Genomic DNA, 144179 nt, shown 5'->3' with positions numbered 1-144179 from the left:
AGTCATCCAGCAAAAGCATTCATTTCCTTAGCACGTATTTTTGGTACTATAATGTGCCAATCACTATTAAAGGTGTCAGGGTGTAGCAATGAACAAAAATCCCTGCCTTTATGTAAGCACAAGACAGACAGTAAGAGAATAAGTATGTAATGAAATGTCAGATGGCTTTAAGTGCTATGAAGAACATCAAAATCGGTCTAAAGGAGTAGAGAGTGATACACGGTACTGCTTTGGAAAAGGTGATCAGAAAGAGCCTCTCTGAGAAGGTGATGTTTGTAGAGGACTGGAGAAGCAAAGGAGCCATCTGGGGATACAGCATTCCAGGCATAAATGCAAAGGGATGTGCTTGCTGAGCTCAAAGAAATGTAAGAGGTAGTGTGGTGGAGGCAGAATGATATTGGTTTTAATCATCTTTATTTAACTCTTATGAAAAAGAATCATTAACTCTCTCAACTTCATTTTTTTAATGTTTTAAGCAGTCATGCTTTCTGAGGGATAAACATGGCACTGTTTCAGTCATTTTGTGAATGACTTCATGTGGACGATCTCGTTTAATCTTTGGAATAATCCCACGTGGCACCGTTATTTTTCTCATTTATCTGTACATTCAGAAGAACTGAAGTATGGAGACTTTAACTAACCCCCATACTTGTAGAAGTGGGAATCATCTGATCTGGCATTTGAACTAGGCAGCATGAGTCCAGTGCCAGTCCATTTGACCACATAAATTTTGGAGCTGATTTCACACCCAGGTCTGCCTGTGCCTTGGACTCTGCATTATCCTGTTGGAGCATGAAAAGAAGATATGTATTCGGGCCTCAGCCTGAACGTGGATTCTGGAGAAAGGTTCAAGTCTTGTCGATTTTCTTGGGGGCTTACTCAATACATCTTTATCTGTGAGGAGTTAGTCAATTATAGGGGAAAAGCTTGTATGTCTTTTCAGTAAGTGGCCACAACCCTGTCATATTTATGAGGAAGTGTTCTGTGCATTAGTTAACATCAACTTGAACATACTTTGGACTGTTGTCAGAGCCAGAGGAATAAATCCCGTTTGTCAGTGTGCGCCCCAAGAAGCAGGCATGGGCAGATTGATGTCCATGAGATGTCCTATAGTAGGGAGAATGTAAGAGTGTTGGCAAAAATCAAGTGTTAACATTAACATATTCTTGTACTTTTCAGAAAAAAGTGAAGCTCAAGAATAGGTTAGCTTCCCTAATGCTAGGTTAAGATTGGTTCAGAAAATTAAGCTGTCAGGAATTAAATGCTTTACAGGGTTTATGATAAAATACATGTGGTCGAGAGCTGACTTTTTGGGCGCCTATTAATGAGAACCAAATTTCTCATGTCTGTCAGATGTGAAGAGGATGGATGAGAGGAGGAGAATATGAAAGCTAGAGATTCTACTTGGATATGTTCTCTCTGTTCCTGGTCCTGACAATGTCTGTGGCAGAAATTTCAATTGTGGTTGTTAATGTAGCGTGACCGGACACTGAGAAGAAATTTCAGATAATACTCCATTATATTTTATTTCCCAAAGGAAGATGGCTTGTTAAAACAGGTATCTAAATGCCATTTTTATTTTATTGCCCTTCAGATAAAATAATTAAAATTCTATTTTTGAATCTGGATTGCCGCAGTAAGTCATGTTCAGTGTATTTTGAATCTCTTCTTGTTATGATTTTCCATTTACTTACTTGGTACTTCCTGACATGAGAATAGTAGGAAAATATTTGATTTTAAGTAAATGTGCTCTTGAGTCACATGTACAGCAACAAACACTCAGTGGGACTTTTAAATAAATGAAGACTTCATAAGTGGACTTGACTTATTTATGAGAGGCAAAAGATGAAAAAATTTAAGGGTAGGCAAATATCAAAGTTGAGATAGATGACTTTCAGTCCAAACAAAGAGCTTTCTTCACATTGATGGTTCAGGGGAGAGAAGGAGGGCTATTATTGGCATGATTAAAAATTGAGAAAGGAAACCAGGTATTAACCATAAGTGATACTTATTCATAGGTCATTTAGAAATATTTTGCTTTTGCATTATTACTTTGGAATTAGTGATGGCATTTGTTCATCAACATAATTGTTATGTTATTTTCCTTATTAGAGACTGCTAACATTTTGGCTTTGTATAATGAGTAGTTTCCATTTTGATTATAACCTCTGGTATTGAAAAACAGATGGAAACTGGCAAATTTATTTTTATAAAAAGGAACTAAATAAATCTATTAATTGATCATCTTATAATACTTGATGACAAGTCATGGAAAATCTTAATATAAGACCCTTCCAATAATCGATTAAGACTTTTTTAACTGTCAGATTTTATATAAGATTAATAAAAAGTACAATAAAACTGAGTTGTGATGTGGTTTTGTGATAATCTACACTCTATGTCAAAATGTTCCTTAAGATTCTCAAAACAGCATAAATCTGATTCACCGAGCCATCATGCACACTTTTCTGAAAAGAGCACTTAAACTTTAAAAAGATATTAAACTATTTCATGCCTCTTTTCTGGCTGGTGTAACAAATAGACTAAACCCTGTGGATATTTTATTTGCCCTAATTATTTATCTGAGTCCTTGATTATTCAGTGAAGCAGGTAAAAGTGAAATAGTGAACTACAAAAAATAGAAGATAATATAGAATATCTATGACTGAAAATTTGCAAAGTATCAATTTTCTCTATGAAGACATGTTGAAGTTTCTATTTACATGTCATTGTCATTACAGTAAGTTTCTATACATTTTGTTAGTTAAAATGAATAAGTAATAACTTGCTAAAGATTCACTGATGTTACCTTTACATATATAGAAAACTCAATTTCTAATATAAATGGACATGAAAAAATAAATAAGAAAAACCCTATGTAAATGAATACCGTAAGAAGAAATCCACAGCCAATACTAATGTACCCTTTTTAATGTGTGAGCGCTTAAAGCTGTCATTTATAGTATTTTCCTTACATTTTATACTCAGAAACCTATGCTTCTCTTTTTTATCTGTCCCTTAGAGGTTACAAATGGTGAATCAAGGTAGAGGGGAAAGAGGTGACAGAGTTGGGTACAATGATTACAGCAAAAAGCAATACCTGAGAGCCAAGCAGGAAGAAAAAAGACTTATTAAAATAGCAGTAAAATAATAATTATTATGTATACATGTATATACACAATATCCATCTATTAATCATCTATTTATTTATCTATAGCAGTCATGAAAAGCCTAAATATTGTTTTGAGGAGGTATCATCATTTTTTTAATGTGGAAATCCACCTGTTATTGTCTCTTGGCAATTCCTGGTATATGAGATATGCAATTCAATTTGAAATCTGGTATTTTAAAGTGAAATTTATTAGTTTTGTTATTTTTAAGACATCAGAATAAAATTCCAATTAGAGATAATGAGGTAAAGGAATTTTTAACTTTGGTTCCTTCCCTCAAAATCACCAAGTCAATGAAAATAATTAAAAGTAAAGAAAAAATAAACTAAGAGGATGACCACAATTGAAAAGCAGAAACTAAACTTTACTTCTTGCTCATATACTGTGAAATTTGGACTAAGAAGATGTTGAGAGCGAACACATGCTTGCTTGGACCTTGAGAAGGAGACATATCCTGAAAAGTCACAATCCTGAAAAGTAGCTGGCCCCATTCAACTAATAATAAAGGACTGATTCAGAATCTGTGTATAAAAATGTAAGCAGAGGAAATAACCATAATTAATACTAGATGAAGAACACATATAAGAGGGGTAGTAACCAAAGAAACAGAGCACAAATAATTTTCAGATAGTACTCTGACAAATAATTTAAAAACTTACTGTTTTTAAAAAACAGTAAGAGAGAATATAGTATCTCCAAAGTCAGTGCATAAAGAAAACAGAATGAGATGAAAAGTTGGAGAAGCTCATAGACAAATGAAAAAAAAAGTTGGAGGAGCTCATAGGCAAAATATAATTAAAAATAAAACAGAATAGAGATAAAAACTGTATTAGAAGCAATAAAAGGAACATAAACACAACTGAAAACAGAATCAGGAGAATGATGAATCATCTTGATGAAGTGATCCAAAATGAAATGGGAAAGAATATGGATATAAACATGATTGTAGTGAATCCAGCCCATGCATAAACAGATAGAACTTTAATTCATTATTAGATTCTTTATTTCAAAGTTCTATCATTAAGGCTGATATATTGTGTAGTATACTAGTTATCTGTTGCATGGGCTGGATTCAAATTTAGTGACCTAAAATTTAGGTCACCCCCAAATTTAGTGACCTAAAAATGCTATATTTATTATGTCACTATCTCTGTGGGTTAGGAATCCGGGTGTGGATTTGTTGAATCCTCTGGCTCAGGGTCTCTTACAAAGCTGTGGAAGAGGTATCCACAAAGGCTGCAGTCATTTCAAGATCAGCCGGAGATAGATTTTTTAAGCTCTCACCTGATTATTGGTAGGATTTGGTTCCTCACAAGCTGTTGGGCTGGAGGTCTCAGTTCTTAGCTGGCTTTTGGCTAGAGTCACTCTAAAGACCTTGTCATTGTATCCTGTTCATTGAATAGTTCACAACATAGCAGTTTGCTTCATTAGCAAGCAAGAAAATGGAGTCGTGAAGGGAGTGTGGAAACAAGTTAGAAAGTCAAGGTCTTTGTCACTTAATCTTGGTGATAGTCCTTGCTTTTTCTATATTATATTCAATATAAAGATGTCACTAAGTCCAACCAACACTTATGGGTAAGGGATGTGGATACCATAAGGTTACAAGTAGCAGACACTAGGGATAATGGGGACCCATTTTTGAAGCTACCTATCACAGGTGGTATACCCGGTCAAACCGTTTTTGTGGATAGAGAGGTGGCCCAATACTAAATATAAATGGACTTATATGGCAGTGACAAATGGCTTTCTCTGTGGTAGAGGCTTGTAGATAGAGCTATAGGAGTAGGTAGGAAGTGTGAACATTTTTCTTTCACAACAAGAAGTATTCACCATGGAAGAGATACTAATTACCAACTAGAAAATGATTTGTCCAGATGATGTCAGCCAGCCTCCATCACTGGCCAAGACTGTGAACAAAGTGGCCAAAGTTGTAGAGATGGAGGCTGTGAAAGAGTCCCAACAGTATGTCATTTATTTGAGGATGATCAATCAGCCCAGCCATTACCACTGAATATTGAACTGCCAACAACAGGGACCAGTACTGAGACTCCAATATGTTACCATTCTTGAGGAGTCCAACCAGCCACTTAAAACTCAACTGTAATGGACCTGTTCCACCCTGACATACTGAAAGGTTTGTCCCATATGCTGAGGATGGGTTTGAATTTATAGCCTTTATGACCTTAGCTGGCCACTATGGGAGAGCTTACAGAATGTCTGATCCACTGGTTGAGGATCTCATATCACAACAGATCAGATTCCACTTTAGATCAAAAGAGGTGTGAGAGTAGACTCATGACTCTGGAAGCTATTGGTCTTATTACATATCCAAGCAGTCAGAAGTTGTAGTATGTTTCGATAGTGAAAGGTCTACCAAGGCAAAGTTACAAGTCATATCAGAGGCAGTACTTTATTAGGATGAGGAATAATTCTCTAGGAGATATACACCTTTGTATGGTGCTGTGCCCTCAAAAGGAGACATACGTAGGTTGAGAAACCAAGAGATGCAAATAGGTGAAATTCCTCTTCCTTTCACTCCTAGCAACCCATTTGGAACATTTTTATCACATACATCTGAATTCTGGGCTCTAAAGGATTAGAGATCTTCATCCAAAAATAGGAATAATTTTGCTAGGGAACGGTACAAGAGTCCAATTGATCTATAAACCACAGCTGCTCTTTGAGCACTTCCAGTTCCTGGCACTAAGGTATGAGCAGTAAAGAAGAGGCATTATCATCTTGGCAGGTATAATTGACCTTGATCATGAGAAAAAAATTGCTGTTACACGATGGGACTTTTGTTTGGTATCTAGGCAGGTCTGAAGATGCCTCTTTGTACTCCCATGCCCATTTGTGTTGAGTAGAGGCTCAGGTCCTTGAGAGGTGAGGATGTGGGTCACACCACTAGATAAACCATTTAAATCAGCAGACATGCTAGTCGAGGGTGAGTGGAATCTACAGTGGTTAGTGGAGAAAAGAGAAGTGAACTATCAGTTGTGCCCCTGAGACCAGGTGTAGTGGTAGGGGAAAAAGGTAATTTGTCACTCTAACCTTCTTTTCTCTAACCTTCTCTGAGAAAGAAGCTTACCAGAATCCTGAAGTTCTGTATTCCAAAGTTACCTGAAGAAATGGATCCAAACAGCAGAAGGGAATGGACTATGGAGATGAAGATGCACTGTTCAGAATCCCCCTCATGGAAGGACTTTTTGCCCCTGCTCCTGAGGGCAGATATTCTTTAGCCATCATTCCTTTCCAGGATTGGCTCAGCTGCAGTGAGCTCTCTTATCCAAGGTCATACCCTTCCCAAAGCACATCGAGTGACTAATCAAGTTGTGTTGGAAGTCATGGGAGCTCCAGAGTTTGCTGTGAAGTTGGCTGAGCCCGCATCAGATCTCCACTTCTCCCGCAGCGTAATTCTGCCAGTATTCCTTCCTTTACACAAGATTCCTTATTAAAGAGTCTACACTCTAAACTTCATTTGAGAGTCTGTTTTCTGGAGAACCCATCCTACAACAACTCCCTAAAAAGAGAAGTGTTATCCACTTCTGTAAACCATTTTGATTTTTCACTACTGTTTTAGGTTGGGTTTACACAGAGGCAGACCCTGATGCAAAAATGTGAGTGCAAGTACTTAGGAGGTGATTCCAGAAAGCAGAAGCATCTTTGGTAAGTGCATTGGGAAGGGAAGGAAGCAAATAAAGCATGCAGCATTAAGGAGGGTAGCACCATAGGTAATTGGACTCAATCTCTCCGGGGAACTTGGAGAGAGAGTATAGAACACAGCTCAAAATTAATCCCACCAAGAGGCAAAGGAGAGGGCTATTTACTCGCCCTCTCCCATGAGACATTGGCTGAGAGCTGCTCCTGGGAACTTTAAGGTCTGTGAACTGAGAGGAACAGTCAAGATCTGAAGCCCTCAGGTAAAGTCACCAGGTATTTGCATTTTGAAGCTTTTAGGCCAACGTGCAGGTGAATGATGAGTGTCAAAGGAGCATGGAATGGGAACCTACAGCATCTGCTACAATTATTCACGCATTCCCTAGGACGTGAATGAGAGATGAGGGTGGCGTGAACCCTATCTGAAATAACTAGGAAATATTTTAAGTTACAGATCACAGTCCCTCTGAATCTCTCTTTTGTCAGTTGATCAGATTTTTTTTTTCTATATATGTGCTGCCACAAGGTCTTATTTCATTATATTTTCTTCCTGTTTATAGTAAAGACTTTATATTGTGATCCATCAGGGCTTTGTCCCTTGAATCTCAAAACCCAGATTTTTTGAAAATCTGAAATCTCAACTTTAAGTTCTTGGTCTTTGTACTAAAATTTTTATCTTCAGGATGATTGTCCATGTTGTAAGTTTAAACGAGTTCATTTAGTAATCCAATTGGCTTACCTTTTAAACATATAGAATCTGCCTACCCTCTCACTAATATAAAAAGTGCGAATGTTAGGCTGTATGAAGAAATCAAGGAACTATGAAAGTAGATCAGCAAATTGAATTTAAATTAATTATCTCTTTAATGTACTTAAAAAATGTCAGTGAGAATGAGAGGTCAGCAGAAGTAAAAGTGGGATAATGTTCTTATTTATGGAGCATAAATTCAATAGATACTGTTTATATATTTTTAAAATGTAGATTAAAAGTACAATAGCTCATAATTTTTTCAACTTAAGAGAAATTTATGAATTTGTTATATATTGAAAAAGTATTTAATATATGTAAATTTTTTCATATCACTTATAGTTTCTTTTTATTTAAATTCAAGAATAATTACAAATTTTTATTTAAGCTGTAATGTATGGTAGAATCCCATTTTTTAAAAAAGCTTATGTAGATTTCTATCTTTCCTTTGATTTACATTTACATAGAAAAATGTATTTCTAAGTTTTAGGATTTTAGGGGTTTAAAAAGATGTGTTTGAACTATACTATTTCCTTTGATTATTTATAATGAGCATGTACAATTTTCATAAAAGTACTGATGTTGTTTAACCTTAACAAGGAAAATAAAAATAAAACAAAAAGGGGATAAACACCAGAATGTATTTATATTATTCTCAATTGATAGTGGAAACCCAAACAAATGTCAAATGCATTGCACCACTACTATTTAAAGAATACTATCATATGAACTTGAATTCATTAGAACCTTGCTCTCATTAAGTAGGAATTTGATTTTTTTTTTTTTTTGCTAAAAGCATAAGAATGCAAACATTTTTATCACAGATCATTTATTTTACTCTTAACCAATATGATATGGTGGACTGGATTCCTAATTAAATCTCTGAAATGTAGTCCACAATATGCACTGTATTAGTGACTCTGATGGAGCTTTTAAACTGGAATATACACTCATACTCACAGTGATCATATCTCTTTTACTTAAGAATTCAAAGGACCTGAACTACATTTCATAGTAGTGAAATGTTTTGAGACTATAAGCCAAAAGAGCAAATTGAAGAATAAAAAGATAATAAGCAGGCGGGCCACGGTGGCTCAGCTGGCAAGAATGCTTGCCTGCCATGCCAGAGGACCCGGGTTCGATTCCTGGTGCCTGCCCATGTAAAAAATAATAATAAATAAATAAATAAGCAATGCATAGGCTTCCTAAAGAGACACTCTCTGAGCAAAAATAACTCAAAAGACTCCACTTGTCAGCCAAATTCAGTGGAGCTGATGGATAAAAAGGCACAAAAATGTTACTACAGCTTTTGTAAAAATTCTAATATAGGACAAGACTTTGAGTTTCCCATAGAATAAGAATACTTCTGAAGGGTTGGAACCGCATGTCCTCAATCTTTACATGCTCCAAAGTATATAGAAAATGTTCAAGAGATACATATCCCTTGCATAAATGGAGGGCAGCAATTCAGATGTCTCTTTTATTTTTTAGTTTTTTATCTCTCTTTTTTTAATTTAAGAAAATAAACAATACACTTAGAACCACCAACAATGGATATCTTAGTAGATGCCTGTTTTTTTGGCATGGGCAACCTCTGGGAATTGAGCCCACGTCTCCAGCATGGCAGGTGCGAATTCTGCCACTGAGCCACCATAGCACCGCCCCAGATGCCTCTTTTTAATTTTCCCCACAGAGATTCTCATCATCTAAGAAAAAGGTTAATGATTTTTAAAGGTTATTTCTAGTTAGTATTATTTAAAATCAAAATTTTAAGTCCAAGAGCCTTCGTAAATCTTGTGCAAGGCCTAATTCCATTGTTTTTGATTAATAAAAGAAATCTAGATAGAATCCTTTTTAATTATATGGAAGAATTCAGATTTTTAAATTATTGTTAAAATATAACTGGATGTGGTGGAGAATATAAGTGCTTATATGCAAAAAACATTGTTTTGTTGTTTTTGCCAAGGAACTTGGACAATGGCTATTACACTACAACTAGAAACCTTTAAATATTAGGGCAATGTCTTTATCATTGATAAAGAGGATATTTTAATAGTCAACTATAATTAGATAAGAAAAGCTTTTTATTACTATTCGTGGTAGCTTAGAGTTATGTTTCTCAAAAAAACATGTTCTTAATCTTAATTAGTTATGGTGGGTGTGAACCCAATGTAAATAGGACCTCTTGATGAAGTTACTTCAGTTAAGGTGTGACCCAGCTGAGTCAGGATGGATTTTTTTTTTTTTTTTTTATTAATTAAAAAAAGAATTAACAAAACAATTAGAAATCATTCCAATCTACATGTACAATCAGTAATTCTTAATAACATCACATAGTTGCATATTCATCATTTCTTAGTACATTTGCATCAATTTAGAAAAAGAAATAAAAAGACAACAGAATAAGAATTAAAACAATAATAGAAAGAAAAAAACAAAAAAAACAAAAACAAAAAACCTATACCTCACATGCAGCTTCATTCAGTGTTTTAACATAATTGCATTACAATTGGGTAGTATTGTGCTGTCCATTTCTGAGTTTTTATATCCAGTCCCGTTGTACAGTCTGTATCCCTTCATCTCCAATTATCCCTTCTCTTTTTTTTTTTTTTTTAATTAACGGAAAAAAAGAAATTAACCCAACATTTAGAGATCATACCATTCTACACATGCAATCATTAATTCTTAACATCATCACATAGATGCATGATCATCATTTCTTAGTACATTTGCATTGGTTTAGAAGAACTAGCAACATAACCGAAAAAGATATAGAATGTTAATATAGAGAAAAAAATAAAAGTAATAATAGTAAAATCAAAACAAAACAAAACAAAACAAAACAAAAACCTATAGCTCAGATGCAGCTTCATTCAGTGTTTTAACATGATTACTTTACAATTAGGTATTATTGTGCTGTCCATTTTTGAGTTTTTGTATCTAGTCCTGTTGCACAGTCTGTATCCCTTCAGCTTCAATTACCCATTGTCTTACCCTGTTTCTAACTCCTGCTGAACTCTGTTACCAATGACATATTTCAAGTTTATTCTCGAATGTCCGTTCACATCAGTGGGACCATACAGTATTTGTCTTTTAGTTTTTGGCTGGATTCACTCAGCATAATATTCTCTAGGTCCATCCATGTTATTACATGGTTCATAAGTTTATCTTGTCTTAAAGCTGCATAATATTCCATCGTATGTATATACCACAGTTTGTTTAGCCACTCTTCTGTTGATGGAGATTTTGGCTGTTTCCATCTCTTTGCAATTGTAAATAATGCTGCTATAAACATTGGTGTGCAAATGTCCGTTTGTGTCTTTGCCCTTAAGTCCTTTGAGTAGATACCTAGCAATGGTATTGCTGGGTCGTATGGCAATTCTATATTCAGCTTTTTGAGGAACCACCAAACTGCCTTCCACAGTGGTTGCACCCTTTGACATTCCCACCAACAGTGGATAAGTGTGCCTCTTTCTCCGCATCCTCTCCAGCACTTGTCATTTTCTGTTTTGTTGATAATGGCCATTCTGGTGGGTGTGAGATGATATCTCATTGTGGTTTTGATTTGCATTTCTCTAATGGCCAGGGACATTGAGCATCTCTTCATGTGCCTCTTGGCCATCCGTATTTCCTCTTCTGAGAGGTGTCTGTTCAAGTCTTTTTCCCATTTTGTAATTGGGTTGGCTGTCTTTTTGTTGTTGAGATGAACAATCTCTTTATAAATTCTGGATACTAGACCTTTATCTGATATATCATTTCCAAATATTGTCTCCCATTGTGAAGGCTGTCTTTCTACTTTCTTGATGAAGTTCTTTGATGCACAAAAGTGTTTAATTTTGAGGAGTTCCCATTTATTTATTTCCTTCTTCAGTGCTCTTGCTTTAGGTTTAAGGTCCATAAAACCGCCTCCAGTTGTAAGATCCATAAGATATCTCCCAACATTTTCCTCTAACTGTTTTATGGTCTTAGACCTAATGTTTAGATCTTTGATCCATTTTGAGTTAACTTTTGTATAGGGTGTGAGAGATGGGTCTTCTTTCATTCTTTTGCATATGGATATCCAGTTCTCTAGGCACCATTTATTGAAGAGACTGCTCTGTCCCAGGTGAGTTGGCTTGACTGCCTTATCAAAGATCAAATGTCCATAGATGAGAGGGTCTATATCTGAGCACTCTATTCGATTCCATTGGTCGATATATCTATCTTTATGCCAATACCATGCTGTTTTGACCACTGTGGCTTCATAATATGCCTTAAAGTCAGGCAGCGCGAGACCTCCAGCTTCGTTTTTTTTCCTCAAGATGTTTTTAGCAATTCGGGGCACCCTGCCCTTCCAGATAAATTTGCTTATTGGTTTTTCTATTTCTGAAAAATAAGTTGTTGGGATTTTGATTGGTATTGCATTGAATCTGTAAATCAGTTTAGGTAGGATTGACATCTTAACTATATTTAGTCTTCCAATCCATGAACACGGTATGCCCTTCCATCTATTTAGGTCTTCTGTGATTTCTTTTAGCAGTTTTTTGTAGTTTTCTTTATATAGGTTTTTTGTCTCTTTAGTTAAATTTATTCCTAGGTATTTTATTCTTTTAGTTGCAATTGTAAATGGGATTCGTTTCTTGATTTCCCCCTCAGCTTGTTCATTACTAGTGTATAGAAATGCTACAGATTTTTGAATGTTGATCTTGTAACCTGCTACTTTGCTGTACTCATTTATTAGCTCTAGTAGTTTTGTTGTGGATTTTTCCGGGTTTTCGACGTATAGTATCATATCGTCTGCAAACAGTGATAGTTTTACTTCTTCCTTTCCAATTTTGATGCCTTGTATTTCTTTTTCTTGTCTAATTGCTCTGGCTAGAACCTCCAACACAATGTTGAATAATAGTGGTGATAGTGGACATCCTTGTCTTGTTCCTGATCTTAGGGGGAAAGTTTTCAATTTTTCCCCATTGAGGATGATATTAGCTGTGGGTTTTTCATATATTCCCTCTATCATTTTAAGGAAGTTCCCTTGTATTCCTATCTTTTGAAGTGTTTTCAACAGGAAAGGATGTTGAATCTTGTCGAATGCCTTCTCTGCATCAATTGAGATGATCATGTGATTTTTCTGCTTTGATTTGTTGATATGGTGTATTACATTAATTGATTTTCTTATGTTGAACCATCCTTGCATACCTGGGATGAATCCTACTTGGTCATGATGTATAATTCTTTTAATGTGTTGTTGGATACGATTTGCTAGAATTTTATTGAGGATTTTTGCATCTGTATTCATTAGAGAGATTGGTCTGTAGTTTTCTTTTTTTGTAATATCTTTGCCTGGTTTTGGTATGAGGGTGATGTTGGCTTCATAGAATGAATTAGGTAGTTTTCCCTCCACTTCGATTTTTTTGAAGAGTTTGAAGAGAATTGGTACTAATTCTTTCTGGAACGTTTGGTAGAATTCACATGTGAAGCCATCAGGTCCTGGACTTTTCTTTTTAGGAAGCTTTTGAATGACTAATTCAATTTCTTTACTTGTGATTGGTTTGTTGAGGTCATCTATGTCTTCTTGAGTCAAAGTTGGTTGTTCATGTCTTTCCAGGAACCCGTCCATTTCCTCTAAATTGTTGTATTTATTAGCGTAAAGTTGTTCATAGTATCCTGTTATTACCTCCTTTATTTCTGTGAGGTCAGTAGTTATGTCTCCTCTTCCATTTCTGATCTTATTTATTTGCATCCTCTCTCTTCTTCTTTTTGTCAATCTTGCTAAGGGCCCATCAATCTTATTGATTTTCTCATAGAACCAACTTCTGGCCTTATTGATTTTCTCTATTGTTTTCATGTTTTCAATTTCATTTATTTGTGCTCTAATCTTTGTTATGTCTTTCCTTTTGCTTGCTTTGGGGTTAGCTTGCTGTTCTTTCTCCAGTTCTTCCAAATGGATAGTTAATTCCTGAATTTTTGCCTTTTCTTCTTTTCTGATATAGGCATTTAGAGCAATAAATTTCCCTCTTAGCACTGCCTTTGCTGCGTCCCATAAGTTTTGATATGTTGTGTTTTCATTTTCATTCGCCTCGAGGTATTTGCTAATTTCTCTTGCAATTTCTTCTTTGACCCAGTCGTTGTTTAGGAGTGTGTTGTTGAGCCTCCACGTATTTGTGAATTTTCTGGCACTCTGCCTATTATTGATTTCCAACATCATTCCTTTATGGTCCGAGAAAGTGTTGTGTAAGATTTCAATCTTTTTAAATTTGTTAAGACTTGCTTTGTGACCCAGCATATGGTCTATCTTTGAGAATGATCCATGAGCACTTGAGAAAAAGGTGTATCCTGCTGTTGTGGGATGTAATGTCCTATAAATGTCTATTAAGTCTAGTTCATTTATAGTAATATTCAGATTCTCTATTTCTTTGTTGATCCTCTGTCTAGATGTTCTGTCCCTTGATGAGAGTGGTGAGTTGAAGTCTCCAACTATTATGGTATATGAGTCTATTTCCCTTTTCAGTGTTTGCAGTATATTCCTCACGTATTTTGGGGCATTCTGATTCGGTGCGTAAATATTTATGATTGTTATGTCTTCTTGTTTAATTGTTCCTTTTATTAGTATATAGTGTCCTTCTTTGTCTCTTTTAACTGTTTTACATTTGAAGTCTAATTTGTTGGATATTAGTATAGCCACTCCTGCTCTTTTCTGGTTGTTATTTGCATGAAATATCTTTTCCCAACCTTTCACTTTCAACCTATGTTTATCTTTGGGTCTAAGATGTGTTTCCTGTAGACAGCATATAGAAGGATCCTGTTTTTTAATCCATTCTGCCAATCTATGTCTTTTGATTGGGGAATTCAGTCCATTGACATTTAGTGTTATTACTGTTTGGATAATATTTTCCTCTAACATTTTGCCTTTTGTATTATATATATCATATCTGATTTTCCTTCTTTCTACACTCTTTTCCATATCTCTCTCTTCTGTCTTTTTGTATCTGACTCTAGTGCTCCCTTTAGTATTTCTTGCAGAGCTGGTCTCTTGGTCACAAATGCTTTCAGTGACTTTTTGTCTGAGAATGTTTTAATTTCTCCCTCATTTTTGAAGGATAATTTTGCTGGATATAGGAGTCTTGGTTGGCAGTTTTTCTCTTTTAGTATTTTAAATATATCATCCCACTGTCTTCTAGCTTCCATGGTTTCTGCTGAGAAATCTACACAAAGTCTTATTGGGTTTCCCTTGTATGTAATGGATTGTTTTTCTCTTGCTGCTTTCAAGATCTTCTCTTTCTCTTTGACCTCTGACATTCTAACTAGTAAGTGTCTTGGAGAACGCCTATTTGGGTCTAATCTCTTTGGGGTGCGCTGCACTTCTTGAATCTGTAATTTTAGGTCTTTCATAAGAGTTGGGAAATTTTCAGTGATAATTTCTTCCATTAGTTTTTCTCCTCCTTTTCCCTTCTCTTCTCCTTCTGGGACACCCACAACACGTATATTTGTGCGGTTCATATTGTCCTTGAGTTCCCTGATACCCTGTTCAAATTTTTCCATTCTTTTCCCTATAGTTTCTGTTTCTTTTTGGAATTCAGATGTTCCATCCTCCAAATCACTAATTCTATCTTCTGTCTCTTTAAATCTATCATTGTAGCTATCCATTATTTTTTCTATGTTTGCTACTTTATCCTTCACTTCCATAAGTTCTGCGATTTGTTTTTTCAGTTTTTCTATTTCTTCTTTATGTTCAGCCCATGTCCTCTTCATGTCCTCCCTCAATTTATCGATTTCATTTTTGAAGAGGTTTTCCATTTCTGTTCGTATATTCAGCATTAGTTGTCTCAGCTCTTGTGTCTCATTTGAGCTATTGGTTTGTTCCTTTGACTGAGCCATATTCTCAATCTTTTGAGCGTGGACATTTATCTTCTGCTGCTGGCGTCTGGGCATTTATTCAGATTTCTCTTGGTGTTGGACCCAGCAAGGTTGTAATATTTTTCTGTGAAATCTCTGGGTTCTGTTTTTCTTATCCTGCCCAGTAGGTGGCGCTCGTGGCACACGTTTGTCTGCGGGTCCCACCAGTAAAAGGTGCTGTGGGACCTTAAACTTTGGAAAACTCTCGCCGTCCTGGGGGTTCGCTAGCCGAAGCGGCTTGAGCTGGCCGGGGTCCGAACGCAGGGAGGGTTGCTGGTCGCCGCAGCCAGGGAAAGAGCCCGTCCGAATTTCCTAGTCGGCCCTGGGCAACAAGCGTGGCGGGAGGGCGCCAGCGGCAGCAGCCCGCCCGGGAGAGTGCACGTTCCCCGGGAGTCACGGGTTTGGAAGGGGCCTCCCCCACCCGTCACCGTTCTCCGCGGCCTGGGGGTTTCCGATCCAATTCTCTCAGTTGGTCCGGGGGCTGCGCGTGGTGTGGGCACCAGCCGCGGCGGTTTCAGGGGACCGCCTCTCCAATTCTCCCAGCCGGCCCGGGAAGGGGGAAGGGAGTAACTCCGGCCGCTTGCCACCCCGCCCGGTAAGGCCCGCGCGCCTCGGCGATCTCACCCGAGCTGCTTCTCTCAGCCAGCCAGCCGTTCCAGGATGGGGTACGCTGTCTTTTTTATCTCTGTTGTGGCTTTGGGCGCTTTCTGTATCGTTTCTACTCCCCTAGTAGGTGTCCTGGAGAAGAAACTAAGATCCGCGCGTCTTACTAAGCCTCAGGATGGATTTTAATCCATTTTACTGGAGTCCTTGACACACGGAGTGAAAGTCAGATGGGGTAGAAGACCCTGGGAGAAGGCTGAAGTTGACAGTGGTGGAATCTGGAAGAGCAAGGAGAAGATGCCACCATGCGCATTGTCATGTGACAGAACACCCATGGACTAAGGATTACCCGTTGCCATCCCTGCAATGGCACAGTCTTTGCTGTGTTGATGATTCAGTTTTGTACTTTACCTAACCTTAAAACTGCGAGCCAATAAATCCTCATGTTTAAGCCAACTCATTCTGTGCTGCTTATTTTTAGCATCCAGTAAACTAAAACACTCTTATACCATATGAAGGATTGTATAAATAGTCTTCTTTTAAGACCCACAGAATAATTACTAAATACAATGTAGCAGGTATGTTCCCTAATGTGCAATTTGACCTGTATACTCATTGATTTATCCTCATTCTTTGATAATGATTTATCCTCATTTTTGATGGGGCTGGCTGTACAAGTACAAAGGATCTAGTTTGAGGCTTGAGTTTAATTCCTAGGAAACACTTCAACTGTCAGCTGTTTTTTACTCATTTATAAGAATGGGGATTATAATAAATATTACTCTCCTCATTAATGACTATAAAGATCAAAGATGTGCATGAGAAAGAAGATGTAATGTGATAGGGAACCATAAATAGTATGATGAAATAGTATAATAACAATAAGTAGTATAGTAGTATAAATTATGCTATATGATACTTGAATTTAGTAATGTTTTGGATTTTAAATGAGCATACTTATTTTCTTTTTCATTAGAATATCCTGAGTTTTATTTTACTCTATTTTGTCTCGGTGATTACTCCTTTCATCTAGTAAGTCAATTTTCCTGAATTTTATCACTTTATATAAATTGTAATAAATTTAAGATTTGGGGAATGCTTGTGAAGAATGCAATGATTACAAAAGTGTTTTCTAAAATAATGCACAAAAATATAGAACTTTGAAAAATATAATCATTGACTGGTTTGTGATATAAAGTTATGACCTCAAGTCTTTGCACAGGTATGATTTAGTCTTTCAAATAAGATGAGATATCTCACTTTATAGTATTACTCTTTCTGCTGGTAAGGCGTTTGGAAGATTGTCACTTACCCAATTTAAAAATAAGTATCTGTAGTTCCTGTTCTAAAATGCCTTCCAGGACAGGATTCTTTCCAGGGAGAGGAAGTATTTAACTGTAAGTAGTAGATGTTTTCGTCCCCAGCAGAGTGTTTGGATTTTGGCTAAAACGCATCCATGTGTCTATTAAAAGTTGTTTTATAGTAGATCCCTTTTATGTGAATTCTAGCATATTGCTTTATAACATTTATAAGTATTTATAAATATTTAGGAACAAAAAACTTAGGAAATTTCCACTGGAAAATAAATTTCTTAGTAGGAACTTCAAAACCACAATTAACTAGGATAGAACAGAAACAAAAATCTTTACATGGTTGTTTTAGTTTCCTGATTGCTAAAGCAAATATCATGCAATGAGTTGGCTTAAACAAAGGGAATTTATTGTCTTGCAGTTTTGAGGCTAGGAGAAGTCCAAAAACAAAGTGTCACCAAGGCAATGCTTTCTCCCAGAAGCCTGGGATATTCTGAGACTGGCTGCCAGTGATCCTTGGTCCTTGGCCATTTTGTCACGTGGCAATGCACATGGTAGTCTCTCCTGGCTTTTCCCTTCTCTTCCAGGTTCCACTGACTTTCAGCTTCTGACTGCTCTCTGTGACTCTTTCTCCTTCTGTGATCTTCCCTATAAGGCTTTCAGTAATAGGATTGAGTTGTGCCACACACTTAACTCAAAAGGTCCTACTTAGCATAGGTTCACACCCACATGAATAGATTAGCTTTAAGACCATACTTTTCTGGGGTACATAGCAACCAAACCACCACAGTGGTGTTGCCTCTGGCACACGGATTTATAGATTGGTAGAATAAACCTTTCTTGCTTTGAAGACCAGATAGTTTAGCTTTTAGCATGATGTCTAGGAAATTGAGTTTGTGAAGTTGAAATCAGGCATACCAGTTAATGTCATTCTATTCCAGAGTTACCTTTTCACAGTGCCTTGTCATTGCTTTTAACAGGAGCTAGGTAAAAAATGGGGACAGATTGAAAAAATCTTTCCTCTTTTTTTAGGAAACAACATAGTGTATTGGAATACATCAGAAGAATCATCTTTGTACATAGCAGAGTACTTTTCAGTACGTGAACTATAGTATTTCCCATTAGAAATTCAAATTACCACCTGGAACATTTCTAATGCTCTTTAGTATCATTGAATATAGGAAAAATAGGACTAAAGTGATATTAATTTTCACAAATGAATTTATTTTATATCATTCACATTAAAAAAAAACAGTTTTAAAAAAAGGGCAGGCAATGGTGGTGCAGTGGCAGTGCTCTTGTCTGCCATGCCAGAGACCTGGGTCTCGATTCCCAGCGCCTGCCTATGTCAAAAAAAAAAAAAAAAAAACAGTTTAAAATTATTTACATCATTCGCTTAATGTGAAATTAATTAAGTCAGAATTTAATGTATTTGATATAAGCATAATCTCTACAACATTTAGATAAATCTACAACATTTAGATAAATTGACGTAGAACATCCTCTGAGACTTGCAACTGCAGAACAGTTAATGGTAAGGTATAAGAAATGTCTGCTCAATCAGTGATCCATTTTCAAATTTATCTTTAATCTAGATGTTATATTTTTCTCCATAGAAAACAGTATTAACCCTCTTGCTTTCACAGGAAAGTGAATAAACACTCTTTCCTTCGGCGCAGAACAGCTGCATCAGCCAGAACTCAGAATGTCTCGTAAACAGAGAAGGAGAATAAACAAGTCTGGGTTAGCATGTAAAGCGTGCACCTGACATTTTTCAAAGCTCAACATTAGAGAAACATTCCCTCCTCAGCTGTACCACGAGGTAGCTGAGTACATAGCTAGGAATTAGACAGTTCTGTATCTGAATTCCAATTCTATTACCTCCCAGCTGTGAGACCTTAGAATTCACGCAATCTCCCAAAGCCTCAGTTTCTTCAAATACAAAGTGGAAATAAAAATATCTATCTTGCAAGGTTCTTAAAATATGCTATAAAAAATAAATGTAATATACTTAACAGTGCTTGGCTAACGTAAAGTAGTCATTGAGTATTATAATTTACATAATTTATTATATATTATATAGGCAGTAAATATTATTAGCAACGTAAGGAAAAATTTCATACTTGAAGTGAATTTTGAGCCCATGCAAAATTAGGTATCAAAATAAAAGATCTTGATACTCAAGCAAACAACGTTCCATAATCGAGTTGCATGGCACAAAAACAGTGAAATATCCATTAAAAAATAAAAAAGAAGATGCTCAAAGAAGAGAAATCCAGACCATGATGGAGATTATTCTCTTAGCTATACCAGCTAACGTGTTTTCCCAGTTCCACAGTGAGAGGGGTGTGGGAATTTATTTAGAGCCTCATTTTATCTATTGAATAATTATGATAAATAGCTCATGGTATTTGCTATTTGTTTAATATTTTATCAATATATAGTCTCTTTCTATATCTATTTATATCCTGTATCATACTGGGAGCTTATTCATTCTCAATTAAAGATTTGGTCATTTCATAACATGCCAAAAAATAAATAAGCCTTTTGTTAGGATTATATATAGATAGCTGAACAAGGTAAATTCAACTAACCACTATCATAAGTATTCCTTTGCTAAGAGTAAGCCAAACTGGAGAATATCATGAATAGGTTAAAGATCAAAGATTTGGAGTCAGAGAAGCCTGAGCTTCGATTCTGTATTTTCTACCTAAAAGCTTGGTAATATTCTTAACCTCTTCAATATTTCATTTTTCTATCTCTAAACTAGATGTAATACCACCTCCAATGGTTGTTGTGAAGATAAATAAATAAAATATTTGAAAGTGTCTTACATAGAACTAAACAGAGTAGGTATCTGAAAAATATTAAAACCTTTAGGCCTTTTTTCCTCTATTACTAAAAAAGGGTTTTTTTTGCCTGCAGGCAGAGGGAGGATCTGGCTGTGTTGCAACGTTGTGAACTGCTTGCTATGAGAATAGAAAAAAGAAGTAGAATAGAAAAAAGAAGTAGAATGATTTCAGTTGGCAAAATAAAAGTGAGATAATCAATGGACATAATTTATGCTTATAAAAGGTAGAGAGTTCACAAATAGCTTTGTGTATATATGGGTTTTCCTAAAATATTTATTTCAGTTTGGGAAATAATTATTACACTTCTTAAGACTTTTGAGAAGACACAAATATGAAAGTAGTAGGTATTTTAACAAAATGATGCAACATTTTTGTCAATTGTATTTTGGGGAACCTCTAAAGTCTTTCTTACATATACTTAACTGGATTCACGTGGAATCTCTTTTCAGTGATTTAACCTACATTTGTAGTATAGACAGAGCTATATCATGGCATTTTCACAGTGTTTTGTTAATCATTAACTTGTCATAACTCCTTCTGTGTTTACAAAGTCTTAGAGAATACCCACTGTTCACCTAACTTTGTATTTTGTCAACATTTACTTTTATGATGTTCTTGATTTAATATGATAGGGTTTATTTTTAGAAATGTAAGAGACGTTTTAATTTTTTAAAATTTTTACTTAATAGTTCACAAAATTAATAGCTATACCGTTTGCTTAATACAAACAGTTTCATAGATTGCTAGGTGGTTGGACACATTCACACAAAGTTTGAATCCAGAATTTCCTTTACTCTGCGGCCTAGTTCTGCAAAAATTGCAGGACAGCTCACACTTTGTACTGACACAGATGAATTTTTTTGCCAGCTTATTAACTTGTGACTTCTGTGATATTTTAAAAAAAACAATTTTTATATGTTGTGGTTTTTTTTCCTTTTTGTATTCTCTGTGGTAGGGGTCACATTTCATTCTTTTTCCATGTGAATATCCCATTATTGCAGCACCGATTGTTGAAGTTTTTTTTTCTTTTTTGAGGGGGAAGTGCAGAGCTGGGAATTGAACCTGGTCTCCTGCATGACAGGTAAGAATTCTATCACTGGACTACCGTTGCACCCCTGTGCTGTGTTTTATTAATAGTCTACTTCAGTTAATAGGAGCCAATTAAGTTGTGGGAAATTTTCTATGCAGGAGTTGTTTTCCATTTTTGCTTACTTCACTCTATAAACATATGAGGCTTTAGAGAAGGAAGAGTTCAATATGGACATAAGTGGAAAATATTCTGAAATAATTATTTACACTTATTATTAAGGTGTAGGTTCTATCTTCCAGGGCCAGGCAGGCAACATAAATGAGTTGAGTAGGAAGAGTGGAAAGAGTGCAAGGTAACCAGAGCTCTAAAGACTGGAAACTGCATTCACGTGGACTAAACAAATCACCTCTGAGGGACTGATGTAGTTTTTCAACTGCTTGAAGCTACTTTGTCTTAAAGGATGGGTCTATTTGCTTGGGAAAGTGGAAAAGATAATTTCTAAGACCAGGTGACTGTAGTGGGTTGAATTGTGGTCTCTATAAAGATTCGTATATCGGAAGATATTGTTACCAGCCTCTGGCTAATCTCCGATGAGCTTGGCTTTCCTGCATGAACAGTTTTAAGAGTTTTGGACACCAAACACCGTGTCAAGGAAACCATTTAGGCATGCTTTTTAGACATGCATTCAGACATTCAAAACTACTAAGACACAGCATTCACTAAAAACAAGGAGTGGATTTCTGCCAGACAATTTGGGTTTACTAGAACTAATCATATTTAGATTATACTCTTGATAGCAGCTATTCTTTTCATTTTGCATTTGTGCTCACAAACTCAAAGGAGAAGCTATGTCTTCCTTAGAGTTTTGTGGAAGATTTGCTGTAGTTCCTAGCTGGGGGCTAAAAGGCACTGAAATATATGCATAACAAATAAATTAATTTATAAATCTCCCCCAAGCCATGATGGAATACTGGAGTAAATTACATCATCCTTCTTGTGATGGTTAAGTTCATATGTTAACTTAGCTAAGTTATGGTGTCCAGTTGTTTGGTCAAGCAAGCACTGGCCTGATTGTTACTGTGAGAATATTTCTGGAATTTAAATCATTAGTAGGTTGACTGCATCTATGGCTGATTGCATCTATTAATCAGCTAAGGAGACTGCTTTCAAGAAAAGTCTCTTCTAATCAGTTAAAAGCCTTAAAGTGAGAAATGATGACTTTTGCCATCAGAAGAAATAATTTCCATTTCCACTTCAGCCAGCTAGCTTCTTATGGGGAATTCACTGGAAACCTTCATCTGAATTCCCAGCTCTTGTAACCTGCCCTATGGAATTTGAACTTGCCCTTCCCCACGGTCTTGTGAATAAATTCCTATAATAAACTTTTATAATATTTTATATTTTATATATCCTGTTGGTTCTGTTTCTTTGGAGAACCCTGACTAATATACTTCTCAAGGCCAAACACTGAAAAGCTGATACAGATTATCAGGGATCCTTTATGTAGTGTTTTAGAGATTGTCAAACGTCTTACAGAAAGATATTTTCTTGTATTATCTTTATTAACAAACCTCTTGTGCTTCACTACCTTAGAAATTTGTGCTTCATCAAAAGATTTTATCCATGTAATATCATGTTCAAAGATTTTCTTTCTTGTTAGAGTAGAGGCTTCTTGAAGGCAGGAAACTTGTTCACAGCTACATCTTAAATGCCTAAATTTATGTCTGACCCACTGCAGGAGCTGAGGATTGAAATAAATTCCTGTCCCTCTGTTAAATGATACTGTGTGACCAAGAAAAAATTAATATTTTTTTTTCTTCAGGAAAATAACTAAAACAAGTTGCTTATCAAAATTAATAGCTTGAACATCAGGAAAAATGGTTTGCTTATCAAGACTCACTTCAAGATCTCACTTCACTGTTCCCACTGAGCCAAAGCTATTATGTCATTAATCCTGCCCAATCCCAACTAGTTGGCTTTGTAAGACTTACCTTAAAATCACGAGGCACAGACTGATTGATTTGTAACTCTAACCCTTCTCCAGTCGTCTCACTTTGGAGATTCTAAAACCTTGCCACAGGGATAGTCCCCCCTTGCTGCAGGAAGCTTTTCTTAGTCAAATGTTTTTGGTTTGTTTTTCTTAGATGTTTTTGGTTGTCTTCATTGGAGATTTAGACTGAGTTAATGTTATTTGTTGAATTCATGAATTGGTAAGACAGAATTATTGATATTTCTATTTAACAGAGGTGCACCCGAAAGCTCCGGAAAGTAAAATACTTCATTAAAGGAGTATACTGTGAATCCAAACTCATTCCGTCTTTCTGCAAAGCAGAGTTTGCATGTGGCTCTTCTGGGATTTCTTTTTCTCTCTCAAGATTTCCTTGATGTTCGAATCTGAGTAAACTTGTGTTATTTGGGAAGTGGAGAAAGGAAATAAAGTGTGTTTGCACTGTGTGTATAGTTTAAACAACTTGGAAGGCATGCCTATTTCACCAATTTGTATGGGAAACTTGAGATATGAAGGGGCATTTGGTGGTTTGGAACTGGATGTATGCCAGAAAACCATGTTCTTAAAGCTAACCCATTCCTGTGTACACCTATTGCAAGTAGGACCATTTGATGAGATTACTTCAGTTAAGAAATGGCTCAGGCTGGGCTTCAATCCTGTTACTGGAGTCCTCTATAAACAGGGTTGAGAGTGAGAGAGAGAAAGAGCACGTGCCCAGAAGAGAAGGATAGACCAGCAGATGTCGCTGTGTGTCTTGCCATATAGCAGAGGAGTCAAGTATTACCAGCAGTCAATCTTCAGGGAGAAAGCATTGCCTTGATGATGCCTTAATTTGGACATTTTCTCCTCAAAACTGTAGGTAAATAAATTCCCATTGTTAAGCCAACCCATTTCATGGTTATCTGCTTTCAGTGCCTAGTAAACTATAACAGGGTACATGTACCCAAATGGGAACATGTAATTTAGACAATGATAAACAAGTAGTAGAATGAAGTCTCTACTGCATGCATTCTCAACAGAGGTGATATTGCCCCAACAGGTGAAAATGGGTTCTTGGGGGAGCAAAAATATCTTAGATATTACAATAGTTTGTGACCTTAAAAGGAGCAGAATACATAAGCAGACACATAGTGTATCTATGATATTAACATTTCATGAGGATGGAGGGTTAGGAAACAAATGTCTAAAAAACTCCTTAAGGAAAATGAAAAAAAAAAAAAAAGGTTGAAAAACACTGCTCTAGTGGCTATTACTTATAGATGGCCACGATTCAAAACACTCCATATTAAGTTTACACATTTCAAATCTACAACTAGATCTTGTGGAACAAACCATTCATGGGCTCACAAAAGGAGTTTGGTTGATTTAAAAAACAAAACAAAATATGGTTTTAAAATGTTCTTAAGTAGAAGGAAATGAATATACAGATGGTATCTAGGATTTCTTCGCACCTCCTTAGGTTTGGTTCTATTTGTTATCAAGTCATAAACTCAAGTGTGTTTGTGTATAGTCAATTTTTCTCTCTCTCTCTCTGTGGATGTTTCTAATGTGTCAACTTTTCCAAGAAAGAGAGCTCTGAAAATGCAGCAGAGTCACCTGCCTTGACAGTACATGTCCTAACATGAAATTTACAGGGAGACTCACTTGGTAAAGAGATTGGTTTCTGTCTACCAACACTTTGGCAGATTATAGAGAAAGATTCAAATGAAGCAAGTCATTAGCGACCATAATTTCCTTGCCTTGAAAAAAATAAGCCCCAATATTTACTGTACTCCATTACCTTAACAAGATGTACCAGCCAAAACTAATCAACCACAGCTTCTAGAAAGCGAATAATTAACAATTCTTATTACACCATCCATCCTCCCAGCTGGCAGAAAGACTTGATAATGGGATCTCCGTGTGCTGTTTGACTGTTTGCATTTAATTTGAATTGTAATCAGAAAATGCTCAAAAATTCTCTAAACATTAGACAGACAGAACACTAGCCTGAGCTTATTGGCACAGGAAGTACTTGTTTCCTTCTAAATAATTAGTTTCTAGAAAATATTAAGTACTAAAATAGATACTATCTCTAGTAGGTATTTGCTGAAGTAAAATTATCCTAAAAGTTGGTCCTTCAAACACCACAACAGTGTGGATGTGTGGTATGGAAGGAAGACTTTGTACATAATGTAATGAAAACCATAATAAAAATACTATTTTTATGAGGCTATTTTGCTTTTCTTACACAAGTTTGGGTGTAGACGAACATTGGAGCTATTAAATATTTTTTTAAAAAATGCAAATGCTTGTCTCTCTCAATTTTCAAACTAACAATTATTGTGTTCCATGCCTCCCAGTTTATAGGGTCAGTGATCAGATTCTTCAGGCAGCTGTATTTTTCCATTTACAGAAAACAGAATGGGAGCAATAAGGAAAAAATGAGTGTTTGTGAACATTTATTGAGGGCTTGTGATACCTTGGAGATTTTGTTAAATATTTTATATATATTATGGAGGATAATACAATCTTAGCAACTTGTCGAAGTAACTTTTGTCCACTATTATCACTTTTAATGCCAACCTTTCTCCTCGTCAGACCTATTTCAATGTACCCTTAATATTCCTTTTCTTTTCTAGGGACAGAGAACAGAATTAGAGAAACTAAATAATTTCGCTAGATTCAGCATAGTTAAAAAGGTGATAGAATACAAATAAGAATACAGATCTGGGCGACCAAAATCTAAACTGTTTTCACAGAGTTGTCTTGGTTTTTTGGGGCTAAGAATATATTTTTATATACACTTAGTTGTCTACCTCACAGGTTTCTCAACAAAGGCCTTGCTTTGGGGGAGTTTGTATCTAATAGGATTTGCCAGAAAATAAATCAATAAAAAATATATATACTGTGGTGACAAATGCTATGAAGAATAATGAGGTAACTAGTTTAGAAAGAGGTGGCAGCAGCTATGTTACTTTAAATAGGGTGATCAGAGTATGTTTCCCTAAGGCACTTGAGCAGAGACTAGAACTGAAAGCATTCCAGGCCCAGGGGGTTAGCAAATACAAGTGCCTTGGAATTGAGGGGGAAGAGAATGATGAGTTCATAGAAGAGTTAAGAATGTCGCAGGGTCTAGAGTACACGGAGGGTGATGGATTATTGATGGTAGTGGTAGGAAAGGAAAAGTGGTCGGAGATGAGATTAGATGATGATGATGGTGGTGGGGTGCTGGTGGGCACATTAGACCATGATAAGGATTTTGGATTTTTGACTTGAGTGAAATGGAAGTCACTGGAGAATTCTGAATAGTGATAAAATCTTTCGCATTTTTCAAGTGAATATTCATGCTACTATATAGAGAATAGGCTGTGTGTATATGTGTTGGGGAGAGTGGTGGGAATGGAGGTTGAAACTGGAAGACAAGCTAGGAGTCTATTGTAATAGCTAAGGCACAATATGCCAGTGGTCTGAACTCAGTCAAAACGGTGAAGATGGTGAGAAAATGATAGGATTCAGGATATAATCAAAGGAAAAGTTTACTTTGAGAAATTGGATGTGGGATGTGATGGAAGGAACAGATTCAGGAAGGTTTCAAGGTTTGGGCCTAAATCACTGGCAGAATGGAATTTCCTGAGATGAGGAAAACTGGGGAGGAAAAGGTTTTGGAGCAAGATCAAGAATTTATTTTTGAACATGTTAGTTTTGGAATGTTATGTTAGACACCCTAATTATAGTTCCTCAAACATGCCATACTTCCTTTATTTATAAGAGTTCTTTGTCTTTCAGTCAGTAAATGAAGAACAGATAGTATTCTACTCAAGGTACTTTATAATCTCTTTGTCCTTATTTTCGTTATTAATGATTCATGAGTAGATGATTTTACCAGTTCCAGACTGTGTTAGCAGTTTTTAAAAACACTTTTCTTTCTAACAGTGATTTAGATGACATTAAATAACTTGTGTTATATCTTTTCCTTTATTGATTTTTTTACTCCAGGGCAATGCCTTGTGGTAGACAGTCATTTGGGTGGGTGTTTGGCTCTACCCTTCTCCTTAGATGACTCACACTCAGATGGGGGTCATTTGGCTTCGGATGGGTCAGCTTTTACTGGGTGTTTGCTGAAAGTGCGTAGTCCCCAGGCAGGTTGTCTGTCCAAGACATGGGCCCTCCTGACCTTGACTAACCATCCTTGCTTAAGGTCTCCTTCACAATTTTTTTCTCTCCCCTCTCTCCCTGTTCTAGCCTGCCTCAAATTTCCCCTCGAAGAGTTCTCACTCCTTAATAAAGGGGTGCTGAGAGATGAGGGTCTGTCTTCTGTAGCTGCTTCTGGCTTGTTAGGGGATGTAGTCTACTTTCTCTCTTTATTAATTTACTTATTCTAGACATTTCATGTAAGTGGAGTCATATAGTATTTGTCCTTTTGTGCCTGACTTATTCTATTCAGCATAGTGTTCTCAAGGATCATCCATGTTGTAACATGCTAAGAACGTCATTTTTTAAATATTTGAATAATATTCCATTTGTGCTGGTTTGAAAGTATTGTGTATGCCAGAAAAGCCATCTTCTTTAATCCTGACTTAATGTTGTTGGGTGGGATCTTTTTTATTAAGTTGTTTCTATGGAGACTGACCCACCCAATTATGGGTGGAAATTTTTTGATTAGATAATGTTTCCACAGAGATGTGTCTCCATCCATTCAAGGTGGGGTTGCTTACTGGAGTCCTTTAAAAGGTAACCATTTTGGAAAAAGCTTCAAAGCTGACACAGACAAGAAGCATTTGGAGATGCAGAAGGAAAGTACCCCTGGGGAAGTTTTTTGAAGCTAGGAGAGAAGCTAGCAGACATCTCCATGTGCCTTCCCAGCTGAGAGAGAAACTCCAAACATCATCAGCCCTTTCTTGAGTCAAGATATCTTTCCATGGATGCCTTAGTTTGGACATTTTCATAGCCTTAGAACTCTAAACTTGTAACTCAATCAATCCCCCCTTTAAAAGCCATTCCTTATCTGGAATATTGCATTCTGGCTACTTTAACAAACCAAAACACCATGATATGTATACAACATATTTTGCTTGCCTATTTGTCTATTGATGGACACCTGGGTTCTTGTCACCTTTCAGCTATTGTTCATAATACTGATATGAACACTGGTGTATAAGTATCTGAGTTCCTGCTTTCAATTCTTTGAGGCATATACCAAAGAGTGTAATTGCTGCGTCATATGGTAATTCTACATTTAACTTTGGGGGGAGCTGCCAAACAATTTTCTACAGTGGGCACACCACTTTACATTCCCACCAACAATGCACAAAATTACAATTTTCACATCCTTGTTAACACTTATTTTCTGTTTTTTTTTTTTTAACTATAACTATCCTGGTGGTATAGAGTGGTATCTTGTGGTTTTGATTTGCATTCTCTTAGTGGCCAAAGATGCTGAATTCAAGTCTTTTGCCTATTTTTAATTGAGTTGTTTGTCTTTTCTTTTTTTTTTTTTTTTTTTGGTATGGGCAGGCACCAGGAATTAAAACCAGGTCTCTGGCATGGCAGGCGAGAACTCTGCCTGCTGAGCCATCATGGCCTGCTTTGTTCGTCTTTTTGTTGCTGAGTTGTAGAAGTTCTTTATATATTCTGGATACTAAACCCTTATCAGATGTGTGATTTGCAACTATTTTCTCCAGTTCTGTAGGTTCTTGCTTTCTTGATAATGTCTTTCAATGCACAAAGGTTTGTAATTTTGATGAAGACCATTATCTATTTTTTCCTTTGCTGCTTGTGCTTTTGGTATCATACCTAAGAATCCACCACCAAATACAAGGTTCTGAAGATTTTATCCCTATGTCTTCTTTTAAGATGGTTTCAGTTTTAGCTAATATTTATGTCATTGAGCCATTTTGAGTTAAATGTTGTGTGTGGTATGAGGCAGGGGTCCAGTTTCTTTCTTTTGCCGATAGATATCCACTTTTACAGTGCAATTTGTTGAAAAGACTATTATTTCCCATTGAATGTACTTGGCAGCCTTGTTAAAAATCAGTTGGTTAAAAAAGGAATCAATTGGTTATCAATGTGTGAGTTTATATCTAACTCTCAGTTCTATTCCATTGGTTTAACCAGCTGTGTTTGTGGCAGTATGACACTCTTTTAATTACTGTAGCTTTGTAAGAAGTTTTGAAATGAGGGAAGTGTGAGTCCTCTTTGTTCTTTTTCAATATTTGTTTTGGCTATTCCAGGACACTGACAATTCCATATGAATTTGAAGACTGGCTTTTCCATTTCTGCAAAAAAAAAGGCTGCTGGAATTTTGATAGGAATTACACTGAATTTATGCATCCTTTGTATATTATTGCATCTTAAAAATATTAAGTCTTCTGATATTTGAACATGGGTTGTCTTTCTATTTCTTTAGGTCTTCTCTAATTTCTTTCAGAATTGTTCTTAGTTTTAGTATAGACATCTATCATCTTTTTGGTTAAGTGTATTCTTAGATATTTTTTTCTTTTAGGTGATGTTGTAAATGTAAATGAATGTTTGATTTTCTTGTTAGATGTTCATTGCTGGTGTGTAGAAACACAACTGATTTTTTGCATATTGATCTTATACACCCGAATTTTCTGAATTCATTTATTAGTTCTGGTGGCTTTGTTGTGGAGTCTTTGAGATTTTCTATCTGTAGGATCCTATCATCTGAAAATATAGTTTTACTTTCCAACTTGATGCCTTTTTCTTTCTTTTCTTTTCCTAATTGCTCTGGCTAGAGCTTCCATTACAATGTTGAATAGCAGTGGTGAAATTGGGTATCCTTGTCTTGTTCCTAACCTTAGAGGGAAGATTTCAGTCTTTCAGCAATTGTTTATGATATTAGCTGTGGGCTTTCCATATATGTCATTTATTATGTTGAGGAAGTTCCGTTATATTCCTAGTTTCCTCAGTATTTTTCATGAAGGAAAGGTGCTTGATTTTGTTAAATACCTTTTCTGCATGAATTGAGATGATTCCCCCCCTTTATTGTTTTATGTATTTATTTTATTTATTGATTTATTTTTCTTGTGTTAACCCACCTATATATTGCTTGGATAAATTCCAGTTGGTCATGATGGATTACCCCTTTAATGGGCTATTAGATTCTGTGTGATAGTATTTTGTTAAGATTTTTTGCATCTATATTCATTAAGGATATTGTTGTGTAGTTTTCTTTTCTGGTAATGTCTTTATCTGGCTTTGGTATTAGGATAATGCCGGCTTCAAAGAGTAAGTTAGGAAGTGTTCCCTCCTCTTCGATATTTTAGAAGAGTTTGAGGAATGTTGATATTAATTCTTTTTTTGAATGCTTGGTAGAATTCATCAGTGAAGGCATCTGGTCCTGGATTTTTCTTTGTGGGGAGATTTTTGATTACTGATTCAATCTCTTTACTTGTTATAGGTCCGTTAAGATTTTCCATTTCTTCTTGAGCCATTTTAGATAAACTGAATATTTCTAGGTTATCTAGTTTCTAGATTTCATTTCGTCTAGGTTGTCCAACTTGTTGGCATACAATTGCTCTGAGTATTCTCTTAAAATCCTTTTTATTTCTGTAATGTCAATAGTAATGTCCCCAGTTTCATTTCTCATTTTAATTAATTGCATTTCTTCTCTTTTATTTTCATTAGTCTAGCTATAGCTTTGTCTATTCAAAGAACCGACTTTTGGTTTTGTTGATTTTCTGCATTGTCTTTCTACTCTTTATTCCATTTATCTATACTAATCTATATTATTCCTTTCCTTCTGTTAATGTTAGGTTTAGTTTGCACTCCTTTTTGTAGTTCCTCAAGGTTTGAAATTAGGTTATAGATTTGAGACCTTTCTTCTTTTTTAATGTTGGCATTTACAGCTATATATTGCCTTCTGAGCACTGCCTTGGCTGCATTCCATGGGTTTGGTATGTTGCATTTTTATTTCCTTTTGCCCCAAAGTATTTTTTACCTTTCCTTGTGATTACTTCTTAGGCACACTGGTTGTTTAATCTTGTGCTTTTAAACTGCTCAGCTGTTTTTCAGGAATTTCCTCATTTCCATGTTTAGAAATCTTTGTTGAGTATTTTTTAAATCATTGTACTTTATTGTAGAATTCAGATGCAATATATTTCCTACTAGTGTGATTTAGTTTTTCCCTAAGTCACAAGGTAGTTTTAACTTCATCTACTTTTTACTTCATGGAGTCTTCAGTGTGTTTTCTCATTGATCTTGGAGGATATAGTTAGTTGAACAGAGATTTCTTTTTGATAAAGAATGTTTCCTAAAACAATGACATCAAGAAACAGTTAAATTTTTGTTTACCTGAGGAAGTGCTAGGTGTGGATTCCTACAAGTAGAAATTTAGCATAGAGAATAAAACAAAATTCTGATTTTTTTACTTGTCATTTTATGGTTTAGAAAAAAATACTTGCCGCCTCTAAAATCATGTTTTCATCATCTATAAAATTAAGTTAATAATAGAAATAAGTTCATAAGGTTGCTATGAAAATTAAGTGAGAAAATCCACGTGAAGTGATGGCACAGTGCCTGATAGTAAATGCTTAATAAATGACACATAATTGCTATTATTATCACTAAATGATATAATACTAAACAAAATATGCTTTTAGCATTTACTTCTTACAAATAATTGGTATGGTCTATGTTAGATATAAAGATAAAAACCTTAGTCAGTTCCTGCCCCCCGCCAAAAAATGTTTACAATATGGTTGCAGAAATGGGTACTATTTTTAAAAAGAATATAATAATACAAATAAAAATAATCCAGGTAGGAAGAAGGAAAACTATGATAAAATAGCACAAGATTTATGGCTTATGACTTGCATGGGCAATGGTTGCTATGAACATTCAGTTGTGAGGAAGAGAGAAAAAAGGGAAGGGGAAGAAAGTGAGAGCAAGCAAATGATGACATTGAGATGATAAGCAAGAGTAAGATCTTTGAAGGAACTGACAAAAAAGTCATGTGAGCGGCAATGAAGAGTTACTGTAGAACTTTTAGCTGGATGATATTTGGTCATTATGGGAGGGAGCCACCTTAAAGAAAAAGGTATTTACATCTTGCAGAAAAAAACAAACAAGCTAGTAATCCAAACGGGATGTTTAATTTCATGTGTCACCTTGACTAATATAGGTGTCTAGTTGTTTGGCCCAGCAAATTCTGGCCTGATTGTTACTGTGAGGGAATTTTGTAGATCAGTTAGCATCTGGTCAGTTGGTTGCATCTAATGCTGATTGCATCTACAATCAACAAAGGAGATTGCAATGAAGAAAGTGTTCTCATCCATTCAGTTGGAGGTTTTAAAGCCAGAACAGAGGATTTCAGAATTCTTACCTCTACTGCAACCAGCTAGAAACTTCTGTTGGGGAATTCAACCTCACTTTCATTTCCAACTTGTGCCTTATCTTACAAAATTTGGAGTTGCACAAATCAATTCCTATAATAAATCTCTTTATATATACACATATCCTATTAGTTCTTTGGTGGAGGACCCCAACACACCTGGCAAAAATAATGGGGACAAGGACAAGAACACTAAGGCAGTCACCACCAAAATGGGAAAAAAGACAGGTTCATGAGATTTTTAAGGAAGAATGGACAGGACTTGGTTACCAAGTGGTTATGGAGGTTGAAGGAGAGGAAAGAGTCTCAAAAGACTTCCTGAGTTCTGAATTAAGTGACTGGGAGCATCATTTATTTAATAAATATTTATATAGTAAATGTTTTTTAGCCATGTGTCAAGCTCTGACAGTACAAAGGTAATGGAGAGTTTAATGGAAGACAGACAAGTAAGCATACAATCATAATGCAGTTACAGTTAGTAGTGCCATTTATTCTAATGAAGTGTACAAAAGGGAAAGAAAGCAGAGATGGAGAATGAGAAAATATACATTCAGTTCTAGACACAAAAGCATTAAGAAGACTCTAAAACTACAAGTGGAAATTGAGGGTTGCCCTGAAAGGAAGAGGGGTGTGGAGGAATAAGAATCAATGTTGGAAACAGAAGGATCTGGGCTTGATTTGCTGCCTGGCTCCATCACTTGTTAGGTTTGTGACTTCAGTAACAGTTTTATCATCTGAAAAACGGGATTGAGATTACTCACCTTGCAGAGTTATTGTGAGGATGAGTGGTACAAATCTAATATTTTAGCACAATAACTGGGAAGAAGGGTCACAAAAATGGTGGCTCTAAAGTGTGGTACCATTGTGCTCTTCAGGTCTAGAATTCAGATAAGATATCTAGGCTGGGGAATAATGATGACTAATGATGCTTAGGTGGATGAGAAATGATTCAGGCAAATCTAATGAGCAAGAAGAGGTGCTGCTCTGACATTATTTTTTATTTATTTTTCTTTTTTTTATTAATTAAAAAAAATTAACTAACAACATTTAGAAATCATTCCATTCTACATATGCAATCAGTAATTCTTAATATCATCACATAGATGTATGATCATCATTTCTTAGTACATTTGCATCAATTTAGAAAAAGAAATAGCAAGACAACAGAAAAAGAAATAAAATGATAATATAGAGAAAAAAATAAAAATAAAAATACAAAAAATATATATTAAAAAACAGAACAAACAAACAAAAGAAAAAAAACTATAGCTCAGATGCAGCTTCATTCAGTGTTTTAACATAATTACATTGCAATTAGGTAGTATTGTGCTGTCCATTTTTGAGTTTTTGTATCTAGTCCTGTTGCACAGTCTGTATCCCTTCAGCTCCAATTACCCATTATCTTACCCTATTTCTAACTCCTGATGGTCTCTGTTACCAATGACATATTCCAAGTTTATTCTCTAATGTCGGTTCACATCAGTGGGACCATACAGTATTTGTCCTTTAGTTTTTGGCTAGTCTCACTCAGCATAATGTTCTCTAGGTCCATCCATGTTATTACATGCTTCATAAGTTTATTCTGTCTTAAAGCTGCATAATATTCCATCGTATGTATATACCACAGTTTGTTTAGTCACTTGTCTGTTGATGGACATTTTGGCTGTTTCCATCTCTTTGCAATTGTAAATAACGCTGCTATAAACATTGGTGTGCAAATGTCCGTTTGTGTCTTTGCCCTTAAGTCCTTTGAGTAGAGCCGATCCAAGGCTCCCATCCGGCCCGGAAGCCACGTGTGTGGAAGGGGCTCCGGCCGCCTGCCGCCGTGGCTTGGGGAACCGCTGCTCCAAGGCTCCCAGCCGGCCCGGAAGCCGTGTGTGGGAGGGCTGCCGCAGCTTGAGGAACTGCTGATCTGATGCTCCCAGCCGTCCCGGGAAGCCACGTGTGTGGAAGGGGCTCCGGTCACTGGCCACTGCGGCTTGGGGAACCGCCGCTCGGAGGCTCCCAGCTGACCCGGGAAGCCGCGCGTGGGGGAGGGGTGCCGGCCACCGCAGCTTGGGGAACCGCTGATCCGAAGCTCCCAGCCGGCCCGGCAAGGAGGGAGGGAGGGGCTCCCGCCGCCAGCCGCCGCCGCCCAGGGAAGTGCGCGCCTCTCGGGGACCTCACCGCAGCGGAGTCTCTTAGCCGGTCCAGCCGTTCCAGAATGGGGCACACTGTGTATCTGGTCTCTGTTGTGGCTCCGGGAGCTGTTCTGTACTGTTTCTAGTTCTTTATTAGTTGTTCTGGAAGAGGAACTAAGACCCGCGCGCCTTACTAAGCCACCATCTTCTCTGGAAGTCACATCATATCTTTTCTATTTATTTATTTTTACATGGGCAGGCACCGGGAATCGAACCCGGGTCCTTGGGCATGGCAGGCAAGCATTCTTGCCTGCTGAGCCACCATGGCCTGCCCACTCTGACATTATTATCTGAAGCGTTTTCCCAGTCTTTGGGTGAAGACAGATGTGCTGGTTTGAAAATATTATGTACCCCAGAAAAGCCACGTTTTAATCCTGATCCAATCTTGTAGGAGCAGTTGTTTCTTTTAATCCTGATTCAATACTGCATTTTGGAATCTTTTGATTAAATGTCCTCTGGGGAGATATGACACACCCAATTGTGGGTATTAACTTTGATTAGATGGAGATGTGAGTTCACCTGTACCAGGTGAGTCTTAATTAGCTTACTGGAATCCTTTAAAAGAGGAAACATTTTGGAAGGAAAGTTCAGAGTTGACAGAAAGAACAGAAATGACAGAGCCTAGAGAAACAGCAAAAACTTCAGAGCTGATAAAAACTGCACAGCAGAGCTGATAGAGATGTGGACATGTGGAGAACAGAGACATGGATGTTTGGAAATGCTTGGAGCCTAGCAGACATTGCCATGAGATATTAAGCAAGCCAGGACCTGGAGAGAGCCAAGGCCAGCCCCAGAGAAGCAAAGTAAGAAACCCCCACACAGACAGAGGCTGAAAACAATGGAGCCCAGGAGCAACGGACCAGCAGATGCCAACCACGTGACTACCTACCCGACAGAAGTGTTTCTAACTCATCAGAAACACTTTTCTGAGTGTTTCTTGAGTGAAGGTCACCTCTTGTTGGTGCTTTAATTTGGGCACTTTCACTTCCTTAGAACTGTAAACTTGAACCTTATTAAATTCCCCTTTATAAAAGTCGTTCCAGTCCTGGTATATCACATTCCGGCAGGTAGCAATCTAACAACATAACAGGTATCTCTTTTTAAACCAGGCCGTTGTGGAATTTTGTTTCCTAGAGCACACATTTTTAAATTATTACTTGCATACTGCATAGAGATAATTTGCTCACTTGTACATCTTTATCATGCCTGCAACCATTTTCATGATAACATTTGTATGATTACAGTAGCTTTTTTGAGATTGTTAAAAATTTCAAAATCAATCATTACTCAGTCACATGAGAGTCCTCTCAGTGTGACAGGCTAACCTGCATACATTTGACCGAAAGAAGTTGCAATTTTGTCTTTATTAAGCAAAATTCCATTTGATTTAGAAAGACAGTGTGTGTTTTGAAGTCAGAAAGTCCTTCACTGTAATCCTGGCTTGGCTTCATATTTTTTTGAGTGAGCTAAAACAGGTTTTTAATCTCCCTGAAACTTAGCTTTTTCAAGGTTAAAATGTAGGTAACAATAACTTCTTTGCACCTTTATTGTGAGATTTAATAAATGCAAAATGTCCATCACAGTGCCTGGCACCTAGTAGCTTCCAAGTTGCTTCCTGGAAGCAATGTCAGCATTTTGTGGGGTTTTATTTCCCTCTTCTCAGAGAATAAGAAATAATGAGACTTTTCACCAACTCTTTAAGCTAATAATAGCATTCATTTATGGCAACTCTAGAAACAAACTGCCAAACTGAGACATAAAAACTGAACTAGCACGTACACTCCAATTTTAGATTTAGTTGGTGGGGTTGTAATTTGCGTATAAATCACCAAGGGGCTGGGGTGATATCAGACAGCATTACAGCCTAAGAACAGACTATATTTACCTTAACTGTCTTTTATTATTTTTCTCACTAGCAGAGGCCTGTGAAAAAGAACTTCGTTACAAGTGCTGCCAGAGAAACACATCTAAGTGTCTAATAATATAGTTAAATGCATTTTTAATTAGAAGCAGTAAGATGAGCTGTAATCCTGTCAAGAAGTTAAATTATCCAGTAGACTTTCCCATCCCTTTCTATACACCATTCCTTTTAAAGTATAAGCTTCAAACTAAGTATGTTTATAATCTGGCATATTCCTTTCGTGTATTGAAAAGTTTCCTCTCCTTATTAAGAAGTTCTTTAATGAGGGGAGCTAATTGGTATAAGCACTGCTTATTTACTATTATAGCGCTCTTCTGCATTGTCCTATTTAATCATTTATCTTTCCTCCCTTTTGGCCTCTGAATACATTGAAGGTTTGATCATGTTTCATTTACCTTCTGCACATTGCTTGAAACTAGTCCAATGCCTCCCACATATTAAATATTTAATGAAATATTAATCAAATGACAAATACATTTGAACTTAATTGACAGCTATACCCTGGGTCTGTGAATACTCAGTTTACTCTCCTATCCCTACTGTTCCCTATTATACATTCCATTTTGTTTTTCTTTTTAAACTCTCAATTACTGCTTTCATCCAATTTGATTCCCACAAGCCTTTGCCTTCTAATACTGCAAGCTGGCTTTTAATAGCTACCTTTTTGGGACCACAATTATTTCCTTGGTACTGCTTTAACATCTGTATCCATCAACTCAATTCATTCCACCCTCCTGGAGGACAGGTTCAGTCATCACCCCTGTAAGGCAGAGATTTGTTGATAGAGTTTGAATCTTTCAACCACTGGCCCAAGTAGCATCAAAAGTCCTGGTCTTTGGATCTTACTCTCTGCCTCTGTGCAGGGATGAGATGGCATTCCTAGAGGCTTATTTTGAGGATCAAGTAAGTAATGTATATCAAAGATCTGCATGTACTGAGAAGACATTATCGATTTGAGGGGATGAATTATTCTAAGACATTCTGCCCATAAGCTGTTAACATCTGAAAATACCCCTGGTTGAAGTCCTGCATACTTGTTTCACGCTTAGATAATTCATCCAAGCCCTAAATGACTGTTTTCACAGTTAAAACAGAATTATAGGGCAAGAGGACGATGGTGAATGGCATATGCTGGATGGTGTCTTTAGAAAGGGCAAATGCTGCTGCATGTGTTTGCATGACCATATTTGTAGTCATTAGTTGCTCAATACATAATTATTTGTTGAATGAGTGAACAATATATCCAAAACGCTTAGTACAATGCTTACTACATAGTGAAACCCAGTACATGATTAGAGGTAAACAAAATGTGTCCTCTTTTATAGGACTTCAGAAACTTATCAAGACCCACCCAAATGGGTGGAGACATGTCATCATGTAATCCAGTTTAACAACCATTCTTGATTAAATCACATCTCCAGGGAGATGATCTAATTACAGTTTCAAGCATACAATGCTGAATAGGGATTAGAAAAAATAGCTGCCTTTACAAAATGGGATTAGGATTAAAACATGGCTTTTTTAGGGTCCATATATCATTTCAAACCAGCACAGGCATGTAGGTACCTCACATTCAAGTAGTTCTCCTTTTCCTGCTCCTTTTCTCTGTTACTCGCATCTGTAATTACCTCCTGCTCAGATCAGTGCACAGTTCCCCCCTCAGAATTACCTCTTTTCCGTATTTGCACAGTTGAGACTATCATTGTTTCACATTTGAGCTTTTTACAGCAACTAATAACATGGTTAAATTTAACTGAATACAGTATCAAGAACTTTATATGCTTATATGTATACAACATCTGAAGAGATAGAGGTTATCAATGATATAGTTATTATAATTTTACAGATAAAAACAAACAAGTTTCACAATAATTAAACAGTTTGCTTAAAATTCTCAGAGTTGCTGATTTGGGGATCCAGGATTTAACTTAGATCTGTCTGATTTCAGAGTCAATGCCATCTTCAAAATCTTAATTGCCACAAGATTCTCCTTTCTCCATCCTTCACTCCAATCCATACTACCTCTTCCTTTTCTCTGAGTGGTCTCCAGCTTACTCTTTAAGACACATCTCAGCATCACCTCTTCTGCTTTTCTCAGATTTCACCTCGTAGAGGTTAAGGTACTTTTACGCTTGTCTACCTCAGCTGGTGTTTCTTTGTATTTAAAATATCAGGTCACACATTTCTCGTTTTTCTGCTAGATCATGAATTCCTTGAGAGCAGAAACCTTACTTGACCAATCCTTGTATTCCAATAGCTGCAATCAACTAAAAGATCTGGGTAAATTTTTTTTTAAGTAATGCTGATTTAAATTTAATTAAGGAATTTATTGAGGAATTTTATACTTGATCTTTTCTTTTTATAGGAATGCTATTCATTTTTTTTTTTACTAAAATATATAATTAACAATTTAGAATACCTATTTTTTAAACTACTTTTTTTTTCTGCCTCTGTTTTTCTCTAAACAACATAAGGAGGTTCTTATAAATAGCCTCTTTCTAATTGTACCTCAAGTTCCCAAGTCTGTTTTGGTGCCTGGTGCCCTCTAGATGTTCTAATATCTATAATCTCTCAGTCTAGATGTTTTCCTATTCCACAAAGATATTCCTTCATCCTATTCCCCTACATTTTGATTTACACTAGGCAACAGGTTAAGCGTTAGCACTAGAGTTTCATTTCCTTACTTATATCTTGAATTTAGATTTCATTTTTCATCTTCTATGACCAGTAGTGGAAATATGGGGAGGATATTTTTGAGCAGTGTAATCCTATGATTTTCTTCAAATCACTCCATATTATGTGCTTGATGAAATTTTCCTGTATCTTCTGTAATCATTCCTCCAAAATTGGTAAAAAGCCCTTTGCAGCTGATGAAACTGTGGTGTGAATGATGAATTATAAATAGAAAAGTATTCATTTCTGCCAAGATGCTTGAGTCTGAATTGTACAAATCCTGCCAGTATCTTTTTTGGAGGAAATAAGACTTTATTTTTATTCAGAGACAATGAAAGCTTATTTTGCACATCTACAGAATCTGAAAACGTATATATAAAAATAAAAAATATATGTTCATGTTCTTATCTGAGACATAAGTCTAGTAATATGGTTTTAAGTTTGAATCTCAAAGTGTGAAACATAAAACAAATATGTCAAATGTGTTAGCATGGATATATCTTAATAACTATTTGATAAATATCAATTTAAAATAAACAAAAATAATTATTAATTTTAAGTGTGTCTCAAGAAAAACAAATAGGACACAGAATATCATTTGGTTAAAATACTCTAAAACTACTTACCTTTCAGTTAAATAGGGGGTGGGAGTGAGAAAGGGATCGTTAATGAATATGAACATCTGAACATGTTTGATTTTTAGAAGAGGGCCCAGATGTATCAGTGTTCAGTTTTTGAAGATATATCATACTATTTAAAGGGGTGCACAAAGCAAAATAAAATCTTTATCATGGGGTAAAAAACACAGTAGTCTTGGAATTAATGCATCGACAGGAAGAGAGGGAAAGCTTTGTTTCACAGAACAGTCAAATCTGTTTTAAGCCATTTCTCAAAACCAAGTGAGAATATGAATATTTCCAAATGGAAAAAAATCATGTTTGAAGTTTTTCTTCCTTCAGGAATATGAGACGAAGTCTCTTATAATTTTTAAAATCTTTTAAGTATAAAAGACAGTAGATCACCTTTTACCCCGTTAATGTTACGTTGAGCTTTTGGCTACAGGTATTGAATCTTGGACTCTTTTAATGTGATTTTAAAGCAACAGTGAGGTAGTGTCAAATAAATGTGTTAAATGGCCTACACTCCATGAAAACTATGGAAAGAAAAACATTGTATTCTCACTGCTGTGATATGCCAATATTAGGCCCTTAGCAATTAGTACTGGAAAATATTTATTGTGTCTTTGAAACATACTCATATATTTGAATATCTTTAGTTTATATTTTATTTATTGATTATCAGGATCATGATAAATTCACATTGTGAGGAAAAGTCTCAAAATACAGGAACTAATTTTTTCTAACTGTAAACAATGTAAGTGTAAGACAATATGAAGACAGTCAGACATTCTGATAGCCCACAATCATAAGGAAGTTTTCACATGTAGAATATATATGTGATCTAGGAGTTCAGTTATGAACACAACATAAAAGTAGGAAAAATTTCACAGGTAAAATAGTTCTCAAGAATACACCTTTTTGATATTGCTCATGGAGTAAGAATAATACTAGTTGATTAAACTGTACGAAGTTTGCCTATTACTTAAAGTTATTAAGAACACTAAAAAGAATACATTCCTGCTAGAGAAACATTTCATATAATTATAGTTTTAAGAGAACTGATTTCTGTAGTATGATAGCAAAATATTATTAAGAAAACATCCATTATTTTACTAGTACAGTTAAAACTTTATAATGTTGGTGTATAATGAAGAGGGTTCTTGCTTATTCTTATATATAAACTGATCTATATAGGAATGCCTTAAATCGTGTCATCCATGTTATAAGAATTCTAGAGTCCATCCTTTTGGGATCTGTATCACTTTGGGAACTGGAAATCAATATATAGTTTGATTTCTATTTCATTCCTACTCAGTTTCTGATTTGGTGTTTTCTAGATTAAAAGCTCAATATGCTGTCTTCAATTTAAACTTTTGAGTGGTTCAGGAATTGTTGTTGGATTGAATAGTCTTCAAAAGTTTTTGATACATTTCTGACTTTAGAAACCTGGGATAAGAATCTCTTTCCATATGCATGTATACTATTTTTTGAGCCTCTTCAAAACATGTTTGAGTGGGTTCTTGAATGTTTCTGATGATAGTTTCTCTTGTTGAGCTGTCGATATTAATCTGAAAAATGAAATTACATGTAGAACTTCAGTAGGCATGTTGGAAATAGAAACAAATAATGGAAAGTTTAATTTGCCCCTCCTCCCCTTTGCAGTACAATAGGTAACTATGTTTGCAGTTTCAAAGGTATCTAAAAAGATAAGAGATAAACTCCTTGCTTTTTAACATAAATATCTACCTCCACATCCCAGTGGGAAAAACACCAGGCCCAAGATCAGGGAAATCTCAGAAATCAGTGCTTACTTAGGAGGATGCAAGTAGTTTGTTAATGGAAATTTACAAACAAGGAAGTTTATGGAATGAAAGTCTCTTTTAAGAAAAAAGGAAGTTGGTGCTGTTTTAATATTTATCTTCCTTCATTGTCATGAATGCTGGTTTAATTGAATATACTCTGAAATGGGAAGAAAGTGAGGAGAAGTAGAGAAATAGAGAAGAGAAGTTATTATTTCAATAAACCAAGATTTTCCAGGCAAGAGTTTTAGGGAACAGGTCAATAATGTATGACTGTCTTGAGTGACAAGGAATCTTATGTACAATCTTCTATCTTATCCCCTTAACAAGAATTTTCGTTCTTCATTCTCTCTCCACTAGGAAGAGTCTCTGTGCATCTATTTCACTCATAACTAGTTTCTCTAGGCAGGTATAAATGCTTGACAGCGTCACTATTGTTCAAGTCTGCTGGGCTTGCTGGCATTAAATGAAGGTGACCAGTGAACTCTGGTGTGGTGGTGCCGACTCTATTCAAAACCACTGGGGATGTCAACATGCCTATTGATGGGCAACTGTAGTTCCTTCCAGCAATGTCAATTCTTTTTCCAAGGACTTCTTTTTTTTACTTAACCTCTCCTTGGTTTAAGATAATTGGAAGAGGTTTTGTAGCTAGACAGGCTTATCTTTGAATCCTAACTACCACTTAAGTGCTATGTGACATTGGACAAGTCAGTTAACTTCTTAGAGTCTCAGGTCTCTGATCTGTAAAATAAGGTCAACAATATTGATTTTGTGGTTTTACAGGAGAAAACGGATGCAAAGTGCCTGGTACATAAGATCTTTGGGATTTGAACCATATCCCAAAGATCTTCTGATTTCCATTTGCTGTCATTGTATTTAATTACCTCTCGCGGGGACTGTGGCTGGATGTAGATCTTATAAAGCTTCTTTGCATTGGAAATCCTGCTCCACCGTGAGGCAATTTTCTTATACGTTTCACACGCCATCCAGAATTTAATATTCTCATCACTGTGCTCCATTTTTAAGTATGCTGCATAAACTGCTGGACCATCTAAAAGTAGTGGAGAAATCTGTTTATATTCACGGGTTAAAATTGTCAAAAGATCTGAGCAATATTGAATGCAGTTTAAATCAAAAGTCTGAATTAAATCTCCCCAATTATTGAACTAGTGAATATCATGTAATAACATTATATGTAACCTGCTTTGGTCTAGCCATTGGAAGCATGTTCTCATAATGCCCATGTGTAGTGAGAACATCCCTTTATTAGGAGTTATTTAGAACAAAATGCCTACCAGGGTGGATGGCCTGAGACAGAAGAAGTCACAAGGAGTCAGATGGTAGATAAAGAGATAAAGCTCTGATCATGAAGCTGACATAAAAAAAAAAACACTAAGTCCTCTGTCAAACCAAAGGAAAAGAGTATTACTTGAACTTAAACAGGCAGGTGAAGGTTGGAAGTAAAATATTCAAGGAGGTAAGGTGATTAGTTGGTCAGGTTGTGCAGCCTGGAGGGTTTCTCAATATCAGATCAGAGCAGGAGAACATGGAGAAATGAAAAATTCAACTTCATATTCATGGTTTTTGATTTAACCAGAAATAAGGGGCTAGGAAAAGAATGGAATTTAAGTCACATGTTGGAAACTACTTCAAAATCTACAACAGGGACAATGGATATGTGTAGCACAATCAGAAGTGATGCTTGATGCCAGAGATAATTATCTTCAGCTCTTGCCTTAAATTGCCTTTCTGAGGAGGTAGGGCAAAAATGTGTGTGTGTGATGGTTTGAAGCTGTATAGACCCCAGAAAAATATGTTCCTAAAGTTAATCCACTCCTGTGGGTGAGGACCCATTGTAAGTAGGATCTTTTGGTGATTAGGATCTTTTTTTGTTGTTGTTGTTTTTAATATTTTTATTGTACACAACAAACAGACATACAAATATTCTCGACATACAAGCATTCTATGCATGGTGTACAGTCAAGGACTCACAATATCATCACACAGTTGTGTATTCATCACCACGATCATATTTTTGAACATTTGCATCTCTCCAGCAAAAGAAAGAAAAAATAAAAAAATAAAAACGAAACTTGTACATGCCGTACCCCTTACTCCTTCCTCTCACTGACCACTAATGTTTCAATCTATTCAATTTATTTTAACTTTTTGTTCCCCCTATTATTTGTTTATTTCTTATCCATATTTTTTATTCATCTGTCTATCCAATAGCTAAAAGGAGCATCAGACACAAGGTTTAAACAATCACACAGTCACGTTGTAAAAGCTATATCACTATACAATCATTTTCAAGGAACATGGCTACTGGAGCTCAGCGCTACAGTTTCAGACACTTCCCTCTAGCTGCTCTAATACACCATAAACTCAAAAGGGGATATCTACATAATACGTAAGAATAACCTCCGGATAACCTCTCAACTTTGTTTGAAATCTCTTAACCACTGATGCTTTATTTTGTCTTATTTCTCTCTTCCCCTTTTTTGTCAAGAAGGTTTTCTTATTTCCTTGATGCTGAGCCCCAGCTCTTCCCAGGATTTCTGTCCCATGTTTCCAGGTAGGTTTATACCCGTGGGAGTTATGTCCCACATAAAGGGGGGAGGACAGCGAGTTCACTTGCCATGTTGGCTTAGAGAGAAAGAGAGAGAGGCCACATCTGAACAAAAAAAGGTTTCCTGGGGGTGACTGTTAGGCATAATTTAAAGTAGGCTTAGCCTATCCTTTGCAGGGATAATTTCATAGGGGCAATTCCCAAGATCAAGGGCTTGGCCTATTGATTTCATTGTCCCCACTGCTTGAGAGAATATCAGGAATTCTCCAAATGGGGAAGTTGAATTTTTCCCCTTTTTCCCTCAGTCCCCCATGGTGATTTTACAAATACATCTTTATTCACTGTTCAAATTATAGTGAATAGGATCTTAAGATGTGATCTGCCTCATTCTCTTACAAGAGACAGAGAAAACTACAGAAGCAAGAAGCTGAAAGCAGTGAAACCTGGAAGAGAAGGGAGAGACCAGCATGTGCCCTGCCATGTGAATGTCCTCTGGCAGTGTCTTCAGGAAGAAGGTATCATCTTGATGAGCTTTGATTTGGATCTCAGAACTGTAAGCTTGTACTCTAATAAATTTCCATTGTGAAATCCAACCCCATTTACAGTTTATTGCTTTTGGCAGGCTAGCAAACAAGAAAGATTTGGGATGTGCTTTTCCAAATGAGGCATTATATTATAGGTACTAGTTTGAGGATGAATGCTAAGTGTACTCTCATAAATCTAACATATTAACCGGAATCTTGGAGAGAACTAAATATTCTCAAGTTTCAAGATGAGTACTTTGAGAGAAGTATTAAACTTCTTTTGCTCACTAGAAGTCTGGGGCATATATGAGAAACTGAATTGCTAAAAGAAAATAGCAATGTAAGTTTCAGTTGGTGTGATGGCAAACATGTGCAGTGCACTGAATTTGTGACCACTTGGAGACTGTTGACAAAAAATTTTGATAGATGATATCTTAGTCATTATGATAATCTGTTTCTAGAAATAATGATAATCTTATAGGATGGTAATGGTAAGTAAAATAAAATTTTCCTGGATCTTCACTTAAGAGATTAGATTGCATTTCCCAGAGGTAAAAAGCCAGGCCCCTTGACTCCTTGGCTTCCATCAGCTCTGCCACCAGCGACACAATAGTAAAAGAAAACAACTAAGGTATTTTGTACTCAAGAAAAATAAAAATAAAAGCAGGTCCCATTAAGGAGACATTAGGGTTGAGAAAGACTGGCAATCAACAAGAAATATGACATCCCACTAATATGCAAAATTAGAGCATGGCCTAGTATTATTATATGAACAAGTGTAGCCTGTAAACATTGGATGGGATATAGTTCAACAGGAACATCTAATGGGAGATCAGATTGGAAGTGAAAGAACTAGGAATGTAACCTAGGATATGCTGTAAATGAGATGCATTCCTATAAAATGGGGAATACAGATTTCAGTCAAGAAGTTTACTTTCACTACTAAATGATTTTAACATGTGCCTGGCCTCATCACAGGCACAGAAAGCTGGGGACAGAGAACAGGGAGCAGTTGGTGCTGCTTTTGAGAAGTAGCTGAATGGGTAGGGAAAGCTGCAACAACAAAACAAATTAAAACAAAAAATCTGCTTCTGGCTTAACAAGTAAAACTGGCAGTCAACACTTTTCAGTATGTATTGAAAGAAGCAGAGTTCTATAGTAAGGGTAATTAATATAATTTGTACTTAGAAGAAGTCTGACTAAATGCTCCAGTAGGAAAAGAGAACAAGGACCCTGAAATAAAGAAATCAGGTATGTCAGAGGAAAAGAATAAGATTTCAGTAGACTCTAAAGATCCTGGAATGAGAGTCGGCCCCTCAGGCTAATCATTTTACTAGGTTCTTGGATAGTTGAGTGAATGGATAGGTGGGGGGAGGGAGATGGTCAGAAATCCAGATTAGATTCCAATATAGTATTCAGAATGTGTGTTTATATTTATGTTGAACTTAATCATATAGTGTTCTAGTTTGCTAGCTGCCGGAACACAACACACCAGAGATGGATTGGCTTTTAGTAAAAGGGGATTTATTTTGTTGGTTCTTCAGAGGAAAGGCAGTTAACTTTCCACTGAGGTTCTTTCTTATGTGAAAGGCACAGGATGGTCTCTGCTGGTCTTCTCTCCAGGCCCCTGGGTTCCAACAACTTTCCCCGGGGTGACTTCTTTCTGCAGCTCCAAAGGCCTGGGTTGAGCTTCTAGTGTTGAGATGAGGAATGCCGAGCTGCTTGGCTGTGCTACGTTGCGCTCTCTCATTTAAGCACCAGCCAATTAAGTCAAACGTCACTCATTGCAGCAGGCACGCCTCCTAGCTGACTGCAGATGTAATTGGCAACAGATGAGGTTCACGTACTGTTGGCTTATGTCCGCAGCAGCAAGACTAGGTATGCTCACCTGGCCAAGTTGACAACTGAATCTAACTAACACATATAGTAACATGTTTATAGATTCTCATTTCAAATGATGGTTCAACAAATCATCCTCTGCTAAAGAAGCCACCCATGCATTGCAATATGTATTTATACATAGATTCTTGATGTGGCAGATTATAGTATTATTCTCAGGTTTTCTCTGACCACCTTGTAGGAAAATTATACTTGCATGCCCTATTGACCTTCGCCTTGGCCACTGGACTTGCTCTAGCCAATGAAATACAAGCAAATGTATCATATTCAGGTCCAAAAAGAAGGGTTTTAGAATGACCGTGTGGTTCTGCCGTTGTTCTCCCTCTTGTCTCAAGCCCCCACCCCCTTCCATGAGAATGGCACATTCCAAAATAGCTGGTCCTTTAGCCCAAAGGCCAGAGTGAAGACAGAAATGAAGATACGCGAACAGAGAGCTGGAACTGACTCCAGTTTGGTAGCACGAGAGAGAAATGAAATTCTCTTGTTTTTTTGCTGGCGTCTAGGCATTTAATTTCCTTAATCTGTTTATTCTGGAGATTGTTTTCACTCATTTGCCTAGGATTTTCTTGCTGGATGGCTTTGTTCTCTATCTTTTCCTTGACAGCTCAGCTTGTTCTAGACCTCTAGCATAGGTTCTGTTTAATGGATCAGAATTTTTCCTTTCTTGTTTTCTTGTTTCTTGCCCTGCCTGTATGGTGCCTTTTTTTTTTTTTCTTAGAAGGGTATATTTAGTTATTATAGACCCCAGTCAGATTTTCCTAGACCAGATTGGCTTCCTCTCAGGAGGAAAAAGTCACCTGTATCAGTTTTCCCTGAGGGTGAGACCCAGCAGGTTGACAGAGTTTCTATGAAGCCTCTGGACTCTGTGTTTTTCCTGTCCTGTATGTGGTGCTTGTCTGCCTGTGGGCCCCACCAGCAGAAAGTGATGCGGTGCCTTTAACTTCAGCAGACTCTCCCTGCTGGGGGCATGATTGAGACTGAGGAGTGGTTATAGTCTGGCTTTAATTGCTTCAATTTTCTAGTCCCTGGGTTCTGAATTCCTTGAGGGAGGGATTCCTCCAGAGCTGGTCCCCACCCCTCTCTTGGGGAAGGTACAACCTCTAGGTAATTAGCTCCCTTCACTTGACCAGCCTCTTAGTCTCTCTGATAAACTTAATTCTGCTCTTCCCTGGGGCAGTTGGAGCCTGAGAAGCCTTGCAGTTCGCAGCTGGTCCAACTTGTCCAGTCTGGTATATGCTGTGTGTCCGGTCACTGATGTGGTCCAGTAGTTGTTCTGTACTGTTCCTGGCTATTTACTAGCTACTCTGGAGGACAAGCGAAATTCCACACCTCAGTAAGTTGCCATCTTGGATGGACCCACAACAAGAAAGGGTGAAAAGGACCCACCCTTTCTTGTTGTTAACCACTGATGTTTGAATGTCCTTTGTTATTGCGTTACAGCCTGGTGAAAGCTAACCTGGCTGGCTGAAACTGTCTGATATTTAAAGTTGATTCTGACATGTAAAATTCAGATGAACAGCACCTAAAATTCAGATGAACAGCACCTTTTACACAATTCTGTCCACTTAAAGCTAATTCCTGTTTGAGTATGCTGCAAGTTACCCAAGCAAACAGCTGAAAATACATTTGTATAAAAGTGTTTCAAGAATTCTAGTAATTATTAAAGTCAGAAGTCATGAGTTGTTCAGTTTAGAATTTCTTTTTGATTCATACAAGTGAATTACAATGTGGAAAAACCTTTTCCAAATCAGGCAATGTAGCCCATTCTGGAGCTTTAAATGATACTTGTTCCTGAGCATTATGCTCAAGAGAGCGTGATTCTGCTTGAGCAGAGTGAATAAGGAACAAACAACAGAATTGCTCATTTAAACTGAAAGGATGGAAGCAGAGGTTAAATTGAGAGGTTTATATCATACAAAGCATATGCCTTTTCCTTGAAAAATGAGAGCGGTGCCTTTGGGACTCTCTAGCTTATTCTTTTAAAACTAGTCACTGAAATTAGCATTTCCATGACACACGAGATGACACATGCCAGTGTTCTTGATGCAGAAGTGAAATGTGGGATTTTTCTTGGCTGGGTTAGAAGAGTGGCCCATCTATTCCAAAATTAGGTTTTCTGCAAGGTAACATAGACTCATATCTCCTCATACGTTAATTTCTAAAGGTGAGCTATGCCCCAGTCTTCCATTAGAAATGTGGATAAACCAATTTGAAATCCATTTTATTTTCAACGTGATTCCTGGGGGTAATGAATTCCCAGCTTTTCTGTGAGGTTTTGTATTATTTTCTGTTTTATTAAAATTCTCTGATTCGGCTTTTATGATATTAATCTTCTCTAATTTTTTTCCCTAACTTCTTTTTACTGTATTATTATGAAGATAGCTTAAAATACTACTGGTTGGTTTTAAATACAAAAACATCTAATAAAGATAACAACCATTGTTAACTTCTTGGTATACTTTCTCAATCTTTTATTCATATAGAACTACCCAGCAAGCTAGCATTCATTCATCTAAACAAGCACATATGCACACACAAATTATCTTATTGGCATTATATTGTGAAAGCTCTTTGTACTCTGCTTCATACTTTAGTGATTGAGCAAACACTGTCTTCTTTCACTTTTAATGATGAATAAAAGTTGATGAATAAAGTGTTGTCTCAAACATTCAGAACATATACTTAAATGGATAGAGATTTCCTCATCTTTCCTCCACCAAATCAACCACCATGTCTCCATCTGTACCTGCTCTCTCTAACTTTCCATTGCAGGGCTAGGCCATTATATATTTGGCCACCCTACTATTATTCAACATTTGCATTCTTTTCCTTTTTTCTTATAAATTACTCTACATTGAACATTTTGGTTTACAAATATTTGTGTCTCCTATTATTTTATTCGAATCGATTCAAAGGGGTGGAATTATTGTATTGATGATGTAATATTTTTCGAGACTCGACCTAAATATTGTGAAATTGCTTTCAGAAAGACCTAATTACTACCACCAGCAACATAGATGTGCCTCCTTTTTTCACCATTTCCAACCTGCTAGGGTGAAACCAGTGACTTATACTTGTTTCAGTTTGTATATTTAAAACACCAAGTTTAAAGCATTTTTCTTCGTTCTTTACAATTTCTATTTTTTTCTGTGAATTTTAACTCTTTTGTCCATCTTTCTTTTGCAGTAATAGTGTTTTCTTGAACTTTTCAGATCTATGTATTAAAGACATTCGTCTTTGTCATATTTATTGCATATCTTCTATTTATCTTTTTAACATTATTTTTTGTTTATGGAGTATATTGTAAGCCATTTCATCTTAAAAAGTCTCACCTCATCTCACTGATCCTATTTCCAATATTTTCTGCATTTCTATTAGAGAAAAATCTCTAAAACAGAAATCTGGCCATGACCCTCCTCTGTTTACAACTTTCAACATTTCCTGATTGCTCAAATGATAGCCAGACCTCTTGGCAGTGGCTGTTGGGCTCTTTAGGATTCAGCGTTTTCAAACTTTCCAGTGCTTTCTCTTGTCTTTCCTAGACACAGAGGTCTTTGTTCCAGATGTGTTATTCCTGGCCCAGCAGAATGTGACACTCGAGCTGCTGATATCCTCTTCCTTCTGATCTTCAAGACAGCTTAGGCATCTTGATTTCTGGAAGAAATTTTCTGAAACCCCCAGTTTTGTGCTTCCTGTCAGTTGACAAATAGCACCTGTTATACATCTACTTTAATTATGGCTCCATCACCCTCTATCCCACACTCTGTTATTTTCGTTCAATGACTTCCATTACTTTTCCACTTGCCTGTGAACATGCTAAGGATTAGGATCACAGTTTATTCATTTTATATGCCAAGAGACTATGCATTGCCTGATAAGTAGCTGATACTGAATAAATAAATGCTTGCCAATCAAGGCTTTTAGATCCCTCATGCTTCTACATTTGAAAGCGGCTCCCCCTCGTCTTGCAAAGTGAAGAAGCAGGCCCTAATTATTCAGCATCTGGGACGTATTGAAAACCAGAGGATTATACCTGGCAGGCTGTTACTGCTTGGTTGGCTGAGAGGAAGACAAGAAAAGCACTAGCTGAGTAGAGATGTATATAAAAGGCCAGGTTTTGGGATTTACTTTTTTCTAAAAAGGTCAACAAGTGCATGAGAAGTAAGCAAGAAAAAAGAATAAACACTAAATGGAAAAGGTTGAGACAAGGCAGCGTAGATAATATGAGGGTTGATGAAGGGAACCATGGCAACAGCAGTGGTTGGCAGAGATTAGAAGGAATGATGGTGTAGGAAGCTGTCAATCCACTGCGAGCAGCATAGAATTTCTGCCTCTGGGAACAGGATGCTCATGAAGAGTCAGCACATCGATCAGTAACTTCTAATACCTGCCTAGTGCCGTAATGAAGATGAAGATGCACTGACCAGCATTAGATAGTTCGTTAGAGTGTAGTAATGCCTTTCATTGCCTTTAGCAGTGTGGTATTCATAGGTTATGCAACCTGAAATTTCCAAAATTGATTGCAGTTGATTGTGATAATTTAAAAAGGAAGGAAAGTACCTCTATATCCAAGGATGATTTCAACCAATATTAAAACATTGATGCAAAGCTTTTCTGATTCAGAACACCTGTCTGCCCAGAATGACTCAACTCTATGTCTGCTATTTGTCTGTGCTGAAGCATCCTGAACTTGAAGCTGTACTGTGTCACTTGAAATCATCACTGCCAATTTTAAATGGGCACCCAAAGCAGAGTCATTGTACTATCTTTCCCTACTATTAAGGCTCTCCAAATCTCCCATTTCATACCTGCATCATCTTTTAAATGCCAGCAGACTCTCTCCTCAGCTTTCTTCCAATGATTTTGTCTCAAACATTCAGAACATATACTTAAATGGATAGAGATTTCCTCATCTTTCCTTCACCAAATCAACCACCATGTCTCCATCTGTACCTGCTCTCTCTAACTTTCCTCTTGATGAGAGTGGAGAGAGTGTATCTGTTCCTTTTAGGACTGGCCACCAATTTTTTTCTGGCTCCCTCGCTTTCTCCCTGCTCTGTTTTTCTCCATTGCTTTTACAATTACCCCCACTTGTTTCTATGTCATCAGGTTTCTTTCTCTCTAATTTGTCCATTACCATCATCTTACAAATATGCTGCTATATTTCCCAATTAAAAACAGTAACAACTGTTGACCCCATGTCTCCAATATTGACCTCATGCCCCCTTCCTTCTATTGCACTTTTCTCTGCTGAACTTCACAGCAAAACTTAGGCAAATTGTTGCCTATATTATCAGTTTCAGTTTCTCTTGTCCCACCCATCTCCTCCATGTTCCTGATACTGCTCTGGTCAAGGCACCAATGACTTCCTTATTGCCATATCCGATAGTCTCTCTTCTTTCCCCAGCTTACCTCAATTCTCAGCAACACTTGACACAGTTCACTGCCCCCTTCCTAAGACACTCTCTTCTTTGGCTTCCACGATATTACAATGTATGGTCATCTGGACTTGGAAATATTTTCGTGCATTTAGACTCTATCTCTGGATCTCTGCTTTTCTCTGTCTGAATTCTCCCTGTATGTGGTCTCATAGTGCTGTGGCTTTTATGATTTATGTTCTAATTCTTCCCAGCCTTGGCTTCTGCAGGGAGCTCTGGTCTTACCTGCTTTACTACAAAGGCTTTTTAACTACTCTGTCAGCTTCTACTCTTCACAAGAGAACCAGAGGGATCTTTTAAAGACACACTAATTCCAGTTACTGTGTAGTTTAAGGTAATTTTTGTGATCTGCAGAACAATATGTCCCTGTCCCATTGGACTTCTTTTAGTTATTTGTAGCCATTAACCTCACTCCTAGTCCAGGGTCATGGAAACCTCTTTTCCTCTGCTCAGGCTGCTCTGTCCCCAGACTTTACTATGACTGGTTGCTTCTCATCATTCAGCTCTTAGCTCAATTTTTAACCCCTCTGACAATTCTCTAGCCATTCAACCGAATTATACTTTTGCAGCTGTCTCTATCAATCTGACAATTTTATTTTCTTCAAAGCACCTGCCTCTTTTGTAATTATTCATTAATGTGTTTGTTTTCTCCTCCCTCTAGAGGGAGTATATGAGCACAGTGACCTGTATGCTTATTCACGTCTGTGCTTAGAACATCTCCCAGGCACTTGGCAGAATTGATTGGGTTTTCTAAGGACATTAGACACATGTGGCTTTACTAAACTTCTTTTTATTTATATTAAACATCTTTACTCAAATATCAGTGGACCTCTCCTATTCTCATAATTTGAGATATGGTCAATAAATCTAATAATGAGTCCTCTGCATTTTTTCCTGGCATTATAGATTTTTTTTTTACATGGGCAGATACCAGGAACTGAACCTAGGTCTCCAGCATGGCAGGCAAGAACTCTACACTGAGCCATCATGGCCCGCCATATAGATTTTTATTATTTCTCAGTCTTGACCTTTCCAGTTTGAAGAGTCCTGGTCTTTGAGGTTATTGCTGGTCCCTTTGTCATTTCAAATACACTTTTCTCTATCTTTCCTAGTTCTACTCTATCTCTAGTAAAGTTTATCTCAGAACGACCCGCAGTAGTTTGTTTTCAATATTCACCTTGGGGATGCGTACCACCTTGATGACTTTTGGAGGGTGCAGAGTCATATTTTGGATCAACATCTTTTCAAGCAAAAATCTTTGGTTATTTTCAGGTATTTTTATGAGGAGATGATTAATAGCTCTGACACTTTTGCCTGGACTATTTAAAAATATAGTGCTACATTTTTGTTCATTTAAATAATTTAAAATGCCTGTCCTGAGTGTCTTTCTGATGTTTAGCTTTCTGCCATCTTTAGACTTGCAAATTTTGCTGTGCGCTTTCTGCTTAATTCATTGTGGAGCTTTTTAAATGAGACTGGCTTTCATACCAAATCATGGGGAGTTCTGTACACCACATTTCTTCATTGAAATAAGTACCCGATTATCTTTAGCATCCTTACTTCTTCTAAAAGTTCTTTTTATCAGTTAAAGTAATCTTACCAGTCAGCTTCTTTTGTGGTCTTCAGTGAAAATTGTGTTAAAGGCTTTTTTTTTTCCCAAAGTATGTGTTTGTCTTCCCTTTGGAATTCCCTTTGAGGGTGTTACTAGCAGCTGCTTTGATCATTATTTTCTGCCTTACCTGAATGTGACATGAATGGCAAGCTTCCCTGTTTTCTTCTTGGGGATTTTCAGTTTTTGAAAAACATTTTTGTCTGTGTTGTTTTAGGTGTCACATGGCCACATGAATTTTTTTCCAAGCATATTCCCTGGTACCTATTAATAAATATTTATTGAATGAATATTGAACTAAGGCACATTATTTTTTTAAATGAACCAGTCTTTAAACTTGTTTGTTAGTAATGTACCATTAAATAACATCTAGAATGCATCTAGATTATTAACTTTCTTAATATCTAATTAACATCTGAATTTTGCCATAGCCCTATTCTCAAATTGATGGCTTTTTTGTTTTCCTCTTCCCCACAAGGAAGCTAAATATAATTGTATTGTAATGACTGTTACTTAATGATCTCCTGAAAACATGTCCTGCTCATCTACTGAGATCCAGACTAACGCATTTCTTCCCCACGTAGATTTTTGAACTACATGCTCTTAGAAACAGTCTTTTAATCTATGTAAAAATAGACAACTCCATATCTTAGCTCTAGGAAGCATTTTACTAGTGTCTTGGTTAATATAAGCACACTTTTATTTTCTGGTTTGCTTAATATTTGTATTCTTAGTTTTAACATTCTGGTTGGAGGGGCCATAGAGTGATTTGTGTTATTAAGTTTTTATTATGTGATTGTTGACTTTTTACATAAACTTCTTAGAAGTGCAATTTCTGGCAAGATTCTTACCTTCTTTTTGCTGGCTTTTATAAAGAACATTATGCTGTCTTCCTGTCCCCATCTTTTTTGTAGTCATTGATTATTCTCATGATACTAGCTCTCTAAAATGCTAATCCTGGATAGGCTCCCATGAGAGATCTTTGCCAAGTAATTAACTTTATTCATTTTGTTTAGGAGGCCTCCAGGACTGACACAGAAACTCATGTAACATGGCTTGGTGTTTTGATGTTACCTTGCTAATGTTTGTCTTGTATTTATTCATCGAGCATTCACTGTATGGCCATTAGGTACAAAGCACAGTTTTAGTTTATCAGGGGGATGAAAGGTCAATGAGAGGAATTTTTGCTCTTAAGGAATTTACAATCTAATGAAAATATGACTGTGGAAAAAAGCCAAAAGCTCAAAATAGCTGTAATTAAAAGCGAAGTGAAGAATTATACTACAAAATAGAAGAAGGAGGAATAAATACTTCCAAGCTGTTTCATGGAAAAAGTGGAATTTGGATTTGACTTCCAAGAATGGGTAGGATTTTGACCAGAGTAGGCAGAGGAAGCTGAGAGGTCCTTGAACAAGAGTCTGGAGCAGGAGAGTAGAAAATAGATACAATTTTAAAGGTATATTGGGGGGGAAAGTACATTGCTATTAGGATACAAAGAGCTCTGAATAACCAGTTAGAGATTTTGGATTATTTGGTAGGCAGTGGTGAAAAAAAAGTAATGTTCAGAGACATGAGCTCTCCAGTAATAAAAATAACTGCAAATTATTGTGTGCTTACCTGTATCAGGCATTGGGTTAGGTGTTTTTATCTAACCTACACAACTATGCTGAAATGATAGTGATGTTACTCCTATTGTATAGATGAAGAATATGAAGCTCTAAGAGGGAGACTGATCTGGAAATACTGCAAAGGAAGGATGACAGCGGATTGGGAGACAACTCCAAGCTATTAGCAGAGGATCAATATGGCAGACTAAAGATACAGCTTTGCCTTGTTTTGCCATTCTTCTGTCCTAGAATTGAACAAAATAATATCTTTTAAAAATTCACCATCATGCTGGCAACCTCGATCACAAACTCTGAGGAAAGTGAAGGCAATGGCATGGGGATCAAAGAAATCAACTACAACTCCGAATGATCACCAGATAGGCCAGTGACAGAAGGTGGAGGTCAAGCAGTGACCCAAGCCTGCAGGTGTAGATCCCAGTACTAGGAAGAAGGCCATGAAGCAACTGTCAGAATGACTGATTAAGATATTTCTGTAGGAGTAGCCAGGGTTCAGTGCTTCCTGTCATTGGCCTCTGAGCCAGGCTACATCAAAGAGAGAACAGAGACCACAGGCACTTGAGTCAGGGAAGGCAGGCAGCCCAAGAGTATGGCCCTCCCCAGGAGGAATTGAAGGAACCTGTCCAGAATAACCACTAACATGCCTCACTCAATGATACATTTATGTAGCTCAGTCAACTTGCCTTCTACAGTCATGGGCTGTAAAGAAGCATTCACAGAGAGGTTAACTGGGGATCTCAAATAAAATTATAGGTTTATGAATCCAAATTATAAAACATTTGAGAGATCCAAGAAAATTCCCGATCCAAAAAAAAAGTACCAAATTCAGCAAACGGAAGAATACGTTCATTCTTTTTTACATCTGTCTTGTATTTATCAATTTCTGCATTTTGTTTTACTTGCATATGGGCATGCTAAACTGCAAATTCTAAGGAACATCAAAGTAATAACCATAGCTCATTGAGAGGCAATTGTAAAACAGACACAATCTCCCAATTTCCTTCTTCAGACCCAATTTGCTGCTCATATGAATGCTTGAGCTTCCTATTTCTTGCATTAGGTCTGTGGTTTAGCTCCCTCACCACCACAATGACTGTCTTTCCTTTATGCCGTCTGCATGTTGGCACTTATGTGCAGCAATACGTGCTCTCGTGGTTTGGACACTTGAATCAGACACCAGTAAAGTTAGAGACAGATTCTGAGGAGAGCTTTAGAACACCAAGACTCAAATTTGTTAAAACTTTTTGAAGGCATGAAAAACAGCAAATTGTTCTTTTCTTTTTTCTCATTCTGAATTTAGAAGGCCAATATAAGACAGTGGTTTTCAGTATGTGCTACTATTTAAGCATATTTTCCAAGAGATTTTGCACATAGACTCGTGAAGAATAAATGTTCACAGTGACTAATCTTGTTCCTGTTAACACTAGAGAAAACAATTGTGGCTGACAAGATAAACTATTTTCAGGTTTTCTTCTTTTTAACTATGGCAGCTGTCATCTAAAAGGCTGTGAGAAAAGCAGCAGGCTTTCATCATCTAGGGCTCCTTTTTTTTTAACCTTAAGAAGGAAACTGGCTAGTAATTCAAAGAAGGCATGCACGTAATACTTACATTTTGTAGCCATCAACTTTTCGAAAGACTGGGCCCACTGCAACACTTCCTCCAAAGTAAGGCTTTGAAAAGAAACAAAGGTGTGTGACAGTAGTACAAAGACCTCAAGGTTTTGCAGGATTGAATAGAAATATGCTATCCTGAAAATAATGCAAAAATATAATTACAGTTCATTTGTGTAAGTTTAGGATGGAACTTTTTTTATCTTCCTGTGATCTTTTACATTTTCTTTTACTTTATAAGTTTTTAAAAACATGAAAAATTAAAAAAAAATTTCATTACGTGACATTTGGAAGATATGATAGAATGATTTTTGAAAAGATAAAGAACCATAGTCCTATAATCTCCATATTCCCAAATTATCACTGTCAATATGTTGATGTAGTTATGTTTTAGTCTTTTTGTTGTATGTGCCTTTGTGTTCTTAATCAAGAAATAATTTAACCATGTGTGTATCCTTTATGTGTGTAGATTTCCGTTTTATAAGCAGGTTTATATGGCATTATAAATGTTTTAATAATAATTTATAGCATTATAATTATAAATATATAATCATTTATAGTCTCAATCATTTGTAGGAACTGTGGAGTAGTCTACAATGTGGTATTTCATAGTTTACATAATTATTCTCAATTAACATTTTGATTATTTCTCATTTTTCAACATTAAAACCCAACGTAGTCCCAATGTGATTAAGACTTGCCATGCCCACCTAGATAGGATAATTCCTCAGGTGATTAGCGAAAGTGAACTCAAAATGGGTAAAAAGGATGCATTTTGAAGGTTCTTGATTCAAATTGCTGTTAAAATAAGCATTATGCCATTATGTTCTTCTGCCAAACAACAATGTATTTGCTCATTCGTGTATTGGATCTTGGAGTTTATCTACAACATCTTTTTGTATGCACTCATTAATAGAGTTAGTAATCTTATATGTATCTGTTATGTATGGTTATCTTCTTGCTTTGTTATTTGCTTAAATTTTTTTTACATATTGAAGGTTTTAAATTTTATTACTGTGAAAAACATGTCAAGTTGTTTTCGACCTGAAAAGTATAAACAGTACCATTTGCCATTTAGAAAATATTTGCAAAAGATCCTGACATTAGGGAATCTTTTTCTGTGCATTTTGGGGCTTGGTGGGGTGAGTGGGCAAATGATGATGTATGCTCAGAGATAAATGATTGCATTTTCTCTATTTAAAAAAAATTAGTCAATGCGTTTATTGTCATTCATTTGCACTGCATTCTTAATTTTCCAATTCTCAAAGCTGAATGTAATCACAGACAGTTAAAGATGCAAGCCAGCACTGCCCATTGGTTATACCTGTTTTAGTTGGCCTAATAATTGGTGCTCAAGGAACAGCCGTGAGAATTAGCAGGTACTTAACACAATGAACGAAGATTAGATAAAGAGGTTAAAAAGCAATACAGAACATGGAACAATATTGGGAGTCCTGAAAAGATCAAATATGTTTTGTTTTCAAAAAATTCGGATGGATCCTGCTAGTTTTAGATGGGCTGTTTGCATCAATACTGAGGCTTAACAGGATTCTGCTGTTTAGATGGCTTTCAAAAAACATTTCCATGAAATGATATCTGACTCACTGTTCTTTTCTCTTGTTAGAACTATTAGAACAGCCTCCTAAAATAACCTTTTCAATCCAGCGAAATGGAAAGTGCTAGACAAGGTATATTGTGTCTCTATCTGTTCCACACATTCCTGATACATGGGAAAGAATCAAGCGTACAATCTGTGTGAAGATGCCATCACTGTCCTGTCTTAGTTTAAAAACAGGAATTGGTAATTATTGGTAAAAGAATTCCTTTGCCTCTAGGATTTATGAGCTTTATGGAGAGAGATTGTGATTGACTTAATCACGGCTGGAGGTCAAGTTGTGCAATGTTTTTGGTTTAACCCTACTTTTGCTTGTGGTTTTCTCTGAACATTCTCCAAGTTTCATGCTATCCCATGGCTATACAGATCCCCTATCAGAATCATTCTAAACATCTTTGTCTTCCCACCTAAACCAGTTTTCCTGACAAAATTCCCCTGTTTTGTACTCCCTCTTTTCTTCTGGACATATAGGTGATGGTTACCGATCAGATGTGGGAGCATTTTGAGACATCATGACATGGAATGAGGAATGAAGAGTGTTTGGTCTGACAGTTCTTGTTTCTAAGCCCAGTGCGATATTTATAAGTTTTTGGTATTACTTGAAATCCAAGCCCTAGTTTTATTACTTATGAAATGGGGTTAATAATACATCTGTCTCTAAAGGATCATGAAAATTAAATTAGGTAGTGAATATACAGCATCTGTCAAATGGCTGCTATGTGAATTCTCTTTCCTTGGCCTTCCCCTAACCTAATAGTGAGTCTACCATCAGGTAGCCAGAAGTGCAAGCCCTGATGTGGACACTCTGTAGAAAGCCATCAAACAAGAAAGAAGCTGATCCCAGTTCAGCCTTTCATGTCTTCATCCTTAGACACATCTGTGCAGTTTAGCAACCTCAGCTGGTCCTTTAAAATGCTGAGCTTTGGGTCATACTCTGTTCTTCCCCACGCTACGACCACACGGTACCTGCAAACATTGCCGGCCATTTTAGTACTGCAGGGCAGGAAAATACATGCTAGCAGCTCTGACTTGGGAGATAGATGTGACCAGAATTGAGGTCCTGTAATAGACCAGATTATTCATTCACTATTAAAGTAAGTGCTTTCTTCACTTTAGGAGTCCCTTGAGGTGAGCAAATCTGGTCAAATGGTTTGATGTCTTTTTTAGACTTTGCACTTTCCATTTTAGTAGAGTCACTGCTCCTTTCTAAGTTTAGGTGTGGCAGGGTGTTGAAGAGACCTGGGGGCTTGCTAAGCATTTTGTTACCCTTCCAGTCTCTCCTCCTCTATCTAGTGATGCATATTTCCGGCACTTTGTATTTGGAGGGTTAGAAATGTGATAATATTTTCATGTAAAACTTTTAAAAAAAATCTAATAATTTGGATTCATAATAAACACTCTAAAGACACTTAACTGGCTGAATTCTCAGAAGTAAGCCACGAATAATGAAAACTGAGATAATGCATGGAAAATCCTTGACTTAATAGGAAGGGTACATGTGATCTGAATTAAAAAAGTTCAGAAGTCCATGATTGTGCTTCTGGTGGAATTGCTTATGTGTAAATGCCATTTTTACTTTTTGAACAAAATATATGAACATAGCAGTTGTATAAATACACACCTGTTTAGCATGTGATAAATATACTTAACAATGACCATAGAATTTATATGCTGCTTACTTTGAAGGGGGCCTCTTAGAGTTATCTCTGCACATCTTACAAATCCAACAAGTCCGTCTGCTCATCTTTCTAAAGAAATACAGCATAAACATTATAATTTAGTCATTAAAAATGGTTAGCTAGAGTCAATTTTTAAAGAGCACACAAAATTATAAATCAAAAAATAAGGATAGGTTCTTGAAGTTGATGGATTATAATCACTGTCAGGGGTAGAAAGGAGAAAGGAGTGTAAAATGATTCATCTCTCAGCGTTTGATGGGAAAATAGGTGCTTGGAGTTATAAATGACTTGCGCACTCATCTGGCTCACGTATGCATCAAACCACGGCATTTAAAAAAATATAATCTCTGAAAAGATCTTTCCATTTGGGGCCCACTGACAATGAATTTACCAACTCCTAGGGCTTCCCTTTTTGGATAATTCTTATTTCTAGAAAGCTTTTTTAATCTGTTAAACAATAATTTGCCTCTTTATACTTTTTTTAATGTATATATAGCCAAATAAAAAATAAGCCTCACTAAGGAAGAATTCTGAGAGGGGTGTTGCTTACCGGTTTTACCCACTCAGGACACTAATTCTGACCCTAAAATTCAGGTAGGGTTTATTTAGTCCAGGCACCTTTGTACAACAATACATGTCGCAGATGATTTTAAGCTCAAGACTTTGAGAAAACAGCTAAAAATTGTATTATTATTAATTAAATTCACACTTCATAATGAAAGCTAGTAATAGTTGAGTATCACACACTTATATATAATGAATTATTAAGAATAAACAGAGAGCTTTTTTATCAGTCTTTATCAATTCATTCATTCTGTTGAGCACGTTAGGTGCCAAATACTGGCTGATGGTAATTTACATAGAACCTGTCTCTCCTCCGCCTGTCCTCAGTGACAATTGAAAGACATTTGATGGAGATTTTTATACAGGAAGTCCAGGAGCCTCTGAGAACACATAGGAGATGAATCTAACCAGACTGGGGGCTTTTACCTGTAAAGTAACAGAAGAGGTAGAATCTAAAAGATATGCAGGTGTGCACTGCTGAAAGGGAGAGCAGCAGCATGTGAACACATCAGGAGGCAAAGGGTCATGTCCTGGTTGAGGAAATGAAAGGAATTTAGTTACAGCAGGAATCTAGAGTATGACAGGGAGAGAGCTGAGGGAAAAGCCTGAAAAGTCAAGCTTGAACTGATAACCATACTAAAAAATGTTCATTGCAACATTATTTATAAGAAAAAAATAGAAACAATATAAATTTTCATCAATAGGTGAATGGTTAAAAGTACTATGCATTTATAATAGAATATAGCAATGAGAATGAATTACCTAGATTCATATGTGTGGGCATTAATTAGCTGAAAAAGATAGTATGGAATAAAAATAAAGTTTACGAACAAATGCTATGTACATTATGATGTCTTTATATAAAATTTAAAAAACACAAAACAACACTAGATAAACTTCATAGACTACTATTACTATTACTACTAATAATACCACTAATATTACTGTTACTACTAATAATGGAGTTAAGCTCAGGCCAGATAATAAGAAGTGATTTTAAACAGCTTATTTTATCTTAAAGACAGTGGGAATCACTCAGAGATTTCAAGGAGGGAAATGAAATAATTGTATCTATGTTTTAGAAGGATAATGTAGAAATAATTTAGAGAAAGGCCAGTTCAGAAACTGTAGGAAAAGTTTTCTATAGTCTGTGCAAGAAAAAATAGTAGCCTAAGTTTGAGTAGTAGCAATGTAGTTAGAAGAAGAGAAAATTTAGATGTAATGAAGCAGAATGCATAAGACTAAATGATTGATTGGACATAGAAATCATAAGGAATAAATAAAAAAGAAGAGGAACCTATTAGAAATGACTGGTACATTTCTACCTTGTGCAATGGGGCAATTTTCATAAAGGAGTAGATGAAATGGTCCATGAGGACAGTATGGACTGAGAAAAGCAGATGGTCAAAGAGAGATGAGTGAAGAATATGATCATTTAAGAGGTAAAACAAGAAAGAGGAAGAAAATCAGTATAATATGGAGTCATAGAAATCAAGGAATGAATTTTTTAAAGGAAGAGTGGCTAAATGAGTGTTAAGGGGTTGGAAGAACTTAAGAGAGCAAAGGGATGGAAAAATATCCATCAGACTTATTAACAAGAAGATCATCAGTAACATTGGTGAGAATGGGTTCAGTGGAGCAGTAAGTGCAGAAATAAGAGGGAGGGAGGAGAGGAAATTTAAATATAGGGCCATTTGTACAGGACTTCCTGTACTTATTCATCTCTCTCCTTCTTTCCTCCCTCCCTCCCTCCCTCCCTCCCTTCTTTCCTTCCATCCTTCCTTCCATCCTTCCTTCCTTCCGTCCTTCCTTCTTTTTTTTTCTTTCTTTTTCTTAGCTGATGACAGAATGATTTAATTGAGAGAGAGGCAGTACTATGCAGTTGACTATTCTGGACCATACATCTCTGGGGTGGGGCATTGTCCGTAAAGACTACAATGTGACTGACAGGACCTGGAGTTGGGAAATGTTGACCGTGGAGAGATGCTGAAGATATGGGAGAACAGGGAAAGTCAATAGAATGAAAATCTTTAGAAAGCAGGAAGGCTAGAATTCAGTATATTGGGGTTGGGACATTGGAGTAGTGGGAGTAGAGGGAGAACTTAATGTTTCCTTGCTATTGAAAGGGGCAGGGAAACTATGGGTGCAGATCCAGGCATATGTGAAGGTTTGGGGATACAAATTTATGGGAGTGTGGCCTGATGGACTTCATTTTCTCTGTGGATCTGTATTGTAAGTGAAAGGACCAAGGATTTGGGGAGTTAAATATATATGTACACAGAGGAACAAAGTGGAAGAGTAATAGGTTAATTCATTAATTAGGACCCTTTTGACTTCAAGTATAGATTCAAGCCAGTTTAAGCAAAAGGGAGAGTTTATCAAAAAGATGTTGTGCATTTCAAACCAGCGCGGTATTGAATGAATGGGGAAAAAAAAAAGATGTTGTGCATGTGGAACTAGTTTCTGGATGGCCTTCAATGCAAGGCTAAAGATATTGGTCTCTATTCGGCTAAAACTAGTAATTCATTGAGGCCTTTAAACAGCAGTGTGATGAAAATAATAATAGTGCTCTAAAAATATAATTCCGACGTAGAATGAATGACACTGAAATAATTGAAGCTAAGAAATCTGCTACATTGACTGGCTGTCTGTACCTGATCCTGTGTATAATTGGACCCTGAACTAAATTCATATGTTTCCTCATTTCTGTGATCACCTATAATATGCAAGTTACCAGTAGCTCTCTGTTTAATCTTCTAAGCAGGAGAATGGAAAAGAGCCTACTGACTTTATATGTTTTTCTATCAGTTTAACAAGTCAACTTTTCTACTAGCCCTTAAGGTCTCTCCTACCCTCTACATTTAACAATAGTTCTTGTATCTCATTATTTCCCCGCTAATCAACTGGGGCTCTGTGTATGTATTTTCCCCATTTTTTTTGGTGACTCCTGTAACTCAAGTGTATATATATATATATATATATTAACTCAAGTGTATATATATATATATATATATATATATATATATATATCTAATTACAGGTCATCTTTTATATGTAGACCTGTTTGGCAAAAGGAGAACAGTCTTAGTATGCAACACTTGATGTCAGAAGCACAGCATAGGTAAAGTAATTTCTGGATGAACTAGAGTTTAGGGGGTTCCCAAAGCCCCTGAGATATGACAGAGTATATTAAAATAGTTCTGGGCTCTACAGCCAAACAGACATGTGCGTAAGTGTAGGCCCTTATTAGCTTTGTGGCCTTGGGCATATTAACTAAACTCTCAGATTCTGAGTCTCCTTTTCTCTAAAATAGAACCATGAAGATTAGAAAAAAATGCATGCATATGAAAACTTTCCATTCCAATTAATCTTATCTTCCTTTAGTTTCTTGCATTCTGTAACTCGGGAAATGTTTCCTAAGCTTTTTTTTCTTTTTTTTGTATGCACAGGAAGCACACATTTTGTTACACTGCATTCCTTACTCTGTTAAAATTTCACCTCAGTCTCTACAAGTTTTCTCAGTTAACCTTATCCATTCTACAACATATCAGCATATTTCCTGCAAATCCCCGTTCTCTTCATTTTTGTTGTTCCTCTCTTCCTATATCTGTGTTGTTCCAACATTATATTAGGAACTGGGGTCCCAGCTATAGAATTAGCTGGATCTGTTACAGGGATTCAGTTACAAAAGCTGGGCATGTGTGTAATAATGATGACATGGGACCACCAGAAGGGATTCCTTTGGCCAGAAGAGCTTAGATGGCCTGATTGCTGGAAGAGAAGGGATGAGACAACAGTCCGGCCAGAGCTTCCCCTTAGAAGTGATTATGTAGGCTGTCCCCTCTACAGAGATGTCTAGACCAGAGGGAGAGAGGAGGCTGAAATCCAACCCATGCTCTGCTGACCAAGCTGTGGGCCCCCACAGTCACTTCAGACATGTAGAGGAAAGGCTACTTTTTTCTATTCTCACAAACATGCTCTGTTGACCAGCAGCAACCTTGCGTTCAGCTATGTGACAGATTCATGGGAGGTTCTCTGCCCCAAAGTACTCATTAATTGGGTGCACTGGAAAGGGATTGAAATATGAATATATGAATATAATATAAATATAAATATATAATGTTATTTCTATTATTGACTTAAAGTACTCCTACTAGACTATACATTCTCTGAAAGACTCTCTTCAAATGTTATTTGATAACCATGTGCAAGTAGTTATTTAGTATTCTAAGTCAAATATTTACAGGTTTATCCAGTCATGGAATATATGTAGAATGTAATTTCATATATCCATTAACAATACAACAAATTACAGAAAATGAGAGCATTAACCATTAAATGAAATGGTGACTGAATTATGTACAAGATGTATTATGCATGAAATAGATCACAAAATAGTGTTGTTTTATGAAGTTGTCTGTTTTTTTAATCCCTTATGAAATAAAGACTTTGTTGGATGCTGTCCCAGGGACTGGAGTTCTGCTCCCAGGCCATTGCCCAGTGCCTGGCGCCTGCTGCCTGTTTTCTAAGACATGTGGAACAGGATGTCTGCCCGCATACCTGTGCTTCACACCATTCATTACCATTGGATTCACTATTACCATGCATCGCTACTTTGCTGGAATATTGCAAAACATCATGTCTTATAATGCCGTCTACACTGAAACAAAGAGATTATTTCATGAACATTTAACTGAGCTTCAGGTTGAAAGATGATATTGACCAATCACCTGAGCTTATTATACCCAGTACTAAATTTATAGTAATGGGACTCAAGTTCTAAACATGAAGGGTAAAGGAGATTAAACAAGGAGGGAAAAAACAAAACGAAACAAAATATTTCAAAGCAATGTGAAGCAGATGGAGGAATAGAAATTAAAATTCTCATGCCCTGGGCCATGGTGGCTCAGCAGGCAAGAACACTTGCCTGGAATGCCAGAGGACCCAGGTTTGATTCCCGGTGCCTGCCCATGTATAAAAAAAAAAAAGGAGAAAAAAAAGTCTCATGCCCTAAAATGAGAAGAGACAAGGCAGCTTTTGAAATTTTATTTGACAAAATGAAGAAAGCACAATTCAGTCGTGAAAAATTGCCAAAATAACCAGATATATCGCAATCATGTATCCCACAATAATTAACGTTAAGTGCTACATCTGGCATCTACCGTTTAATAACAAAATATAGAATGGAAAAGTGAAACCCTTTCACATTTTTAGTTGAGAACTTTCAAGAAATATTTTTGGTAATTACAGAAAGGGTAAATTCTAAATTTTTTGAAAATTCAAGATTAATATTTTTATTAAAATACCCTAATTAATAAACATAAGTTTAGTGTTTAGAATTAAATCCAACTAAGGATATCTTCAGTTAATTTTTACTCTTCAAACCAGAGTCCACATGATCCTAATCAAAATAAAAATTGACTTCAAAGATTTTATAGAACTACAATTGTATATTTGACAAAAAAAGAGTTTTCAACAAAAAAATGACCTAAATTGATAAAATATAGAGCTGATTTAAATTGTGGAAAATATCACCAAGCCTCAAATAAAAAACAATCATTATTTTCTCATATTGGTGGTATATGTGGAAATATTCCATTGACCTAAAAATAAAATATCGAGAACAAACAAAAATGAAAAGATTATTGTGTGCTGGAGAACGCATATTTGGCAAGGATTTCTACAAATAATCTGCCTTCAGGTTTTTTGGCTTTGCTTTGTTTTTTGCATGGGCAGGCACCGGGAATCGAACCCAGACCTCCAACGCGGCAGGCAAGAACTCTGCCGCTGTGCCACCATTGTCCATGCTGCGTTAAGTTTTAGGTAAATACATTTTCTACTTCATAAATATTGGATTATGCCTATCCGTATTTTGTATTTACCTCCTTATCTAGAATTTTGTTAATTTCCTGAATTGATGTTATAAAAAATCCTATACCTTTTATTTGTATTTTTCCATTGATTTTTCTTTAAACATTTGTTTATCTTAAGTAATTATGTGACATTACATAACTATTTGCCTATTCATTTTATTTTTCAATGTTCTCTTGGTAAAATTAATGTGCACTTTTACAATCTAAATATAAAATATTTAGAACAAGTTCAGATCTCCGTAATTACTTTTGTTCCAATGTTTTCTCCTTATAATTATTTGCAAGCAAGAATATATTTCCTGTATAGAATATAATTCTTGGAGTAGTTTATAAATGCATTAACGATGAATTATGCTAGATATGCATTAGCCAGAAATAGGTTCATTTCCTCCAGCGTTTAAATTAAATCTTTCTCAAAGCAATATGAAAAGAAATGGGTTTTATTAAATCTAACCTTTTCACATATTTTTTTTATTATCCTGTTAGGCAATCAGTAAATTCTGTTTATATATACAGTTTATGATAAATATAACATATTGTATTTAAATGCATTTATTTTATAAAGTAACAGGTCATAAAATTTAGAAAAACCTGGAGCAATTTACATCTAAGTAAAATTTTGATTGCCAGAGCACACAAAGTCTTGTCATTTTTAAAAGGAAGCAATTTGTGGATAGTTGTTCTTAGGCATAACACAAAGGATGACATTCCAAAAAGTGAACGGCAACAGTGCTTCAGATAAACCTTACATTCCACAACTGGAATCAACATGTCCAGTAAAATGATGAAAGTAATCATTTGGTAATGCATGATTTTTGAAACAAACAATTCTGGAATGTCTGATTCACAATGTCTCTATCTAAACAGATATACACACACAAACATGCAGAAAAACATGCAACTAAAGATCATAATACCCTAAAACTGTAGTATTTCCTTTATTACTAAATTTAGAATCTTCATTTATAGACAGGGTCTCTGTGAGTTTAATTTTAAGCATTAAAAACCTAGGTCAGACAAATATGTGTTTACTTCTATTTTTTTTCCTTACACGAGATACTGCAAGTACTTCTAGCAGTAATGCTTTTGAAATCAGCGTCCACCAATCAGTTTTATCAAGCCAACATTCTTATATTTGTCAACTATTTCATAGTCACATACTTACAAATATATCCTGTGGCGCAGCCCACCATGCTAAGTTTTATTTCTTCCTGATAATGATCCTTTTGAAATCAGGTTCTGAAATTCCATGAGACATCCAGCATTTTATTTTTCCTGGCAGAAAGGGACTTTACTGTCTCTATAATTGCCTGCTATGGCACTCTGGTCTCTAGGTGAATGCTCTGTTTTTACACACAGGTATCTATGCAAAGAGAGGTTTTGTTGAATATGGAAAGTAGTGCTGTGGGACACCCATGCATTGCTGATAAAGAGGTCTTATCTAACATTATTGGACCATCTGAAGTGACCACATGATTGGAAGCAGTAACTCTATGAAGTCTTTGACGTAATATTCAAACTTTCTTTTCCAAAACAATTCAATTTTCTACTTTTAGAAACTGTATGGTCCTAAGAAAAATCCATCTAAAAAGAGAAAGAGAATTGAATACGAATAAGTAGGCAACACTACAAACACTTGCTATCAAATTATTGAGAACTTTAAAGTTTTGGTAGCACAACATTATGAATGTAATTAACAGCATTGAATTATATATTTGACTGTGGTCAAAAGGGGAAATTTCAGTTATATATATGCTCCTGAATAAATCTTTTTAAAAAACCAATAGAACTGTAAAACACAAACAGTGGATCCTAATGTAAGCAATGGGCTCTTGTTAATAGTAAAATTATGCTAATATTCTTTCATCAATTGTAACAAAGGTGCCACACTAATGCATAATGTTAATAATAGGGTGGTATATGGGAACTCTGTCTTTTTTTCCACAATTTATCTCTTAACCCACAACTTCTTAAAAAATATATTAGAAAAGTTGGAAATTATCAAATTACTGGGCAATTCAATTGCTGCAACTGAATGACTTAGAAAAGGCTCTTCTTTTTTCTGTTAAAACTTTCTAGTTCCTCCAACTGGTCTTATAAGGTGCAGTTTCTTGATTCTCCCTCATGCTCTAAAATCTGAATTGAATATGATGCTCTGGTTATTGTCTAATGAATGCAGAGTATAGTGAGATTATTGCCCTGTATGTAATCTAACTGTTTGTGTGTGTATATATATGGGAGAAAGAGATGGGTGGAGTGGGAGGTTGGGGAATGTTTGAATAAAACATTAGAAAATAAGATCAGAATGTGACTGATTATTTCTTGAAAGATTTAGGAGCCAATGAGGTAGAGCACTCCTACATATCTTTAATGATTTGAGGCTCAAAGCCAGCGAAATTGAATCTGTCCAGGCTAAGGGAAAATTTGGGGGCTAGAGAAGATAGGCAACTTAAGAAAATAAGAAGCTGGGTAGATGTAGCAGTGATGCAGGAAGTAAAGAGTGCTCATTGGGACAGTTGAGAGGGCCCGAGTAGTTCTCTAGGGCACTCATTTTTTCTGGTTACTAGTTGTCCAACCGCCTTCCCCACTTCAGGACATTTGGGTTGTCAGGTCTCTCCTGGCTTTGTGCCTGGGATTCAGGGTTATTTTGGTGCTGAGCCCCCTTTCTCATGGTTTGGGTGCAAGGAGATGTCAAGAAGAGTCTGGAAGTAATACCCTACAGGAGTGACGATTTCAATATCTGCTTAACAGAACAAAACATCAGCCTCTTCCCAAGGATAAAAGTTGCATCCAGAAATACATATCCAACAAAGCTGAGAAACAAAGAAGCCAAGGAGTGAAGAGTAACAGAATTGGGTAGGTGAAGGGCAGTACTAGGGGAAGTCCAAAGCAAAGAGTAGCTGTCTGGAGCAGATTTCTAAGCATTTTTATTTTCCCGTTCAAAGGTAGGCCAGCTTCATTTAATTGGGTAAGAGCAATGTAATCCTTGGTACATAGAGGACCATCTCAATCCAAAGGTATCAGGTCAGGGCAGGTAATAAGATCATTATCCTTTCATTGGGGGTAGCGTGGGAATGTCCTTTACTTTGTCAGGCCGTGTCTCTCTCATAAACTTGAAATCTGCTCATGCCTGAGCACTTCCACTCTATTTCTATATCAACCAAAATAAGTCCAAAGAAACACAATTTCAAACGTACAAATTAGAGAAAATTTAATATTCCAGTGTGGTTATAATTCAAAATGAACTTCTCTATAAGAAACAGAATGATGAAATATTAGATATTACAAAAGAAGCCCTATCTTTTCAGTGCATCTCATTTATATTATATAATTGCTGCCTTTGGTTTGGTTAATTAGGTGGCACTTTTCAATTATTCTAGAAGCTAATTAAACTCTTAGATATGGCGGATTATTCAGGGACAAGTGCCCAGTGGGCAGCAGTTTAGCTGTGCTCATGTTTTTATTTTCATGTGAAAGTAATGGAATAGTTACTACCCTTAATGCTAGGGGGAGTTTCTTTAGATGAGTACAAACTACACTTTGATTTTCTATCCTATTGAAGAAGTTTATTTCTTTCCAAGCCACATTTTATAATCATATTGGCTATTATTTCTAGCCATATACATCTGTTATTTAAAGTCATTTAGAATATGTTTCCATTTCCTTTCGCTAAAAATTCAGTGGCTAAGTAATAAATAATGAAAAAATTACTATTGTTTTTCTAACACTTAGGTGCTGCATTAAACTCTTATAGTTCCTGCTCAGCAATGCAAGAAGGTAAAATAAAAAATATATATTGGAATGAGCCATTAGAGACAATACCTTAGTGACTGCCTTCTTAGTCTCTAACACAATCTCCTAAAAAGCAATTATTTTAGCTATACATTCCTTCATTAAAGGAATTTTTACAAATTATTTTACTCTAGTCTTTATTCACAAAGATTTAGAGAGTTTTTACCAAAAAAACTGATACGTGAATTCCACATATCATTGTAGTCATTTGTAAAAAATTGAGTGATATGAGTTCTCCCATGCTATAAGACACTGAGTAGTTTGACTCATCATTGTTTTCTTTATGAGGATATTCTTTACACTATGAAATAAGAGCTGTGACCCCTCCTGGAGTGAACGTATGTACATGACTTGTATTTTGGGAAGCCCATTTGCCATCTATGCTTCTCTGTTTTCCCATGTTCCACCTGAACCCATTGTGTCGAGATGATTGGAGTCCGTCCCCGCTTTCCTTGAACTCTTGATCTGACCCCCTTAGTCTTTCCACTCGTTGCTCTCTGCTCGCATTTCCTACCCTTACTGTACCTTAGCAGAGCAGCCTCATTCTGTTTTCATAGACTCAATGCTCATGTCTGATAGTGTGGTCTAAAATTCTGCAGCCCAGAGATGTGACTCATTTCCTTGCCTGGTCCCCTCTGGCTGGCTGTTGACTAGAAATAATCTAACTTTGGCTTCTGATTTGTGTGAGCCAAAAAGATAGTGAGAACTCAAATCAGAAACAGATTACTGAGCACCTGACACTGTTGCTGGCAGAAAACACACTTAAATAGTAATTAAAACTAGCTACCAGTTTTTTCCACATTTACTCAAATGACTTATTTTAAAGGGGCCTTTAATTATAGCTGTGGCCCTGCCAGTCTGTAAAATATAATCACAGGCATTCTTAGTTTTCCACTTGACAGCTGCTCTCAATCCATTCTTTTAGACTTCTCAGGAAGTCAGTGTGTTCTCAGGTTTCTGACCTCCAACTTTAATAAGTAACAGCACCCGTGCTTAGTCCCTCTTTCTTCCGAGCACTTAGTTGACTCATCCTGTCCTTCCCAACTAATTTCCAAGAGATCAGATTCTCATTTTTCCCCTCATGTATGTCAGACAACGTTAATACAGCTACAAAAGCGATGTTCTTTTCCTGGAAAAAAAGGGACAGCCCACGGTTGCTAAATTTTGACTGGGCTGTGTCCACTAGGTTTTTTTGTTAATGCTGGTGTACATTTGCATTATATAAACTGTGGAAAATGCTGAGAACTGGGTTGAGGGTTTATCCCTCTGAAGATTTGCATAGGCTCTGTCAGGCAACCCAGGTACTTCTAACCCAGGTCTGCCTTGTTCTTTCCTTGGGTTGGGGGTTACGGCACCACAGGTCCAGTATTATGCTGAACATAACATGTTTCCTTGTCATCAATCTTTGCAGGTAACCAGCTTTTCTTGTTTACACAATTTCACTAAGGGTGTAGTGTTTTCAGGGTCTTTGGCTCAGTTTCCCATTTAGCACAACCTTGTTTTCTGGCTTGCAAATGTTCTTATAATCCAGAACTCTGGGTAACTGAGATGAGTAAATGTTGAGTTCGACTATACCTTAAATGCTAGCTTACTCTCTGGTTTTGTCCTCCCTCTGTTTTTGGCCCTTGGGGATTTCCTTTTTTTGTGTGTGTAAACTAAACCATGCATATAAAGTGGATATTTTTTTCCTAGCATTTTTGAAGTGTCCAGGAGTGAGATGATCTTCCAAGATACCTACCTGTCTTGTCTGTCATATCCCATATTTTCTTTTCTGTGAAATTATGTAAAATTAATTTTCCAATGAAACCAAATGCAATGAAATATTAAGGAAACTGGAACTTTGTCATTTCCTTGTTATCACAGATGAAAAACACCATTATTTGTTTCTTGAAGGGAGGAATGCCTTGAACATTCAGGGGCCCATGATATGTGGTTACAAAGTTGAGGCTTTTTCTGGAGTCTCATCACCTAATCAATTCACTGTCCTTATCCTTACACAAGCCTTTCCTTGCTGTCATTTATAAGGTAAATGGATTTTCTGCGAACTAGGACAGATCCAACAAACCTGTGCCACATTTCTTGCTTTTTTTTTCTTTTCAACTCAGAGAGTAAAATGGCTCTTCTGCAGACCACTATGTAAAAATGCGTTGACCTTTTCTTGAAACAAAGCCATCCCAGAACAATGGTGAATGGTGGTGAATACTTCAGATGCCATCCATTCATGGAGACCTCTGTGTAGTGCAGGGACTCAGGGAAGTAGATGGCTGAGTAGTCACTCAGAGACAAGGGTAACTTGAGAAGAAATAGGCTCCTCCACCAGCTGGCAGGAGGTACCTAAAAGGCTATGAAGCTCAGGCTTAGCTTGCATGTCCCTTCTTCCATTACCAAAGGAATCGCCCGCCTTCCTCACGCAGGCTTCAAGTGCACTTTTCTCACATGTGCACTAGAGTGTATAAGCACTATGGCTGGCACAATGGATACTCAATGTTTTTAGAATGAACAAATGTATTCCCTTTATAACACAATTCATAAAAAAAAAAAAAAGCTATCCTCACCGTTCTTAGTAACCAATTTTCACTTACATAAAAAAATTGTGTGGTGAGTTTTGGAAGAAGGATTATATTGTAAAAGTTTTCCTATGTCTCAGTGCTGCTTTAGAGATACCCCTTTCTCTGCTGTGCCTTTTTATAACCTACAGTTAATGTAGTGCCTAATGATATGTATCTGGAAATGCTAAGCTTTGAAAGTATAATTTACACAAATGCGCATGTTTATGAAGCATGCAAATTTGTACAGTGGTGCCCTTGTGACTGTCAAATAAGGAACTAGAATAAACACAAAGAGTAAGTTTGTCATTAGATCTGAAAATAACAAATAACATAAACTATCCTTAAACCTGAGGAAGGACATTATATGCAAATAAAATCAAATGAAACACTTTTAATTTTTAAGCAAGAAAGAATTTTAAAAAGAAAGGCAATATCAGAAACTTCAGAAACCTATTTTGTTATGCCTTCTTCCATCAAAAATACTTATTTTTCCTTCTTAAGCTTAAATATTTGGGAATTTGCTTTAAAACCTCTAAAACTAGTCCATCAAATAAGTATTCTTTTCAGATATGGAAAAAGGTATGCCTAAAACATTTTTAGATGAAGGCGAAGTAATTTGGTATAAGGAAACTTATATTCAAAGGAAAATGAAGACTAATTGCTGCTATAAAATGTATAATCCTGGGGCCCCAGAACTATGAAAGCATTCCAAATATAAGACATCGGCCGGTATAGATTAACAATGATTTTTATTTTAAAAAATTAAGGAAAGTGAAACAATGGGAAATAGAGTAAGGGACTTAAACATAAGAAATATGTCTTTTGCTTAGAAAAGAAAAATTCTTGAGTAGTAATCATAAACATCTATTTTCAAATACTGCAGAAAAATAATATTCAATAAAACATGACATTTATTTAACTTTATTGAAAGATTCCAAACAGTAACTTAGGAAAAATAGCATTTGGATTGTTTTCTTTCCCCTGCCCTGCCCCTGGCATTGATTCCATCTTATTGCTTTCTCAATTGAAGGGGCAAAGACCCAAAAGAAATGTGAAATTTTTATCAATCCACAGCTTTCTTTATACCTTTACTGAACAGTTTTGTGAAAGACTTTCAAAATAAGGGAGATATTTTTATATTTAAATCTTGGTAGTTTATGTAGGAAGTTGAAGAGCTTACGTCAGAGAATGTTTCTGTGACCCCATTTTAAAGAAGTTCTATCACGGAAACTTAGAGTTGAAAGGGACTTTAGAGACAATCTAGTTCAAAAGCTTTAATTTTATTGACAAAGAAACTGAGCACTTGTGCATTGCTCCAAATCAGTTGTGATTTAACTGAGGCTGAGAACCAGGCCCCAGGTCCCCAGTTTCTGTGCTTTTTTTTTTTTTACTATGATTTTAAGATCTTTCATTCTTTTTATGATTTCCTACTGGTTGAAAGCCAGAAGAATTACATCTGTCTATCTATCTGTCTGTCTGTCTGTCTATCTATCTTTATCTGTCTGTCTGCCTGTCTATCTACCTTACATTTTCATTTCATTTTAGGAAATAGCCTACAGTTTTCAGGCACATGAGTCTATGCATCTATAACCCCCTTCCTTTCTTTTCCAGTAAGACATGAGATGCAGATGCTGTGGCTCCATGAATTCCTCTCCATTCTTGCTTAATTATATTCATTCAGTTGATTTATTTATATTGACACTTTGGTCTTTCCACTTGAGTGTTACTAAAAGGTGGCTATTGAATTGAATGAATGGAATGTTATTCTTCTAAATCTAATTTATCTATTACAGATGATGGAGTTTGGGCACCGTTCTTTAAGGAAACTCACTATATGCTGCTTACTACCAGAAAATAATAAAATATCTGGTAGGAAAATAAAGATTAAGGGTTGATAATTCATTTTGAAAATAATGATTTATTTTACATAAGAATTCCAAAATCGTTTTGGAATCTTTAAATAGTGAGCTCCTCTAGTGTATTTTAACTATGATTTAAATTTCCGAAATTTGGTTTATGCCCAGTATTTTAAGAACTTAACATAAAGCATGGTATATTTGGATTTGGGGGCAAATGAAAATTTCCAAACTTTTCTTAACAACTCCAGAAATGCAAAACACCAATTATACATCTAGTACTATGAACAATACAATACTTGATAATATTTATTATTATTTTCATTTTTCTTTCCGCCAAGGCACACAGTTATTTGGTAGGATGAATGATATGATCTGTAGATTGAAAACAGATTTAATTTACTAATGCGCAATGCCTCAAAATACCCTGGAGAATCAAACATGCCTGATAAAAGGGAGTTTAAAAAGTATTATGAAACAGTGGTAATTAGGAAATATTCTACTTAGTTCTGTTTTAAGTCAAGCAGTGTTCCAAAGGGACCATGTGGCTTTATTTTTAGGCTGCAGTTTATTGATTTAGGCTGCAGCTTTGGCTAATTGACAGAACTACCCTCAACCTACAGATGTTTTATTGGTTCCTGATATAGAAAAAATTAAATAATTGGCTGTCTACCTTGAGAAAAGGCACAAAATGCTCTGCTGAGATTTTCTCCAGGGTCAAGCCCTATTCTAGGTATACTGCATGCAGGTTTACTTGACAGATACTCACATTCATACTTCTACACACAGGTTTCCCTTGGCCAATAGTGATGGATCAGTCCACAAAACTGCAGCCAGGATTTCAAAGGCCATACTTGAACTGGGAATGTGATCATCAGAAGACTTCCCTGGAACACATGGCACAATATCTAGTGAATTAGTCGACAGCTCGGTCTCTGAGGGAATGAGATTGGAGACTAGTAAACATCAACAGAGCACAAGAGTAGAGCTAGAGAGGAGGTGAAAAATCAGCAGAGGTTGCCATGAGGAAAGAGAAAACATTTCAGGTTGATGAAGACACTGGAGTATACATCTTTAGAGATGTTTAGGATTCAAGAAGAAGAAACCCTTGAAGGCTGGTACTACTTCATGTCCCTGTCACCTAAACAATCACACAGGGCCCCATGCCTAGAAGGGCTCTAAGCAAGGTTAATGGTCTGTTGTTGCCACCTTAAAATTCTTAATACTTTTTCGACAGAGGGCCCTGCATCTTCATTTTGCATTGGGCCTTCAAATTATTTAGCAGGTCCTGCTGGTTGTGAACATAACAGGGGATATATACCAGAAGGCCAATTTTTGTGCACATTTCAAATTGGACTGGGAAGCTATCTATTCTTCATAATAGACTTTAGTTTAGATGACAAGTATTTAAATAATCCTCTAAACATTGTGATTGGTTAAAATGGAAGGAGGACATTTGACCACGAAGTTGCTCAGAGTGGAGAGGAGGTAATAGTTGCACTGATAAATGATACTCTGAGGTGGGACAAGAAGGGGCAACATTGAATTCTCATGATAAGAGTGGTGAAGTACAGTAAGGGGAAGACAAAGAGGCAGAGCCAGAGCTGGGGTCTCAAAGGAAGAAGCAGTGTTATTGCAACCAGGTGAGAAATCCATCTACAGATGTCCAAAGTTACCTGTGCAGTTGCAGTTGACCTAATTAGGAGACCTGATGAGTAAACAGAATTTGGAGAGTCATGTTGGTCTTGACTCACTTGCTGCTCACTGGAGGGAAGGTCATTTGACTTCGTGTTTCAGATTCCTTATCAGAAGAAAGATTTTTCATACTGGCTGCCTTCCAACTAACAGTTTTAGTGTGATAATATCTGTTAACTGCTCTGAATCCCCAAGAGATAGACCCTTTATCAGTCTGTACAGTAGCCAGTTCCTTTCAACTGAAATAAATTAATCTGGGGTCTAGTAGGGTTGCTTAAGAGGAAGTGGTTTGAAGAAGTTTAGGAGTTGAAGAGTTCTACTTGGCAGTCCACTAGTGATATATATTATATGCAGTAATACTGTCCCACTCCCCCAAAAGAAAGTTCCAGTATATTATGTAGTTGCATTTCCTCACAAAGTTAATTTGGAGTCAGACTTAACACATTAGGTCTTTCAGATAATATTAATGGACCCTGCCTAATCTAGTAGATTCATAAATTAGGTAGTCTTTTAGTCTCAGGGATATTACAACTTTAGTTCAACTCTTTCATTCTTAAATGACAGTATTGAAAGAGAGAAGGGTAGAGAGTGACTCAGGTCTCACAGTTAAGTGTATAGAGGCATGTTTAGTGCCCTAATCTAATAGCTACTAGATAAGACTTTTCCCTTACATCACACAAACCTTCTAAATAGATTCATTCTGGATATGTTTGAAGAATTCTGTTGCATTTCGTGTTTACAGATATCACGAAGGTTATTGCTGAGTGTCTCTTATTCAGAGTAATGGTAAGAATAATAACTATTATTCCACCATTTTTATAGGGCCTGCAAAGGGTGCAGTGAGCTAAAAACTTTCCCTAATTCTTTTATCAACCTTGAAAGGCAGATCTTATTCTCTTTATTCTTTGGAGGAGGAAATTGAATTTCAAAGAAGTTAAATAACTAACTTCCTTAATATCACATGGCTCTAAATAGATCAACTTTAAGATTTTTTTTAACCTTGTAGGAGTTTTGGGCAACTATTCTTCTTGAACAGTCTTCAGTGCTTTGGTGGGACCCCTTCAGTTTTACCCCTCAGGGCTAAGCAGTAGCTAGAGCACTGGTTACCTGGGTATTTATCTCACAGCATTTAGTATTTTGGTATATGTAGTCATTATGAACTTGATCTTATCTTTCTATGTCGTTACCACACAGATAATTTATCATCATATATATGTATGCTATAGTTGTGAATTATCTGAGGAAGATGGGCTTAAAGAAGACATTTTTCTGTGTATGACTTAAATTAATTAATTGATTATATTTTATTTTATTCTTTTTTTCCAGTTCGTGACCCAGAAGATGGGATTTACTCCTAACAGTCAAATCTCATGGTTGGAGTATGCACCCATTATTACAAGGAATCCAGGTGAGAAAAATGTGAATAAATAGTTACCAGGGTGCAACTTGTTTGGAAATCTAATGGTGAATTGCATATATTTTCTAGCTCTCTGAAATACCTGGTCAAGCAAAGGTGTTTTGATTATAAGTAAAGACAGTTTTGAAATCGCCTTAAGCAGAGCTCATTAGAAGTGGAAGGAGACAGAGAGGAAAAAAGTTTTTATTTTAGGTTGCAGTTACCCAAGACATTTAGAATCTAGGTCAAAGGGAAGCAAATGTCAGAACATGCATTTTCACTCGTATGCTGGGTACAGAGAAGAGAAAAGCAGAATCAAGGGGCATGTAGTAGATGCCTGCCTGGGAAGGGGTTGCAGTTTCCTTCTTGCAGCGCTTTGTCAGAACTACTTGGAGACGGAAATGCATGACTGCTAGAAATGGACTCAGAGGCCCTCTGTCACGGCTGTCACTCATGTTAAACAGTAAGGCCATTAGACTTCATTTACCTAAAATTGTGTTGGTTTCCCCCCCCATCACATTCTTGGTCTGTTAAGGTTGTTGCAGGTGAAGCAATGTGTAAAATAGCACACAGGTTCCTGTTTGACAAGTGAAGCGCCAGTTTCTCATCACTCCCCAGGGGACACTTGTAATGAGAAATTGGCCCTGTGAGCTTTGAAACTTTTCCATTCATGACCCTGTATGTCTTTTATTGTTTTGCCTTTTTAAGTTAGCATGCTATTTTAGAAAACAAAGAAAATAGGCTTTAGAGACATAACAAGGGCATCTGCTTTGCAGCACCCACTAATCAGTCCCTGTCTCTTAAAACTGGGTTTTATGTTTTTGCCAAAAATAGGAAAATATGCAAATAATATAGGACATGTGTATTAATTCTTTTTTATCTTTAGCTATCTTTCTATACAGCTAAAAGATAGAATCTGTGTTTAGATTTGATTCATATTTCTCCATGAGACTGGGCTGTGGACTCTAGAATGTAGCACGCACTAGAAGGCATAATTCTTTAATGTGGTCACATGGTACCTTGAATTGTGTTTCCTGCTCAGAACCATCAAATAGATTTTGTTGTGAAGGACAATCACAATTTGTGGGTACTGACTTTTCACTTCTCTTTGAAGATATTGGAAGAATGAAAAAGTCTCTTTGGATCCCATAGGTGCCCCTCATTTGTGCCCTAAAATAACTCTGTATTTACTTTTGTATTACTGGTCTTATCACAAGGTACTGCATTTGCCTGTTCATTTGTCTGTCTCCTTTACTGGACTCTAAGCGCTTCACGAATCGAGCATGTGCCTGTCTTGTTCATAGGGTCCTCGGAACAAATTAGTACGTGGCACTTATCAGGCATTGAAAAAGAATTTATTGAATTGAAGTGGAATTGCACTTTTTAAGAAACTTTGGTATTACAAAGAGTGCCTTAAATATATTTTTTATTAGAGAAATTGTAGGTTTGCATAAATATTGTTCATGAAGTACATAATTACAGAGTTCCTGTAAACCCCCCTATTATGAACATCTTGCATTGGTGTTGTACACTTGCTGTAATACATGAAAGAACATTTTAATAATTGTAATGTTAACTGTAATCCATCATGTTCAGTAGGGTGCATTGTATTGTACAGTCCTATGGTTTCTTTAAAAATTTTTGTCTGGCAAATATACATATGACCTAAAATTTTCCCTTTTAACCACATTCACATTTCAATACTATTAATTCAGTACTGTTAATTACACGCACAGTGATGCCCTACCATCACCACCATTCATTACCAAAACTTAGCATTCAACTGAAATGGAAACTCTGTGCAATTTAAGCATTGGCTCCCCATTCCATACCCCCAGCCCAGCCCATGGTAACCTATATTCTAGATTCTGACTCTCTCAATTTGCTTTTTCTAGTTATTTCATGTCAGTGAGATATTTTTTGTGTCTGGCTTATTTCACTCAACTTGATGACTTCAAAGGTCATCCATGTTGTTGCATATAAGAAAATTTCCTTGCTTTTTATTCAGAATAATATTCCATTGTATGCATATTCCACATTTTATTTATCCATTCATCAGTTTATGGATACATGGGTAGCTTCCATATTTTGGCAATTGTGCATAATGCCACTATTCATATCAGTGTGCAGATCTATTTTAGTCCCTGCTTCCAATTCTTTGGGATACAAACCTAGTAGTAGGATTGCTGGGGCATATGGAAATTCTATATTTAGTTTACTGAGGAACTGCCAAACCATCTTCCACAGTGGCTGTACCATTTGCATTCCCACAAGCAATGAATGAGTGTTTCTGTTTCTCCACATCTTCTCCCACACTGTTTCTGTTTCTTAGTAATAGCCATTCTAGTGGGTGTGAAATGATATTTCATTGGGGTTTTGATCTGCATTTCCCTAATAGTTAATGGTGTAGAACATCTTTTGATGTGCTATTTTATATGACCTCTTTGGAAAAATATCTATTCAAGCCTTTTGCTAATTTTTCTTTTTTTGGGGGGGAGGGGAGTCGTTTGTGTTTTTATTGTTGAATTGTAGATTTCTTTAAATATTCTGGATATAAAACCCTTATCAGATATGTGATTTACAAATATTTTTGCCCATTGAGTAGGTTGTCTTTTTACTTTCATGATAAAGTACTTTAATGCACAAAACTTTTCTTTTTGTTTGTCTTTTTATCTATCAGCTGACTCATCTATCTTTTCTTTTATAACTTGTACTTTGATACAAAATCTAGGCAACTATTGCCTAACACAAGATACTGAAGATGCTTCTTTACTTTTTTTCTAAGAATTTTATAGTCCTCGTTCTTATATTTAGGTCTTTGATAACTTTTGAGTTAATTTTGTATATAGTGTGAGATCGGGGTCCTCCTTAATTCTTTTTCATGTGAATATCTGTTTCTCCCAGCAACAATTACTGAAGAGACTAGTCTTCCCCAATTGAGTGGACTTGCCAGCCTTGTCAAAGATCAGTTAGCTACAGATGTGAGGGTCTGTTTCTGAACTGTCAATTCAATTCCATTGGTTTTATATCTGTCCTTTTGCTAGTTCCATTCTGTTTTGGTAACTGTAGCTTTGTAATAAGTTCTAAAGTCAGGAAGTGTGAGTCCTCCAATTTCACTCTTCTCTTTTCAAGACTGAGCCATATCTTCTTTAGTGTGCTTGAAATTTTTGCTGATGGCTAGGCATCTGATTATCTTAATGAGTTTACTCTGTAATTTCTCTCTCTTGCTTAGGGTTTTATTATTTATTGGCTTTGTGTTAAGGTTCTTCTTTGATGCTTGTTGCAACATATTTGAACTTTGAGAGTGGTCTGTGTTTAACTGTTCAGATTCTCTCAGGTCTTCTGCACCTGATTTTTACCCTGCATTGGTAGTACAGTTTTAAATATTGCCCTTTTTCGTGTAATTGTTTCACCTCTAGGAGAAAGCTTCCTTTCCTCTGTTCCTTTTCTGAGAATCTTGATCCATTCCATTTGTTTTTGTGCAAAATTTTCTCCCCAGCTCCTATGATTTGTTTAATTCTCTCCCTCACTCAAGGCTTCCTTTTACTTACATTTTACAATTCTGGGACCTGTCCTGCCTTATAGCAGTTCAATCTGCCTCCCTCCACCACTTTTTTTTTTTTTTTTAACTCTGTGAAGTTTTCTGCTTCTGGTTTCTTCTCCTAGGGAGCCAGATGGGGTCAATCCAGAAAGGTCCATTTTGTGTTTAGGTGTTTTACCAAACAGAGACTGAATTGAGTGTGTATACCTCTCGCTAATAGTTTTGCTGTGGTCTCTTTATTCCCTGGGGTCACTTCTGAATGTGCCTCTCTTCAATCGCTTGTGTTCTGCCCTGGAACTCTGTGGACTTGGGTCTCTGTGCCTGGATACGCGTGGGTTCTAACTCACTGCTGTGAGTGGCTCTATGGTCTGCATCCATGGCAGGAGGGATCCAGGCCATGCTGCCTCTGCATTACTCTAAGTTGCATGGGACTGAGTGAGGGGGAAGGTTGCAAACTGGCAAATCTAGGATGCAAATCTTCTACCTGGTTTGGTGTTTCTTTTTTTAAAAATTCAGTGCTTGTGGAATCCTTTTTCAGTCTCTGTCAAACTCTAGAATTCCATACAAGGGGATTTATCCTTTTATTAGATGATTCAGATGGAGTCTTTTCCAGGGGATGTTTTCTGTTTCAATGTTGATGATATGCCGCTACCCCTTACATACATCTTCCCATTTAATCCTTGCAATAACCATATGATGTTGCTATTTCCATTTTCATATTACAGATAAAAAAGCTTATATTCAGATAGGGTAATCAGTATGCTTGAAGTCTTCCAGATAAGCTAAATAATTTGGAGTTGGGACTGCAATTGCAAAACACATGCTCTTTCCACTGCAAAATATCAGAAGATAAATTGGTATAAAAATTACTGCATATGTTGATGGAAACTTGAAAATCTCAGGAGATGGGGAAGCTTGCACATGCATTGACAAAGGGGCATTTCCCCTTCAAAAATTTTACAGAGAAGTTATTTTCAATAAATATAAATATTTCTTAGTAATGAAACAAATCATGCTTCTTCGTTATTCCTTCTCCTTGAATTATTATTATACTTGGATATTGCAATTATAGGTAAGGGTGGCATCACCGTTACTATTTGATTCAATTGATATATTTAGCACCTTCTAATTCTGCAAATGATACTGGATGAGATTGGGGATTAGGAAACAGAATGCAGATAACAGGTGAATATGATATGCCTCTTATTTTCATAAGCTTACAGTATAATGGGACACAAAAAAAGATACGCAACTATAAAATAAAAGAGAACATATTAGATATGTTAAAAGTGGTTCAATATATAGAGGCTATAAAAACAGTAAGAAATTATATCTGATCGGTGATATCAGAAAAATATCTTGGAAGGCTCAGAATTGAGATAGCCCTTAAAAAATGGGCAGAATTTAACAGTTTCATGTGCTGGATATTTGAAGATGAATAAAGACATCTCTGCCCTTAAGAACAGTTAAGACCCAGTGGGAGATATAAGTGAGCATCTATATGACAAAGAACAGTGTATTAGGGAAAACCATTAAGGAATGATTATGCAAGATATTACTGTAAAGGTAATGTGGGACTTCGTGCCTTTCTTAGGAGAGTAGTAAAAGCTTCAGATTTAGATGACCAGCAGTTCATGAGCTTGGGGATTTTAGATTATGCTGATCTGGCTGTTCAAACTTTTTTCCGAGGGAGCCAGCAGACATTCAGAGACATATAGGAAACTGCTCCAATTAATGTAGGCTCCAGTTCTCATGCAGAGTCAGAATGCTTTGAGAATGGAATCTACACGGTCTGGAAAGTGAAAGGTTTCTTCCCTGAACAGTGGAGTGTATTATTGTAATACACATCAGACTTGGCGAAGAAGCAGCAGGCTGCATTTGTGTTACATTATATTGAACCACGTCAGACTCTGACTAACTAAAACCTCACTAAAGGGAAGTTGTTTTTCCTTCTTGCAATGCACACATGACTCTGACACTGAAAATGGTTTCTAGTTAAATTTTGCTTCATTTCCCATTGAAGATTTGTCATAGTAAATAATCCTTTCTCAAACAGCAGTATCTTGAACGTAAAATATAGTGAGTAAAAGTCTAAATATTTGACAATCAGTTCCATTGTGGAATCAACTAGCTTTTCTTAGCGAAGATTTTAAAACATAATAAAGTAGCACGTAGAAGCAAACCCTAGGAACGTTTCCATGGTGAAGATGCCAGAGATACCTTTGGTAATAGAAAGAAAATAGGATGGATGTTAAGGATGTTAATTGGCTGTACTATGGCAGCAGCTCCTTTTATAAGGCTAAGCTTCTTGACTCCCTCTCATGTGCTTGCAGTTCCATATAGCTGGCTGTGAAAATATCCATAGTGGAGAGAGGTATTTTTATTGAAACTGATAAAAATTATTATTTTAAAAGGTACATTGAGAAATAATTTACATGCCATAAAATTCACCCATTTTGATTGTAAAATTCAATGATTTTTAGTAAATTCAGAGTGATGCAGACATCATTACAATCCAGTTTAGAACATGTCATCGTTCCCAAAAGATCCCACATCCCCAGTTGCTGTTAGTCCCAGTTCCAGACAACCAGTAGTCTACATCTATCTCCATAGACTTGTCTTTTTTGAACATTTCAAGTTAAGTTATTACTGAGTGATTTCTATGAGTTACTGATTAAAAAAAAACAAACAGGATTCATGTTTCCTGCTTTCAAAAATCTGACAAGCTGGGAAGTTAAGATTAACGTAAGTATTTCAGAATTGAATAGTAAAATTGAAGGTTAAATTCTGCAGCCTAGAGATAACAGTTACAAACCACAAAAAGGCAAGAAAGATGCAGCAATGAATCAAATAAATTAGATGCCAAGACATTTCAGTATACTTGAAATATCCAGTTTATTTAGTTGAAAATGCTTGGTTGAATCATGCGGTGATCTCCCTAGTTCTTTATTTTTCAATGAAGAATGAAATATTTATTAGGATAATTTTAAGTCAATCCTGAGCTGTAGTTGATTTTGATTTTAAATGTTGGACATGTTGGCACAGGTTTTCCCGAGTTGGAAGAACACATAACATATCATATTGAAACTCATGTGGCCATCTGTGTGAGGGTAAAAAGCCTGCTTAGCAAGCATTAGGAATTCACAAGCTGCCAACTGGCCCCTGATATGTCAGTCAGTGTTTTCCCTAGCTCTTGTTAATACCAGGGGAGTCTACTCTAGATCACACTGCAATGTTAGAAGGAAAATGGGTCTCTTCTTCTTGGAGGAAATAGATTTATTTTTAGATTGCTTCATAATGTGTCCAGATAAGAAGGAGTATTTTATCTAATAATAAATAATAATAAACACAGAATATGCCAAACTCTCTTTTTTGTATGAACCTTAACAAATAATTGCCTCATTTAATCCTTGTAACAACACTATCAGAGACATACTATTATTTTCCTCATTTTACAGACAAGAAAAGTTAGGCACGGAGAGGTCATACAGCCAGCAAGCACTGGTTTGTGGATTAGAACTCAGACTGTCTGGCTCCAGAATACATACTCTCATACCCCAAAGCATACTGTTTTACCTCCTAGGTATTCACACTCCATCCAAATGGCTTTTATCTTATAAAAATTCATAGATGCTAGGGAGTTTATGATCCTATTCACTCAATGTAACAATTTGAAGGGAATTATATTCCTCCTTATAAGAGAATAAAGATTCACAATGATCCTTGATTTCTCTGTTAATGAATAAGTACATTAAGCTGGATGAACTGACTCTTAAGTTTTATATATCATATTAGGTTGAATCAATATGAATTTGCCATGTTATAGGAAAATGGTAGCATATTGATAATTTTATTTCATTTAAGCTAGCATATTTACTCATGTTTAAAGCCAACTTTTGTTTCCTTTCAGGACTTGATTCTTCTTTGTAGATAACCTAGGCAAATCTCATTTCTCTGGAAATTTCTTTACACCTTCATGCTCCTCCCCTCACCTGTCCCAGCATTTGGGTGGCCAGTCCTGAGTCATTCCTAGTTGAGGGAGAGATGAAACACAATGCAGAGAGAACAGCAGCAACCCCCAAATCAAATTTGGTTTTGAAGTCCAAATGCTTAAATCAAGATATATAAAATATAGACTTAGACGAACAAATAGAAATTCTGCCTCTCTCTGGCTGACTCAATTATTCTTGGTACGGAGAAGGAAAGGAAAGTTTGAGTAACAGCAGGAGTTCTGAGGAGAAAAAAGCCAGTTACTGGGCAGGGGCTGTGCCCTCCTGCCCCCTGCCATTCCTAGAAGGGGTGGTGGATAGGAGATGATAGGAATGTGTCTGGTTTTTTTGGTTAGTGCCATAGAAAAGAGTAAGATGCTGCAGTCCCCTTGGGGCCACATGGCCTAATTACATTGTGCAATAAGTCTCATAGGTTTGTTTCACAGTGAACTTAAGCTTATTTATATAGGAAATAAGTTAACTTTGGAAAAAGTGAAGTTTTTTGCACACTTGAATTTGTTGATTGAGATTTATAGTTCCTGCAATAAAGAATTGCTATTTTGAATTCTTAAGTCTTAAATTCAACTTTTTTTTTCTTTATTTTACCCTAAATCAAAGTTTGGTTTTTTGTTGACATAGTTGCTAAGTACTCAGGTTTCAATATTCTTTTTTTTTTTACATGGGGAGGCACTGGAAATCGAACCCAGGTCTCTGGCATGGCAGATGAGAAATCTGCCTGCTGAGCCACTGTGGCCCACCCTCAATGCTATTTAAGAAGGATTATAATGAAAACATATTTTCTTTATAAACTATAAGTTATTTTACAAAGTAGTTAAAGAGGACAAATATTTTCAGATCTTTTTTTTTTTTAATTTTTCTGTATGGTGGGGGTCACATTTCATTCTTTTTCCACCTGAGTATCCCATTATTGCAACACCATCTGTTGAATTTTTGTTTGCTTGTTTTTTTGTTTGTTTTGGGAAGTACATGGACTGGGAATTGAACCTGGGTCTCCCGTATGGCAGGCGAGAATTCTGCCTCTGAACTACCCTTGCACCCAATTGATCATTCTTTACTTAACAAAGTCAGATACTATGACAGTCACTAAAATTACATATATAATTAAGATTCAGTTCCTATTCTTAATTGCATTTTGCCTATATTTTGTGACTTCAATCTCTATTTGTAACTGCTTAAGCAAGTTTATGGATATAAATAAGCTCTGGCTATCAAGCTGATAAGGTTGAATATAGTCAATGAAAGAGTGAAGTAATGAGTTTTATTTGGACAAGGTTGAGTTAAAGAGTTCACAGATAAACAAACTGAAAATAAAGTATAGTTTTCTATGGATTATAAAACATGGAAGTCACTTCTGTAGAAAGATTTCCAACTTTGTTTTTAGAAAGAGATAGATCCACATTAGCAATTGCAACATCAGCTTAGCTACGTGGTTACAAACAAGTTATTTAACACATATAAACATCATTTTCCTGAGGGAAATCAAAGATTATTATAAGGATTAGTCGAAACTGGCACATAAAAAACACTTAATAATTGGTAACTCTTATTAATGTTATTTTTGTTTTTGTTTATTTTCCATGAGAATGTCAACTTAGGTGTTTAAAAGATCTGTACAGATCTTTAAAAGTCAATTATCCTGACCATTATTTGAGAAGAGTATTTTCACTTATAATGGAATACAATATCCTATCCATACTTATTTCAATATTAAAAGGCATGTCTCAATTTATTGCACTTCACCTTATTGCACTTAACAGACATTGCACTTTTTACAATTGGAATGGTTGTGACAACCCTGCCTTGAACAAGTTTATAGGCACCATTTTTCCAACATCATGTTTTCACTTCTTGTCTCTGTGCCACATTTTAATTAAGGTATGCACATTGCTTTTTAAAAACAAAATACTACTGCACATTTAAGAGACTGCACTATAGTGTAAGCATAACTTTTATAAGCCCTGGGAAGCAAAGAAGATTGTGTGACCTGCTTTACTGTGATAATCGTTTTATTGCAGTGGTCTGGAACCAAACTTGCGATATCTCTGAGTTGTCCCTGCTCTATGTACAGCGTTCTTGTCAGTGCACGTCGAGTATACCATAACTGAATTCAAGAAGAAAATTACTGGTTCTGTTTTCAGCAATTTTGTCGAACCAGGTAACCTGAAGACCCTCCCACTACAGAACAGATTTGCTAAATAAAATAGTTAAAAATCCCTTTAAATGCATGGCTGCTCTCATAGCAAGAACATAAAAGAGAGAATTAAAAATCCCAGAGGTAAAAATATAAATTTTACTACATTAAAATGAGCAATTTCTATACAAAAGTGAAAAGCCAAGTCATAAAACGAGCAGATTTTTACATCATGAAAGAGTTTGGTATAGAATCTAACAAGTTCCAACAAATCAATTAGTGAAATAAAAATGGTCAAGGGCATGGGCTGTGCACGTGCACAGATTGGCAAAAATTAGAATACCAGATTTTGGTGAAGATAAAGAATGATGGAAACTCTCTTACGCTTTTGGGTAAAGGGTTAATTGGTATAATGCCATTTGGAACTATATGACACTATGTAGTAAATTTAAATATGTGTATATACACCTCCATCAGAATTTCCATTTCTAGAATTATACCTGGAGGGATCTCTTATGGGTACGGATGAGCAACTCAAACCGAACATATCTGTAAGCACTTGGTTTTCATGCCCTGCTCCCCCTCCCCAATTGTTCAGCCTGTAGTCTTAGTTAATGACAATCACATCTTTCCAGAAATAATATTCATAATGATTGCATGTTAAATAAAGGAGCTAATGGTTCTTTTTCCATTTTAGCGAACAAGTTGAGAGGACATTCAAAGCCTATAACATTTTACTCAGCAGCTAATGAACATATGGAACCTCTCAAGGTTAAGACTATATAAATACATTCAATATTAGTGATGGATTATGAGTTTGTGATATAACAGAAAATTCATGTTCCAGAAAAGTTGGCATCTTTTAAACATTTAATCCTGAGTTCAGGACAGAACACCCCACTGTCTGGCTCTTGTTGCGTTAAGAACCAGTGCCTAGGTAATGCAGACCAAGTGATTGGCAGCAATTTATAGCTGTAAGTTGGAAGTTACTCAGACGTCATCTAAATGTAACCGTCTTATTTCACAAATAACAAAATTGAGGTACAGGAAAGTATAAGCAATTTACTCAAGATCACATAGCTAATTAGTAGCACAGCCAGGACTACAAATCTGTGATTCCATACCAGTACCTTTTTACCTTTTTTATTAAAAAAATAAGCTTTACATTTTACAACAGTTTTAGGTTTATAGAAAAATTGTGCAGGAAGTTCAAAGGGGTTCCATTTACCCACTCCCCAACACCCAACATAGTTTCTCCTATTGTTAGCTTCTTGCAGTACTGTAACACATAGGTTTCATTAATGAACAATATTAGTAGCTTATTAATCTATTAATGGTTTACATTAATATTCACTCTTTGTATTGTACAATTCTACAGGTTTTGATAAATGCACAATGTCATGTATTCACCATTATGGTACCATACAGAATACTAAAAATGCCCCATGCGCCATCTATTCATTCCTCAGCACCCTCCCTTCCCCACCCACACATACTTGGTGACCACTGAGATTTTTATTGTCTCTCTAGTTTTGCCTTTTCCCGGTAATTTTTATGATACATGATTCTGCCTCATATTCATATAATCTTATGCTTGGGGTTAACTGACTAAAATGTATGCATTCATTTTTAACTTGCATACTTTTAATATACTGTCTTTCTTATAAACTATTTATGGTTGGTGAACTAATACATTTTCTAAAGATGTAGTTAACTAAAAAAATTTAAAAGGTGGCCTTTTGTAATTCCAGCTCACCCTTATAAGCATTCCCATCTTTGTGAAGGGAAAAGGAAATGGTATATATTTATTATTTAAAATGTGCCAGAATCCCACAGAATGAAGCATTATATCTGTAATCAGGAAAAACAAAAGTTGATTAAATTGATCAAATTGGGCATTTCAAATTATGCCCTTTAACCACTAGATGTCACCATAAGCCACTATAATTAAATGTCACTATGATAATTTTGACAGAAACGTCAATAGTAAAATTTTTGCTGGAATATTAAATGATATTTTTATAGAGCACTAGATGCATTGCTCTATTATTTCTAAGCCTAGAATTCTATATTTAAACCCTAGTTGGAAGGACTAATTATGAATTGATTTTACTTTATTTTCATAGCCTATGAGCTCAGAATTATAAGTGTAGTACTGAGGAATTTAGTGTCTGAAACGGTGCACTAAAATCAATGACAAATAAAATAACATTCTGTCACATCTTGGGATTCCACTTGTTATGCTGCTTATGCTTAAGGGAGGGAATGTTGGGAAATATCCCAATATCTGCGCTAACCGGTTCTGCTTCAGGGTGGGGGCAGCAGAGGCTGCCGGGAAGGAATGCCAGTCCACAATCGTTCTGCAGGAGCTGCTGCTTTGGTGCTGGAAGGCACATAATTATGTCTGACTGATTGAAATTTACCCAGACATCACTTTATGTCCATTTTTTCCTGGTTTGCTATACTACACTTTGACCTATGTAAAGGTTTGTCTGCTTCAAGTAAAATAACAATTTATTCTTGGCTGGCAATGAAGATGTTAAGGAGTTTTTGGAATGGGTCTGTCACACCCACTGCTAACTCTTTGGTTTTCAAAAAACAAAACAAAGGCAGTAAAAGGCATTGTGGGTTCCCTTGGTCTCTACCATGATACTCTTTGATTGATATTTAACATTCTATTTGATTTCTCAGTGTCTGAACCCGACGAACATGAGATCTACCTCCCTATATAAATGAAAAGTGACCTAGTTTTCTTTGCAGCTAAGACATGGACACATGCCATAGGTCCTGCCAACCAAATTAATCTACCCTGTAATATGAATCAGTTGTTAGTCATATGAACAAGGGAAATTGTGCAGAATCCTTCCAGTAAGTGCAGTAGGAAGGGCAGCAGAGGTGCCCTGGGACCTGGGAGCAGCTTATAGTGCCTGGTTTTGGGGTGTTGGCACCACCACAGCAGTACCTGTGCTCAGGGTTATTAGTGAAGGCCCACCTGTGGGACAGTTTTGCAGCAGGATTTGAGGTGAATTTTTCCACCTCTGGGCCTCCTGGAGGTTATGAGAACTACCCAATAACTTCCTAATAAATATGTTCCTTTTAGGCTTGATTAGGTTTTGTTTTGTTTCATTTTGTCTTATTTTTGCTTATAACAAAGAATTCTGACTTACATACTCCCAATTTCCAGGACAGAAAAACATTGATACCTGTAGTGTGATAGAATAATGCCTATCACCCTTCTTTATTCAGCAGATTATCGTAATTTCTTCTTTGCTGCCAATAATGAGTTGAATAAAATGGTTAATGGTGGAGGAGGTGAATGAGTGTGTGTGTGTGTGTGTGTGAGTAGGCACATGCATATGTTTGGAAAAATGGAAGATTTTGCCTTATTAAAGGCAGAGGACCTTAGTATTTGTGTGTTTTAAGTCCTGTATCTATTCTCCACCCTTGTCTCTTTCAGACAGCCTACACAGGTTATAGTACCTGTAGCCAGGGGACTGTCACAGCTTTTATGTAGGACAATGAATGCACATAAATATATAGAAGGAAAAGCACAGGGTTCTTTAACCATCAACAGTATTTAAGCTTCAAATGCGAGTAGATCTGTTAGAGATGCAATCCACCCATTGATCACCTCAGCTCTGGACTCTAGAATTAAAATATCTCATTTCATGTTCTTTAAATTCTGAATTAGGTACCTATTATCATTGGAAATTTATTATTATTTTTTTAATAGAGCAGATTAGTTAGTATCATTGGGGTCTGACAGATCTGAGTTACAATCTGGATTTTGACATTTATTTGCTAGGTGATCGTGGGCAAGTTACTTGAACTTATATAGAAAGGAATTTTTAATGACACAAGTAACATGCAAAAATGCCCTCCTTATAAATGATTAACAATTACACATAAGACTAAATGAAGTCCTTGATACCCCTTCAATTTCTCAATGCCTGACCTTCCCCAAAGGTAAACCCATTTCCTCACCTGTAAAACTGCTGCAATAATCCCTACCTGACAGATTGTGGTGAGGCTCCCTTACTAGGAAATCTAGCAAAGATGCTGCTGGCTTAGAAGAGCTTTCCCTGACCTAGATTTGGCCAGGTTCCCCTATTCTACTCTTTTATGACGCTCTCTATTTCAGCTTCAGAACACTTTCACAGTGGAAATTTATTTCTCTAATTATAGTAGACTGTTATTTACCTACAGCTTGTCCAAGATTTGGTCTGTACAAGACTGATGATATATCCAGTCTTGGATATATTGTTATGATGAGATAACCTTAATACCTGAGAACATAAGGGTAGAAAAAGAAGTTTTGGCATCTTTTATGCATTATATATATGGGTTGCATGCCAAAGGCATATTTATATTGGATATAAATTGGATATAAATATATATATAGGATATAAATATATATATGCGTTTTGTATAATTGTTTTCCTCACCAGTTGAGTAAGAATTTCAATCCATTAATTAGATATTTAAGGAAATAAAAATTTCTTATCTCTTCCAACTTTATTTCAAAACCTGTGGTTGCTGGGGGTTTACCTAGGATGGTAGTATCAGGTGGGGGAGAGGCCACTGGTCTTTGGTTGTCAGTCGCTGTCCATCCTGGTGTCCTTCTATACTGTCTTCGGGTCCATGGGGGTAGAGCCACATTGCTTAGTCATGCCTGGTCCAGCCTACCGCTGGGTTGTTTGCCTAGGCAGGTCACTACTCAATTCCCCTTATCTCTAACTGCAGAGCCTTTCATGTCCAGCTCTCCAGCAATCTCCGTGCTCCTCTGTGGCTGAGGGAGAGGAATATTCTGAGGCTATTCCAAGCCCAGCTGCCTAGCTATTCTGTGCAGTCAGTCCTCCCTCTGCTGCTCCTACATCTTGCTGCTGGGTGTGGGGAAACTATGCTAGGCAGGCTGCTTCATCAGGTTCTACCCAGAAAGTGGGAGGAGTACATCCCCTTTGTGCCTGGAGTCCTGGGAAACACACGGCAATTCTGTAGTAATTCCCCATCCATCAACTACTTAACAGGTTGGGCAGTTTGTACTTGCTCTCTTCTTTTCCTCTGAAATGCTCTTCCTACAAATGAGCAAAGCTCACTTCCTCAGGTTCCAGTGTGTCTTGTCAGAGGGAGTTTCCCTAAACACACTAAGTAAACTCTTGTGTTCTCATATTCTCTAAACCTTTAACCCTTATAATTTTCATTTTCAATACTTTTACAAATTGATTTCCCTTCTCTTCTTCCATTTTTCTTTCTTCCTGCCCTCATTTCTTCCTTCCTCCCTCTCTGTTTATAATGATGATTATTTTTGTCTTTTCCCATTCAAATGTTGGCTGGATAAAGCAAGGCCTTTTCCTCTTTCCTTCTTTGTTATGTCCCTAGCACTCAAGTAGAACTTACTTCATAAATACTCAGTAGACTAGTGAATGAATGAATGTATGAATGGATAATGAATCATCTTCTTGTTTTCATATTCCCTTAAAATATAATTATTTTTTCTCTTTTATGGTATTAATAGAGATTTATCTATTTTATTGTTTTCTTTTCTCCCAATGAAATATTCTTGGCTTTATCAATTTATAATGAACTAATTTTGGCTTTTAACTTGATATTTTCTTCATGTTGCTTTTCCTTATAGTTCTTTCTTAGTTCTTTGAGTTACTTAAATATGTTGTGCATTTATTTTCCATTTTTTAAAAACAAACAATCAACTTATAATTTAATATGGAGTGCTCTCATTTTTTGTCATCTAAACAGTCCTATATTTTATTTTATGTCTATTTGACTTAAGAGATTTGAGAATGTTATAATTGGAAAGTATTTTGGGTTAATGTTTATTTTTAATACTAAATATTTATTCATTTGTGGTCAGAGGATGTTTGGTCTGCAATTTCTTCTTTTAGGAATTTATGGGGGGTTTTCTTTGGGATCAACTGCTGTACTGTTCCATTTGCTCTTGGCAAAAGTTGAATTTATTCTCTTTAGAAAGTACACACATATATGTGGTAAAAAAGATATATTTTTGTTCACCATGATTACTCTTTTGAACTGCACTGTATTTATTTGGAAGAAATGTACTGATAAGCCATGGTGGTTGGGAGTATATTGTTGAGAAAGGAAAGCCAATGGTAGACAGTGTTGTCCCGATAAATACTGTTTTGCTCCATCTGCCGAGTTGAAATGGCCTGCTGGTTGACTCCATACTATGGGATGGGCAGCTAGTTGCCACGGATCCTTGTCTCATCCTTCCTCTCAGTTTTGTACCTGTGAAGTTTGCTCATCTTGGTTGCTTACCTCCCTTCTCATAGCCTATTGTGTTGGGTAGTTGTAGTAACCAAATTTATATATAGAAAGAGAAAGAAATGACACTGTACGAACAGAGAATTTGACCCTGATAACAGGAATGTGTTTGCTCAATTTTATGGTCTTTGCGTCATCTGAGGTTCCAAGGTAGAAGTAGAAAGCTGATTTGGATCATAGAGCCTTTCTATGTACTTCCCAGATGGTTGCGTCAAAACTGCAATTAATTGTTTATGGACTTAAAAAAAACCTGTATGATTCAGTGTTGTGTGAAACGTATTCCTTTGACATATCTTCATGTATATTTTAACAGGAAGTTTAATAGGGCTCTTAGTAATGAAACTTCAGTGATAATTGTTTCTGTTTTCCGCAAAAACTCTAACAGAAAAGATTTTTTTAATCTTAGCAACTTTGAGTCTCGGAAGTATTTATTTCTAATGGATGTCATTTTTAATATGGTTACACAATAGCACGAAAACAGGCAGTTTCTCTACCAAAACTTTTTAGAAATAGAATACAACAAGAATGGAGATATAATGTTACTCATTGTTGAAATCCAGGACACAACTGGCACACATTACATCTGTACCTATGTGTGAAAATGTGGGCGTTGCCTTGCTCGTGATTTTCTTTCATGGCTTATCTGTGGACTTTACAGTGAGTTACACATTTTATACACAATTGCTGGTTTTTATTGGGGGAGGTGGGGTTACATGATGTGATGTAACGAAAATAGGTTTAGCACTCTGAGGTATTGTAAAGAGCCCCAGATTTTGGTTGAGAGACTTAAGGTTTTGTCCCATTTGTGCTATTTACAAGTAGTGTGATATTGAACAAGTCACTAAACTGAGTCTTAGATGAGGGGAGTAAAAAGGCTTGCCGTTTTAAATTCAAAGCTTCCATGGATAATGGGAAGGAAAGATAGTCGCCTGTTAATATGTCAGTATCTCACTCAGGTTTTTGACTCTCAAAACTAATTTCCTAGTAAGTGTTGTTTCCATGGTATATGTAAGAGAAATAATTAAGTTGCCTTGAGTTCACAGGACTGGGAGGTAGGACGATTGGAAATTGAGTCTGTGTTTTCTCCAAGTTGGTGCTCTTTTCTAGGACAATGCACTGTATGTGGAAGACCTTTGTAAATCTAAAACACTGTACAAAGATAATACTCATTATGTGTATTATTATATATAAATATAATCATTAATAATAATTAATAATGTTTTAGCTGACCCCACTGACCACATAGTCATAAGGACCTTTGTCATGCATTCTCTGTAAAGATAATAAGCAACTAAAGTGGCAGAGTGCATGTACCCACTGTACATTGGCATTAGAGATACAGCCTGATATGGGATTTCAAGTGGATGCTAAAATATTATTGTCCAGATTTTAGTGATTCTTCTTTTTTTCCAGTTGAGCCTGAAAGTAATAGCAGTTTGTTGTCATTCCATAAGTCTCCTTTGGAAAAATATTAATTACTTTAGCAACTTAGGTTAAGAACATTTGACTAGCCCATTTTCGTATCAGAGCTTTATATGCTCGAGAAACTAAAGCTTTCAGTATTGTGAGGTGATCAGAATGTTTTCAACGTTACCAAAATAGAAACACATGGTAAAATGATTAAACGCACATACACACAAGAAAAAAATAAAACTCCAGTACGTCATACATCTCTGTCTCAATAAAGATGATGACTCTTATGTGTGGAGTGAGATGTCACAAAAATGTACAAGTCATGATTAAATATAGTTGTGGTCAGACATGTGAGACCACAAAGCAGAAGAGCTCCAATCTTGAGCCACACGTATTTTAAAAAAACCTCCTAGCACCCATTTATTTATAACAATGCATCTGGCCATTCATTGGTAACCAAGGCAGGAAGAAGTTATCTGAGATTAATGACGAATTTAGCTATTTCAATTTGAATGTATATAATCTTGAAAGATTTAGTTTTTAGATGGTTATATTTTTCACAAAATAATGAAATTTTATATAAAATGATGATTCTCAAAGCATTTTAACATACATTATCTCATTTGTTTTTTCCTCTTTATCTTGAGGATAAAAGAGCATTTATTATTATTATCCCCGTGTCATAAATGAGGGAATAAGCTAAGAGTAGTTAAGTGATTTGTCCTAGGTCACAAAGTTGTTTATTGGTAGAGCTCAGACTCAATTCAGCCTTCTAGTCACAAAGAATGTCATCTTGGAGTAAAGTTAGGAACCATCCAGTTCTAACTATTTGTATATAGTCTATACATTAATGAAATGAAAATTTTCTAAGAATCTGTCAGCAACAGATAAATTTAGTCTTTCAGATAATCCTGCAATTGTGAAACTAACAAGATCAAATATGGCTATTTCATTTTATTTCATGTTGTAATAATTTCTGTTGAATCCATAAAAAACAAGTTTTTAAGCTGTTTACAGTTGTTAAAAATATTAATTAAACATAGTTTATCTTAAGTTTGGGAATATGTTAAATATTTTTCAAAATGTCCAAGAAAGTGGCAACACCATTTATTAGAACAAGCATTATAAACTTGAGAGGGATATAATCTAAAGTAGTTCATCTAAAATTTGCTTATGTTAAATGGTTTATATTTTACTTTTCTCACTTCGTCTTTACTCTATTTTTTATGTAATATCTAAATAAATGCCAACAGAAGAATCAAATTTGTGTTGGAAGATGATTGAAAGGCAGCCAGAGAATAAAATTTTCTAACAATTTTTCCATCATGTAAGTAATCTATCATTTATGTATTTCTTTATCTATCTATTATCTCTATTTATTTAATCTGGGTTAAAAATACAACTGAACGCTATATAATTTTTTAAATACAAATCCCACATAACTTTCCTATTGTGAAATCTCTTTGTGAGGATTGAAATATAATTCATACTGAAGTCAAATACTTGTTATATAACTGCAATGCTATTGGCAACCATTGTGTTATGTACTTAGGTAAATAGATAAGGTTAAGATACTGTTTAATGTAACAAAGTTTATAACTACTATAAGGGTCATAGATGATAAACCAGTGAAAAATATTTTTGATGAAGTGGGATTTGAACTGTGGCACTGAAGGATAGATTCAGCTTTGGAGAAGAGAGGTAGAGAGGTATAAGCATTCTAAAATTGGATAAGAGCAAGAAAAATACGGACATGTGATAAATATTGTTGTGGAACCTATAATGAGGAAGCTGGATTTATCTGTTTACAGGTTTGGATGGTCCAAAGAACTCCAGGATCTGGAATTGATGGGCTCAAGTCCAGACAAGCCCTGGAACATGGACTCAAGGTCACTTGATTGGTTAGAGTGTGAAAATAGGAAATTTGACTATATGAAGAAATGATAAGTGGATAACTCTAATCAAGGGTCTCAAAGAAATACAAGTCAAGTAAGAAAGAACTGAACTGTCAATAGTGGTTGAAGCAGCAGGCCATAAATGGAGACCCAGGGAGGCAGGAAGTTAGTGGAGTTCTGTTAGTGGAGGTCTAATATTAGTGCATGGGGTTAATAAAAAGTAAATTAAGGTACTGGTGTTAAGAAGGAAAGATAAAAGGTACTCAGTTATAAGTACAGAGTGGAAATAGCAGCAAGACAAGCTCAACATAAAACCAGTAATTAATGTAATATAATTAATTATAATTAATTATATAATATTACTATAATAATATAATGTAATTAATATAGAAATTCTCATTCCCTCCTTTAGGTGTAGGCTTGCACACAGCCTGGAGTTAGGGTCAAACGTGTGACTGGGGATTGTGGGAATACAAAGGCAGGAGGAAAATTGTATTAGGAGCCAATATGCCATTCCTCATGATTGGACTTGAAAGTGTGTGAGAGTATTGGATATAAGGTTAGATATTAAAACCTAAAACTGCAAAGAACACTTGGGTCCCCTGTAGTATTAAGTAAGTTCTTGAGCATAGGGGCAACCAGATTGAGACAATTCTTTACACAAAATAACCTGGCAATAGCATGCATGATAGCTTAAAAGAGAGAAACTGGATGGACACACATGGAGGAGATGAGATGGTTTTGTAATGATATGAATGCAAAGCCTTAAGGTGCATTAATTTCATTTGTCAGGAACATTAGTGATGATGTAAGGATAGAAATTTTAATGCAGCGGGTTGAGAAATGAATAGGTAGGAACTATACAGCAAGTTTATTATTTCTGAAGGAATGTCTGGGGAGAAGGAAAAATGAATAGGTAAGTCGTTAGAGAGGATCTCAGGGTATTTTTTTTTTTTTTAAGATGGCAGACACTAGACCCTTCATTTCCTATTAAATTTGAGGGGGTGGGGAGTGGAAATACTTTTTTGTTGCTTTTAGGATCAAGATTAATGGTACTTCTGAGTAATTCTCTGTTTTTATGTTAGGAACACAAAAGTGTTAGAAATGCTTTTAATTGTGAAAACAAGCAGGTTTTTCATTTGCCTTGATAAAACTATCAGTTGACTCTGATTTGACCATAGGAAATTTATAGATCATCATGGGGTAGATTTTGCACCTCATTCCTGATTTCAGTTTTTATGGCTTTGCTCTTATTTTCCTCTCATTTTCCAATTTTAATATCATGGGTTTTATGTAATCTTGTAATAACTAATTTATATTACTTTCTAGAATGAGATGGGAATATCAATAAATTAATTATACCATTAACACCAAATACACTGCCTGGCACATGGTAAAATCTTAATGTGTATTTGTTCAATAAATAAATTGAGGCTATAATATTAAGAAAAAGGATAATTTAGCTGATACTTTGCATGATGACATGACAAACTGTCATCCATGGTTTTCCAGAGAAACAGAACCAACAGAGTGTGAGTGTTTGTATGTGTGTGTGTGTGTGTGTGTGTGTGTGAGAGTGCATGTGCTTGGATGAGCCCCACCCATATTCTTGGAAATTATTTCCTTTACTTATAGTCCACTGATTATAGATATTAATCCCATCTACAAGATACTTCCATAGCAACATCTAGGCTTGTGTTTTACCAAACAATTGGACTCTATAACCTAGCCAAGTTGACACATACCCTTCATGCAAACTTTAGTAATATATTGGATTGAGGAAATGAGAACAAGAAATAGTGAAAGACAAGAATTGATTCTAATCAAGATTCTGGTGGAGACAGCTGGAATAGAAGTGGGTATTTTAAAATTTATGAAGAATTATGGTAAATAAATAGCCTAAATTTGAAAAATCTATATCTGGCGATTATATGTAAAAGGCTTCAACTTTTAAAGTCTATTAGATAATACCTCTTATATTACCCAATTTTTAGTTTGATGGAAGGGCAGGGGCATTCTGAATGAAAAGGTGGACTCTTAAATGCAAGAAAAAGTAAGAAAATGATGACGATTTGTGACTATTTGTGTTGTCAACAGGGTTTTTAATAACATACACAGGCCTATGCCCATATCTATGATGGACTTAGGAATCATATTCTATGTTTTCCTAAAATAACAGGTAAATTAAGAAAGTTCTGGTTCTGTGTTGACAGCATGATTACTTCTTTCTCTTCTAATTCTTTCTAGAGTATATATCACTATCTATAATAGTGAGTGGGAGAGCATGGACACTGCATAGAGTGAAATGAGAGAATTGAGGATAAACAATATTCTTAACATGGAATATAAACTGAAAAAACCTAGCAGAAATAAATATAGATCTTGTGTTCAGAAGCAAACAGTAGGGCATGCTTCCATCAAATGAATTCACGTGGAAATGAATAGGACAGTGCATTACAGTCTAAGAAACATCATGTGGTTCAATAAGAAAGACCGCATTCACAGAAGTAAAGTCAGATCAAGGGAGAGTGTGGTGTCATATATATTTTTTGTTCACTGTACGGAGGGGGTCACATTTCATTCATTCATTTAATTTGGTTTGTTTTTATTTGTTTGCTTTTTGTTTGTTTGGGAAGTGTGCGGGCTGGGAATGGAACCCGGGTCTCCCGCATGGCAGGCAAGTATTCTACCACTGAGTTATCCTTGTACCCCCTGTCATTGGATTTTTTGCAGATTTAGAATTCTCTCTGCTCTCAGTTTTTGTATCACTTTTTAGGATTTGACTAACGGAAGCATATTCTGGAAACAGTGACCGCCATGGGGCAGACTCTGGGATCAGTCAGGTCAGGCGTGGTCATAAGATACGGGGTTGTTAATTCTGGAGAAAAGAAGATTTGCTTAATATCTAAAAATATTTAAAGAGTGTTGTGTGGGAAATAATTTGATTTATTCTTCAAATTTCTAGGGACCCCAAAACTTTAAGTCATTTAAACAAGAAATATGTATTAAGTATCTGTCATATATTGGGTAGGGTGCAAGGTGATAGGAAAAGAGGGAGGAACAAGACAGACATGATCCCTGCGTTGAAGAATGAGAGGGAAACACTTAGTCAAGTATCACTTGAAATGAGATGATTATCGAGAAGGAAAATACCTGATGCCATGGATCCATATAGCAGCAGAACCACCCAGTAGAAGTTATGAGGAATCAGATTTTTAAATAATAATTTTTGCACATGAATTAAGTTAATTCCCACCTCCTGTTCCTTGACCCATGCTCAGCCTAGCCTACACCCACCCCCCCCCCCCACCCCCGTCTCCTCTTCTCTTGTGTGGCAGCGTGTCAGAGTGCTTCCATTCCACATCCTGGCAGACATGTTAAGTCTACTGAAAAGGCCAGGCTGGATCTTAAATCTGAAAACAAACTGTAAACAAGCAGCCCCAGATGCTAATCAGGGTAGGAACTCTCAGTGGCCGGGCACCCTCCCCAGAGGGTGGGTAAATACCACACTCAAACAGGATGGATTTGTCTCTCTTTTCTGATGCAAAGTTGGGTGTGGAGAACTGCCACTGAGCAACCCTGATCCCAGCAATTTGGGCCACCCTGGGAGACCAGCTAAAATGCAATTTCTTCCCCTGATCTTTTGGACCCTTTGGGCTGTGTAAGTACTAAAGTCATTTGCTGAAAGTTTCTGTTGCACCTAAGCCTGTGTTTCCACGATATACTGTGTAGCAGTTCACTCCACAGCTCACAGAAAGGAGTGCCATGCAACTAGATATGCTCTAGGAGTGACCAGATGACTTTTCTGTCCAGGATTTCACAGACAGAATATTTTTTTCAGGCATAAGATTGAAATAATTCAACTCTAAGAATTTATTGGCAATATTAAAGTTTTCGGTTGTGAGTTTGTGTATCCTTTGGAGTCACTTAAAGCTCTTTAAGACATGAAATAATTAGGTAACTGTTGACCTTGGTTACTTCCTTTTTATTCAGTGATTTTAGTCTTATTTATAAAACGTGTTGTTTGGGGGTGGAAGTGAAAAAGGATATTTGAGAAAGAAAGAGAGGTGGTTAACACCCTTATGAAACTGATCACCATCCTTGGGTTTTAAATAGACTTGAAGGAAAACATGCCTCATTGAGTCTCCTTTTTTTTTTCTCCAGAAGTTTCCCAAGGGCTGGTGATTTCTCATCTTTTGAATAACCTCAGATAGAAGGAAGAGTCACGCAGTTTGTGGCTACCTCATCTAGTGACAATCTATGGTTATCATCTTTGGGTTATAAGTTGTGACCTCATCTCCCATAGCTGCCCTGAGGGCTCGTTTTGTTTTCATCTGGATCACCCTGTGATGTCTTCAGAATGATGTGTGGCTCACTGAATTAATCATAAAATTTTCTCCCTTTAGATTATTTTAAAAGGACACTAGAGTTTTCAGTAATCCAAATGCAAAAGGGAGTAAAACGATGTAAGAAGAGCACCAAAATAAAATTCCAGAGAAATGAATTCTATTCTACCTTTTGTGTTTCAGCAAGTCCCCTCAGCTCCCTGAGCCTTCTTTTCTCCTAGGAATATAATCAGAGGGCTTGAGTGGATCATTTTTAATGTCCCTGCTAGCTGTGCCATTTGAAGGTCTGTGACCCATTCTGGATACGACTTCGTAACACTGGTGACAACACTGTCATCAGGTGTTTTGTATCAGTCCCAGTAAGTGTATGGCTCACACATTTCTACCTCAGTTAACTTCCTGTGAACATTTCATTAAACACCTTCTGAAAACAACTCAGATATTTGTATACCAATATTTATAGCAGCATTATTCCAATGGCTAAAAGGTAGAAACAACCCGTGTCCATTGGCTGAGGAATGGATAAACAAAATGTAGTTTTTGTTTTGCATTATTATTTAACCATAAAAAGGAATGACATTCTGATACATGCTATAACATTGAAGACATTGTTTTTTAAAATAAGCCAGAAACAGAAGGACAAATGTCTTCTGATTCCACTTATATGAAATATCGAGAATAAGCAAATTTACAGAGAGGGAAAGTAGATTAGAAGTTATTGGTGGCTAGTGGGAGGAGAAAATGGGAGAGTTGTTTAATGGTTATAGAGTGTCTATTTGAGGTGATGAAAAAATTTTGGAATTGATCATGGTGATGGTAGCACAACCTTGTAAATGTAATTAAAGCCAATGAATTGTCCACTTAAAATGGTTAAAATATCTAATTTTATGATTTATATATGTTACCAAAAGAAACTTTAAAAAAACCCACGAAACATCTGAAACCCTTTTTGTCCCTCAATACTATTAGTTATGAGTCACATCAGATATTTTCGTGGTGTTTCATGTTTTTCAAATCCATGTCTGGAACATTCTCACTTGATTGGGTATACTAAACACGGTAAATAAAACCAGTCTCATTGTATAAGAGTACACTGGATTTCACTCAGAACCACTGACAAGTCTGAAGTTATAGGGCTAATGTGTGGTGGATCCAAGTTCCTGATTTCAATTTTTGTACTTATCAAGTGAACCACTATATAAATGTGTTATTTATTATTACACTCATGCCACCTACATGAAAGCGATGTACTCTGCGTGGTTCTCCTCCTCCACTTCCGCAGGGGACAGCAGTGTATTACTGCTGTAAACAAGGTGGGAGAAAGATCACTTCATCACATTCTTTTAGCCATATTCTATTTGAATTTTGCATGCCAGATTGGCAAAGAGAACTGTTAACTGTTAAAAGCAGTGACACTTTAAGGCTGTTTGGACAGTGCCATTTCCTTTGTGTTTTGAAAAGCCATCGGGGAAAATTTCCTCTCTGTTCAGGTCCTGTAGGACACGAGCCATTCCTACCAGGCAGCCCCAGGCAACGGAAGGAGACTGCACTCCTGGGCCACCTGTCTTGAGGAGTCCAAGCTCAAGGTGATGCACCCAGGATGCATCAGCACAAAAACCTGGGTCAGATTCATTTCCTTGTTTATGTGACTGCAATCTCCAATTGGCCAGTTGGAGAATCAAGTGGAGCATTCAGCACAATTATTGGATTGGGCAGGATTGTGGGTGAGGATGAAATCAGATGGCACAGGCTAGACTCTTAGCACAATGTCTGGCACGTGGAGGGTGAATGACCGACGGATTGGTCACCTAGTTATAAATCCAGGATCCTCTTGCAGGTAATGCTTCCCTTTTGCCTCCTTTGGAGTAAGCACTATCCTGGAGTCAGAAATCATCCCTGAAAGTTAAATTACCGAGATTTTATTAATAAATATGCATTATGCTAATGTAAATGAAATAAATATTTTTACAGAGCCAACCTAAGTATTAAGACTCATTTTGGGAAATAGTATTTAGTCCTTTGAAAAGTAATTATCCTATGAAATAAATTATCGGTAATGGAGAGATCATAGTATAACTCTGAGCTAAAGGGTTGTCTTCACTTTGCCACTAACTAATTAGCTATCTTGGAGAAGTTCTTTTATCTTCCTGATACTCTGTAAAATGAGGTGTAGATGATCTCCTGTGCTTTGACCAACTCTAAACATCTATGATTCCTATGAGTATATACTTATTCTTGGCACCTGTTAAATAAGTCTAAATATCCTGGAAATTCCTCTTTGTAGTGTTGTCATCACATGCTCACATGTTGGGGCTTTTCTTCCAGATAAATTGATGGTTTGAACACAGTGTGGAACCCTCCAAAGAGGGAAGCTTCTCTAAGCCTGATAGAGGTATACCTTGACAAGTATGAGGAAGTATTATTAGCATAGCGGCTATTTCGCTTACAGAACTCATCACTCTAGAGACTGCATCCTTACAATGCAAAATGTAGCACATCTGGTTACCATTTATGACTAACTTTCCACATGCTAAGCTCTAAGTTGCAAGCTTTATAAACAGTACTTTATTTGTAATATCCACACACATACACACACACACACACACACATACACACACTGCCTGCTAGATAGGTATTGTCCTCATTTTACAGTTGAGAACCCTAGAGTTAGAGAAGTTAAGCAGCTTGCCGAGGTCACAGAGCCAGTGGTTATGACAGTTTATAGGCTCAGGTGTGTCTGACAATTCCCATCATACCCTCAAACTCCATATTGTCTTCACAAGATGATTTAAGTATGTAATGCCTCATAAGGTAAAGGGAAACAGAGCTCTACTTTTTGAGGTGATCTTAATCAGGATAATCTTTTCTTTCTCTCCCACATGTCATATCCCGAGGCACCCTTGTGACCCTGGGTCAGATATGCCATTGAATACTTACACCTGTCTATTTACCACTGTACCTCCGAAACCTAGCACAGTGCTACAACACAGCACAGAATGCATTCTAAGTCCATATGTGCTGAATGACTAATATTCATGATGTTAACGTTTTCATTATTTTACTTGGCAAGCATTTTTTTATGTGAACCATGTGCAAGGTATTTTAAAACACATACCTCGCCTTTGAGGAGAATATAATTTGAGAGAGGGCACAAGATGTATTTTAGTATGAAATAAAGTAGCATATTTTCCTCCAAGATCATTACTGCTCCATTCAACCCTAAAATGCAGGCTAATAGCCACAATTTTAGCATCCTCTTTACTGCTTACCTTTAAAAAATAGGCTTTAATCTAATATCTCAGCCCAAGAAGACATCCACATATGTCTATTATCTAAAAAAAACACGAGGATTAAGTCATGTTGTTAGATTAACCATCTCTCATTTCTACTTTAGTCAGTATTAGGCAAACGTGGTGCTGACAGCCTGGAGCAATCTATTTGTCACATCTTATGATATGAAAGTAATTACAAAAATAATAGAATAAGTAGTTTTGTTTCAATGCATAAAGGACTCCTTCCATGGATTGTCATGGGATACCTCTAGATTAAATGAGGAGGGATCTGAAATCTCCAGGAGAAATTGTACAGTTCTGAGAGATAAAAAGTAATGCTTTGATTTCATCAAAGAAGTAAAAATTGGATCCTTCCAAGGAGAATTATGACAAACACTTGCAAGAAATTTATACTGCATCAGGGACAATTGACAAAGTCACTTTTGTTGAGATTTAATTTCCAACTCTTCCTCCTACTTTACATTCACTCATTGAAGAAGACAGATTCTGTCATAGCAAGTGGGGTTGACATCTATTTAATTGCTGTCACTCATCACCTTAAACAGTTTTCTGTAAACCAATGAAAAGCACCTTTGATTTTTCTTAAGCACATTTTCTAATTGCCTCTCAATGTGGGCATGAAGCACAGGCTCTACGTCTAAATTCACGACTAACAACAAGCCCAATTTAGTAAAATTTCTGTGCATCAATCTATGTGTTTCTTAGAAACAATCTTTTAATGATATTTTTTCAGTTCACAATGGAGAGTTCATTCTCAGAAACTATGTGTAATTCATACTTCTTTTGAAGCTTTCTTCCCTTATGAGTTCTAGGTAAAAATGCCCCTGAAACCTAGGCTTCACAGCTTTGTAATCCGAAAGTTTCCTATGAATTCTGGAGGTGAGGAACAGTGTGTTTAAGGCTTACGTTTTCATGTTTTTGCTGCCTCCTGATTCTTTTCCCTCTTTCATTGTAGAATTTGCTTATTCTTCGGCATCTGAACACAGATGAGCTTAGACTTTTCATTTTATTAACAACAAAAGAATGTCTCCATCTAAGCAAAGCATTTGCTAGCTAAGTTGACCTTAACGAGGAAAAACAAAAACTGCATGTATGTGTGTCTGGGTGTTGGGCAAATGAAGGCATTTACATCCTAAAAAGGCAAACAATTTCCAATGAAAAATAGATATTCAGCATGACCCTGTCACCTCACTATCTCTTTCCTACCCCATTCTATTTTTCTTGCCTCCTTCTGTTCTTTCTTTCTCTTCTCTATTTATATTCTATTTCTCTTCTCTGTTCCATCCTTTCCAGGGCTGTTAAAGCAAGTTTCTTTCCCTTCCTCTGTCAAACTTCTCCCCACCTCCTGTATTCTGACACTAGACACCTATGCTTGGTAGATTCTCATCTAGTCTAAAGAAAGTACTTTGTCAGAAATATTATAACTATGATAAGAGAACAATGAAATATTGAACACAAGATCTGCCTGGTGGAAAAGGTAAATATTGAATGTAAGTGAGCCAAAATGATGAGTTCATCCAAAATATATAATACCCAGGTAAAGAGTGCAGTATAATCATTTTTTATGGAAAGTTCCTCCTGAACTAAAGGAAGAAGTTCTCTCCCTTTCTCCTCTTTTAAAGCTACCTATGGGAACTGTTGAGCTTTTTTTTCTTCCTAACTCCCACATTCCCCTATCAAAAATACGAGAGTAAACACTCTTGCCCGAGTTTATTGACTGATTGAATAGGATTTTTACTGACTCAACATATATGCCAGAAATTATAACAAATGAGGATACAAAAATGAATAAGACATTCCTGTCTTTAAATATATTACAGTCTAACAGGAATGACTGTCATTAAATAAATTATACAATTGTATTGTGTTAGAGTTATGATAAGCCTGTGTTTTGGGTAGAGAAAAATGAGTCTGGACAATTTTTTTCTGACAATGTTTTTTCCTGACATTAAAAAAAATAATCCACAGATGAATAATTCAGTGCTAAGGAAATGAAAAATGTTCTTATGAGGCAAGATAGATGTTGGTGAAAAGAAAGGTGAAAAATGCTGGAAAAGTAAAAGATGAAGTAAAATGAAGAAGAAGAGAAATTTTTCTCAATTTATTCAGACTACTATAGCACATTCAAATTACTGGCAGCAATTTTCTCTGAAATATCTGGTAGAGTTTTGCTGTTTTCCAGCTTTGGGGATAATAGCCCACTACATTTGCACTGATGAAGTATGAGATAATAGGGAGGACGTAAGTGGCGGATCAGTGAATTGGCTATTAGCAGCTATTATGTAGAGCTTGGGTAATCTTTCTTACTTGATGTTCTTGTGCAGAAGAGTGACAGCTGGATAACAGAAGTACCATAAGTTATTGCTCAACGGGATTTTCATATAGTGTCACTGGTGCTTTCAGTCCCAATGTGAAAACCTTGTCAGCTATATATGGTGGTTTGGAGTTATATATGCCCCTGAAAAGCATGTCCTTAAACATAACTCATTCCTGTGGGCATGAGCCCATTTTAGTTGGACTTTTTGACGAGGTTACTTCAGCTAAGGTTGGCCCGTCTCAATCAGGAAGGACTTAATCCTGTTACCGGAGTCCCTGAGGAGCAGAATGAAATTGTAAATGGAGAGAGAAAGCCACAGCAGTAGAAGCAGAATCTGAGCAGCAACAGAACTTGGAAGAGAAGGGAAATGCTTCTCTTGTGCCATATGATGCTGCCATGTGCCCTGCCATGTGCCAAGCTAAGGACCAAGGATCACCAGCGGCCAGCCCCAAAATGCCACAGACTTTGGGGAGAAAGCATTGCCTTGATGATACCTTGATTTGGACTTCTATCTGAGTTTCAAAACAAATAAACCCCCATTGTTTTAGCCAGCCCTTTGTATGGTATGTGCTTGAGCAGCCTAGGAAACTAAAACACCATAGATTTGCTACTGATGTACGGTTCTGTGCATTTAAACTGCCCTGTTCTAATGCATTTAAAACAAAGAGAGAACAGCCTGGGGCATTGTGTGTAAAGGGACTTCACCTCTATTCCAAGTTGCAGTTTTATGTTCCACCTTTAATCATGGGGAACGACATGAAGCAGTTTACAAAACTCTGATCAGAGGCGGTATCCTGTGCTCCATTTACTCTTAGTTTTTAACTTTGTGACTTTATGACTTGTGTCTCCTTAGATATAAACCATTTAAACTTTTTGCTTAAGGGTTTCATATTTACAAGGGAAGGATTAGCCAACCTCTTAACTCTTCTGTAAGAGCTGATATTCTATGATTCCAGAAAGTGGAATACAACAGTGTGGGTTTGTTGTTTGCCTCCCAAAACATAGATGAAAGAGCACTTAGATTAGCAGAAAGTCCATTTATGTGGCTTTCCCATCGCATGATTTCCTCTCAGACACTATTAGAATGAATACACACTTAATAGGTCCTTGTTGACTGAGGAATGTTCTATCTGTATGGTCAGGAGCCCTCAGAAATTTTTGCAAATGTTCTCCAGATCTAAAGGAAGATGACCCATTTTGTCAATGATATTCTTTTAAAGAGACAGCTAAAAGCATGGATTTAGCTTTCAGGGCATGTGAATAAAGTTATTTTAGTCAGGCATCTTCCTGGAATAAACTTAAATGGCTGGTAATTGGAACTTTTTTTCTGTTTCATTTATGTGCTTCTGGCTAGAGGCTGGAGCATGGCTTCATTTTGATAAAAGGAAGAGGGAAGTAATTCAAGCAGAAGAGATTCATGTTTAGAAGAGAACACAGTGGAAATGCAACACTATCCCATCTCAGAAACCGGGGGAACAAATACCCACATGAAAGAATCAGAAACCACAGATGATAGAAAATAGCTCTGCTCCATAAGAAGCAGTAAGAGTGTGAAAGAAAGATATTGAATTATGACTTCAGGAGGAGTCAAGAAAATTTCCCTTTATGAGGTTTCCAAGTAGCTTGTCTGAAAGGGAACTGAGTGGTGGAGAGCTTTAGTTTCTAATTTTAGTTAAAAGGGAAATATATCCTTTTTGGTCCATGCAGAAAAGATGGGAAAGAAAAGATGAGGACACCATTTAAGGAGAAAAATAATGTGTTCAGCTAGTATTTTTATATGTTTTCTTAATATATAATATCTGGTCTAAGGCCCCACGTATGTCACTGAGGATGGTGTGTGATTATGGACATGAAGCCTATGAAAAATGGAAAGTCTTCAAAAAAGAGGCTTGAGAACTTTTGGAGCACATTTAGAAAATTCTAAGTCAGTGCTTCTCTACCCTTTCACATAGTGCCACAAATTTAAAAAAAAAAAAAGTTTTTCCAGCTCATTGTGGTAAATGCTTGAAAATTCCCATCACAAAGGATGACATACCAGCTCTGGTACTTTGGCCATCCCATGCCCAGCCTGATCAGAGCTGAGGACCAAGGAGATTAAATATCTTTGTTCACCTGATTTCATTTTTGAAATATCTGTGAATCCTTTTGGCATGTCTGTGATGCTCTCTAGTAGTGTACCATGGCAAAAGAGACCTTCTGGATGTTATGGAAGGTTATTACTATTAGCTCTCATGTCACTTTAAAGTATTGCTGAATAATATTATATATCTATTACATAGAAAAGGGCATGATTTGAAAACTTATCCTCATCAGTGGTAACTTGTGCCATTTTGTGGACTTTGTGCTTTACTTTTTTATTGCAATGGCTTGCTTATGAAAGAACAGATCAGTGAATTAGTTTCATTTTCTTTGGGATCACATTTAATATTTTTTTCAATAAACTATCTATTAAGTACCTATTCTGAGTTGATTATTTATTTTGCCTTTAATATGGCCTCCTCTAGCAACCCATTTCACAATCCTAGATGAAAATTTTCAACACTGGGCAATTTCCTTACCCTCTCTAGGCCTCACTTTCTTCATCTGTAAAATGTAGCTAACAGGAGGGCTTACTGAATAAAGTATTGTTAGGATTGAACAGGCTAAATTTATAGAGCACTTGGAACTGTGCAAGCACACATTAAATTCAAAGATTTGGAATCTTAGAATTCCATGGAAGTTGTGTTTATTCCATCCTGGATCCCCATATATATATATATATATATATATATATATATATATATATATATATATTAATCATTTTGAATGGAAGGATTTGCACTGAAACCTCTAAAATCCCTTCTAAAGTTAAAATTAATGATCTGACTAGTAACCTGGTTTAAGTAGACTGATACCTGATGTCCAAAACCCTAGAAAATTCAGTTAATTTTGAATAAGAGAAACTATATCAAGAGCTTGTTCATCTAGACCTTTCAGCTTGTTGTCTATTAATATGCATTCTCTTTTAACAAAAAATACATATATGTATACATATATAATAAAATATAATTCATTGATTGCATGTTGAGGGCTTCCAAATTTGTCTCTAACTCTGATGTCCCTTTGTAAATGATAACCCAAGATTCTACAGAATTTCATTCATGATGCCCTAAAATCTAATCTGCCTAATCTGATCTCATCATATTACTATCCCAATTTAGTTCCCTTTCCCAATTGCATCATTACTTACAAATCCCCTAATTATCAAGGTTTAAAATACTAATGACTTGTGATCCTTTCTTTGCTTTATCCCCAGTTTTCCCATTTATATCCCTCCATTTTCCACCCATCTGTGCAACCATTTATTCTGTTCTTGGCCTAGGTTATGTATTACTGCTAAATACTTTTTAGGTGACCTCCTTGTCATCTTTTTTTTTTTTATTTTCCAATCTATTTCATTATTTTTCTGATTAGGTGAATGTTATTTAATGGAGAATTTCATTAAAGAAATTCCTTATTTCAGTTTTGTCAATATAAAGTCCCTACTCTTCAACTTGACATTCTTGGTTTTCTATTTCTTACTCTTGCTTTAGTTCTTATTCCTTCCAGTTCACAAGGCCTCCAAGATTATTTCAGTATACAATGAGTTCTTTATTATGGAAAGTGCTCTATGTCTTATAATCTTTCTCATTTATTTTGGGAATCAATCAGCAGTGAATTCTAAGTTAAGTGCTTTGATTATTCTGTGATAAATTTCAATCAGTTGGGGGTGCAAGGGTAATTCACTAGTATAGTTCTTGCCTGCCCTGAAGGAGAGCCAGGTTTGACTCCCAGCCCATGCATTCCCAAACAAACAAATGGACATCAAGTGAAAAGCCAACCAAACAAAAATTCAACGAATGATGCTGCAATAAGGAGATACTCACATGGAAAAAGAATGAAATGTGACCCTCATACAGCATACAAAAAAAAAAAAATTCAATCATTTGACAGAAACTGTGCTGTATTTTTGAGTTGTATACCAATTCAATGAACACTAAATATTTATGTTTAGAATATGGATTTAATAGGCTTATTTTCAGTAGGTTCGTAAGCCTTCAGTCTATGGACAGAATTCATGAAGTTCATGGACCTTGATCAGAGAAAAAATATGTGTTTTATTTTCACTAGCTTCTATTTGAGGTTTAGTATTTCCTTCAGTTTTGAATGTAACAATTATAATAGTATTAACAAAACCATAACTTGGGCACCAATAGAAAGAATAGATGTTTCATGTTTCATTACAATCATTGCTGCATCTTAAAATGCCATTTATGCTCAGTCTTACTTCAAAATTTTAATAGCTGTGCTGCTTAATCTTATTTTAATGCATTTAAATGAAAATATAATACTAATTCACAAGTCTTTTTTAATAGTATTTTTTTTTTTTTTTGCATGGGCAGGCACCACGAATTGAACCCGGGTCTCTGGCATGGCAGGTGAGAACCCTACCTGCTGAGTCACCATGGCCAGCCCATTTTTTAACAGAATTTTATTGGCTGAATTTGAAATTAATTGGTTTCCTTTGTATTTCTTTTTATTTTATTTTATGCATTTCAAAACATTATTACAAGAGGTCTATAGACTTCACCATACTATCAAAGAGGCCCCTGACATAAAAAAGATTATGGATCCTTGTGTTGTAATAATGGATGAATGAGCTGGTCCCTCAGGCTGGTACAGCCGCCATGGTGTCTTGAATTGTGTCTCTTACTGGCTGTATTCCCTTGGACAAGTTGCTTAAACTTTTAGGTTTTTATCTGATAGCATACGGCATTCTCCCTATTGCACAGAAAATGTCCAGTGTCTGATTGATAGTTTTTTACTGCTCTCATTAAGCTTTATGGAAATGATATAAACTGGATTTTGAAGTACTGGTAGAATTTGGAAGGCATATAGAGGGAGTGAATTTATTCCTTATAAGGGAAAAGACTACCCTAAAACTTGTTGTAATGGCCCAAAAATCTGACACATTTTAGGCACTTAAAGTTTATTGAATGAATGAAAGCACATGGATGAGAAATTACAGGTTAACTGATGACATATTTCATTGTTTTTTTGAACTGGAATGAAATATTCAAATGGGTAGATGACTAGCAGATTGATCATTTGAAAGATGTTGTAATCACAAATCACTTTTGTGCTGTATAGTGGAGATCACATTTCATTCTTTTCCCATGTTAGTATCCCATTATTGCAGCACTATTTGCTGTTTTTTGGGGGGAGAGGGGGGAGGGAGGAAGTTCACGAGCCAGGAATTGAACCCAGGTCTCCCACATGGCAGGTGAGAATTCTACCACTGAGCTACACTTGCACCTCCACAAGTCACGTTTTATGAGGAAAAGATGGAGTAAAGTAAATGAAAAAGACATTGTGGCATTAGCAATAGGTACTGCAAATAATGGCATAGACATAAGACTTTATTTTTCCATGGTGCAAGACCTTCTGGAAACTGCCCACAGGAGGGATTATTATATTGAAATTATGTTTTTGAATTAGTCTCTTCTCCCACACTTTAAATTTCTTGAGGGCAGAAGCAGCTTGCTGTCTGTTAAATATTCATGTTTCACTTCCAAAGTATAAATCATTGCTGGAAAGTGGCTATCCAACCATGGACTACATTTCCCAACCCTCTTTGAGGCCTTCTGAGATCAAGTGGCTACTTCTGGCCAATTGAATGTGAACTAGAGTGATGCCCACTGCTTCCAGGCCCAGCCCACAATAACTGCATGTGTCATAAGCCATGTGTTATCTTTTGCTATCTGCCAATTAAATGTGTATGTTTATGGTCAGGATAACCACTTAAGCAGGTGTTGAGTGTGATAAGCAAGACTCTCACTAAGTGCTAGAATGCCTGGTAAGAGCAGTACCTCTCTACCCCACAGTAACAACAAGATAAGACTTTATATGCCTGAGAAATAAACTTCTGTTATGTTAAAATGCTGAAAGTTTGTCTTTTCCCTTGTTAATCCAGGTAGCATTTACTTTCATCAAGATTGAATGCAGAAATAACTTGATGACAGAAATAACTTTTGCTCTATTATTCATCTTTTTATATGCTTAGTAAATTGTTTTTCATGTGCTTATTATGCACATTTCAATAGATTCTTATGTAAAGATTAGACTGCACTGAGTTCTTAAACAGAAAAAGTCAAGAATTCTTTTATTATTTTAGTTGAGATGTGAGACTTTGTGATAAATACAAATATATTGAATTGATTGGTAAATAGAAATAAAAATAAAGTTAATCTAAACATTCATACACACACACACACCAAACTGGTTTATAAATTCCAGGTGGCCTAGCTATTCAGAGAGATGGAGAAAGTAGAGGAAAAAAAGGAAAAGAATTTTCTGTATGTTCTGTTTTGTTCCCATATTGGTTTTGTGGGTCTCATTACCAGTTATTCATGATTGGGGAAGTTTAGTGTTTTTTATTCTTTTCTTCCATTTTCGGTCTCCATTTTCCTTCCTTTCTTGATTCTCCTTGCCTCAGTTACCAATCTCCCCACCTTCTTCCTTTTTTTTAGTTTGAGAACCAGAGGCTTCCTGACCCCTAAAAATAAGATAATTTTAGGATTTGACAAACTTTATTACAAAGCCTTGGCCTGCAAATTAAAGGGATGCTCCAAGAGCTCTTTCTATAATTTTACATTTCAGGATAACGTCTTAGAAGCAGCATGCCCCTAATCACATTACTTTTTATTTATTTTTATTTTTATTTTTTTGCTGCTCATCAGTAATTTTAACATCCTCTCCTATTTTATTTTATTTTTTTGCCCCCTTGCATTGACTCCAACAGTACTGATTCTCAGACTGATTCTAAGCAAGTGCCCTCAAATACTCAAGAGAAGTCAGTCTCATCTTTCTGTCAATAATGACCAACTAGTTACTCTCTCTCACCTCAATTCAGCATCAGTTATATTTCTCCTTAGCCCAATGCTGGAATAAACAATGCTTTTGTTATTGCTTTTTTTTTGTTCTACTTTTTTCCTTGTCTTCAGAAGTGAAGTAAAACTTCTTCATATGATGATTCCCTTCATATGCAACCCCCCCCCCCCATCTAGTTTCCTACTTCCACCCCATCACAGGGCACAAAATTGCACATGGTTTCCATGAGTTTCTTTGTCAAAAGCCTAAATTTAGAATTTCTAAAATAGTATTCCATGTTTATTTTTACAGTAGATTACTATTAAGAAAACATCTTTCAGTGAAGTGGCAATTTCATAATAGTGGAAATATCTGGGGAGTGAGTCAGCAAATTATGAAGTTGCCATTCTAATCTTTTCTATGAAGCTCAAAAGGATTGAGTTAACAGATAGTAGTCAACATAACCCTGGGATACAGATTATAAAAAGATACATGTTTAAAAAAATAGTGCATGGGTGGTGCTGCGCTTTGAAATTTATTGCTTTTTTGGTATAGATGTTATTTTTCACAAAAGAAAAACATTTGATTGTGATGATAAAAAATATGTATTCCTTCTAGCCTCCTGTATTCTGGAGCAGGTAGAAGGAAAAATCTGTGAGGAACGTATGGTAGCCCATGACAAACTCTGGGATCTGTCCTGTAACTACTTGTTGAAGAGTGCTTTGAAAACGATTGCTTTTTCTTTTCTTTGCTTTGTATTTATGTTATATTACACAATAAAAAAGGGGAAAAAAATAGTGCATGGTACCAAGCAAGGAGAAAAAATAGTTAAATGATATAATAGTTAAATGTTTACATGATATGAAATGATATAAACATATAAACTGGATGTCTTTAGAGATTTTTGATGATAGTTGAGAAAATTTGTTGTTTATTTGAAAAAGAGTGAACTAAACAAGCAAAATTTTTCATAATGCAGTGGAAGAATAGTTGGATGTAAAGTGAAAAGTAATTCTGTTACTTGTTGGGTAAATTGTATCATGCCGAGCATTGGTTTATTATCTATAAATTAAGGATGGTAACAGATCTTTCTATTTCATAGTTCTATTCTGGGATCAAATAAATGACAAATGTTAGAGTTGTCAATACTGTAAGGGGTTCTTTTCTGCTTTTCTACTTCCTGACCTCTAATTATTTATACACATGACATCTTTTGTCATAATATAAGCATATTGATGGCAGGATATATGCCTGGTTGATCTTTTTATTTATCACAACACCTAGTGCCTTATTCTTTAAGTAGTTTGCTTTATTGTATCTTAATTTATATTGTTATATAATGGGCTAAGTTTACAACTTTTTAGAACACTTTAGGAAACAGATGGATTATAAACCCTAAGAAAATATATGATGTGGTTGTGAGAACATCTTGGATGACCCTAGCAGGAACTTTGGAGCTGGGATAGTCCCTCAGATTTGACCCAGCTGAGGCAAAGAGACCATATCATTGCACCCTGCCCTGATTAATCATTGATTTATGGCTGCTCTCAAAGAGAAGATGTAAATCTGCTCAGGAAGCTTCCTTCAGCAGAGGACAATTACTGGAGAGGATTTATTAGTAAACATGACCTTTGGGTGTCAAATATGTTCTTCCCAACCCTTTATTCTGAGCAGAAGCTTTACTTTATCTCAGTGATCAGGGTCAGTTACCTCTGCCATGATGAGATGATGGTGAGCCCTTTCTTTGCCTGTTGGTCTCTTGGTACAAGTAGTCCAGAGTGAGCAGGAGGCACCCATAATTTAAAGTTTAATATGACTCTGGTTGTGTCCTTTGGTGGAAGCATTCACCTTCTGAGAACATGGTCACTGAGACTGACATAAGTGGGGCCACTCTTGACTCCAACACTTTGTTTCCAAGATTCATATATTGGAGACACAATAACATACAGTGGTATTGATTAAGGTGCATTCTTTGTCTTGGGGGGCTGGCATGATATCACTGAAAGTTATCATTTCTAAGAGGTTGCCTCAGTTGTGACTTTAGAGGATTTAGAGGATCATCCTATTCCTCCATCAGGGTGGCTGACAGCATCTGGGTATTACAACTTGCAAAATGTCCACGGCCATGTGCCTGCTGTTGTACTATCTTTGCTGTATGGTAGTTTCTGTTTTCTGATATGATGTTATATAGATTATGTACTGATAGAACGAAAACCGAAAGCTCTTTTATAGTAGGGCTGGCTAAATCTCTACTGTCAGGAGAGGTAAACATACCACAGAAGAAGTATAATCGAATCAACTTTCCATCAAGTGGTTGGTTGATGTCCTTCGAAGTAGGGTGTCCTATCAGTGGCTCAGCTTCAGTCTCCCTTTTTTTGATGGTTGACCTTTGGCAAGGGCAGTGCACAGATCAACCTTGATGGGTCCATATTGTTCTGTCAGTGCATATCCATCATTTATGATATGGCTATTCTGTTTTTGAGCCCATCACACCAGCACTGGGTTGGCTGATGACAGAGGCTGGCTGAAGTCAACTGGCAAAGTCATTCTGTGTACTTGGTTGTGCCTTATGTCATGAGTGATTTCTGGTGGGTGTTATGATCATGTGATATAAAAAGCTTCATACTTTGGGCCACTGTAGTCGATCTATCCACATGCATCTTTCCTAGACCTTCTTATTCCCAATCTTCTAATCATTCTCTTTCTAAGTCCCTAAAAAAAAACAGCTAAGCCTTTCTCCATTGTCCATGTGTCCATATCTATCCTTACCTCATATCACTTTTTCCCCATATCAGGTAGATGACCAGGTGCGTTGTCCCAAAGTCTGCTCATTGGGAGAATTTCCTCTCTTTCCTCTCACTTCTCTCTTTTAAGCCCACCCCTTTGCAGGGCTATATTTCAAAATCAGCCTAATTTCAGTTTATATCCATCTTCTGAGCCTATCCAAGCTTGACATTTTCCCTCCTACATCAGTTAGTTATAAGAAACCCCTGAGATGGCATAGGGCACATGTACTCCCTACTTATATCCCATCCTGGAAGTACCATTTTTATCTTTCAGTGGATTATTTCTGGGCCCACCTGACCTTATGGTTTGGTGAGTTTGATAGAACACAGCTTGTAATGGGGAGATGCTCCATTTCTACTAGAGCACAGTGTGTTAGGAATTTAAAGCTGGGCTGACCCTTTGGATTAGTCCTAATTGAGGCAAAAGAGTTGGGTGTTTGCTTTCCACACAGATCAGCTATTGTGTGTAGATTGTATCCAATTATCGGACAAAACCTTGAGTTAGGTAACTTGCTTCAGTCAAGAGAAATTCCTAGAGAGAGACTCAATGCTTCTAGTAACTCCTAGTAACTCTGATGTCTCCTTTATCAGAAAGGAGCACAAGTTAGTTACAGGCTCCAGATACCCCTTTACTCTATTAACTCCTGAGGAAATGGAGTGACTTATGGGAAGAGAAATTCAAGCTAAGGAGTCAGTTTCCCACACCTGCATCTTTTCTCTTGGAATAGAACCTGTCTGCAGAGAGCATGATTTCCCTTCATCTACTCATACATGGGTAGGCCACTCAATGGGGAACCCTGCCCCTGTCCAATACTGCCTGCAACTGGTTAGTTTGGCCTAATTCTGGGGTTAAAATAACAAGCATATTTGACTACCACTCAACACTATGTTCTCTGATCTAGCTATCAGAGTAATATATTGGCCTCCATCTCGAGCTTGTCATTTCATTTTTCCATTAATCAGAATATGGGAAAGGAAGAATAGTATATTCACTGAGAGCCCTTTCAGGACCACTACACATATAAAAGGTATTTTAAGCTGCTATAAATGTTTGCTAACAGTGAAGGTCAGATCTACCAAAGCACCATGCCCTCTTTCATTTCTTCTTTCTAGAGGTGGAGTGGTCTGATTTTCAATACAGTCTGCTTTGTCTTGTTTGTGGTCTAATTGTAGCCCCATCACTTGCACAACACACTGTTCCTGTGTGTTCTCAAAGCTTTACAGAATGTTCAGAGGATTTGTCTTTTTATTGTTTATCACTCTTTTATTGCTTTCTACTCTCTTTCAGATTTTGGAGCTGCATCAAAGGGCAATATGAGTGTCCCTCATCTGTTATACTTAAAGAAGCATGTTTCCTCCAGCTCTGCCCTACTGTTTTTAGGCCAACTTTATGCACAAGGAGACTCTCCTCTCTTAGGACTGAATTAATTCCTATATAGTTCTTTGGTATAGTGGGGAAATTGGCTTTGGTAAGTTCACTCCTCCAGTTTTCCTAGTATGCACTGACTTTACACCTCCTGTCTGAATCCCAGGTTAGTATCAGGTGCACATTCTAGAACCACACTCTACCATTACTTGAAATCTTGAGTTTTCCTGGGTGATTGGTCAGTTTTAACCTCAAAATATTTATATCAATATGGCATGTGACTATAAATTGGATTTAAAAGAATGAGTGGAAAATAAATATTGCTTGGCCAACTTGTTTTTCACTTAAATTTTTATCAGTTGCAAAATTTTCCATCTTTATTCTTTTCCTGCATCTTAGCCCTCACCTCCCTTTTGGTTGTTGTTTTTGGCATTTTCCATTCTAAGTTGCATGTGAAATAAACTTTTCACATATTGTTCTCATCCAAAGCTTACATCCACTTTTTGAGGCAGCACTATCTACAAGAACATCACCAGGTCAGAGAGATAACCTTTGACTAAGTGGTAACTAAATAAGACTCTGCATTTTGAGGGAGAAGTTTCCCTGTTTGCTTTTCCTTCCTAGATGGTTCATATATACTTCAATAATAATGAGGTGTTTCATTTTGAAGGAAACAAATATTTTACCAGTGCCTCCGTATTCATCAGGGTCATTATTCCAACCAATAATTCCCAAATTTCAGGGGCTTTTCTTACACAAATGCCACTGTGGGTTACATGGCCATTCTGGATAGAGTAATTCCTTTATGTGGCTTTGCAATGCCAGGGCCCTTTGCTCCTAGCAGTGGATGTGGAAAAGAAAGAGCGAGCTATCACGTGTCTTACTGCCAGGCCTGGAACCGCTGACTATCTCTGCTCACATTCTACCGTACAGAACTCAATTTTGTGACCCTAGCTTAATTTAAGGGAGACTGGGAAATGTCATCTTCCTGGTGTCCAAGAAGAGGACCTGAAATTCGTTAGCATTTAGCTACTCTCTACTACAGTCTCCAAAAACAAGAGAGGAAAAGAAATAATCATTTTTTGGACAATAACATTAGTCAAAGTGAAAAATATTGATGTGAGTAAAGTACTGTTAGTAATCATTAGGAGAGACTCACTCCAGTCTTTCTGGAGCCAAATAATGCCAGAATTTAATTTATTTGTGAATTACAGAGCATGCAATTAACCCAATGATATAATATTTCACAGAGTTAATTTGTGTTACACTAAATTTAATCCACTCTGGGGTCTCAGCTCCTACTTTCCTGAAGCTCTCCTTCCTGCAGGAAAGGGTCACAACTCCCTCCCCTGAGTGCTCTCAAAACATTGTTCCTGTCTGTCAAGCAGAGGAACTCAATAGGAGTAGAAAGAGGAGCAGCACGATTTCTGTTGTTATGTAGAATTTCAGCATCCCAAGGAGAGGCAGGTGGAGGCTGCTCCCACTGTTTCCTGTTTTATAGAAACTTTGGAAGGGAGCAGATAACACCCAAACAAATGTGCAACAATAGAGAGAGAGGACTTGCTAGAAAAGACAGACTTGATGCAACTTGATACCTAGGGGAGTTGGATATTGCGCTGATAGCACTTGGAAGCCTTTAGGGAAGATAAAACAACACAGCATCTCCCTCTGGAGGGAGGGACACTAGTTCCATTTGACTTGTTAATAGTGACCTGGAGAGAGCCACTGGAAGTCATCCTTCAAATATCTTATTTGTCTCTGCTCTGCATCTCTATGATGACCCTTGGTCTATTTTACTGAAATTCTTTTTGTTCTCTTTCCAAGAGCACTGTGAAGTTGTCAGTAATGCAGGGCTATATCTTTTCATCTCTGTGTCCATCACAACCAGCATGGTTTACGATACATAGTGGGTGCTGTGCATTGGTGAAGCAATGATCCAACCTTATTTTCTAGGAGCATATAGTAGAACTTAAAATTCTGAAGCATGAATTGATGAATATCTGTGCAAGAAATATTTCGTACTTCTTTCCCACCATTTTGACACTTCTTACTACCTCCCGTATATAGTATAGAATTGTTATCATTTTAGTCAAAATTATACCAAATGAACATACTAGGTAAAATTTTATTCTATTTTTAGTATGGTAACAACATGTTCTACTCATTACTTGCTCGTAGTGGTTCATTTGAAAACCCTGAATTAACTGACCGATTTAAGAAACAAAAGCGTGAACAAGGAATATAATGTTTTTATGGTTAATTCAATCTGAGAATTTCAAGGCAGAGAATTAAAGATGAAACGGATGATGAAAGTGTCAATCTCACTGATTTAAGTCAAGCCACTGATTTGTTCACATTCAAGATTTTATTAGAATAGCAATTCTAGTTAGTTAGGGGATGGTGAATATCTGAAACCTGCAATATCCATGGATATTTTTCTCTATCCAAAAATAAAAGATAAAAATAACCTTGCCTATTTTGAGGAGTTAAGACAAGGATGATTGAACTAAAGAAGATGACAAGAGAGTAACTAACCACCTTCAGGTCTCCAGTTCTCTCTTCTGGCTCTCTGGACTAGAAGTGAACACTTCGTCAACTTTACCGAATGCAAAGATCCATTGTCAAGCCAAAGTTATCCGTATAAGGATTCAGAATTTCTGCCTCACTGTTGCTTTCACCACAGTCTTCCATGCTGTCTAGTGTTGTTGATCCCTATGACTGTTTGAATTTGACAGCTGCTTTGCCCCCGTCTCTTGGCCTGAATCCTAGACATTGGTTTTGTCTTCTGTCTTGTGAAAAGTGCTTTTGATCCTTGAGTAATTATTATTGCAAATCTGTTGAGTCTCTTGGTCCTTGGTTTCTGTTCCTAGCCTTGGTCCAAGATGAAAGTGACCTTTGAGGGAGAACATGTGAATGCTTCAAATGCAGGTTAAGTTAGAATAAATTGTTATTAATTGAAAATGCTAAATAATTTTGCATTTGGAAACTTTAAAAGTATATGCCTTAATCTTCCTCCAATGCTCCATCTTCTATTTTCAAGTTTTTAGTGCACATTTGTAATTTAAAGACCTAAAAGACAATAAGTTTATAAGTCAAACCAGAAAGGATTTTGCTATAATTTTGAGGAACCAGCCTAGACACTCAGAGACATCTTATATTCTTCTCTCTTGCTTACTCAACATGGCAGATTGTTCACTTGGTGGTACCTATGTGTTCTCTCCTTCCCATTTGCTTGATTACTGGTCTGGTTCATGGCCTGATTCTCCCCTCCTGGGCTACAAAACTAACTTCATATTTGACTTCTCTTCATAACTTATCTTTTCTTTCCAAGCTTTCTTCCACACTAAATCCAGATTTAACACAAAGTACTTCTTTCACTTTTTAGAAGAATTATAAGGTGAGGAAAGATTTTGGACACAAATATATCTAAATTCAAATCTTGGGTCTGCTACTCGCTAATTATGTATACCTAGATAATTTTCTCATCGCTTGGTTTCTGCATTTGTTGATTGATAAATTAGATTAAGAGCATTTATCTCAAAAAGTTTAGCTTATCTCAAAGAGTTTAATACTTAGTTTTGGCTAAGCAAGTAATATTCATATATAGCACAATGCTTGGCCCATAATAGACAAAGGGGTTATGTCTTTTACTTTCAACCTCAATAGTTATTTATTGTTATGGATTCAATTATATCTTCCAGAATTCAAGTCCTAGACCTCTAGTACTGTTAATGTGAACTCATTTGTAAATAGAATCTTTGAAGGCCCTATTAGGATGAGGCCAAACTTGATCAGGGTGGTCTTAAATTTCTGGAATCTGTATAAGCAGGAGGGGTGAAACCTGGACATTTTGATATTTTAATGTTATCACTGAAATTTAGTCTCTGAGGCATCTGTTCCTTAATCTTGTATTCAGCAAATATTATGACAGAGCTTTTTTTTTTTTTGTCATAAACCCAGGAGCTAACAAAAAAGGGGAAAAAAGAGAAAACACCTTTTCTAGTCCTTGCATGTTAACCTGTGTGAGTGCTCTCTTTTGGGGCTTATCCATACACTGAGTTTAGACAATAGTTCTATGTCAAAGTGTAGGGACCACCCTGATCTTTTGTATACATGTGTTTCTTGTCTTGGACATGTATGCTTGGCCCTAGGAATTCCTTCTTTTACACAGAGACAAATGTCCCCTCTTCCCTAGGAAACAGCTTTTTCATGGCCCATTGCACTGCGCTATAGGTCCTACAGCCACCAATCCTTTGCTCCAGGCAGCCATATGACTTCTCTCCCACAGTATGCAATAGGAGAGTGCGGTGAGCTGTCTTCTACATCCAGAGCAAATTCTAGAATACTGACTTCTAGAATACTGACTTCTTCCGGTCGCCACCAAACAGATTGAGCCAGACATACATGCTCCCAGTATGTGCACAAGGGTTACTCTGCTCTGTCCATAACCAGGAATCCACATGAGGAGCATGGGCCAGCTTTGCTCTAAGCTGATGAGGGTTGAGGGAAGAGCCAGTCAGAGGACCACTTGATCCTACTGTTTTTAAGCAGTTTTTTTCTTGATTCATCATTCATTATTTTACTGCAGTCATTCAGCTGTTTACTAGAGCTTTGAGGAAGATGTTTCTTCCAGTTATTACTTGTTGTTAAAAGCTTCCATAAGGGCATGCATTCGTGAAACATCTTTCTCTGCTATCATGATCAGGGGGGCGCCCTAGTTGGGTTTTATTTTTTCTCCAAGATACACCCTAATTATTTCTTCCCTGTGAAAAATGGTCATAAGCATCCAGCTAATACTATGACGAATAAAATTGCATATTAAAAGTGGAATGAAAGCAACTATTTTTCCTGGATGAACAAATACAATGCCTGTTATAATGCATTATTATTATTTTTTGCATTATTATTTAAATGACTACTTTTTTGCTATGAAATCTTAGTGTTAGATAATTTTTCAAAAGTCTTGAATTTTTCATTTGAGAAGTAAGGAGATTGGTTTTATCTTGAATAACATAAGACAGTGGTTCGGAGTGTCCTTAAATGCCTTGAAGTTGTGAATGCTCAACTGCGTGGTTTCTAAACATCCCAGCCCTGCTTATGGGTTTGACAGGAGAGAGAAGGAGGAGGGTGTGGACCTGAAATTCTGAAGTGTATCTGAAGTGGCCCACCCAATTTTTGAAATTAAAAATGTGCTTGCAAAGCACATTCTTCTTTTTTAAACAAATCATTTCCCTGATTCCAAGAGCTAGACTCCTTTCTCAAATATCAAGCTTTCTGCATAGATCCTCCCCAAATGGTAACAATCCAAATCCAGGCATGGTCTCCACAGGCTAAATTTGAACTTTAATCCCATGTGGTCAATTGGGTAAATGTATGCTTCTTATTAGACATTTGAGGGTATGTCATTATACCCATTTCTACCTTCACAGATCCTGACTTCCTGGAGGAAAAGTGCGTTTAATTTTATTTTTTTAATGGATGAGTTTTTTTGTTTTGTTTTGTTTTCTGGCATAGCAGCTGAGAATTCTGCCACTGAGCCATGTTGCACTGCCCGATGGATGAATTATTATTATTTTTTTTCGCATGGGCAGGCACGGGGAATTGAACCCGGGTCTCTAGCACAGTAGGCGAGAATTCTACCTGCTGAGCCACTGTGGCCCACCTCCAATGGATGAGTTTTTAATCATATAGATTGTTGGCTGCCACCACATTAGTATCACATCAGAGCATAACCTGTGAGCGGAGAATCTCAGATTGAATGCTGGACCAGATTTCTTCAAACAGTAGGTGTCACTAGAGCTACTTACATTTCTGTGAACAGTCTCATAAAACATTTACAACCTAACATAAAATGTCAAAGGAAAAATTATATTTTCAAGGATTTTACCATATCTTGATATGTGCAGCCACGAAAACATTTTCCTTCTAAGTGCAAAGGTGTCTTAGGTGATTGTTTTGACCATGTACCCAAACACTACGGCCCTTTATCATAGCAACTCATCACTACAAATAGCAGTAAATTCATTTCATAGCCAGTATGTGTTGCGCTGCCACTCCTCAGAAGTTAAGGCTCTGGACTATTTAAAGTGACAGTATTACTAAAAATAGAAGCAGAGTATCCTATGTTTATGTGGCCTGCAGTTCACCTCCATTGCACACTGAAAATATCTCCATAATGGTGGAAGGGGATAGAAGGCTTTACAGACATTATTCTGTCGAGGCCTCAGAGAGTTGGTGGACTTTGAAAACAGGAAGGGGGTAAGAAAAGGCATTTTAGACAGAGAGTAGAGATTAACCAAAGGTCTTGAGAAAGTAAAGTTCAGGGCTCATTCAAGAAAGGTGAATAATCGAGTGGGTTATCAAGTTCAGAAGGATGTCCAGAGAGGAATAATGGGATTTATATCATGGAGTTCACACTGGGAGAGTTCTGAATGCCAGAAAGAAAAATTTGAACACTAGTTTGCATATCATGTGAGATGACATGGCAAAGTCTTTATTTCAGAAGATTACATTTGCAGTTGTTTAGAAGATGGATTGAAGATAGAAGGCTGGAAAGAGAGAGACCAAGTCACTTGAATTAAAAAGCCATGAGAGCCTGGCCTAAGACAGGAATAATAGAAAATAAAAAGTGATTGTAAAAGGAGGATTGACAGAATTTGGTTATGGAATGATTAAGGAGGAGAAAGATACCTCATTACTATTATTGTTATTTCAAATTGAACTCCTTTCTTAAGCTTCCCTTATAATATGACCTGCTAATCCATGTAATAATGTGCAATATAAATCCAGTTTGGACTCTGTTCAATGGAAACAGGAATGACACTTTTAAAATCTGACCTACAGAGTGCCCCCATGCCATAGCTTGTTTGCCTGATGACTGGGCAAGCCTGTAGTAAGAACAGTCATAGTAGGATATTTTGGTGTGTGAATGGCTGATTATTTAAGACATACAGCACAGATGCATGGGAAGAGACAGCCATGCAGGCTTACAGGTATAAGCATCATCTCAATTCTTTGTCTGCTTTCTGTAGGTGACCCCTACAAGGTAACCAGCTGTTCTTGTTTTTCTATTTAGGGACTATTGCAGACTTGTACTAGGAAATGACTTCTCGTCAGCAGGTGGCAGTGCTGCATAATGGAAAGAGTAAACATGGGCAGTGCCGACTCCTTGAGCCCAGGGTTTCCAACCCTCGATGATCACATCAGCATCAGAACCCTGGGATTCTCTTTTAAAATAAAGTTTCCCACACCCTACCTCTCAGAGATTCGGTTTTAGTCAGTCTGGGATGGGGCCCAGAATAACCGTTTGCATTTTAACATCCTAGGTAATTTGATAGCTACATTTGGGAACAAGTGACAATCTTTCTGAGTCTCAGCTTTCATTGGATTGCTATGGACATTGAATGAGGAAATATATCTGAGTTTTCTAAACTTTAAACCACAATAAAATATCAGTGGTTAATTAGATTACCTTTTGAAATAAATTTTCCATCTTTTTAAAAAGATTTCATCAATTTCTCATTGATTTGAAGCCTGACTATATGGGAGTGTATGATATTGGTTTGGGTTTTATCATAGTATAGCGGAGAAAAAACTAAGGAATTCCGTGCAGTTTAATACATAAAATGTAGTGTTTACTGGGTGATAATTTTAGATGTTTGAGAAATGGAAGAAGGTAGGAGATTGTTGCTTGAATTTTTAATTTCCTTAAATGTGAGGAATAAAGGCAATTTCTAAAAATATCAAAGAAGTGTAAACAGAAATTGCTTCCATATATTTTTAATACAAAACACACATATATTATTGACACTGTGATAATTTAATTAACAACTGTATTCTTTGACTTCCCAGTTCTGAGTAATAACTTAATTTAAGTACATTATTTTTTTAATCTCTTCCAAGTAAAAAAAATTTAAAAAAAAAACAAACAACAAAACCCACAAAACACTTTGTGTTAATAATAGCAATGAAGATTTTTGAAACACGTACTTTTTGGATAATTATCTGAGTTAAAGAGATTTCAGCAGCTCCATACACAGTCTGTATATAATAATATATAGCATAAATGACAGTTGATCCTGAAACTTATAGCACATTTTAATCAGCTTCATGACCTTTGTTCACAGTTGCTGTATAACTGCAGTTACCTGGCCTTCTCAGTTATCAGGAATGTCCTACAACATAGGTCCACTCTATCTTATGACCTTACCACAGTCTCTCCTTCCTCCTACAGTCGCTCAGTTTCCATCTTGCTTATGCTTCTTCAACCTGTGCCTGGATCTTGCATGTTAATCCATTCTGAGTCATTCATTTTTCCCCTGAACCTGTCAAGTGGGTCACCTCAAGAGGCAAAGTTGTTCACCCAGGAGGCGATACTGTGACGTTCCTTCCGCACTTGATACCTTCTTTAGCATCCCCAGCCAGGAGCAAGTCACTTAAGGTCATTAGCCTGAAGTTCATTTAGAAGATTTAAGTAAATATCTGATTTGAGGAACCTGGGATAGGAGTCCTTCTCCATAAGAGTATATATGGTTTTTTGGGCTTCATCAAAACACGTGGGAGTTGGTGCTTTAATTTTCTTGGCTGTAGATTCTCGAGTGCGAAAGTCAATATTGACCTAAAAAAGAAATCCTCAGTAGTTAATACACGCTCCCCATTCACTGCATGTGTTTTATGATGTTTCTGGGTGTTTTGAAGCACTTCAAGGAAGTGGTTTTAAGCCCCCATTTACATCAGTTAAACCATTTATTGAATACCTGTTCTAGGCCATCCCTATTGTAGATATGGGTGAGATACAAAGAAATATCCCAAAAAAGTCTTTGTTCCAAGGTACAGTGTAGTTGGGAAATGCAAATGAGGCATACATGAAAATTTTAAATATCTAAATAAAATCGCACATGTATTAGGAAGAGTGAGGAGGACATTTAAGATTTACAAGAGGACAGGTTTCTTTGTGCAGCTATTTTCTGTTTGGACCAAGATATTTACTTGGAAGGTGGCCTGCTATATGGAAGTATGTTTGCTGCTGCAATTGTATATATTGCAGTAGTCTGTACTTTATTCTTGTCCAAGGTGAGGTAGCTCATTAAGGACTTTGACATGTAACTGGCCAGCAATACCCCTTATCGTTCCGCCACCCCCATCTTAGCTAGATTTGCAGAGTTCATCTATTCTTCCTACCATGTTCATGGCCAAATTTTCACTACTAGGGAAAATCAGATTTTTATTGTACAGAACTATATTACTAGAACTTAAATAAGTAGCAGAAAAATCATGTCACCCAAAAAGGATTTCATCTTGCTATCTTTGTTGTATCTAATTTCCTATATGCATAAACTGATGATAATAAACTTAATACTCACCTGTTTAGCAGCATCTGCGTGTACAAAGGCTTTATATATTTTCTCTGCTTTGCAATGCAAAAGATCAGACTCTGTTTTTTTATAATCTTCACAAGCCAACCAGAACTCAATGTTCTCTTCACTGAACTCAGACTTTAGGAAATTTCCAAAGACATCTTGACCAGCTAAAAAGAAAGAGGAATGGAGATGAATAAATTAGTTGGGACTATAAATGAACAACTTGAAGAAACGTTTTGTAAGAAAAATACGATTGCATTCTCTAAGTACAAAAGTAAGAGATGGATCCTTTTGAAATGGGTGTGTCATAGTTTATAAAGACGAGACAACCTTAAGGGATTCTTTTAAGTACAAAAGAGGAATCAGGGGCTTGTCACTTTTCACAAAAACACAACTGTTTAGTAGTAGCTGTGGAACTGTGTTTTGCCTCCATCTGTTGTTTAAATTAGAATTCTGCTGTGTTGATTACACATGAATCTCTTTTCTTTATTGTACCAAATCTTTGCCAGAGTGGAAGGTGTATTAGGGAAGTAAACATTGACAACAGGCATTAACAACATGTTATTAATTAACAAATATAATTTCCCCATTCAATTCATATCAGTCAGAAAATGCAATGCCTATACATTACCTCTGTGTATTTTGTATTGATTATATTTGCCAGTGCTACTGAGATTTTTAAATGAGGGATTTCTAGACCATTTGTTTGGATGAATTGTAAATTAAGTCAGACAATAAGATAGATGAATAAGGTTGGATTACTAAATACTCAAGCCAAGTCCTTAGGGTGTCTGTGGGGAGCAGAGGATAAGCTTGCACCTCTGGACAGACACCAAACTGCTTATCTACATCTCTAAGCCCCAAAAGAATTGCAGTGCCTATGACAAGGGGGAAAGCAAGCTGGTTTCATTCCTCATCTTCTCTCATCAGAAAATTCCCACAAGATGCTTTGTGTTTAAAACTCTTTTGTCATATTTATGGTTAGCATTTATCATGCTATAATGCAATTATGACTTTGTATGTCTTTACTGCCTTGAAGGCAACAAGGGGCTATGCCTTTGTTTTTTATTCTTTGGAGCCTCATAAAGTTGGAATGAATGAGTTAATTATTATATGAATGATATAATAATTAACTGATTGAATAAATCCTACTCCTTACATCCAACATATGAAAATACATTCTTTAGAATGGCAATTCATATGTTGAGATATTCAGTTTACTTTCAAAAACTTTAAAACTTCAGGGCCCCACCGTAAGTTTTACTTTTTCCTATAAATGATGCATGGGAACACCTGCTGGTCCTGGCAGATTTGTGTAAAGAACAGTAGTAGAATTGAGGGCTAAGTAACCACTACATAATAATGAGGGATAATATGCTGCAGTTGTCAGTAACCATAAACAAAGCAAAATACAACTATTTACACATACCGTACCTAGTGTACTATATTTTAATGATGCCATATAATCTGCTAGGGTATTAAATTGAACAGAAACATTCAATAGTTAATCTCTACTTACTTCGGTTAGCAAGAAGTTTTTCAAGAGATTGAGACCACTGCAATACTTCATCAGCAGAAAGTCTGCAAGGGAAAAAATTTACATAAATTAGTAAAAATTACATAGAGTCAGCATGGTTGCTGTATTTGATAGCTTCACAAGCTAAGACTGCAGTTCTAATAAATTTTCATGAACTTTGCTTATATAAAAACAAAAATGTCCCTTAGAATTTCCATAGTTATGAAAAAAATCCATCAGTAATGTTTGAAAAAATCCAAGTAGATATAAAGAATAAATCTATGTTCACACATATTTGTATTTAATTTACATTGGTACTAATATAGTCTAATCTTATTTGGCTTGTGACTTAAAAGAAATGAAGTTTATGTGGGGCAGTATTATCTCTTGCTAGAGATAATAGAGATAATAGACTATAGAGCTAGTGCACAGGCTGCCCTTGTAATGATAGTTCAGTGTATCGATGTACATACATGTCCTTGGATTTGGAAGATTTCATTCCTGATTCCAGATGAGGGATCACAGATCTCAGGTATGCTTTCACGTCCATTCCGCTAGAAAAGACACAAAAGTTAATATTCATATTTCCTCAGTTAAAAAAAAAAAGCATGAAATAAATTTTTCCAAAGAATAAGGTAATAAGAAAATAAGCTTAAGTGACATTTTGATTAACTAGGATAGAGCCAATTTTTACAAGCCAAAGTCTGTGGAAAAATTCCCACCTAATTAGATGTACTTTTTAATGCATCAGTTATATTTTTAATACAACTGAATATTACTATATAACTCACTACGATGAATTGCTTTGATATAGCTAAACTAAACATTCATATTTTATTCCATTCATTGTCAATCTTTCTTTTATCAAACATAATCTAAATTAAAATTCACCAAGTGAGAGATGGAATGAACTTACAAAGTCTTTGACCTCTTTTTCTGAGTTTTGTCGTCTAGAAGTAAATGCCCAGTTCCTTTCAATTCCTTCGGATTTGCAGAGGAAAAGAACATTCCTGGCATTTTCTCTAACCTGGAGGAGATGGCTGCTGCCCTCATAATCCTGGTGCTGCAAATAACTGTCAGTCAACGTCTCTGCTTCTTTATATAGTTCAGGCAAACAGGCTCTTGCTGTTCAAAGGCATCTGTTTATCAAGTGATGTTACCACAGACTCTGGAAGTTCCCCCTTTCTTGGCGTGCTGTGACGTGTATCTTGAAAAAAAAAGCATACAGTGAGGTCTTGTGGTTGAAACTTAACCAAATGGGAGCAAGTCACTTGATTAGAAAGTAAGAAAGAACATTAAACATACAGCGGTACACACATTTACCACATATCTGAAGCGTTAGCAGCATCAGTCTGTGGTTCAAGGGGATGTTTCTTCTTAAAACTTGCATATTTCAATAAAAGGTTTCATTTGCTGCATTTATTTTATCAGAAACTCAACGTTACAGATGTACCCACTCAATGTTTTGGACAATTCTTGGTATAAAAATTCATCTATTCACAATGTTTTTAAGAGTGCATTTTTCCCCCCAGCAAACAATCTAAAGTAAGCAAATATTTTTGTCTGAATAAGAAAGAGAACTAATGAGAATGAGCTGGCCGCTTTGAAGTGACCCAGAGAAAACTGAGAAGGCTCAGAAATTGATGCCGTGAAGGCATCTGTTGATATATTTCCTGTTGTTCAGTCCGTACCTCCCTGTCAAAATCTTCAGCATTATTTATGTTTGTTTATCTAGAAACATTTCACTCCTCTAAATCACTATAGGTAAGTTATGCTAGAGAAAAACTATTTGGAATTTATTTTCAATGGCCCACTATTATTATCTAATATACTGAAAATTTCCAAAGTATGTTTCTACACGAATTGTTCCTTTGGATACTAATAGGCATTATAAGAACTACATCAGCAGCTGCAACAAAGTTATGGGGCCATATAAATTTGGGAAATATTAGGTTAAAGTTATAAAAGGTTCTTAAATAGGTACTGCAGATCTTCTAAGAACCTTTATTATGTTAATGTCCATTTGTCACTCTCTCAAGGGAGAATAGAGTGTGTAACAGTTCTCTAATGTTGCTAACTGGCTTCTCTTTTGGTGGGGAAAGTAGTTTGCAGAAAAATTTTCTCTCTGCACCACATTATAAAACACTGATATGCAATAAGATTAAATATTTGCCCCTTATGTGTTAAGTAATTGCTGTAAGCCTCACAACATTTTACTACTTAATATAGCCTTTCAAGCACAGGCATTTGTAGTCAATTACAACTGCACATTACCAAGGCCAAATAGAGAATTAAAATCCTAAAAGAAAGAGTCCCTCCGAAATCCCTATATTATAATTTGCTGTAGTTCTTAATGGCCCGGTAATGTAACTACTCTCTCAAAGGCTGTTTACTAGCCCATGAATAGCCTTCATGGTCAGAGAAAGGCAACTAGAGTCAAGTTGTCTCAGCAAAGGTTGATTAGTCAATGGCAGGGACTAATGAAAGTTCTTTATCAATCTCATACAGAATGGCAGTCTCTGGCCTTATTTGCAGGATTCATTAAGGAAAGATAAACTATCAAATAGTAATGTTATTGAATAAATGACTTTGGTTGAAATTGCAGAGAATTTGAAAAAAAGCCAATAGAAGGAATATTGGCTATCATAGGCATAATTTTATTTTAATTTTTCCTCTGAAATTACAATTAAGTAATTAGATTAGAATACTAAGAAAAGAAATACTTCCTATGGTCTTAGTGCTATCTTTTAAATGACTAAGGAGATGGGTTCAGTGAACAATTTCTGATTATTACAGATATCAACTTCAATGGGAAAAACATGAGGAAAATTTTAATCTTTGCAAAATTGATTTTACATTTTGATTCCAGTCACTCCAGCTACCTGCATAGTAGTAGGAGGCAGTTTACTGAATGGCATTCAGTAATCAACCTTGATATTGATTAAACTGATATTGAGTCTTTGTAATATTAAAGAAATTTGTTGTGGACATTAGAACAATAATGAGTATGAAATTGTATCTTAGAAATAAATATGTATCTATACAATTAGAGTCAGTGACGTGAACAGAAATTTTGATGCATCAACTCAAAATGTCTTCGTTCAACAAATTTTAATTGCATTCCTACAATGTATTGGGCAGAAGGTACTGCATATGCAAAGGTGAATGAATCTCTGTCCTAAAGGCTTCACTGTGTAGTTGGCCAGACAGGTATTTAAGCAAGTAATCCAAAGTGAAAAGTGACATCATAGAGGAATGTACAGGAGAGGAAGCACAGAAGTGACTAACCTTGGAAGTGTGGAACAGAAAACAGTGCTGTTATCATTTTCTATAAAATCAACATCGATCTATTCCTTTCCTGTTTCTGCATTTGAGATCAGCACCTCAAGGAATATACAAAAACCATAGAGGAGAAATTGGTTTTCAGAAGGTAGATACAACTTACATATTTAGAGATCATGGAAGAAGTGGACCTATATGTAAACACAAAACTTTGTTAAGTTTGAAAGTGGCTCTGAAAGACTGCTGAATTAGCATAATCAGCCAGTGGCTAAGGGATTATGATAAAGGGTTAATACTGGGGTCTTTTTTGGTTCCTTACACATCCAGAGTTTTCAAGGCTTTTAGGGAGAGCTACCAACAGTATACCAGCTAAATTTCATACTTTATTTAAAAAGCTTTCGTAAGTGTGAATTTGCAGGGAATTTTCTCTATATTTAAGGAGAATATTGATGGGCGCATTGATACCTAATTCATATAAGTTGCGAATGAAAGGATTAAACATCTTAGGTCTGTTAATGATTTTATTTTCTAAATGAGGAAATCTGATAAATTTTAATAGGCAGCATATATTTGCAACTTGGTGAAATTTATTGATCTCAGTAAATGCAAATGAACAAGATAAGCTCTAGTTTCTCTTTCTCACCCTGTTCTATTTAGGGTTAACACTGAGCATCTCCTTCCTCAAATTTAAGAGATTATAAAAAAATCAAATGTACAACTTTTAGTGACCTCGCCTCATGTGATTTCATAAGCCTCATTCACATGTCAGCTCATCTTACCCATTATGTTCTCATTAATGGATCTATTTTCCAAGGCATTTTTGAATGTACTAAGGAAATCCAGTTTATTATTTACCTCTGATATACTATCTCCACTTTGGGTTCATTTTCATTAACTGTCACCCTATCATTTATAATATTTTCAACAAGGAAGAATAGTCATATCTGATTCCATTTGACTGTGATTTGCAAGTAAAATTTAATACACAGCTGAAGCAAGTGCCTTATTCCTAAATCCAAACACCTGATGAAATATAAGAACATTGACACATTATTTGGAGCTGGGATGAAATGTCCTGTTACATAACGCCTGACAGAGAGGCAAAAGTGAAGGTGCTCAAAGGTCAGCATGTAAAGGCAATTTGCACAAGAAGGTCTATTTCAACCATTAGAGACTTTAGGAAATGACTGTTAACTTTGCAAGTTTCAAATAATAGTATTCATCTGAACTTGTTTTTGCTCTTATTTATATTGAAGTGTTAACAACAGTGACTTGTTTCCTTTGTTAAGAGCATTCCTCTTAATGCTGTGATTTTCTTGGAAAAGTCTATTAAGGTAGCCTAACATGCTCTGTTCTTTCCAAAGCCAAGCCAGTTATTCCTCATGACTCCTTCAACTGCATGTTCTTCATATCTTTTCTAGTGTTTTGCTTTGGTGTTTCGTTTATTTATTTATTAACAAGCAAAAATGTCAGGCCTGCTGGACATTTATTTCTAGGCATACTCTCTCTACTGGAGAAAACAGCTTTAAGTCAACTGATAGTGACCACTCTCAGTCTAATTGTACTATTATTTTTGGTACCCTGCGGTATTCCACTGTTTCCTATGCCTGGTCTGTCCTTGTCAAATAGGCTTGATTTGTTATCCTATTTTTCTTTTCTTTTTAAAAATAAAAGGCTTTAACCTATGAAATCCTAGTGATGTGCTAGTTTTGCTGCAGTTCAAAGTCTGGTAAGTCCAATTCCACACTCCAAGTTTGGCCTGTTTTGTGAGTTGGATCAAATCAGCTAGCTTGTTGTCAATTTTGCCATGTAGAAGTCGACTGTGATCATTAAGCAACTTGAAGTTATAGCAGTGGTATAGGAAGATTTTCATTGGTTTTGAGATTCTACAATGATCAAACCTAGCCACAGAAAAATTAGGATTTTGAAAGAATTTGTCACAGATATGTTTCCAATTTTTCTATGTTAGAGCCTTTTGAGTAAGCTTCTCGTCCCTAAAACTCACTGAATTTGTTAAGTCAATTGCTCCAAATATAGGGCACCTCTGAGCATTGCAGCTCTGCGTCCACAGGGCCTGTCTTCCACATTGTTAACTTCTCTACCAGTATTTATTTGTCGTGGATCTCTGTTTGTCTCAGTTAGTGGTATCTCTGTAAACTATCATGTTAAATAAATGTATGACTGTACCTTCAGATGTTAATTTGGAACTATCACAGACTAATTCTGCCAATGCCAATCTAATTTCTCTCCATTTGCTTATAGCTATTGATCACTCAGACCTTATTCAACCCATTTCTGTGCTGATTTAAAATAAGCTGGGAAGAGCTAAATTGTTTCCATTTGAATTAGGCATGGTGGAAAGTTTCTGTTGAAAAATTGCTGTTTTAGACAGGATTTTCTTGATTGCAAGTGCAGGTATCCTGTTTTAAGCAGCTTAGGTGAACAGGAAGATAATTGGATGTGCCCTGGTGTACTTCAAGTAATTAAAAGAAATGCTTAACAAACTAGATCTTCAAAGGTCAGCTAAAGAGCTAAGCTTCAGATCTTTGTAGATAATGAATTGACTTGGGAAACAGGACTTTCAACAACTCTTGAGGTTTATATTCCACATTTCCAAAGGTAGATGTCCTAAAACAGAGTTCTCCCGAATTTCAAGTGCAGACAGCTCCTCTCCTAGTCTTTTCTTCTGTGTGTTTCGACTGGTTTTCAGGTGAATTTGAAGAAGCAGAAAACCAGGTAGTGTGTGTGTGTGTGTGTGTGTGTGTGTGTAATAAGATTAAATCTTGTTTAATCATTTACCTTAACTGATATGGAAGATCAAGATCATTTAAGTTTCACTTATTTTTTTTGTGTGTGAAAATAAGGTAACCTTTACTTTGAGAATTTCTTATGTCTTCTCTTTTTTGTCATTGTAAGGTTTTAAACTCAACTTTATCTTTACTGGAATTGTTATTTATGACTCTGCAGCTTTTCCTCCTCTTTGGTTCTGTTTTGACCTGAGGAAGGACCTTAGTTGAGACAGTAAAAGCTTAACATAATAAAAAAGAGTACATATGAATATTAAAGGAAGCCTGATTTGTGTGGGAGTTTGTTCCATTCTTCTAGGTTAAGGTTGCTTTTCTCACATTTTGTTTTAGCAAGTTTGAAGCATATTTATCTCCCCAATGAAAGAGTAAGTGGGCAATGCAGAACAAAGAGAGGCAGTTAGCAATGTTTGCATTCAATTATAGCTAAGGGTTGGAAGTGTGCAAGAGAGGACAGGGAAGCTAGGTTAGATTGGGGAAAGGACTGGAAATGTTAAAGTGGGACTGGGAATGTCCATGTTGATCTTTCATACTGATCTGTCCCTCTCCTGATTCCACTGTTCACTATGGACTGACAACTGATTCCAGAGAAAATTGAAACCTTTTTATAATATCATGGTTGCATCAAGAATTCCAGGACTCTATATTCACTACTGGAACCATGTTTTATAGACTAAGTATCTTGTAGTTGGTCATTCTTCAGAATTGGCCCTTTTACATCTGTAAATGATTACTCACCTACCATAAAAAAGCAAAAGTTGCTGAGAAAACCTAAAAGAGTATTACAGTGAGATTTTTTTCCTCTTTCTATAGAAATCCCCATGATTTGTGGTAGTTTCAAAACAGCGTGGCAGTACCAAGGACAATGTCACCATTTCACATCTCGTTTATTAGAAAAATTGGGTTTACATAAAATATTACTTCAGAACTAATCATGGAAGAAGATTAAAATGCTGAAGCTTTTTTTTTCTAATAGAAACTATACCTAACTTTCAAATCAAATGTCAGTTGATTCAGAGAAAGAAGGCCCAGACAGCTGTGGGTATTTTTAAAACCAGAACCATCCAATTGCACAACTTTTATAGAAGAGGGTCCTGGCACAGGTGTTTATAATCTCTTAGAAGGCTTAAAAAGTACCTGTGGTTACATCAAAATAAAGTCTATTTTAATCACAGTCTAACTCATAACAATGATGATATTAATCAATGATTAAAACACCCAGCATTATGTAGTAAGCAGACCACTCATTAGTCCAACTTATTTCTTCTTCTTTCTCGGAAACACTCTTCAGTTGCATTTATTCCTCTTCAATTTGCCTTTTCTGTTAAGACTACAGTATTTTTGTACCTATTTTTTCTTCTTCTTTTTTAATGCTTCCCCAACTCCACTGGGTTCTAAATGTGTAAACAGACTATGGTTCACTTGATTTCACTGTGAAATCTTTACTTGGTTAATTGTCTGCCTTTGTAAAATTAAAAGAAAAACAGAGTTAAGTCAATGAGTAGTTGAAAACTTCAGGCTCTGAGGACTCTGTCTTCCAAGTTCTGATAGAATCCACAGTCTTCTTTCAGTCATACTTTAGCAGCAAAGTGAATTTTTTCTAAATAAACTTTTTACATGATTTTTAAAAAATTAGAATGAGACATGTCCCTGTTGAAACCTAGTTCAGGAAAACTGAAATTGAAATTAGTTTCTATGTGATAGTAAAGAGTTCAGTAGAAAAAACTATAATATTTTCTAATAGTAAAAAATTCAGTATATTTTTGAGCACTGAAATGTGTGGATGCTGTGCTGGTTTGAAAAGGTTTATGCACCCTAGAAAAGCCATGTTTTAATCCTAATCAACCTTGTGGGAGCAATGGTTTCTCCTAATCCCTCTTCAGTACTGTATGTTGGAAACTTCAATTAGCTTATCTCCATGGAGATTTTTATGACTTAATCAAGTGTGAGTAAAGATGTGTCTCTGCCCATTCCAGGAGAGTCTTGATTGGTTTTACTACAATCCTTTAAAAGAAAAAGCATTTTGAAAAAGCTAGAGAACAGCAAGAGAGAAAGCCATGAGATTCTGAAAGAGCAGAGAATGCAACAGGACCATGAAGCAGAGAGTTCACCAACCAGTGACTTTCGGAGATGAAGAAGGAAAATGCCTCCCGGGGAGCTAGAGAGGAAGTTAGAAGATGACTCTGTGCTCACCATGTGCCTTTCCAGATGAGAGAGAAACCCTGGTCGTGTTTGCCATGTGCCTTTCCACTTGAGAGAGAAATCCTGAACTTCATCGGCCATCTTAAATCAAGGTATCTTTCCCTGGATGCCTTATATTGGACATTTCTATAGACTGGCTTTAATTGGAACATTTTCATGGCCTTAGAACTGTAAATGAGCAACTTATTAAATTCCCCTTTTTAAAAGACACTCCGTTTCTGGTATATCGCATTCTGGCAGCTAGCGAACTAGAACAGATGTGAATTCCACATTTCAAATAAGGGAGGCTTCTCCAAACCAGTTACAAATGTTGAAATAACACACTCTTCATTTTTTAAACTGAGCACTGTTAAAGAAAATTGAGTAATCTTCAATGTTATCAGTCAACCTTCTGAAAGATTTACAAAACTACAACACTGATTCTCCAAGCATTTAGTAACTCTTACTATGTATGTAACTTTATGTTATATGAAGATGACAATATCAAAGAATGTTAGATAAAAGGATTCTCTTTCTACAAGAAAAGACACCTGAGAGTGATTATATCCTATTGAGAGGAAGACACAGAGATTTATCTAACTTGGAAGAAGAGTTTGTTTCCAGAGTAAGTGGTGCTGACTTTGGATAGAATGTCACATTTCCACCTCCAAGAAACTAGCAGAAGTAAGAAAATATTATGTTAAAATCAATGATGCTGTTAAGAATTACTGATTGCATATGTAGAATGGAATGATTTCTAAATGTTGTGTTAATTTCTTTTTTTCTTTAATTAATAAAGAAAAAAACAATGATGCTGAAAGATTCATTTGTAGTTGTTCTCCAGGGTGTATTGAAGGGAATGCAGAAGCAGTGGGAACAAGAGGAAACAAGTTAGTATGCTACTAAAACAGGGCAGGAATATATGATGATTATTTCCAGGAGGAATAGAAAAAATTGAAATATATGGCAGAAAGCTTTCCAGAATGGAATTGATAAGACTTTTAAAAAATCCTTATTAAAGAAATTGTTGTTTTTATAGCACAAGCATGCATAAAATAAAATATTTCCATTGATAATACTTTTTAAGGAGAAGAAAGAATGAAAGAAGATTTTGAGTCCTAGTGACTAGAAAATAGTAGTTCATTGTGCTAAGAGAAATAGAATGTTTGGGAATGGAGTAAATTTTGGGAAGAGGGAATGAATTCCATTTTGATTTAAAGGAAAGGAAAGATTATATAAATAATGATGCTTTAAAATCTATGGAAGAGTTTCCACTAAGTGATTAGTCTAGATGTAGAGACTTTTAAGCCACAATATAGAGTTTGTTTTGGAACTATTGAGAAAATAGATATGGCTATTTCAATTTCTCAACAACAAATCCATCAACCTTCCTGCAGCTATTCCCATCATCTATCTTTTGTTTTATTATAATGGAGGATATATATCTGCTCCTAAGAACTATACTCTCTATCCTCTTACCTCAATTAAACTTCAATACTCCGTTCCTACATTTATGCTCTTTCTTTTGAATCAACGTTTTCTTCATCATTACTGGATCATCCCAATGACATGTATGTATCTATAAATATTCTCCATCCTCAAAACACTCCACCAGTTCACTTAAAGTATTCTTATAAAGATGATTAGTAACTTTCACCTTGTCAAACCCAACTTCCAATATTCTGTCCTCATCGTATTTGCCTTCTCAGCAGTATTTGATATAGAGGATTTGGTCTTTCTTGAAACAATTCCTTGCTTATGTATTTTTAATACTACATTGTCCTTAGAGGCTCGATTCTCAGTCCCCTTTATTAGCTGCCCCCGAGAATGCCCTACAGTTGTGTCCTTGATCCACTTTTCTATTTATGTTCTATACCATCCTTACTATTTAAAATATCATCTAGGAGTTGATGACTTCCCATTTACATCTCCAGCACCAGCTTCTTTGTGCTCCAATGTCATGTCTCTGCCGATTACTCTACATTCTGCTCTCCTTTTTCACCCTTACTCTGATCCCTAGAATTATGCATGCTGAAGAGGACTGGCTCACTTGCTCTCTGGGTTCTGGTTGGGTTTAGCTGAAGAGGAAAAACAAAAAGGAAATTTGGGGATGGGAGGAAAGAGGCCGGGCATTAACCTCTGTTCTGTCTCACTGCTTTGCCATGGTTCCTGCACTGCTATGTTTCTCATTGACTACTGTACTTGCAGGATGCAATTATTTTCTTCAGCAATTGTGAATTATTGGCATCTTCCCCAAAGCTAGGATAGCAGAGCTGTGGCGGTTGTATTCTGCTTGTCTCGGGGAGACCCCAGTCTCCTGTGCAGCATCAATACTAAGCAAATGTCCTATGTAGAAAAGTAGCTGTGTGTTTAGGGGTCCTCTAGAGTCTCATCTGTCGTGTCAGCTCATGTGGTCATTGAAAGCGATGCCCTGTGTAGCTTTCTCTGTCTAGTCTAAACCTGACTTTCAGCCTGTGCCTGTGGGTGACACGTTTCCAGGGAAGAAAATGACCAGTGTTCTTGGCACACCTGTAGAGGATTTTCCACCACTGAATTTTAGTTTACTTAGTCCTCTTTGCTTCCATCACTCACTAATATTTTTAAAGTACAATTATTTGGTAATTTTTTCCCCTAGTTATTGCAACAGGAGCAATGGCCTGCTACTGCCTGCTATGTTCTACTCAGAAATAGTATTCTGAATTATTATAGATTCAGTGAAAATATGATAGATTGTGAGATTCCAAACCGAGTTGATTTTTGTTTTCAGCCTCTGGAAGGCATATGTGTGAGCACTGCTGTTTTATATCTTTGACAGGAAATGACACCGTTCCTGTTTTGAAAGAAAGGCTACTCATTCACTATGATACCACTTGCAGTGTCTTCAAAAACGGGAAAAGAGTAAGTAGTCAACCTTAAATGGAGCAAATGTATAGGAAGAGCCAAGGAAAGTTTACAGGAAAGTCCATTTGAGTGTATTGCTAAGTTTACTGTTCTATCCACATGCTAAGGACCTATGGTCGTTTGGTGCTATCTACAGCAGAAAAATGTGTTCTTCATCTAAATCCACTCCTGTGGATGTGAAACCATTGTAAGTAGAACCTTTTGATGAAGTTCCTTCAGTCAAGTTGTGTCCCACCTCAATCAGGACGGCTGTTAATCTTCTTATTGGAGTCACTTATATGAGGAATGAAATTCTGGCAGATGAGAGAAAGTCACATGAAGCAAGAAGCTGAAAATCAACAGAACCAAGGAGAGGCCACCATGTATATTGCTATGTGACAAAGGGACCAAGGACCAAGGATCACTAGCAGCCAGCCCCAGAGTGCCACTATCTTTGGGGAGAAAGCATAGCCTTGATTATGCCATGATTTAGGCTTTTCCTAGCCTGAGAACCATAAGCCAATAAATTCCCATTGCTTAAGCCAATCCATTGCATGGCATTTGCTTTAGCAACCATGAAACTGAAACAGGACCCAAGCCTGATGTATCTGATTTTTGCAATTCATTTTTACTTATAAAGTCCCACCTAGCTACTGTGAAAATTAATCTTATTGAGTAGTTTGATTAGGAAGGTTATATCATTTAATCTTTAAAGCAAATTTATGAGATTTATAAAAGTACTCCAATTTTAGGTAAGGATTGGAAGCTTGAGGAAATTAAATAACTTACCTAAGATCACTGAGCTAATACATGGTGGTTAACAGAGGACAGAAATTCTTCCCTACTCTATGTTCAAGCCCTGTCTATTTCTATTCTCTGAACTGAAGAGCAACTCTGTCTTGGGAAGTCAGCTTTCTTCTCTTTACTAATGGTTTAATTCAGTGATGTCTTCTCATAGTTGTTACTTCACGCCCTGAAGGTCTCCGGAGGCCTGGCAGTACCAGCCCTTATCTTATTGGGAAAAGACTTTTCATTTCCCTTAGCTCCTCTTTCATTATCTCCTATCTAAAGCAATTTTCTCCACTTTGCTTTTTTTTCTGGTCTCAGTGATGAGACATTTTACATCCCAGCTAAGAATTTTTTGTTAATCTATAAAATTAGAGTTGCATGTCTTGGAGCTCTGCTTCTAATTTTCTTTTCAGAAAAGAAAAGAGACACATATACTATATTCCTTCCTTGGGGGTTTCATCTTCAAGTCACTTGAAACAAAGGATGGAGCTATCCAACAGAGAATGTTTTGGTTCAATAGCTGTGCGATCCTGGGCGAGTTACATAATTACAAATTGGTTTTATCTCACTGTATAAAATGGGAAAAGTATTACCTGACTTTGTTTTCCTCACAGTGATAAAATTAGGACAAATAGCACTTGTGGAATTTTGTGTATGAAACTTTGAAAAGGGAAGTATTAGAAAAATAGGCTTGAAAGTTGTTATAAATAAATGTGCGGTCTAAATTCATGATGATTAAAAACTTTTTATGGCAGTCTCTTTTCTTTTGTCTTCCTGGCTCCACTGACTTCAGATTCCTTGCTTGCCATGGCATTATCATTGCAACCTTTCTATAAGGACCCCAGAAAAGAATTAAGACCCACTCTGATTTAGTTAGACCACATCTTAACTGAAGCAACCTCATCAAAAGGTTCTGTTTGCAATGGGTTCACACTCACAGGAATGGATTCAGATTAAGAACATGTTTTTCTGTGGTACACAATGCCAAGCTGTCACATGTATGTTTCATCCTTTTAAAATAGAACCAAGATTTTATAGAATTAGTTATACTATTCCTTACACATTGGCTCTGTTCCTTCTGCAGTTGTTAATTCTTTTTTACATTGCTACAAGAAGATAAGATAGCTGTCAAAGTTTGGGTTCCCCAGGAAACAGACTCTGAGAAGAAGATTTGCATGCAAGAAATTCATTAGGCATTATTTTTGGGATCAGCACCTACTTGGGACTGAGGAAAGTAAGATTGGACAGATGGAGAAGATGGGTTGAGCTTTAGTCACAATAAAGGTATCTGCCTATTCTGTGGTATTACTGGAGTTAAAACTGTCTTTCAGAATTTACCCATGTTGATGAAAGGGGACTGTTCCTTTTAATCTTTTATCTACTAGTTCTGTTATGCAGGCTGCCCCACCCCCCGACCTGAAGAAAGGGTGTGATCTTCAGCTGAGAGTTATTTCCAGAAGGCTCTTAGCTGCAAAGTGTCAATTTGCAATCTTAAGGTGGGGGAATGAGTACTTCAGTCTTGAAGTGGGTTTGAGTGGGAGCAATTATGATTAACACATATATAGATAGTGTGGTTTAAATAATTCATTACATGCAAATCTATATTATGTCAATTAGGTTGACCTATATGAAATTGTCATTTCTGTAGTACAAACATTGTTGAATATTGCCAAATTAATATGGTACATAATCTAATAATTACATGATCATAAGGGTAGGGGATTGTGTGAAACCATACAAAAATGGAATAATTAGTAGATTGACTTAGGGGATTGAATAACGTCCCCCATAAAAGGCATGTTCAGGTTCCAACCCCTGGTCCTATAAGTGTGGACCCATTTGTAAATAGGACCTTAGGAGTTGCTATTAATTAAGATGTGCCCAAATTGAATGAGGGCAGGTCTTAATTCAATATGGCTGACATCCTTATAAGCAAAGGAAATTGGACACTGAAGGAAGAGAAGCCACAAAGGAAAGCTAGAAGTCTGGAGTCAAATGGAACCTGGAAGAAAAAGGATAGGACATTGCCATGTGGCAGAAAATCCAAAGAACCTGAAAGATCACCAGCAACCAGCTCCAGAACTCCCAGTTGTTAGGGGGAAAGTATTAAACTGCTGATGCATGTATTTTGGATTTCTGGCCTCAAAACTTTGGGCCAATATATTCCCTGCTGTTAAGCCCAGACACTGCATTAGCAGTTGGGGAACTAATACCATACCACAATAGATCAAATCGTTGTTTATACCATTTTATATTCGATAGTACTATATCAAATAGTCAACTATTTTTAAAACTTTTATTGTGGCAGCATATATAAAACATAAAATTTCCCATTTTAACCACTTTTGAGTGTTATTAATTACATTGAAAATGTTGCTCTACTATCACCACCATCTGTTATCAAATGCAATGCACTTGTAATAACTATTTAATGTCCTTATCTATTAATTCTGTTATCTTTATCATTTCTGAGGAATTGCAATTGATTGATTTTCCTCTTTGTTGTGATTGTATTTTTCTGCTTACCTGGTTATTTTTTATTAGATCTTTTGAGGGTGCTAGATTTTGGTATTACTATAGATATTTTTGTGAGTTTTTTTTTCTGGGAGATGTTATGTTACGTGGAAATAGGGTGCTGATTTCAGGTCTTGTTTTTAAGCTTTCCTCTGATTCTTCCATGTGTTTCTTTCCTTGACCACCTGTAGTTTCATCACACACATGCATTTATCATTACTCAGTGAAACACTGAAGTGAAACCCTGTGCAGAACTCTAGGGCTCTTTCTCTGCAGCTCTTTTTCCTCTGTTATTCTTTCTTGATTACCTTATCTGCTTTAGTCTCCTGAGCTGGATCTTTGTCTCCTCAGCTCAGGGGGACTGCCAGGCTCTGTCTCGTTCTCCCACTCTATGTTGTAGCCTGGACTCTTTCCCTAGGTAATAAACTATGCAATTGTAAGGCTCATTTCATTTGTTTCCTGTCTCTCAGGGATCATTGTTCTTCATTATCTGATGTCTG

General features: G+C 36.4%; 2 protein-coding genes and 3 long non-coding RNA genes across 7 annotated transcripts in view; 3 read left to right on the top strand and 2 right to left on the bottom strand.

Annotated features, from left to right (window-relative positions):
- The first annotated feature begins 2740 nt into the window (after window positions 1-2740).
- LOC143680779 (uncharacterized) lies at window positions 2741-6647 on the top strand. The gene is made up of 2 exons (XR_013174175.1): window positions 2741-4464; window positions 6251-6647. It is a non-coding gene; the product is annotated as an uncharacterized LOC143680779 (long non-coding RNA).
- A 33280-nt stretch (window positions 6648-39927) lies between these two features.
- Window positions 39928-68166, bottom strand: RGS13 (regulator of G protein signaling 13). The gene is made up of 5 exons (XM_077157270.1): window positions 67949-68166; window positions 60347-60415; window positions 57051-57112; window positions 42662-42828; window positions 39928-41546 (listed from the first exon to the last, which is right to left on the bottom strand). The coding sequence occupies exons 2-5, from the start codon at window positions 60409-60411 to the stop codon at window positions 41361-41363; spliced, it is 480 nt and encodes a 159-aa protein (XP_077013385.1). The 5' UTR covers window positions 60412-60415; window positions 67949-68166; the 3' UTR covers window positions 39928-41360.
- On the top strand, window positions 41129-97566 carry LOC143680778 (uncharacterized). Its single transcript, XR_013174174.1, has 5 exons — window positions 41129-44352; window positions 44746-44861; window positions 78002-78083; window positions 96717-96790; window positions 97275-97566. It is a non-coding gene; the product is annotated as an uncharacterized LOC143680778 (long non-coding RNA).
- Window positions 97567-125265: 27699 nt separating this feature from the next.
- RGS1 (regulator of G protein signaling 1) lies at window positions 125266-130357 on the bottom strand. Its single transcript, XM_077157269.1, has 5 exons — window positions 130146-130357; window positions 129703-129783; window positions 129233-129294; window positions 127717-127880; window positions 125266-126971 (listed from the first exon to the last, which is right to left on the bottom strand). Exons 1-5 carry the CDS (start codon window positions 130280-130282, stop codon window positions 126786-126788), a joined length of 630 nt encoding a protein of 209 aa, XP_077013384.1. The 5' UTR covers window positions 130283-130357; the 3' UTR covers window positions 125266-126785.
- A 6885-nt stretch (window positions 130358-137242) lies between these two features.
- LOC143678935 (uncharacterized) overlaps window positions 137243-144179 on the top strand; it is a 19756-nt gene continuing 12819 nt past the window's right edge. For 2 of the 3 annotated variants that reach the window (XR_013173487.1, XR_013173485.1), the window contains exons 1-2: window positions 137634-138180; window positions 140312-140394. This is a non-coding gene — a long non-coding RNA (uncharacterized LOC143678935). Of the gene's footprint in view, window positions 137610-137633; window positions 138181-140311; window positions 140395-144179 lie in introns of those variants that run through there. The other variant, XR_013173486.1, reaches the window with a different exon arrangement.

This window comes from Tamandua tetradactyla, chromosome 4, assembly GCF_023851605.1.
Source record: "Tamandua tetradactyla isolate mTamTet1 chromosome 4, mTamTet1.pri, whole genome shotgun sequence".
In the NCBI taxonomy this organism is placed as follows: domain Eukaryota; kingdom Metazoa; phylum Chordata; class Mammalia; order Pilosa; family Myrmecophagidae; genus Tamandua; species Tamandua tetradactyla.
This window is presented reverse-complemented; position numbering and strand designations above follow the sequence as displayed.

Coding starts and splice junctions, on each gene's coding strand:
- RGS1 (XM_077157269.1), bottom strand. CDS start 130,282: ATGAGGGCAGCAGCCATCTCCTCCAGGTTAGAGAAAATGCCAGGAATG. Junction 129,295..129,702: donor TCTTCCAAATCCAAGGACAT/GTATGTACATCG, acceptor TTTCCCTTGCAG/ACTTTCTGCTGATGAAGTAT. Junction 127,881..129,232: donor AAAACTTCTTGCTAACCGAA/GTAAGTAGAGAT, acceptor CTTTCTTTTTAG/CTGGTCAAGATGTCTTTGGA.
- RGS13 (XM_077157270.1), bottom strand. CDS start 60,411: ATGAGCAGACGGACTTGTTGGATTTGTAAGATGTGCAGAGATAACTCT. Junction 57,113..60,346: donor TCTAAGAGGCCCCCTTCAAA/GTAAGCAGCATA, acceptor TTCTTTTCAAAG/CCTTACTTTGGAGGAAGTGT. Junction 41,547..42,661: donor AGCCACAGTCCCCGCGAGAG/GTAATTAAATAC, acceptor TTCATTTTTCAG/ATTAATATCGACAGCTCAAC.